This window comes from Pollicipes pollicipes, unplaced genomic scaffold (genome assembly GCF_011947565.3).
Source record: "Pollicipes pollicipes isolate AB1234 unplaced genomic scaffold, Ppol_2.1 Scaffold_7231;HRSCAF=8579_pilon_pilon_pilon, whole genome shotgun sequence".
NCBI classification, from domain to species: domain Eukaryota; kingdom Metazoa; phylum Arthropoda; class Thecostraca; order Pollicipedomorpha; family Pollicipedidae; genus Pollicipes; species Pollicipes pollicipes.
Genome location: NW_023597034.1, coordinates 31,438,162 through 31,581,338, shown reverse-complemented (window position 1 = coordinate 31,581,338; position 143,177 = coordinate 31,438,162). Strand labels below are relative to the sequence as shown.

Here is a 143,177-nt window from a genome sequence, read left to right as displayed (position 1 = left end):
GGCCATCCACCTTCCCACGACCACTCATCGGCGACAGCTGGTCACCCCTGCTGTCGCACAACTCCAGGGCCTTCTTCCCGGCCGCCTCCAGCTACAACAGGTGGGCGAAGGTGCCGTCGCCGCGGGTTGCGGCTGCGCACAGCCGCAGCGCTGTGGTGCTGCGGAGGGAGAGGGCAGGGAGGGGGCGTGGCGCAGGGGGCGTGGCAGAAGGGCTTGTCAGGCTGGCCGGTGGGCGTGACGGCAGGTTTGCGAGTCGTAATCCGGGTGGCCCAAAGCAGGCACGCTAGCGTGACGTTATACCAGCAGCTCCCGTATCAGCGTATACTGCGTGGACGATATATCAGTCATAAATATTATTTGTGTAACAAATAATTGCCGATGAAATCATAACCGATGTTGATTGAGATGCCTGTGCAAGCCAGTATTCCATGCATATTTATTCACTTGTTGTGCCATGTTGTTGTTGCCCCCCGCCCCCGCGGCGACACCAGCATCTTCCGCTGGCTCGGCCGCTGCTTCACGCCCCACTTGATCCCGGCCAGTGCCCTAGCGGCAGCCGGCCGCTGCCTCTCGCCTCCCTGACCTCGACCCGCGCCCCAGCGGCAGCTGGCCGCTGACGCACGTGCAGCCGCACCTGCCGCCGATGGCCGGCCAGCAGCTGAGCTACAGCAGCTACCAGCCGGCGGCGCCGCGGCCCGGGCCGCAGACGTTCTCGCCGTTCGCGCCGCTCTCCTCGCAGGTGAGGCGACGGGGCGCCGGCGACCCCGGCCGGCGGCGACCCCGGCCGGCGGCGACCCCGGCCGACGGCGACCCCGGCCGACGACAACCCCGGCCGGCGGCAATCCCGGCCGGCGGCGACCCGGCCTGCGGTGACCCCGGCCGACGGCAACCCCGGCCGGCGGCGACCCGGCCGGCGGCGACCCCGGCCGGCGGTGACCCCGGTCGGCGGCGACCCCGGCCAGCGGCGACCCGGCCGGCGGGACACCGGCCGGCGGCGAACCCGACCGGCGGCGACCCCGGCCGGCGGTGACCCCGGCCGGCGGCGATCCCAGCCGCCGGCGACCCCGGCCGGCGGTGACCCGGTCGGCGGCGACCCCGGCCAGCGGCGACCCGGCCGGCGGCGACCCCGGCCGGCGGCGACCCCGGCCGGCGGCGACCCCGGCCGGGACCGCCACCGGCCGCGGCGGGCGGCTGTGGCAGAGTTCTGATCGCTCACGGCGGTCGCGGCACTAGTTGTCAGCGCCGCTGTCTCCGGGTTGGGTTTAGAGCGCTGACCGAGATGTGGTCGGGCGTGATGTGGTTCGAACCTAGATTTGTTGTTTGAGGCTGAACGTTTCACACGTGAGCCGGCGTTTCGCACTGCTTGGCTGACCGGGTTGACGTTGACAAGTGATGATGAAAAACGATTGACTGCCGGTACGTTCTTCTCCGATTTTGTGCATCGTGTCCCGTGGCCATGACGTTGGAAATCGAAGTGACCGCATGATCGCCACCGCGCGGTGCAGACTGACGTCCAGTGTCTCGCTGCAGCTGCCGCCCGTAGGACCAATCCAGCCCATGCCGCTGTCGCTATGGACGCGTACGCCCCCCCCTCACATCGCAAGTTCAACACGGTCACAGGTGAGCCCACGCCCAAGTGGACCGTCCACAGTGGACAGGTGGACCTGCTGGCGCAGTGGGCGTTCCGCGGGATTCCGCTGCCTCATGTTCCAGACTCCGGACTGGCAGAAGTGTGGATGAGGATTGGGACAACTTAGGATAGATGCTCAATTGACGCTGCATTCGCCTGTTGCTCTGGCTCAGGACATAACAAATTGTTGCGCTCGCGTCAGCGCTGGCAGATTTAAATCCTTTGAAACAGCACCACTCGAAGAACTCCAGGTCTACACTTCCAAAAAACAGCGAGCAAGCGTGGCCTCGGCCTGCTCCCGCCTCTTCCGCGACGCGTTGCTCAGGCTTGGCTGCTGACCACTGCACCGTCGGGCACGTACTCCGCTGCGCGTCCTCCGCCTTGATCGTGTTGAGCGTTGGCTTGTGTGCTCGCTTGTTCCTGTCATTGCCGTGGCGCCTCTCAAAACATACTTGATGATGTGAACACAAGCACCGACGCGCACTGCCGATGGAGGTGGCTCGTCCGCTCGCGCCACGCCGTTGTTCTCTGTCGGCAGCGCCCAGCGCCAGCCCCCGGTGTTCAGCGCCCAGCTCCGGGTTCAGCTCGTTCCAGCGCCCAGCCGGACGTGGTGCCGTCCCCGCTGCCCGCGCTACCCGCGCCCCCTACTGAGCCCCCCCCCCCCCCCCGCCCCGCCCCTCCCTCACCTCCCCTCCGCCCCCCTTCCCCTTTCCTACCCCTCTGCGTGCGCCGCGGACGTCGCGCTCTGGCCAGCGCAGAGAGAGGTTCACAGGTGCAGTTTGTTCAGTCCACACGCAGCGTAATGTTGACTGGTCACCTCCGTCCAGGGAGATGATGAGATATTGTTGTTAATTAAACGTCCACTGAGGAACAGTGATGCCTTGATTTCTTTTGTAAGGGAATACAACACGTTCATATCGCATTATTGTTGTTGGAAAAGCACAGCACAAATATAACAAAAATCATCGCGCCAAGCGTATACCGCTGTTCATCAGAAGCGTTATTTGTAGTCTCACTTTATGGGTGGGGTTTGGATGGAGGTATAGATTTGTGGCAGCCTGGGTGATCGTCGGATCCGTACAATCCTCTCCCGATGCTGCCATCGCTGGCCCCCGGACCACCTAGACTCGTCATATGGAAGGTAAGAAATCAGTTTCGTTTTTGTGGAATTCTGGAACATATTGCAGTTTTTTCCCGCTCCCAGTAGCATACGTTGATGTGCTTTGCTAGTGTTGGCGAAACTACTATTGTAACACAGAAGGCTTTCTCGACAAAATAAATTTTCAATTTTCATTTTCTAGATGGGTGGAACTTCCTGATTGCACAAAACAGCTTCCTAGCTCCAGGCACGGGCGACGCAGCAAGGAGGGGCAGAGGGGCCAAGAGAATGTTTTTGCCCGCTTCAATTTTTTTCGGGAGGTCCCCTTTTCCAAAACCGAAGGTGCCCTAACTTTATCACACCTAACTCACTCAACTAGAATTCAGATCAAGGAGGCCCCCATAACAGTGTTAGAGAGCACTAAATCGGTCACAGACACGGATGTCAATATGTGTCTTTTGTTAACCCCCCCCCCCCCCCCCAATGCCGAGTTGCCCTCCCCCGATGTTGGCTTGGCCCTCCAGTGTTTTTGGCTGGAATACTACAAAAAGCGAAGGTGGCCATAAAAAAATGATCATCACACAAAGCCTTTCTTCTTTGATCTTCCTGAGATAATTCTGATTTAATCTCTGTCTGCTACCCATGGAAGGTTGCCAGCCTAACCTTTTTTTACTTGAACCCCGACTTTTTAACGCTATAGTCTCATGAGAAAACAAAATCGGGCAACATAATGCAATTTATAGTGCGGCATCGCTACTTAAAGATATTGGTTCAGCTATGAAATGGGATATACAATACACAAAAAAAAAATACAAAATTTTGCCAAGACATATTTTGAATCGGGTTCCGTGCTGAAAATATTTTCTTACCAGCGCCCCAACCACCATCCCCTTCTTGAAATGAAGATTTTGACAACCCATTCTGCCTCGATCCCTTATCGAAATAGTACGAAAGGACATTCACCGTGTCATGTAACCGCACGACCCTCGGCGTCCTGTAATCAGGCTGGCGCTGTCCAGCCAGCAGCCAAATGACTCTCTTCGGCGAGCCATATACGAACATTTGTTCCTCACCACGAACCCTCCATCACGCGTTTCGCCACATCACGAATGTGGCCAGCATAACTTCAGTTGACCCCAGCTCTACCCGAACGTTTCGTTGTATCCGCGGGATAATACCTCCATGCTTTCATGTATTTTTGTCTAAACAGAGTGTTACAGGCTTTCGTAGCATTTATTACACAAACATTTTAAACTTTTAACGTGCCGCAAATATTACAAAACACAATCGTTGGAAAACGCACGGGAAATGAATTGCATTACTTTCATTGCGGTGAGCATGCGGTGAGATTTCTGCCACAGTATCGGCTACTTCAAATAGAAATTCTGAGTTATTCGGAAAGATTTCGAGAAAACAGGTATAACTGATCAAATTACATGCGTCTGATGTAACAATGAGTGAAAAGCACCAAAAGGTGGGATGCTCCCTACAAGGCGTGATTAGCTTGCGCACTTAGATCGCGCAAGAAAAGCCAAAGATTGAACAAAGAAATAAGAAGCTTTCACCCTGGCGTCATTAACGCGAAAAAGGAAAAAAGTGGGATGATCACTTAAAATTCGTTGTCGAATCAGCTTGAACGACTGCACGGGGAAATGTCTTTGCTGATAGCCATGGTCTAACTTCGACCTGCCATAGGTTAACGCCCTGACCATGTGCATTCAACTTTGTATGCACAGATATCTGTTATTCAGTTCTCTACAGCTATGCAAAGTTTGGCGCGGCGTAGCGGCGTCAAAGCTTCGTTTTTAAAGTTGCCGGATGTTTACCTTCCCATAGAAACGCATGATTGTCGTACGTAGCGGTGGTCCTACCAACGTCAAAATGGCTGCGCCGCACCGGTCAGAGATTATTTTGGAAAATCTTCGGAAGGGGAGGGGATCGAATAAATCCCCGACCCGAGCGCGTGAAAAAAATAGCTAGGCATGCAGAAGTCCTGCTTATAGCACACGCCTTTTCTACGCCACAGTTACAGCACACACATCCCCATCGTTGTTTTTACAGCGCATTTCCTTAGGTACCTAATTAAAGCAGTTAACTTTAAGCCTAAATCCCATACCAGTATTGGTCGATGTAACTCTTGATGCCATGGCAAAAAGCTGAGTTGAAAAATGTGGTACGGCACCCAGTTGCAGTCTATTTTTTGCGCACCACTCGCATGTCACAACAAATCTTAGATTTAAAAAGGGAGCACCATTTTGCTGGCGGTTGGGGGGCTTTGACCTCTTTCAAGGACAAAAAGAAAACTGGAGTAGGGTGTATAATTTGCCGCGATGCTTGGTCCCCAAACCCGGGTAGCAAGATCCGTTATTGTAGCCGGATTTTTGCTTCCCAGTGGAGACAATGCTTCTCGTATATAGCTGTACACCTGCCAACAACAGAGCTTTTCCTACCCTCGTCACAAAAAGTCATGCCTGCATTCACCACGGATGCAAGTCTTAACAGCTGGGCGGATAAACGATTGCAATAACATTCACGTATGCGGTCAGGGCATACCATGTCAAGGCACAGGTCAAGGTATACCATGGTTTGTGAGATTAAAGTGAAAAGTGCTGGTATGTGGGTGTGACCAAAGCCATTTATGGGTAACCCTACACCCAGCTTGCGTGCCACCTCCCATGACGCCATAGAAGAGCACTACCGGCGCACTAAGGTGGCCTCTAAACGGCCCCTTCATTTACCAATCAGAAGTGACGCGTAGGTCCAGCGCCTGCTCCCTGGATCCATCCCTGGAGGACTTTTATACTTCCTAAATTGAAGACTTGTTATAAGTTATACAAAAAGCAAAGGCATGTATTGCCTTCAATCAAAATAAAGTGGGCTAAATCCGATGACAACAAATGGAGGGTCGGTTGACGGACCTCTGGTTTGCCCCCCCCCCCCCCTCCCCCGCCCGCATTTAGAAAATGACACCCCTGGTCTCAGATGACCTTTCCCTACATCAAGAGCCCCATTTTCTGGGTGATGTGGCCACCTCATGAATAAGGTAGCCAATGCTCTGGATGAGAAGGTCCAATGTTTTTTTTTTTTTAAAGAATGCCCTTTTGCCGGCTCAGAAGACCCTGATAAGACCTCGGAGGCCTCTACCCCGGTCACAGAGGCACCCTCCATATTTAGGAGCCCCCATTTCTGGAACAGTAGCCCCTTTCATACATCAGATGGTTGCGGTTTCAGATCAGTATATCTTGTTTTAGCATAGCGAGGTCTCCTTGGCTAGGTCTGGAGACCCGCTTCGGGGATCGGAAGTATTCCGTTCCGGATCAGAAGGCGTTTCTATGCAGCAGGAGACCCTTTTCCGGAAAAGAAGGCCATTGATTTGGATATGACACATGGACAGTTTGATAAGAGGGCCTTATGTTCTCGGTGCCTCTCCCTTTGAATGCGACACTGTCCTGGATGCCCCTGTGAGAAGGCCCCGTTTTGTCCAAGAGGCCCTCTAGAAAATCCTGCCCCCAACTAAAAAATCTGTGGCACTGCCACTGAATCCAAGTCCGGAACAGTTAAGATATCCTCGCTTTTTACCTCACCGCCGTAAATCGCATCACTGTAGATTAAATCAATGTCATAAGGAAATATTATTCTATGATACTCGCCTCCCATAAAGCCTATGGTTGGCTTAATATTTTTCGCATTGTTACGACACAGCTGGCGAGCTCGTGGCAAAAAGAAAGTTACCGAATGAATCAGGAAGGCATACCGCACTTTCTACGTGGCTAACCCACATAGCTTTTTTGGTCGGCGGGCCCAGTCCTATGAAAGGACATTCTGCGATAGGGAGGACAACTCTTGAGTTACTCCAGCAATTAGACGTGAATCACACCAGCCAAAATCCTGCGTCTTGAAGCCGACCACGGCAGCCGCCGCAACGCGTCCGCCATATGGTCAGCCCGCGTACCCGACCTCCACTGGAAACAGCTCAGGCCCCCTGTCTGCAACGGAAGCCATCCTTGGCAGTGTACCAGCCTCCCCCTCCCCCCCCCCACCCCCGCCCTACCCCCGCGCGCCAGTCATCATGGACCCGGTGCCCGCGCGTGCCGAGGCGTTGCACAGTGTGGGCTGCTGCCCGCCGGATTGCTGCAGTGATTAATTGACTCGCCCCGCGGCAATGTAGTTGTGTTGTTCTAACATTATTTTGATAACAATATCACGAGCATTAATTGCCGCTGCTTGAGCTCCCAAATCACAACGATGTCTAAATAAGCCCAGTTTGCAAAACACATTGATGATGTAGCGAAACAAACACAGCGGTCGTGATTAACCTTTTCCACACCTGCTTCCATGCATATTGAGCTAATGGCCACACGAACACATCACGATCCCTGAATTGCAGGTAAAATCGGTGAAACCAACGGCAATGTTGTTGAGGAGATTTCTCGGCCTGGGGATATTTACGTCTGCGTAAGGCTGTTCTTTCGGCTACTTCAGCGTTGATAAGCCAGAAATGCCTGACCGATTTACAGCTTGGCGGTATTGTTTGCCGGTCAATGCGGATAATTGAGGTTCACCACCAGGACTCCATCCCAGGTCACAATGCGGGAAATTGGGGTCCACCACCAGGACTCCATCCCAGATCACAATGCGGGTAATTGGGGTCCACCACCAGGACTCCATCGCAGGTCACGATGCGGGTAAATGGGATCCACCACCAGAACTCCATCCCGAGTCTCTAAAGAGCCGTTCCCATATGTTAACCATTACAGCAACAAATAGTAATAATAATAATAAATAATGCGAGTGCTCCACATTTGCATCGGACTTTGAATTGAAATAACCATCTTGAAGGTCATTTGGTGCAGTTCGCAGCCCGGCATTTCCTAAGGCCAGACCCCCAGGGGTTCGGAGCCACACGCCCGCGGGGATGTCCAGACTTTTCGCGGAGACTGTCTCCAGGTTACCCAGGCATCCATGACGCCATTATAACGTCATTCAACTCTTGCCATTGCGCTAGCCTTGCGACGATCAAGGCTAAGACAAATACAATTGTCGAGTTTTTCCTATTAGGCGGTCGTGACCACGATTTCCAGATGTAACGGACGTCGAATGGCTTTTAATCGATGTTGTACGAGGTGTGATGCCGTAATCGAGCAATGACGTGGTGAGGGGCATGTTTACCTCACAATTTTTTTTCTCATCATATCTCATCATTCCTTCAATATTTGCATGGTCTCCCTGTTGGTTTTTTTTTCCTACAGACATAAGGCTGCTACAGTATGCTCCCGTATCGTTGATGTAGACTACAGTGAAGGGAGAGGCCATCAACGTTAGGGCATTGATGGAGGAGTGGGACATCTGAAAGGCCCAATGCTTAAAGAAAGAAAGTTACCTGGGAATCTACGTACCCTCCCCCATTCTATTTTCATGGCACAGTGCAATAGGCTTTGCTTATTTGTTAGAGATGACATTAAGTAACATTATTCTAGACGGAGCAAAACGTCCAAAAGCTCGCTTAGGGCTGTGGTCTATTTCCGTTTATGCTTCATTTCCAAAAGATATGTCGACAGATAAACTAAGTGTTGGAAATTGGATCGAGGAGATCGAGGAGACGCATGACTAAAATAACTGTTTTAATATGATAAGTACTGATTGTACAGGGGAAAGATAATCACATCATATATATATATATATATATATATATATATATATATATATCTATATATATATATATATATGAGTTTGGGTACCGTCATTACATAGAACAATTTGCTATAGCCGGTTTGCCGCTGGAAAATTAGAAAGAGACCTCGTTTGGCACAAAATCCTATCTGCACGAAACCTAGGGTAGACGCTTTTTTAGACCCATCAAATGTCGTCAGGGTGAGCTTCCTAGTTATTTGGAAGGGGAGTTGGACCCTCCCCCCACCCAACTGAATAGGAGTCCTGCCAGCATTGCGAAGAAAGTGGACCGGGTCCAGAGAGAAACCTGTTTTTGTGCATTCAAACTAGAGATACAAATTTAGCATCCACGGGTTTAGCCGGTTTTCACTACAGATTTAGCCGTTTTTCGCTGCTCGGCCCCCAACTTATTTTGAGAAACTACGCCGCTAAATATCAGATCTATCAAGATGACCGGCACATTTCACTTTAAAGACGTTTTCATTTCATAATCACACAACTATTTCACATGCCACATGTGTGGTACTTCATGATTCGGTCACTTTGGATCATATTTGAAAACGTAAAATAATGGGTAGGCGCATCATGACGGAACAAAAACGCTTCCGCTGCAAGATTCATCGGCTAGTTTGACAGACTTTATGACAAGCACTGGGTATCACTTCTGGTCATCCAATTTTCCGTGTATTTCAGATTTTGGAACTTTTTTGCGGCCCTGTCGCTGGCGTAAAAACGACTATTTCATGACAAATGTGCCGTTATATTCAACGGCATCGCTTTGCTTGGTGTACGTGCGCGGGAGTGTCTCAAGCCGCACCAATAGATGCAAAGTGCTCAGTCGGATGTCGCAAACCACTCTTCGTGACGAAATTACGCTAGAGTCACAAAAACTGCACCCCGCTGTGTATGTTCGTGTGTGGTCGAACCAGCTGTCTTTGGCCATTCACTAAAGCAACACCTTCTGGAAATGTTTCAAGGGGGCCTCATTTCCCTCAGAGTTCTCCCGCACGTCGGCAGGTGTGGACATGCGGCAGTCTCATCCGGCTCAGTAGGCCCCATTTGAGCTCACTGTCTTCTCTAATGTGGCTGCCGCGTGTGGGAGGGAGCCCGCCACGTTGGCACGCGCTGCCAACAGGCTCGTCTGCCTTAAGAGGACCGTCTGCTGTTGGCAGCCATTCCCCCTCCTCTCCTCGCCGCCGCACTGTGCACTCGGATTAGGTGCGGACGCTTTTAATTCACGCTTCATCTGGCAATTTCCGCTAATTAATCGGTAGCTTTCCTCGCGCCTGTTTTTCTGCTCGGGCCGGGCGTTTTTGCATGGTCTGACAGCTTCACCAGTGCGCACAGACACGTCGCAAAATAACGCGCGGGAAAATATTGTGACAAGGCCGAATTTAGATGATAAAACCGCCAGCATACCAGCTTGATACGATCAAGGTGTTGTGATAAGCGTTGTCAGATGTTTTCAAACATGGCCGCTGGAGTGGTAAACATACGCCTTCCCCGCTGTAATTCGCGGCCCGGCGAGCGTCGCCATAAAACGGCAGTTGGCTTTTGTTGTGGGGAATCCATCTCGGCGCTCGTTCGGGAGCGTCGACAGCTGACAGGTGATGAGGCAAATGATATGCAGCCAGCAATTAGTCGGCAGAGGTATGCCTCTGCTGTCGACGGATGCGTTCGAAAACTGAATATATGACCGACAGCGCCGCCCAGCGGTGATGCTGACACACGACTCGGAAGCTCGGCCCCGGCCGCGTCTTTTTGCCGCCCGATTCGTCTGGTGTCACTGCCGAGATATTTTAATCGATCGTATTGGCTCGTAGAGAAAAAGCATGGCGGCCTTCAAGACCGCAACGTCCGGCCATCATTTTCAGGTCCGGACTCGGTTTGTGGTCCGAGGGAAAATGAGTGATGCCATTGGCAAAATGAGCAGGAGCGGTTCGAAATGCGGTCGAAATATCGTTTGGTAGGCATGCGCAGATGAACATTCATATACCGGTGATTTTTAAGAGGTGTATTATTTGACGATTAATACAGAGACGTTGCATTCATTTGAATGAAATTGTGAAGTAAATGAACGCTGCGCGAAATTCAAATTTGGGATTCTTTTGAGCTTTTTTATCACAGCGTATGCTACACAAAGCTCGCCCGTGCTTCCAGTCCGCGATACAACAACGAAATTATTTTTAGGTTTGCTGTCTTTGTTGTCAGTTCACATAGCTTAACATACGCATACCAACACGCACACGCACACACACACACACACACACACACACACACACACACACACACACACAACACACACACACACACACACGCACACGCGCACGCAACACACACACACACACACACACACACACACACACACAAACACACACGCCGACACACATAAACACATAAAAATACATACATACATATACAAATACACAGGATATGAGTCAAAAAGCTGGCAGCCGCAGCATGATTCAGCTAACTTGATTACTGAACATAAAGATGACCACAAGTTTTTAAAGGTGTCAACTACCTGATATCCTTCCAAGGCACCAACGAATTAACTATGTACACATTAACGACGTACGCAATTAACCAGGCATGCCAACGACTAAATTAGACATGTATATCTAACTCAACAGTCTTCACCATTAGGACGTGAGCCCAACTGTCTCGCTGTGTTTAGAAATGCGAGCCCACCCAGGCCCGAGCCAATGTTAGACGCCGTTCAATACGCGTGTGCACTACAACCAACGTAGAAATAACACAATTGTGCTCCTCTATTCATCAGCACTCAATGCACCAACTGACCACCTCCGGACAGTTCGCACACAATTTCATAGCGAGATCCCGGTGCGAAAATGAGAAAAGCCTCACGGCACATCGGCACTTGCGTTTGACGCCCCGTTAGCAGCTGTGGAGCTGGTTGCCGTCCCACCGAGCGCAGCCGTACCCCGGCTGTCCGCCAGGCGGCCCGGGCGGCCGGATAATTCTGTTTTGATTTGTCAGTAATGTACGAGTGGCCGCGGGTATGGTCGGTGACAGGAGCCGCGATTTATGACGGCTCTATTTCCAGCGCGCGCCAGCTGACGACGTCACTCAGCTGGCGACGGCAGTCAGCTGGCGCCGACGCCGCGCGGCCTGACCCGGCCTGACTCCGGCGACTCAGCCGCTGACCCGGTGTCGGAGGTCGCTGACCCGCGATCAGCCGCCGCGCCCTCGCGGCGAACTCGGCCGGCCGCGCCGCGGTGCCGACGCCCTCGTCCGAGCAGCCGCGCACCCAGCGCGGCGGCTCGCGAGAGAGCACTGTGGCCGGGTGGCTTCTTGCGCGCCGTGTCTGTCAGCCCCCCCCCCCCCCCCCTTCTCGGCGGCAGGGTGAGAGCCGTGGCAGGTGCCACCGCGCGGGGGGTCCGACCCGCGGAGGTGCCGTCTCCGCTCGTGGGGGGACGCACCTGGGACAGCGGCGGCGGCAGCGGCGGTGGCAGCGGCGGCGGGCGCGGGGTGTGCGGGCAGGTCCGCCACGCAACTGCGCTTCCGCCGCGAGAGCGCGTCCGCTGGTGCCGACCGGGGAGGGCGTTTGCAAGCCGCAGGAGTGTCATGGGAGAGTCGGGCCGGCGGCTGCTGCAGGTGTTTGCTTCAGAATCTCAAATAGCAAAGCCGTTGGATTCAGAAGAAAAGGCGGAATTGCGTGGCCGGCACCCCTACAGTGTCAGGCTACGTTGCGGCAAGACCAGGTTGATGCACTATAGTGTGTTACGCTGGTTCCTGACGCCTTTTTATCGACCATTTCGACCATGGACTCCCAGAGGATCGGAACTTTTCGCACTTCCATTCGAAGTTTGAAAATGAGCCTTCGTGCGTGGCATCCCGTAAGGCCCGATGATCGTCCTTTTCTCTCACCGTTATTGTGGTAACGTTCCTTGCCAGTGTTTTCTAGCGTCATGTCAAATCATCAAGTGTACGGGACATGTGCTGGCTGCGATGACGAAGCTGCCGGTTACCGTCGTGCGTATTTGGAGAGGATACACGGCGTGAGGCGTGTTTCACGGCACTGAAACTGTTCTGCATTTGGATTATTGGTATCTGATGTCGTCGACGTAGGTTTACATCGTGCATGCTTCGCTGGAATGCGCTTGGTGCATATGTTTCCTTTTCAACGGGCTACAATGTTGCCCGATCACAGTGTAACGGCGCTAGCATTTTTGTCTGCTACTTTGTCAGTGGTGGCGAGCGATCAGCTTTGCTAGATTAATGTGTTATGAATTAGTGTAATTGACAGCACTTCTCTTCTCTTCCGAGGGAGTTCCCTGTTCTCCAGCTTTACATGCCCGTGCCTTAACTTCGCGTCCTTTTCTGAGGGCTGGAAACGTTTGCTTGTTTTGAAACCGCTGTGCAAATGAAGCTCTGTTAAATGCATGGGACATTATACTGTCACGGCTTGGAGTTAGCCACCCACGACCTTAACACAGCCTGGACAGGCAAAGAATCCTGTGATTTTTGCATTGCCACGTTCCAGTGGCGCGCAGAGGATCACTGGTGTAGTTTTTTTTTCGATTTGTCTGAAAAGTAAGAGGTGGAAAGTATTGCGATATGCATATCCGCACCACGCGGCGGGCTACTTGTATATTTGTATATAGTTTATTGACGTTGTTGTCGAAGTGATTTCATGTTTCGTGGGATCTGTAATAAAACTCCGAACAGTGCCTGCTCTCTTTTACGGTGTGCTTCAAACTGGAATCAGTGGACCCGAAACCAGGCAATACCCAACAGAGTTTGCAAACATAGGTAGCTGCGGGGCTTACATGTTCGATCGTTCTCTTCACACAGTCATCACAAATGGACCGCAACGGATGTCACGTGAGTGGTTGAACGGCCATGGACCATTACCACCATCACTACCACGGCCGCCAACCATGGGCAGTTGAACGAAACGACCCATTGCAGCCTATGCGTCTAGCCTCGCGCTTTCATATGCTTGGGAGCAGAACATCACGTGGCCACATCATCTCTCTCTCCTAAACACAGCCAGTCCGACTCTGTCGGCACGGCGTTCCCGCCGCCGCGGATAGACCAACGGCGGGCGGTGCGGTGCGGCCGGGCCGGCCGTCGGCAGCGACGCAGGCCCGCCCGGCCCGGCCGTCGGCGGCGACGACCGACGATCCGACGCGGCCCGCCGGCCCGCACCCCTCCTGTTTGCCCATGTCGCTGACCGACTGCGTGCTGTCCATCACAACTCGCGTCGTTAACGTATCAAACCAGCCGCGCCAAAATAAACACGCGTCAAAATAGCGCCCGAAATAGCGACGACACGGCAAATTAGCGCAACGGCGTTGAGCGGACGCTGCGGCGGCCGGCGTATGCACGCGGGCGGTAGCGCGGCCGCCGGCGGGCAGGCAGCTGGCAGCCGCCCGCCTCCGGCTGACCACCGCGGCCAAACCTGCCACGTCAAGTCGTCAATCGCCGACAGGCCGCCGCGTGATGGAGCCTCACTCAACAGGTGTACGGCGTGTCCAAGCTGCCAACACATGCCCCGCGCTATTGCGCTTATGATATTTCTGAGCAGGGCTTTCCGTGCGGCGACAGACGGTCTGTCATGAGCGGTTGCCAAGGCAACCACGAAAGCGCGGCAGGCTCAGCGGACGCAGATGGGGAACGCGCTTGAGAACCAGTTGCGTGGGCCACGGATGCTGGTTCGGTCTGTTTTACATGTGATGAAAGTAGCGGTCTTGATGTTCTGTGGAAACAGGTGAGCTATGGGCCGAGTCTCATAGCCTTGGGTCAAAGTCTGAAGAGCAGTTACGGTGTTGCGAATCCGGATCCGCGTCCCAGGTACAATCTCTCCGCATCGAGGCAGTCCGCCTCTCAGGAGCGTTTCACCCAATCTGCAGCATGCGGACAGGACTTCGAGCCAAACAGGACCTTGAGTCCAAGCCCGAGTCTATCGGCTCCGCAGTACACGTGCTGGAGTCAATCGGTCCGTACCGCGGCACGTGAGTTCGAGGCCCGAGGACCTCGCGTCACAGAGGATAGCCACTCCTCTGCTGACTGCGACCCATAGAGAATGCCGAACTGTGTGAAAAGTGGGGGGCTGGGGTGGGCGGCAGAACAAGTCGCACACTTTATTGGGGTACGCTACAAGCAACGTCTTTCTAGATATCTCAGAACACTACCAGGTTTCCCCTCTAGACGAGAAGTTCCGGAGCGCATCCGAAGAAAATGCGACATTACATGTCCCTGTATCGGGAGATTCCATGCCTCCCGCTGTGCAGACTTCATCAGCCAATACTGACAGGGTACTTCCCCCACCAGTGCCGCCGTTCGAGGCCATCTTTGCCCACGAGAGGGGCGCGTCCTGCAGGCGGACGAGCGGCGCAGGCGGCTGGCTCCGGCCGTCGCGGGCCGTCTCTGGCGGGCCTGCCTCCGTAGGGACGTCACCCGACCCCTGCCTCCTCACCGGCGCCCACTCCCAGACCTGTCTGGCCCGGCCCATCCGGCTAATCTCCGCCAGATTAAGTGAAACCCCGGCGGCCGGCGCTCCCCCAGCGGCCTTCGTTGGAAACACCCGTCATTACTTAGCTAACACAACAACTCCATCTAGCGAGCACGTCTGGAGTACGTCACATGGCCGCTCCGAGGCCTGAGGGGGAGGGCGGGGGGGAGCTCGCTCTTCTCCGACCGCCGCACCACCTGTCCTACAGGGGGCACTCCTGTCCCGGTGTTGGGGTCTGCGCCCAGCGTCCTGCCGTCCCCGCCTCCCTTTTTTCTCTCTCTCTCTCTCTCTCTCTCTCTCTCTCTCTCTCTCTCTCTCTCTCTCTCTCTCCTCTCTCTCTCTCTCTCTCTCTCTCTATCTCTCTCTCTCTCTCTCTCTCTCTCTCTCTCTCTCTCTCTCTCTCTCTCTCTCTCTCTCTCTCTCTCTCTCTCTCTCTCTCTATCTCTCTCTCCCTCTTCTTCTCTCCCTCTCTCTCTATCTCTCTCCCTCTCTCTCTCTCTCTCTCTCTCTCTCTCTCTCTCTCTCTCTCTCTCTCTCTCTCTCTCTCTCCCTCCGCTCTGCTCTCGCCCGCTCCGTCTTCCCTTCTCTTTCTCTCCCCTCTCTCTCTCGGCTCGATTTTAGGGTCATTATTCACCTGCAGACGCAACGCACAATCATAGGCGTGCGAATGAAGCCACGTTCTGTCCAAGGAGACCACAAGCGCGACCCACGTGACAGTATTTAGCCTGACAAAAGCGGTTTTCGTGTTGCGCTGCGGCGCGTTCACCGGACAACTCGTGTAATGGGGTCAGCAATGTCAGTCGTCGGCGATTCCTAGTTTCAGTCGCGGCGATCTCTTCATTTCGCCGCTGACATTTCACTCTCAGTATTTTGTCACGTGATGTGCTGCGATTTTCCGCGTGCGCAAACCCGGTAATGCGGCAGTTTCAGTGTTCATCAGCAGGATTCGTGATCAGCTGTTCGCCAGTCCGCGCATTGATAACCAAAGTTTGTTTTCCCAAGAAATCAACGGCAAAGCGGGTTCAAAGGAAACCCACCGTATTTGTTTATCCAACGCGTCCAGCTCAGGCAGCACCGGTGCACCAGATCTTGTGTTGACTCAGTGAACTAATAGGAAATAGTGAAAGATGAAAAGGGCCAGTCAGCTTCCATTCATGGCGTCGTCGATCCAGCCGCACCGCGACCATACGCGCAGGACTACATTTCACAGGGTGCCCTGGATCTGAGCCAAGACGATTCACCAACGGCCCGAAAGTCATTAATCCCGACTGGTCTGGTCCTGCTCTTCGTAAGTGTATAGGCGTTTGACGTAAGCTGGCATTTCAGGAAGGGCCTAGTCATTTCAAGTAATGCCGGCGCTCCCTTTTCTCAGTAAACTTAGTACGGTAGCATTATTTTTAGACACCACTTGAATACCGACAAGTACGCGGCCGTTCTTTTGTAATCACCATTAGCACGCTATATGGTGGCGGGTATGCCAGGATATATTCCGTCCTTCCATATTTTATGCAACGCCAAAAGCGCAATAGGCATTTCAGGAAAAGTTGGACTAGCCAGATCGACAAAATGTTTTACGTAATCGTTCTATTGTTGATGTTCAACGAAGTGATCAAAATTGCCTCTTGCGCTTTCGCTTTCTTGCGCTTGCGCAGGATAGAGCGAGCTGCACCTACTTCTCAGGCGCCGACCACGTGGTCCTCAGCCGTGTCAAGCTTGCAGTATTGATAATCATTGGGATGTGATATATTACACATATGTTCGTATCTGTGCCGGCTCTCGCAGCACAGGCTGGGGTGTTCAGACGCTCAAATCAGCACGTGGCATGCACCCGGGTTCGGTTCCCAGAAGCGGCTGATTGCTTGACTCAACAGATGTCATTTGGCAGAACGTCAGAGGGTCTTCACGGCCATACGGTGTAACCGTGTCAGCACATTAAGTGCCACGCAAAACCGGGTGATTCCGAAACGGATTGTTCCGCAAACGTTAAGAACGAACTTAAAGATACTGTTGCATTTTCAAAAACACTGACATTCATTTCCTGGTTCAACACAAGCAGCGCTAAGAGGCAATAGTCGAATGACATTGAGACATCGAGACAACATCGCATAGAACTGTCCTGTCGACGTTCTGTCGGTCGCACAATTTGTAACAGAACTGATGCGACATTGTTTCTCACCATATTCATTTCCATCGCCTCGTTTGAGCTGCTCGCCATGAGTGTTGCTCATTGTGTGTATTTGCTCGCCGAGTAGGTACATAATAAGGATAGCGAGATGTTACGGTGTTCAGAAAATGTTTCAAATTGCTTCCAAAGTCGGTTCTTGGGCTCCTCGCACAAAACGCCACGGCCCAGCTGTCCGCCTCCCAGCCCGGCATTACGGCGCCCTGGGCGATGAACACTAATCCCGCCAGCGTGGGTGACCCCCGACCACTGTGTCAAGCCTCAGTGAATTGTAAGGCATCGCAGCCTCTCCATCAACCTGTAACAGCAGTCGGGATCCTCGGCTAACACCGCACCGGCGCTCCGTCACGGTAACGCCATCGGATCCGTCGCAGCAGCGCCATCGGATCCGTCGCAGCAGCGCCATCGGATCCGCCGCAGCAGCGCCTTCAGATCCGTCGCAGCAACGCCTTCAGACCCGTCACACCAACGCCATCGGATCCGTCGCAGCAGCGCCATCGGATCCGTCGCAGCAGCGCCATCGGATCCGTTGCAGCAACGCCGTCGGACCCGTCACACCAACGCCTTCGGACCCGTCGCAGCATCAGCTCCCGACCTGTCACAGTAACGCCTTCGGACCCGTCATACTTACATCTTCGGACCCGTCACACTAACGCCTCCGACTCCGTCACAGTAGCGTCTTCGGACCCATCACACTAACGTTTTCGGACCCGTCACACCACGCCTTCGGACCCGTCACAGCATCAGCTCCCGACCTGTCACAGTAACGCCTTCGGACCCGTCATACTTACATCTTCGGACCCGTCACACTAACGCCTCCGACTCCGTCACAGTAGCGTCTTCGGACCCATCACACTAACGTTTTCGGACCCGTCACACCACGCCTTCGGACCCGTCACAGCATCAGCTCCGGACCTGTCACAGTAACGCCTTCGGACCCGTCATACTTACATCTTCGGACCCGTCACACTAACGCCTCCGACTCCGTCACAGTAGCGTCTTCGGACCCATCACACTAACGTTTTCGGACCCGTCACACCACGCCTTCGGACCCGTCACAGCATCAGCTTCGGACCTGTCACAGTGGCGCCTTCGGACCCGTCACACTTACATCTTCGGACCCGTCACACTAACGCCTCCGACTCCGTCACAGCAACGCCTTCGGACCCGTCACACCAACGCCTTCGGACCCGTCACAGCATCAGCTCCGGACCTGTCACGGTAACGCTTTCGGACCCGTCACGCTTACATCTTTGCACCCGTCACACTAGCGCCTCAGACTCCGTCACAGTAACGTCTTCGGACCCGTCACACTAACGCTTTCGGATCCGTCACACTATCGCCTTCGGGCCCGTTACAGTAACGCCTTCGGACCCATCACACTTACATCTATGGGCTCGTCACAAGAACGCCTCCGGGCCCGTCACAGTAACACCTTCGGACCCGTCACAGTAACACCTTTGGACCCGTCACAGCATCGCCTTCGAACCCGTCACAGTAACACCTTCGGACACGTCACAGTAACACCTTCAGACCGCAAACAAAACAAGCGTCTAGCACCGGCAGCGCTGCCGATCGCGGCGCCCGTGCCGTCTGCACAAACATGTCGGCCGTCGAGCCGTCGAGCCGGGCGCGCCGCCGGCCGTCGCTGGCGGCCTCGCCGGCGTTCTCGTCTGCTGTCCCGCGCCCGTGTTTGTTTGATTGGGCCCGCGTACAATACGCGATCAACGGCAGCGAGGCCGGTGCCGTCAGCGCGCCAGTCCGGCCGGCCTCGTGGCCAGAGGCCTCGTGGCCGGAGGTCGGCCGGCGCCGGAGAAAATACGGGCCGCGCCGCCGATATTTTGGAAACAACGGGTGTCGTGTTTGTTGAAGTTGCCGGATTATATTGGAAACTCGGTCGCCGTATTATGGCAACAATGGGCGGCTGGGGTGGTCGGCTGGCTGCCGGCGCGGGCTCGCGGCCGCGCGCCGCTGGCCCCGCCGGCGGGTCGGGACGGCGGCGCGGCGGTGCTGAGGGACAGCGCCAGCTCCAGCTCCGTGACAGAGGCTACAACCAAGCTCGCGCCTTATCAGCCACAGGCACGCATGAATGCTTCAACGGGTCAGGTGGATAATCTCTTGTAAGCCTGCGCTTCCCATGCGTCACCATACAACTGATGATTTTGTCACAGAGTAGAGGGCATGAGTCCCTCGGCTACCTTCTTTCCACACCCATTGCCAGTTAGAGCCCGTTGCTGCTGCATTGTGCCAGCAACTCAGTGCCAGTGATTTACTCTGATCAGAAAAAGAGCGGAACATTTGACACGGCTCAAATTGGGTTTCGCCTCCAGTTCTCGCACTGACTGCAAACCACACCGCGCGCCGCCTCGACACCCGCGCCCGCAGGCCGGTAAGTGCTGCACACGGCATGGTGTCGATGACAGCAACCATACGAACCCTCGCTGAAACCAGACGACTTAAGAACAGAAAGTCTTCGGGTCGTGGCCCGGCCCGTGGTGAGCGGCGCGTGACGCGGGACAGCGGTGCCGGACCGGACCGGCGGCGCGGGCGGCGACACCGCCGCGGAGCTCAAGGACGGTCCTTCGTCCGCCCGCTCCACGGATGGACGACGGATCGCCGGCCACGGCTGACCACCGCCGACCCCGCCCAGAGGCGGCGCCGTGCTGGGAGAGCAGGAGCTCGGACTGCGCCGAGGCCAGCGCGCTCGACCAATCCACGTCGACACAGGCAGCAAACAAGACGGCAGGAACGTGCGAGTGGGGACGCACGAAAAGCGGTCGCAACGCCCTGCCCCCTCCCCCTAAAAAAACAAGTGACAGGCATTGAGACGGCGCGGAAAGAATGGTCAAGTACATCAAATCCGAAAATGCGACGTCTTTATGACGCTACGGAGTTTAAACGCACGGCTAACAAAGGGGCACGACCTTCTATGATGCGGCGTGCACATACGCCGCGTCACTCAGGCTACAACCTGTGCTCAGTTCTCGCTTGGCCTCCGCCGAGCCTTCTGTTGCTTACCGGAGATTCAACCCAGCGGTGTTGTTAGCGGCAGATTCAGTTTAGGGTGGACGTGCTCATATATTTTCCGACCAACCTCGCTGCGGGAGAGCTTAACACTAACGAGAGAGCTAGCGAGCAAAGGAAAAACCGTTTAGAAACATCGCGTCAGAGCTATTGGACAACACGAATAATCTGATGCTCATAAGACGATGAATAGTCCACAAAGGACGCTAGCCTGTTTCAGCCGTGGGCCTCCTCGGCAAACGAGCGAAGCCATAACGCTCATATGTCCAGAAAACGTATACAGAGATAACTTTAAATGTAAATAAATAACCAAATGTATATATGTTTATAAGTAAAGGCTCAAATCCATAAACTCTAAATGCGCATACTGAGAAGGCCCACGGCTGAAATGTGTGCGTTTTTCTGGACTAACTCACTATACAACGAGCATCAGGTTAATACAATTTTGCATTGCACAAACCACGATGGTGCTCATCCAGTATTATCTAAGACTGGCAGCAGGTCTGATCATGCGACAACACACACAAACAAAGCAAGTACACGGAGGTCGCGTTTTGTGGGCAGGAGCGGTTCTCTTAAAACTTAGAAAAGTACACCACTTTTACCGCAGTCGTCTGTTGCGGAAAGTGGGTGCGTGAGGAGGCGCATGTGCCCTTCACCACGCCCGGTGAACCGCACCTCACAGACGAGAACGGCCTGGGCTCTCTCTGTTTCCTGTTCATCATCTCTTCAGCACGGATGACCAGCTAATAGTGCTGCTCGCAAATGGCACACCAGCCGACCAATTTGTCTGCTTCAAAAGATCATAGTCTGTGTCTCACTCACAGTCATATCTCTCCTTGTGTGACTCACATGGTGCTTCTACTTGCTCATGCATTTTGCTCTTCTGCTCCCTTGTCTCTCACAGCCCATATTTTGTACTAGCAGCGTGCCGATTTTGCCTTCTCTTTCACCCAACCACACGATACCTGGCTTAAACACCACTTGTCCAAACCTCGCATAATGTATTGTATAAACCGGCCTCAGTGATGCTTAACAGAACGCCTACAAACGGAACAAATCGAACCTCATAGCCATGTATTTACAGAGCACATGAACCGTGGACATAATTGTAACGCTTGCTTGATCGTTCTCTTGGACGCCATCTCACCTGGGCCACAGCATAATTTCGCAACACAAGTTTCAATATATAGATGCCAGCCGACCATGAACAGCGCAAGATACGCAGCCCGCATGTGTAAAACATGACTAAGTACAATTAAATACGGAATTTTAACGGCTGTCACGTCACAACTGCGTTCACCGTGTCTCTCAAGCAGGAAACGACCCCGATAAAATAAGAAGAAATCTGCACTCGCGCCACGCGCACCTCACGCACGGCACCTCCGCGTACCGCGAGCCGGCGGCGGCGGACTGCCGGCCGGGAGCCGCCGCCGCCGCCGCCGACCGGGCCAGGAGCGCGCGAGCCGGCGGGAGCGCGCGGACCGGTCGGGGCACGGGCTCGCGCGGCGGCGCAGCGGCCGGGTCGAGAGCGCCGCGGCCGGCAGTAACAACGGGCGCGGGCGCGCACCTCTCTGTCTGTCACACGGCACGTGGTCAGTCGGGCGCGGCGCCGGCCGACGCCGTCTGGAATGGCCGGCCAGCTGGCGGGCCGGCCGTCGCTCAGTCCTCCAACAAGCCCTCCTCGTCCAGATTGATGTCCTGTCGGCAGGCGCGGCGGCGGTCAGACCACTGCACAGCCCGCCGGACGGTACGCGGGAGCACAGCTGTCGCGTAACAATTGACGTCACCTACTGAACAGAACACTAAATGCATGGGCGAAATGACGACAGGTAAGGCAGCAGTACGCCCCGCAGTACGGCGGTGTAGCGATTCCCCCTCCCGCTCCCGCCGCACAGCAACAAAACATGAACCGCTACAGCACGCCGCGACTTCTGACACATAGCGCTTCCGTTTACACGGCACGGCACATCACGCGAATCTGCGGCGGGCAACACACCGATTGTGGGCGGCGGCAGCCGGGGCGGGACCCCAGCTACAGCGGGACCCCAGCTGGGGCGGGATCCCAGCCGGGCGGGCGGGCGCGGCGGCGGCGGCGGCGCCTGCTGGCGTCAGCAGGCTCGTCAGCAGGCGGCTGGGTCGCCGGGGACGCGCCGACCCGGCCGGCACGCGAACAATGGCCCGGCGCCGACATGGCAGAATCGCCCCCGGCGTAAACAGCCCCCCCCCCCCCAGCGGCGGCCCGGGTCACGCCACCCCCCCTCGTCAGCAGCGGCAGCACAGGTCACGCCGTGCACCCCTCCCCTCCCGCCCAGGGGGCGCTCGGACACACGGGAAGGCAGGCTCCGCAGCCATTGGGCGGCTGCTCGCCTTAATGGGGTCAGGGAGCAGCGGAGAAGCTGCAGTATGTTTCGTATGTGTTAGACGACAAGGTGTTCATGAAGCTCATACTTCGGCGGACTTTATCAACGTCTGGCTCAGCTTTCGTAAGCTTCGACACCAACGGGTAGTCCCTTACATGATATGACGTCATCAAACTGGCAAGGACCACGTAATTTACACGCTTGCTAACATCGAAAACGCACTGAATTTTTCACATTCCACTTCGAACAACGTTTGAAGACTTCGAAGTAACCACGCATCTGGATGCACAGCGCAAATCTGAGTGAGGAATTTACTGAAATCCGGATCTAACTGCACAACTACACCGGTTGCAAAAGGCAGTAAGTCAAGTGACATGTATTTACCGATGAATTACGTACACACAAGCAACGTAGGAACCACACACATCACGCCGATTTTCCATCTTGGGAGTCATTTATAGTGAGAAACAAAAGCAATCCTGGTCTGGGAAGGGGGAGGGGACGGCCCCGATCCCCATGTGCTGAGCACCCGAACAAGAGATGTGTAGAACATAAATGAAATGACACATCTTGCTGTAGGACACCTTTACGTAAGCTCACCGAAAATCCGAGAAACCCAGGACTGGCATATCGCCGCCCGACGCCTGCACCTGAGCCCTAACTCATTATCGGCCTATTTCATTGTGACCCGGAACGGCAGCGTCTATCGCTACCTCTGCTCTCCGGCAGCCTCCGCCCCCGCCGGCTGGACCAGCCGCCCAGGGCCACATCGACCCTGTTCGCTCAGCTGCCAGCTGACATTTGCGTTCGGGTCAGGCTACGATACGCGCAGTTCTCGGTACAGTTCAAGTCTGACGAAGCAGAGATCTTAACTAATCCGCTAGCCCTTTGCTAATGAAAGCCAAACCCATTCGCCCCGAAAATTGCGATGTTTAAAAGTGAGAAGCTGACAGCCTTTTAGCTGAGAGCTATACGATACAATGATACAATTGATTTCGATAAGTCAAGTGGGCTTGTTCCCTCAAAGCTGGCAAGACAATTATATATGGCAAACGAAAACTCGCTAATGTAGGTCAGCGTTTAACCTTTATTTCATGAGGCTTAATGAAACAAGGTCGAGCCAAGCTTGGTATCCGCCAGGGGCACAGCCGGGAGGGGCCGCCCCCCCCCCCCCCCTAAGGCCGGGATTTTCCGTTTTTCACCCCAGAATGTCTCCCGGCAGAATGTCCACAATGGGCGTGACGTATCTCACCGAGTTCCGCCCCCCCCCCCCCTCCTCCTCCCATACGAAATTCCTGGCTGCAACCCTGGCGTCTACGGACTCATGACGAGCACTGTTTGCCTTTGGACAGCTGCTGGTTTGGGAGGTGGACGTGTTCTCGCTGAGTTAAGTCGGCAGGTGGGTCCAGCGCTCCGCCATCCGTCCAGGCGACCCGACAACACCCGGGCAGGGCTCCACATATAGCTTGGGGCGACCGACTCGGTGGCAACCGTGCCCTCGCCGTCCGTCGCGGCCGAGTACAGGCCGCATTCCGGCGTCGCTCTGTCCGACCGAGCCGATCGCTCGCTGTCGCCGCCGTCGCCGCCGCTCGGCCGCGCCAAGCAGCGCCGGACGCCGCCGGCCCGGCGCCGGGCATCGCTCACCGCTGCCGCACCTGCCGCCCCGTTACTCGGCCGACCTTCCCGGCCGCCGACACGTCGCAACAGCTTTTTAACGGCCACTCGCCGCCACGAATGTGGCGGCGGCGGCGCGTCAGGGAGCTCTGGTGCGAGCGCTGCCGCGGCGGCGGCGGCGACGGGCCGGCCGGGTCGCCACTCAGCGCTGTTTGACACGGCCGGCGCGGCGCGTCGACACCGGCGTGCCCCGGCCGCGGCGGGCCATCGCTCAGCGCGCGCCGAGCAGCGGCCGGTCCGCGGCCGCCGCGGGCTCGCCGCGGGCGCGCCAAAGCTGGCGGCGCGCGTCCGCCGGGCGGTCCGGGACTCCCGCGAGCCGGCCGGCCGGCGGCGGAGGTCCCCGAGGACGACGGACGCCCGCCCGCCACAGCGTGCCACACAGCCAACAGGGCAGCCCGGTGGGGAGCTTTTCCCTTGAATCCGGGCAGCGCAGCCCGTCCGCAGCAGTACGGCGCCGCTCGAGTCCGCGTCAACTCCGCCACCCAGAGCGTTCGTGCCGGCGCCATTCTGCGGGTCCCCTGCCGGACGGGAGCAGGGCGGGGGCGGACCGGCCGGTCCGGACCGACCCAGTGGCGGCGCGCTGACCGGGCGGCGCCACCCGACCCGGCCGCACCTGGCCGGCCACAATGGCTCGCCTGTGCCGGCGCGCGCTGACGCCAGCAGGCACCTACACTTCCGCCGCGCCGCCCAGATGCGGCCTCGCGCCTGCCGCGCCGCGCCGCCGGCCGGCCGTAACCCAAGCCGACCTGTCACCGGCCGCGCGCCGACGCCGGAAGAGCACCGCCGGCGCCGCGCGACGGCCAGCCGACTTTAATGGGACGGAACATTGAGACGGATGGCCGCTGAGGCGCCGCGCCGCGCCGGCCCCGGCGGCTCCGGCACCGGGCGGACGGACGGACGACAGGGCGCTATGCGAGAGACGGCGTCAGGACCGGCGGCCGGCCCTGGGGGGCGGCGGGGCGGCGACACACCGCGGCCTGAGCAGCAGATCGGCGAAGCCAGGACGAGGCTGCCATGAGTCGATAGGATGTTGGATATTGTTCGGGGTGGTGTTCGTCCATTATTGGAAACACAAAGCTTCGATCATTTGGTCTTCGATACGGTGTTTTGCTGTCTCAGTCGTGTTAATGTGTAGTGCCCGTGGGGGTCGTGGGGATCAAGCAACTAGGACGAATCTGTCATCCCTGTATGATTTGGAATAGTGTTTTGAAACATCACGGCATGTTTATAATTTCAACATCCTGAGGCTACGACGGATGGGTCCACAATTAGCTACGATTGACAACGCGAAGACATACAACCGAGCGCTTCAGGCCTCCACGATACTTTAAAAAGGTAGCGGACGTAACTGGAAGTGAAACCTTTTCGACAATGACAAGTGGAGATTCTTTCACAACACGAGAATCCCTAATGTCAATAATAGAAAGTAACAACCGTTCTCACATGGCAAAATACGAGGCATGCCAAACGGTAAGCAAATGTTTTCTCTAAACAATAAAAAACCGGCCAGAATCGAGGAAAATGAAGGCCACAATCAGGTTCATCATTACAGCAGTCAATCAGTCTATTTCATTTGAACGCATGCTCAGCCTCTAAAGCAGGAGATGTCTATCTATGCTCAAAACAGCCATTTTTGGACTTTAAAATGCAAAATCAACATAAATAACGAGGGCATGTATCCCACCATCGGCTTCACGAGTTTTTCACGAGTCAAAAACTATCATAGTCATAGTCGACCCTTCAAAACATTAGGTCAGTCTGAGAGCCGAACGCGTCTCTTGCAAACCACGAGAGAATCCCCCGCTGAAAGATTCCAGAACCGCTACTTAAACAGTCCGTCGTAAGACGTGAGTTTATTTCGAACGGGTCTTCCACACCTTTCCCTACAAAATCCTCCACCAGCGCGACATGTGACCAGTCCGGGGCTGTGGCCCTGAGGTGGCCGATGTCTGCCGCATGACTGAAAACAATAACAGCCTCTGAACGAGCGCTGCCAAAGCCGATTTTAGCCTAGCGTGTCAACGGGACAGAAATTGGAGCTGCCCCAACATCGCTCATTTTCACCGCGCTTATTGAACCCCGATTCATCACGTGTTCGGAATAAATCAATTTGACGAATTTCACACATTCCGTTCTGGACACCGCCTTTCAAACTTTCGCATGCCAAATCACAACAGCTTTCTTTAGCTGCATCTTCCCGTTTAAATGGGTTGTGAAAACGGCAATTATTTACGTCTTATTGATACAGCACCTCTTCCAGGAATTTCAGTGAGGACATTGTGCACCTGCCGTTGGCTGAGTAAGAAAACCGCACTGATCGGCGGTCCCAGCGTCGCTGACTGCCCGGGCCCGCCGGATTGCTCAGACTCCGAACTCCGGTCCGATCACTGCCCCGCAAGCCGAGTCTGTCAAGTCCGCCACCGGAGTCAATGACACCCGGTGCCAGTCGCTTACGGTCGGGGACCAGAGTCAGTCAAGCCCGTGATTGTCACGGGATTTCGACCGTGGATCTGAACAGGGCAGAGAAACGCGACTCTCACCCAAGTTCCTCCCAAGCGGAATCTTAGGGTTGAAAGCTATGTTTCCAAGAGAAGGACGGGTGTGAGAACAGAACGGAGTGGAAGCGGGTTGGGTGGATGTGTGCGTGTGCGCGTGTGACGCATATTGGATGTATACGGCGGGGTAGCCACTCCGCCACCCTCTCACTTCGCCGCGCCCCCGGAGCCAGCCCAGGGCCAGCGGCCGCCTGACGGACGGTCGACCGGCGGACAGCGGGCCACTGTCCGCGCCGGTTCCAGATGCCCGGCGAGGTTCGCGGCGCCGGCGAGCGAGGCGGCTCAGACCGCGGCCCGCCCCGGCCGCGTCTGCGCCCCGACTAGAGTCCCGACGAGCGGGCGCACGTGGCCGCCGGCCGCGGCCGACGCAGTGGGAGGACTCGCGCCGGCGGTCCGCGTGGGCTCACAGCAATGGATAGACGAGGATTGTTGGAGACCTCAGAGCGCCGATTATAGCTAACAGAGCCGCCGAAATTAATGGCACGGTGAGGTTTTATTGCTGTTTAATTTAACGACCCATTGATCATCTCGACCATCTAACGTCGCAAGACGCCCTAGAGCCATGATTTTTGCCCTTAGCCTTGGATATACTATTATGTATAGCGACATGGTAAGCATAGCATCCAACCATAACATAACTGCCCACACGGCACGACTAATTTCCCTTTTACATGCTTGAGATGCGGTTCGCCCCCGTCCCCGTCTGGCCTCACAAGCACACGAATGACGGGACTTTTACGTCCCGCGCTCCGCTTCGCCGCCGCCGGCCGCCCGCCCCTCCCGTCACCGGCCGTCTCCCTCCGCTGGAGGCGTGACGGGTCATCCCGGCCCCCGGCGCCTGAGCCCGAGGGGGAGTCGTTAATTGGGCGACGATTTACGGCGAGCAAATGGCGTGGGCCGCGGGCGCCGCGCCGCGCGGCCGCCGCCGCCATGATGGATGACTCGCGCCGCTGTCTCAACAAACAGGCGCGACGACAGCGGCCGGCCGACGCACGCGCACCATCGTCCAGGTACGAGCGGCGCGGAGCACGCGCTCACGCGCAGGGACTGGCGGCGCAACAACAGCGGCCAGCCGACGCGCGCGTACCATCGTCCAGGTACGAGCGGCGCGGAGCACGCGCTCACGCGCAGGGACTGGCGGCGCGACGATAGCGACCGGCCGACGCGCGCGCACCATCGTCCAGGTACGAGCGGCGCGGAGCACGCGCTCACGCGCAGGGACTGGCGGCACGACACGGCAGCCGCGGAGGAGCGGGTGCGCTGCGCCGCCCGGTGTGGCGCCCGTCCGTCGCCGCGACACAGGCCAGTGGTCTCAGCTGGGACGGGATCACACGCCCGGCGCGCCGCTCGGACGCTCCACCGCTGCGGTGCGCTCGGCCCGTGGCAGCGAGATTGTGTTCGGGATTCAGAGCCGGCCATGGTTCGGCATCCCGCCTTGCGCGGGAGACGGCGACGACAAATGAACATGGAGTTGCGTGCGTAGGCGACGACAACGATGTCCCTATTAACGGACCTGACTCGCCATGAGCTCGCTTCTCAAGCGCACAGCAACTGTTGACCGAGCGAGGAAGTGTCAGCGTAGACACCAGGCGGGACATGACGCATAACTACAGAAACGAACGGCAAGGCCAGCCAGCACGGCAACGCGCACCGGCGCGCGCCTCGCCCCACCCATTACGGCCGGCTTATTTTCAAACGCGCCTAATTGATGCGGCTATTTAGCGGCATCTCCAAACAAAACAGCGGCCGCCCCACCTGGCCGCATAAATCGCCGCGCCTACCGCCGGAAAACACGGTAATGGCGGCCGTATCTCAGTCGGGGACAAACGCGCCGCGGCGCGCGAGCCGGCCGCCGGCGGCGGCGGCACGGCCGCTCGCTCGCGCGCTTCCGGCGGGAGGAACAGCCTCGGGTGCCGTGCCGGCGGCGGCGCACCGCCTGCGGGCGCCGCCGCCCCTCGCTGGGTCCGGCCGCGCCCGCAGCCGCGCCGCGACGTGATCATCTCCCCGGCGGTCCGCCGCGGCGCGGCGCCCGCCGTCGCCCGCGAGCCTGCCGCGATCGTCTAGCCCGTCTGCCGACCACTGTCGTCGGTGGTCGTGCTTGTTCGTCAGCTGCAGGGAGGTCGTTTCGTCGGCGGACGGGGCGCCATGACCCTCGGAGAGCGGCACCGACGGCGGACGGCGCCCGCCGGGTCCGAACGGCCACGGACCGACCGGCGTTCCGGGCACGGTGCTCCCGGCATTGTCGCCGGGTGCCCACGCCAACGACAACACCGACACCCCGGCGAGGATCGCCCCCACCACAGGATGCGAGAGATACTGGGTATGGGTTCAGCTGTCTAAGCGACGCCGCTTAGGCCTAAAGCGTGGCGACTTGGCGCAGACTTGGCGCACACGTGGGTGCGGAGGCCTTGAGGTCTTTGCGGATTCCTTCTGAAGCAATGGAGCGACATCCCACGCCCAGACAGCATGCACAACGAAATCGCCACGCAGCCGCTTGGGCCTATGTTCGCCCGCCGTCGCCGCGTCGCCGCGCGCTGTGCCATTTTAGCATACTCCGTGTGAAGACGGGGCCTGGCTCAGCGGTCAGAAGAGTTCCAGCCCGCGTTATGTCAGCAAGCTCTCCCAAAGCAATCACTGACGACCTTCGGTATATCAGGGCGGCTGGGGGACTACACCACAACAGCGTGATTGAAAGCCAGCCGACGGAGCACTCTGGCTGTTGTCATCACCATCAGATGACGACCGCTGACGCCTTGGACTGGTTACTGCGCTGGGTGCCGTGACACGAATCAGCAGTCTGGCAGCCACCAGTGACCCTGTGGACTGCGCTCCCCGCCGGACGGACTGCACTCCCCGTCGGACGGACTGCACTCCCCGCCGGGCTGCCAGCGCGAAGGCCGACTCCCAGGGCGGCTCACCCCTCCCCGCCCCATCCCCACCGAGGGACCTGCCGCGCTGCCGGCCGCACCAGCCGCTGATGACCCGCGGCGCCCCTCCGGGCCACTCACCCCTACGTCGATGTCGTCGTCTTCGCCCAGGTTCATGTCGTCGAGGTCGAGATCCATCTCGAGCTCTCGCTCCAGCTGGGCGGCGTCCACCTTGGCGGTGGGCGCGGGCGCGGGGGCGGGAGTGGGGACGGGCGCGGAGGCGGGGGCGGGCACAGGCGCGGGCGCGGGGGCCGCCGGCGGCGCCGGACTCGGCTTCAGGGGCTCGGCGGCCGGCCGTGGCGCGGGCGCGGCCGCCGGGTCGTCCGTGTCGGTCAGCAGGGGCCGTGCTGCTGACGACGCCGCCGCCGCTGCCGCCACCGCCGCCGCCGCCGCAGGAGGAGCCGCTCCGGCCGCCGCTGCCGACACAGCCAGGGTCAGGGCGGCCCGGCCTGGTGGGCGACTGCATGGGCGCACGGGCCGCCGCCATCGGCACGGCAAACGGACACGGGACGCGAGCGATCGGGAGAGGCTTAATGCGTGCGATCATGGCCGTTCTGATGACGCTCCCTCACCAGGGACCGTAGCCAGATTGCAGCCATGCTGAGGACATCATCCGAGCACTGCATGACCATACGCAGCCGATGCGAACAGAGCCCAATGCACCATCACTACCTCATATGGCTATCCTCCAAACGACTGAGCGACGGAGCAAATGGGGTAATGTTCCACAGACATGATACACCGACCCGGTGTTGTGAACCAAATGCTTGGACTTCAGGCGGTACAAAACCGCCAAAAGAAGGCAATACCAAAGCGCAAACGCTTCCCCCAATCCGCAGCATCTCATCACGCGCCGCCCTCACCTGAGTCCGGGTCCGAGAGGTCTCCGTTCTCCTGTGGCGCCTCCGGCGGCCGGTAGACGAACTTGCCGGCCTCGGTCGCCTCGGCCGTCTCGGCCAGCAGATCACGCTCCCAGTTGGGCTGCGGTGAGGGGCGCCGTCAGCACGGACGCGCGGGCGGGGCGGCCGGCTGCGCCGCGACACACAGCGACGCTGCGGCACAGTCTGCCGCACCTGGCGCAGGCGGCGGCCGGCACCGCCCGCCCGCGCCACGCGGCCCGCTGATCTTCGAATGCAAGGAAGGCGAAGGGACAGTAACTGTGCTCCGTCCACGCACTTGCAAGCCGTCGTCGTAACTTAAGGAGGATATCGCTGGGATCGAAGGCGTATTCGCGACGTGGCAAGTAAGCGGAAGTGCTGTGGGTGGTGCTTTTGATAGAACGCAGTGACATAATGAGGGATCCTGTTCGCATCAATATAAACATACATGGAACAAACTGCGATTAAAAACAAACCGTTAAGGCCAAATCGCAGACACGGACTTCCAAGCATAACAAATGCCACGCCATCTTTACTTCTTTGATACATGTGCCGGAGTAATCGTCCAAATCCTCCAGTCAGTTTATGATCTGTCGAAAAATTACGCGGATGCATAAGGAAACCAATGCCTCACAATGCCCACGCTGTCACCCAACACGAGCACAGCATCCCCATCCCAGCACCAGCCGGTCCTGCACCGCCCCTCGTCTGGCGTCAGCCGCGCTCGGCGCGTGGCGGCGCGCGCGGCGGTCGCCTCACCGGCACCATGGCGGCGGCGCGCGCCGGCACCGGCCGGCTGCGCTGCTGGCCGGCGAACTGCTGCGCGCGCAGCGTGGCCGGTCGCTCCGGGAAGAGGTTCTCGTACTCGGCCGGGTCGGCCAGCGCGCGCGCCGCCTTCTCGCTGCTCTGGCTCAGCGACTGCTTCCAGAGGGCGACGACGCGCGACACCTCCGACGGCAGGTAGGTCCTGGCGGGGACGGCGGCGGTCAGGACAGGCGGCGGCGGCGGCGGCGGCCGATGGCGCGCTCACGGCACGCGGAGCCTCAGCTCGACTGAGCCGTCTGCCGGTGGATCGCGAGACCTGGAGCTCGACTCCTCGGCCCCGGGACAGCCTCTGCCGGCCCAACTCTCATTGAGATGCGGTGACGCTTGACAAACGCAGTGCAGCGAATAATGAGTAGGAGACGACCACAGGGGCGTCAAAACTCAGCGCCAGTTAGCACACGTGAGACCGAGGCGCGGCCGTCCTGACGTCAGGCGTGAGACAGGCGTTTGCCCCAGACCTGAGCCAGCGTCGTTCAGGCGCGCGTCCTGCGCGGACGGGGCGAACGGCGCTCACCTCGCGAAGAAGGCCGCCTCAGGCAGCCGCTTGCTCTGGATCAGCACGTCCAGACACTGGTCCAGGTGGCCGGTGATGAAGTAAGAGAGGAAGGCGACGTTGTTCTTGCCGCCGCTGGCCGCCGACTCGCCCAGCTTGGCCACCATACTGCCGTTGCCTGAGGGCACGGTGCTCCGATCAGCCCAGCCCGGGTCAGGTCAGGTCAGGTCAGGTCAGACCGAGCGGTCAGACCGCAGCGCTCCCGGGGCCGCGCCTCCAGCGGTATCGGGCAGCTCCGGCGTCGAACAGCTCGGAGCAGCGCCTCTGCAGCCGAGTCGCCGTTCCATCACCACCGCAGCGCTCCCCGCCGCCGGGGCGCCGGCTGACAGGGCGCGTCGACCGTGACCAGTCTGCCGACCGCTGACGGCTCCGGGGCCGGCGGGCGACGGACGGCGGCGGCGGCGGCGGCGGCGGCCTCACCTGCGGCCGTGGCGAGCAGCAGCAGGCCGCCGTAGTCGTTGGCCTTGTGCAGACACTCCTGGGCCAGCCCCAGCTGGCCGCGGCTGGTGGCCAGGTCCGCCAGCTGCTTCCACTTGGCCTCACTCTGCCAGGGGCAGACGCGCCGCGTGAGCGCCCAGCGGCCCCTCAGCACGGCGTCCGGGGGAGGGGAATTCATCTCAGGCGGCAGCGGTGCAGTTTCGCAAAATTAAGTTCGAGGAGGGGAGGCTGAACGGTGAAAATAGCTAAAACTACGCCGAAAGTACGCAAAAAACGGGATTCTGCACCGATTTGTCATTTTCCTTCTCAATGTTGGGATCTAAGCTTCCCACCTTCGAATAAATAAGGAACTACGTCCCTAGGAGGCGGGTAGTTGGAAATCCATCGTCACTCAGCAAAGGAAAGTACCCACTGCCAACACTATAATATTATGCGAACATACAACACCAAAGTCCGCTAGTAAAAAAGAATCTTTCTCAGGATTTCTCGTGACATTTGTGCATGCTGATCGACTTCCATTCTGTGCACAATGGACCACATGGACGATAGATGTTGGCACGAGCCCGCATTTCATATGTCACAAACACCGGGTTTATTACAAATCAGAGGGCTCCTACCCAAGTTGGAAAACATTGAGATCAATGCAGAAGTTCACTTCAACCTCAGTGATTCTTTGTAGGTCAAACGGGCCAAGCACCTGTTTGTTCATCTAGCAATAAAAAGACATTGAAAACACGAACCCTTTTAAACCGTGCTCTAAATCATAAAAGCCCTCATATAAAATCCTGTCATAAAAGCCTTCCACACTATATTCCATTTGTGAATACGGCACCATCACCTAGATGGAAGTCAAGCCACCTGCCCTTACTTCGAGCCCTCAAGAACTTACTCATTTGTCCGCACTAAGACAACAGTTAACCTTCATCGACCAAGTTACAAATACACAATAGCGTCCTGAGTCAAAACGTTGTCTGGGCCCCCTGCGCTGCTGTGCGGGCAGACTGTGCCCCGCCTGGCCAGCACCAGCGGCGGGGCGGCCCGCCGCGGACGCGCCGCCTCACCTGCTGCTCGACGGCCAGCTGGTAGGCGATCTTGAGCTCGCCCAGCTGCAGCGCCAGCTCGAACCGGTGCTCGGGGTCGGTGGAGACGGCCAGCGCCTGCTGCCGGAAGCCCTACGAGCCGGCCGCACACCCCCGGTCAGGCCCGGCACCCACACACCCACACAGACAGCGCGCCGGCGCCGCATGCGGACGCGCTCCAGCGGGAGACGTCTCCCGCCGAGCACGGGCCGCAGTCACGACGCCTCCGGCTAAAATCGCCGAGTGTTGACGCGCGACGGCCGGCCAATCAGGCGGTACACGTGAACCCAGCAGGGTGGGGCCCCCTCCAGCGGCCAGTGCCGTCGTCCTGCACGAGCGGGACGCGTCCGCCTCACGCCGGCAGCGGCGCCACACCAGCTGCGGTCCCGCCCCGCCCGCGGACTGACGCGGCTCGCGCACCCCAGCCCGCGGTGCCCGCGCTAGAGCGGCCAGCAGCTTCAGCCGAGCCGAGCTTCAGCCGCGCGCCACGGCCGGACGGCGCCGCGCACCTGCTTCTCGAGGAAGTGGGCCACGCGCGCGCGCTGCTCCTTGGGAATGGTGGGCAGCACGCGGTCGGCCGTCTGGAAGTCCTGCCGCATCACGGCCGTCTGGTACTCCAGCACCGAGAGCAGCAGCGAGAAGCCCACCACGTTCAGCTCCTTGTCGCCCAAGTAGAGCGAGTTGTCCTTGGGCAGGTAGCCCAGCAGGTACATGGTCCTGCGGCGACACGTGCAGTCGTGACACAGCAAGCGCCAGTCTCGTTGGAAGCAAAGTTGAGGGAAATTTCCTGTCGCAATGCTCTCACCTCATACATAATTCTGCGCTCAGTCAGAGGACAGCCAAGCAAGCGCGGCGAATGATGAGGCGGATGCGGGCAACGCTCAGTCCAGTGAGAGGCGGTACAAAGGAAAACCTACCGACCGCTCTTTGCGGGCGTCATCGCCAGCTGACGGGACAACAATACCGATGACGTGAACTGTTGGCCGACGCACGCCCAGTGCTGCTGCCCAGCGAGCCAAAAGGACGCTCGACGGGACCGACCTGTGGCACACCACGCACGTCCGACCGCAGTCGCCGTGTGACCCGGGACTCAACGCACCTGTCCAGGTGGGCCACAGTCACAATCTCGCCGCCCACGTAGTAGTTGAGCCGGTTGACGCCGTTGGTGTAGATGAAGCAGTCTCCGACCCACAAGCCCGTCTTGACCGTCTCCTGCACCTCTCCCAGCACCTGCAGCGCGCGCGTCAAACAGCGGAGTCAGCCCGGCAGGAGCAAGGAGCGTTCGCACCGGCTGTCAAATAATCGGGGACGAGTCTGGCTCGAGGCGCACTCGCAAACCTTTCCAGACCAGCTTCGAAGCCCCTTAGTCCCGGCCACCGCACTTGAGAAGAAAAACAGCCCCTGTCCGCAGGTTTACCGCGGGTCCCTGTTGCAACACCAGCACAATCACCAGCGCAGGCCGCTCCAACACACAACCTCACTTGGTGTTGTCCCGATGATCACCTCGCATCAGATGATCAGCCCGCCCCCGCTGAACCCCTTCGGTGCACTCACGTCGAAGGCGTCATCGACGCCGTCCTCAGTGACGCCCTCCTTGGTCTCCTGCGCCTTGGCCACCAGCTCCGGCGAGTACTTGAGCACGAAGTAGCTCTCCTCAGTCGCTATACACACCTGCCGACCATGGGAGTCAAGCGTGTCGGGCCGCGCAGTGGGAGCAGCTGTCGTTCCGCAGATCCGGCAGGCAACACAGGTGAACCGCACACGTGCGCACGCGCTGAGGGCCCGGCCCGGTGGCGTTCCACACGGCCTCTACTCTCGAGCCCCGCGCATGAACACACCCCCGCACCGCTCCCCCGACCGCTACCTCCTCCCCCAACAAACACCTGCTGATACTCAGGGCTGATAACAGGTCGGGAGCACACACAACACCCACCCGCTGTGTGCTCCTCACCCTGGCATCCGCGCTGAGTACAGCGCCCCCCCCCCCCCCCCCCATCGCCGTCGCAGCGCCGGGCGGACCCGCCGAGCCCGCGCCGGCCAACGCACCAGCGTGCCGCCCTCCGACCAGTACACGTGCTTGGGCTGGATCTCGATACGGCGCACCAGCTCCAGACTCTCCCAGTCGTAGAAGGCCAGACCGGAGACGGTGCGCACTCCCAGCAGCTGGCCGCCGAATATCGCTGCGGCGGCGCACGCTCGGGTCAGAGCGGCGCACCCGCGCCATGTCAGCCAGTCATTCACGCGTCACACACCAGCCGACTGTACGGCGCACACGCACGCAGTGGATGAAAATATCGATACGCCCGCGTGCGCTGGGCGCTGCTCGCGCAGGACAGCAAGAACAAAAAGGTCGTGGTCATTCGCCGGCAGATGCACGCCACATCGGGCCGGAGCACGCTGTGGACGAGAACACGCGCCGGTCCACAACCCACAGCCTCGGCGCCGGCGGGGTGTCAGCTCACCGTCGCAGCCGAAGTCTGGCTTGAAGGTCTTCTTCTCCTTGAAGTTCTTGAACAGCTTGATGGTGGTGGAGTTCTCTCGCACGGCGTACTCGGACGAGTCGAGCGCCCACACAAACTCCTGCGCCGCGCCGAACGCCTTGTTGCGCAGCGCCATCGCCGTGTAGATGATGTACTCGCCGTCGCCGCAGACCACAACGAACCTGGCGGTCACCGAACGAAACGCTGGGACAAAAGGGCCTCGACCGACGCAGAATGACAGGCACGAACTGCGGCGCACCCGTGGGTAATTCAAGGCGCGTGCTTTGGAGGAGGACGGGGGACGCAGGTGTTGAATAGGATGTCACGGCCGTTCTCGATCTAGTCCGCATATGGTACTGGAGAGTACTGAGAAAAAACGGCAACCATATTACCATAGCCCGCATGGCAGCGTCCGACGCGGGTGCCCGCATAAATTAAGTTTGAAAACAACCCACATCGTTACAGGCTAACACAAACACTAAACACACATAGGCCACCCTGTACCGGCGCAGGCCAGCTGCCCACGCCCACAACAGCTTTCACTTCCGCGGAAAGTGCCGCGCAATAAAAGCCACGAGCGCAGGGCAACCACCCTCCGGCTATTAGCAGACAGGTGGCTGAAGCACACCCGCGATTCTCGCTCACGCCTCCATCATCCCAAAACAGCCCCAGCTAGAACCAGACCTAAAAATACACCGGACACACGTGCTGCCCGCCCCGGCGGCTGACCTGCCGTTGGGGTTGTGCGCGATGGTCTGCGGGTAGATCTCGCAGCTGCCCATGTCCTTGACGGCCAGCGGCAGTCGCTCGCCGTCCGGCAGCTCGGCGTCCGTGATCGCCTTCAGGTTGGCCTGCTGGATCTCCGAGTGCTTGGCCCAGATGATCTTGCCGCTTGAGTCCATCGACATGGCCGGCTCCTCGCGACCCACCTGGCGGGCGGCGTCGCGTCGGGGCGTCAGCGAACCGGGTCGCACGCGGGGAGCGCGCGCCACATCGACCACCGGTCAGCTGGTGCCAACACGCGGTGGCTCCGTTCGAGCCCCTGACGCTACAAGCCACGCGTCGCACAGCCCTCCTTCTACGCGAATACGTGCCGTTACGATGGAGAATGACCGCGGTACGCGATAGTCCCGACGCCCATCGCCGACACCACTGTCGAACGCGCCCCAGGTCGAACGGCATGCAGGACCCGGACTCGGAGCAGCCGGTCACCACGGCCGCACACCGCTCCCTCTCCGCCGCTCTCCAGACCTGCGCCGTCCTCCGAGACTTCTAGTCCGCCGCAGAGCCGCGGCGCGCCTCACGCGCCGCCGCCCGGCGTCCGACGGCGGCCGGCCGAGCGCCGACTGACCTTGATCATGATGCTGCCCTCGTCGTAGCCCATGGCCACGTTGTTGGTGGCGCGCGTGGCCGTGATGGTCCAGACGCGCTCCAGGCCGTAGTTGAGCGTCGACTCGAGCCGGTACGTGTTGGCGTGCCAGATGCGCACCGTCCCGTCCTCCGAGCCCGTCATGATGATCGGCAGCTCCGGGTGGAAGCACACTGCAACGACACCACACCCGGTCGGCGCGCGTTGTGCACGAAACCGTCACGCGACACGCGCGCCGGGCATGAGCGCACTCTCACATGGTGACCATACGTGCCTTAGTTTCATACACAGAATGGGCGTTGGCGTATGTGCATGTGCGTGCGTCACACCAAATCACTGACTGCACGCACGACACTGCACGATGTAACGCATGGTGGAGTGTCTGGCGTGCTCAGTGCAATACTACGATACAGTAGACGGTTCACCCAGCCAGAAAGCCTTAGCGCCTTAACAAATGCCGACGCAAGCGAAGCCTACAGTAACCGGAAGTGTTGGTCCTTCCCAGACTCGCAACGTGTTGCATGGTGAGTCTGGGAAGGAAATCTACACCGACGCGTAGGTGTGACGTGCCCCCGACAACCTTATCACCATAAATGCCACAGCGACGCCAATGCGGAGCCCGTTTCCCCCACCCCCACCCGGGCGCCTCCGGCTGGGCCGCGGCGCGTGCACGCACCTGCCGAGATGTTCTGGGCGTGGCCCTCGAGCGTCTGCACGCACGTCTTGTTCTGGTAGTCCCAGATCTTCACCAGCCGGTCGTCGGCGCCCGAGATGAGGTACGGCTTGTCACCGCCGTGGTAGTAGTCGACGCAGTTGACGCCCTTGTCGTGGCCTTCCAACGTGAAGTTGGGCGTAGCCGAGCCCAGCTGCCACACCTGCCGCGGGGGTGGGCAGAGGTCGGAGGTCAGCACGGTAGCACCGCCTACATCACGGCCAGACGCTACCGCCTCCCGCTTGGCCCATTGGTTCAGCAGGCTGTATACTGGCGAGAGTTCAGAAGGCAAGCGGAAGCACCGACGATTTGTTCATAGCTATTTTCCCAAAATGCAGACAGGACCATGAAACCCGAAAGCAGCGGAGTACGTTGGCAAAGGATGGCTGCAATGGATGCGCACATCATATCCAAGCATGAGTGCTTTCTAGGATGGCTACCCAGATCGAACCACAGCTCAAGAAGCAGGCTGCGGGCTCCCAACTGAGCTGGTCACACACCTTAACCGTCCGGTCGAGGGAGGCGCTGGCGAAGGTGTTGTTGTCTTTGGGGTTGACGACAATCTGCATCACATAGTGGGTGTGACCTTCGAACACCTGCTGGCAGGCCCACAGCTTGTCCCAGTTCCACAGCTTGATCATCATGTCGTCTGCGGACGGAGAGGAGAGCCGCGGCGGTCAGCGGCTTCTGCCACGGCCGGCGAGCGTGCCTCTGCCAAGCGCGCAGAGACGCTCGCGGTCCTCCGAGTGAGTGTGAAGTGTGGCGCGTGAGTCAAAGGAGTTAACGGAGCCATCACCAGCCACCGCCAAGAGCCGTTTGCTTACAGAAAATTAGATCTTATCCACGCGATGCACGTTGCTTAAAAGTGGCAACTTCATATCAGCAGACGGAACGCTATTTTTCTACAGTAACGTCATGGTAACACCTTGGGCGCTCCTACCACCTCAAACACGAAGAGAGAACGTCTGGAGAACGCCCACACGGAAGCTCCACCCACCACGGCAGCACGGCTGTCACCACAGCTAACGCGCAGCCTCCCGACCCCACGCCAGCGCTGGCGCTGCGCCGCGGCGCGTCCCCAGCGCCCCGCCCCCAGCCTCGCCGGCCGGGTCGGCGTCGCCGCTGCCGTACCGCTGCTGGTGAGGATGAACGGCTGCGTGGGATGGACGGCGATGCAGCGGATGTAGTCCGAGTGGGCGTCGAACATGTGGCTGCGCTCCAGCGTGTTGTAGTTGAACACGCGCACCTGCATGTCGTCTGAGCCAGTGATGATCCAGTTCTTGCGCGGCACGAACTTGACGGCGCGCACCGGCAGGTCGCACACCTGCCGCGCGCCAAGGTCAGGTCAGTCAGGTCAGTGGGGGAAGGGTTGCGGGGCACAGACGACGGCACTGCGCTGCCGCGAAGATGTTGATGTAAAGACACGGAAAGAACGGAAAAAAGACACAGAACACGTGCGTCAATCCTCGGCAAGGTGGCGGCGAATGGACGTGCGCAAAATGGCACAAAACGCCACGCGACAGACAGATTGATAGCACACCACGCCACGTCAGCCTGAATGTGGCGCCAGCGAATCACAGACGTCAGGCCACCGTGGCGCAGCCAGGGATGCGCCCAGGAGTGAGCCAAATCGAGTCATAGGGGTCCCTTTCATGCAGGGAGCTCCCCTTCGCTGCTTAGGGACCCTGCCCTTTATTCAAGGATCTTTATGGCTCGGGATCCCATTTTTATGTATGGAGGGCCCATCTTGGGATATCTTAGAAGCCGAACGGGTGTCTTCAACTGCCAAAAAGTCACAAAGGGACCCGCCACCTCCCAGAAGGGGGGCGGGGGAGCATGACCCCAACATCTCTCCCTCGGCTACGCCAATGTCAGGTCGCTCGGCTAATGCAAGCCGCCCACGAACTATGCCAGAGCGTACCTCGAACGATTTGATGAGCTGCGAGGTCTCGTGGTTCCACACATGCACGTTGCCGTTGTAGAGCGAGGCCAGCATCCATGGCTCGGTGGGGTGGATGTCCACGCACTTGACGCGGTCTGAGCGCGCCGTCAGCTTCCGCTTGATGTCCAGCCGCAGCGGCTGCAACACACACAGGGGTCACCATTGCTATCGGCGCGACGCCCGCTGAGGCGTTGCGCCGGTCAGGGCTCGGCAGCGATATCAGCTCCAGCATGCTGACGGGGCGAAACTCGCTAACGTCCCGCTGGTGGTGCAGTATGCGGGTACCCGGCCCACACGACCCCGCACGAGAGCACACGAAACTGAGATGTTGTTCATGTGCTGGTAAATCCCGGAACTCCATGGACTTTGGCTGCTTGGTTCGAGGTTTCACACAGGACACATGCTTGCAAACATGTTGTCTATTTGTCATCACGCCATGCGTGGAATAGTGACGCTCGAAAAGGATCTTGCAAAAGCGGGATCATTTGCATAAAACGCACGTTTTCCGATATGGCATAGCTGTTACTGTCTTTGACACTGAAAAGTGCATCAGTTGTATTTTAATATATAATGAGCTTCATTCAGCGTGTGTTCAAACGATTACACGTTCAATGTAATACAGAATAATATGCACCATTCATTTAATGTTGACATATAATGGGTGTCGACGACCTCATCCATAACATGCTATACCACAGCTTAAAGAACATAAAAGTTCCTGGGTGAACTGCTCCCTCTCAACTAAAGAAGATAAAGAGAGAGAAACCGAGAGGAAGTGTCCGTTTTCATCACATCCTCCGACACCAGCATGGCGGACCGGATAACAGCCACCGACTACATGATGACGAATCTGACCGAGTCGGACTCGTGCGACTCGCTGCCGTACTGGGTGCGCCGTCCGAGCCCCGAGCCGCTGCCCGGCCTGGCGCAGTCCGAGTCGATGCTGTTCCTGCCCGTGCATGACCTGGGCACGGTGCGGCCGCATCAGATCATGGGCACGCCCGACGAGCTCTACACGGAGGCGGCGCGCCGAGAGCTGCAGCAGTTCCCGGGCCTGGTGGCGCCGTCGCCGGCGCCGCCGCAGTACGTGCTGCTCGAGCATGTGGCGGCCGACGAGTTCTGGCGCGACGAGCCGGAGGACGCACCACCCGAGGCCGACCGGCCGCTGGCCGTGTGGCGGCGCTTCCTGGCGGCGCGCCGGCGCCAGGAGCGGCTGCTGGCCGGCCGCACGCACCGGCCGCCGGCCGCGCTCGCCATGCACAGCGGCGGCGACTTCCTGCTACGCGCCGAGCGCCAGCTGGAGCGCACGCTGGTGCACGGGCCGGCGGCGGCGCGGCCGGCCGGCCACGGCTTCTGGCGGCTGGCCAGCCGCTTCGGCGGCGAGCTGCACGGCCTGCAGGAGACGCTGAGCGCCGAGCGCGGCCAGCAGCGACCGCGCGTGCCCGAGCGGCTGCACGTGGCGCGCGTCATCCGCGAGGAGCGCGGCACGGCGCCGCTGCCAGGCGGTGAGACGGGCGCGCGCGCCGGCGCCTTTCACCGCGACTGCCGGCCGGCGGCGCCGCCCGAGCAACAGGACCTGGTGGTGGTGGGCCACGCCGTCGGCCGCGAGGACGAGGCGCCGGCGCCGGCGGCCGAGAGCCGGCCCGCGTCGGCCGCCTCCGACTCGGCGTCCGAGAGCTGCTGGTCAGACGTGGCGGCCGGCGGGCCGCGCCTGCTGCTGGCCGGCTGCGAGGCCGTGTACCGGCGCGCCGCCTCCTCGCGCACCGCGCCGGCCGTTAACGCCGCCGTCAGCCTGTCGGCGGGCGCCGGCCGCCTCTGTCGGCGCTTCGTGCCGCTGGCCAACGGCGGCCCGGTGGCAGTGTATTATAGCTGGCGGGCAGTGCCGCGGCCTAACCACTTCACCGGCCGCCATCCGACGCCGGTGTTCTTCTTCGACAGCGGGCCGGGCGTGGCGCTGCCGGGCGCCGCCATCCAGCTGCCGGTCGTCTTCTACGCGGCCGCGCCCGGTCTCTACTCGGAGGAGTGGGACCTGGTGACGGTGCCGCGGCTGGAAGGCGGAGCGCCACTCCGGCTGCGCCTGTACGGCCTGGCCGGCCTGCTCGACCCGCACGGGCCTGATCGACGGCAGCTGACGCTGGAGCTGGAGCGGGGCGTGGCGCGCGCCGCCGCCCGCCACGTGCTCGAGTTGCTGCTGCGGCGCGCCACGCTCAGCGAGGAGGTGCCGCCGGCGCCGCGGCCGGCCGACACGCTCGAGATGCGCTTCCGCTCGTCCAACCCGGGCCTCCAGTACCGCACCGAGGTGGTGCGGCAGCTGACGCAGCTGCACCTGGACGTGGTGGCCGCGCGCGAGCCGCCCGAGCGGCGACGTGGCTCGCGCCGCGGCCGGCGCCGCGGCCGCGCGTCGGAAGCGCCGGTCGAGCCGTGGGACCTGAGCTGCGCCGGCCTGAAGGCGGCCGTGCTGACGCTGGAGCGCGGCGCCGACCAGGACCGGCTGCTGACGCGCCTGTACGAGCTGGTGGAGCTGCTGTGGCGGCCCGCCGACTGGCCGCCGCCCGTCTCTGCCGCCACCGTCGTCCGCTCCGGCCTCGTGATCGTGATCCAGCGCTTCTCGGAGGCGGCCGCCGAGCTAGAGCTGCGGCTGGGCGCGCCGCGTGCCGCCGCCACTGCCACCGCTACGCCCGAGCCGGCCGAGCTGGCCAGCGCCAGCTCGCCGCAGCAGCAGGCGGCCGGCAAGCGCGGCGCGCGCGCTGCCGAGCGCCGCGAGCGCAAGAAGCGCTCGCCCAAGAAGCCGCCGTCGCCGGTGGAGGGGCGCGGTCGCGGCCGCGCGCCGGCGGTGCCCGTCACCGACTCTGGTCAGAGCGTGACTGGCGGCGAGGCGCCGGGGCCGGCGGCGGCAGGCGCCACACCGGCCACACCGGCCGTGGCGCCGGCCGTGCAGGCCCGCCTGCGCCGCGGCCTTTACGCCATCATGCGCTCGCTGCTCTCCGACTTCCTGGAGGACATCACGGAGCCGCTGGAGGCGGTGGCCAGGCCGCCCGACGAGTTCCTCATCTGCGACAGCATGTGCGGTTCGCAGCGGAAGTAGAGGCGGGACGCGACGTGTCCACCACTGCTGGTGTGGCACATCAGGACGGCTCGAGCAGCGGGCTGGCCGGCGCGGCGAACGGAACGGCATCCCAATGGAGCTTTGTGATGACTGTGTATCTGCTGAGCTGCCCATCCCCGATCGGACGGATAGTCTACGGTGATACCGACCAAGCGTCGGTGCCTTGCTGGGGGCATCACTACAATCGGTTTAAGGGTGTCACTGTTAAGTGAATTGTTGCCTTTAAATCTGCACTGTTATACATGTAATTTGTGTTAACGTTAAATCCAAAGTTACCTTACAGTCATTTTAAGAGTGGCGATTGTGCATACAACATTATTAAAGTTCCAACTCTCGTTTCAGCGCCAATAAGACGAGAACATTACGCCGAACACCAAGGACAACATGCCCATGCACCCAAGCTTATCTTACCGCTGTGACTGCAAATAAGCGAACTGCAACCAAAACAACGAAACAATGGACACAAACTCGCTGTCGGCTTTTGCCTCGGCTCGTAACGACGATGACCAGTCAATAACTTCCATGTACAGATGCCTCTACTGTGGCTGCAATTATATGTTTGTGTAATCTACGCCGCTTTTGCGAGGCGTACAACGTGCCTTCTACCAGGCAGGTTCTTTCAGGCTAACGAGAATACGTACAAACGACCCCCGGATGATTCCTGGAGACTTTATAACAAACTTGTTCAGTGGGCACCAAAACGTCCCAACGTCCATACTGTTCAGGAACCTCTTTCCAGTTGTATGGCAATGTCTGTATCCTTCTTTCTCAATGCATCATGATACAATCTTGTACAGCTAATTGTCAATTCTTTGTGCATTTGAGCACATTATCCAAACTGTTTGTGACATCATAACACGGCCTTGGATTTTCAGTTTTCCAACCTGCATGCACCCTGCCAGCAACTTTCAACTTCCTCCACGTCACGTCACTACCCTACAATACAAACTCATCTCCAACTGCCTGCAAAGTGACAGTAACAATGTTCAGCAGAGGTGAGCTGTGATACATTCTTGGCTCAGTATATACCAGATATATTTTTAGAGGCTCTGAACATTAGTAAAGAGTCTCTAAACCACTATATAACCACTATCAGTTCAGAACTAACAGGCCGAGGCCGGATCTAGTGAAAAGCATTGTTTGGTGCAGCCAAAACCACTTTTGCTTCTACTCAAACTTATGGGATCAGCAAATATCGCAAGGGTTTTGAGGAGTGGTTGAGATATAGTGTTAGCAGTATGGATGGGTACTGATCTTTTAGGACAATCGCTCTTGTCTTCTGTTTAGGTATGCACATAATGTTTAGGATGTTAGATTTGCAGCCATCATCAGGTGTTACTTGGTTCTGAAAATGACCAGCTGGTTTTGGCCTTCAACCATGTATGCGCCACAACACTGAGAAGTTGCACAGTATGTTAGGGACAAAAGGTCACACAGGGCCATTTTCTTTGCACAGCAAAATGCCAGCTACAGTAAAGGAATGACACCAGAAAGCTGAGCAGTTTGAGTTTGCATGGAGCTAAACCAGAGCTATAATTCGAAAATTGTTTAAAGCCAAAGCCGAAACCAGCTGTTCATAATGCTGTTAAGCCAAGGTTTCTAGTTCTTGTTCTGCCAAAATCTGTAGTTTTAAAAGCAGCCATGTCAGTTTGAATTCAATATTTAGCCACCTGGGTGGCAGGGATGCCAATATTTTGTCATTCTATTACACTTGCAGCTTGGGGTTTATGCCTGTTGCCCCTACCCTCACTGGAAGTCAGCCAATCAGAGCAGCTGGGTACCGGCCATCCCAGCATCCAAGCGCCTCAGGCCTGACAAATGGGCCTGGCAGGTCAGATGTCTGGGTTCAGGATCAAAGGGCAATGATAAGCCCAATGAACCATGTGGGGAGGGTGCTGAAGAACCAGGATTCTGGTAGCATGAATTTATAGTTGCATGCTACATGCCATGCTGAATGAAATCTGAAATGCTGCAGCTGTGCAAAATGGCTAGAAATCAAGTCTGACTCCAAAGCCATCAAACAAAAATTGTGACTTCACAAAGCCAGTCGGCTTCATCTACCTTCCTGGACCTTTTTACATCAAGCCGGCATCTTCATCACAGACACAGTACACAAATATGATGTCCTCTGAAATACATTATGGCAAATCCTACAACATCAGGTAGGTAAAACCTTAGGTAACACACATTTCCCCTCAAACAAACACACAAACAGAGGCATCCATTACACATGGGATCTTCTCTACACAGGTGTACAAAATCCTCCAATGAGATCACGAGTGTGATTTGGCCTGATAGGTTAAGGTGTCATTAATGTTTAAATTCCAAACAAACTTGAATGGCATGTTAAAGGCCAAGTATATGTCACCATGACATATTCGGCCTAACTTTGCCACACTAGGTAATGTATTACTTAGATAGTCTCATCAGCGCTGCTATGTGATAAATCATACCTAGAATAATTCCCAACACCTACCATGCCAAATACAGAGTTAAGAGCCAACAGCAGATGGTTGAGCTCTAGTGACAGAAAGGCTGTGCATACAGCTCATAAAGAAATGCTCACAAAGTTCACTCACTAAGATATATGTGGGAGTCATGGGTATCACTAATGTAGGTCCCTGCATCATTTTTTGATAGAATTCTGATAAATATATACAATCTGGTTATCAAAAATGCATCATGCAAAAATATATCAAACTAAAGCATTTATACACATGCAGGCATAAAATCCAGGTTCCCAAACTTCATGTTCACAATGGCATGTACAACACAACTTCATAACTAAAATGGAGATCATAATTCATCTTGACCTTATTCAACTACCCAGACCAATAAGGATCTTCTTGTGCTTTGTTCAGCAATACAACAGTCACCAAATTCCCAGTGATGTCACAGACACCATGTGGTTGTTGTAGTCAAATTGTCACATCATGCCTAACAAACCCAGCAAAGTCCCCCTGTGTTCAGTGGGATCATGTCTGGTCTTGCCTATATGTGGGGCCTTCCATAATTTATGCTGTGCATGGAGGGGGTGGGAGGGATTAATGAAATGTGATAAAAGCACAATATGGAAAGGAAGGTAAGGCTTTAAATTGCTCAACATTATGCAGACATGGTTCCTTATAAAAAAATTCAAACCTAAAGGCTGGGTACTATAGGCTACCTCTCATGACAAGGAGCACTCCTATCATTTCTGTCATATCTCTAGCCCCATTAGGATTAAACAGACATCACATGTAACAGTGTGACAAGGGAAGCAGGGGGGGGGGGGGGGGGGTATACACACATTCATTGCACAACCAGATGGACAGGGAAGGTTTGAAAGTAAGAATTAACTACCATTCATTCATCACATCCTACAGGGCAAATTAGTAGTATTAAATAGGCCAGATCAACAACTTTGGATAGAATACTTCCATCCCACACAGAAAAATTGTCCTGTCCTTACCCTTCCCAGTTACCCTAGTTGGTAGAGCATAATCATAAGACCCTTATTAAAATCCCAGCAACTCCACAGAGCAAATTCACATGGTGTTGCATACATGCATGAAAATAGAATGTACTCCAGTCCTCCCCAGGATTCCATTACACCTGGTGATGGTAGTTAGCTTACGAAAAGGCTGTGGGGTCCCGCTGGTGTAATGCTTAACATGTATGTGTTCACTGCTACACTTCTGGAAGACCAGAGGTACATAAATTGATTCCCTGTGGTGTTCACCCATCCTGCCAGAGTCGTAGGCAGGTGACGCCATATAGCCTCAGCAGCTGAGTGTGTCTTAAGTCCCATTGATGATGACATAACGGAGAGGCTGTGCAAATACTGATGTACTTGACAAGAATGACAGTACAGTCATTTCATGTCATGTCTGATCAGCTTACCATATCCTGTGCAAACTGCATTAATCTGCCATGCAGGAGTAACATAAAATGCCAGAATTACCAAAATGGGGAGTTCATGACAATAGATAACTAGCGCCTGGTGGCATTCCTGTGGTAAATGCCCATCTTCCCCCCATTACTGCACAACTAAACGTCTATTCCATCAGCACGTCCATCAATCACAGGAAACCTGTCCCCGGCAAGACTAAAGCATTAAGAGGTGCAACACACCTACATGGACATTTTCTTTCTCAAAGCCGGCCTTCACTATCCTTACCATTTTGGAGTTAGTTGATCACTAGTTATCGACTGGAACTCCAGATCAATGCAGTCTCTTCCTTCGATATGTTTGTCCCGATAAATTCTTCTTCATGCAGGCTCAGGCAAACAAGTGAGATGGAGCCAGGCCACTCTTAAGATGAACCAACAACCATTCACACAACATACGCTCCAACGCAAACTTGATACCGAGTCACCGCATATGTACAGAAGGCAAACCATGGATGATACATATGCGACGCACTATAGCCAGCCTGTCAGGTTTATAGAGATGAAAAGGAGCACCAATATTGAACTTGCCGTTTTATGATGCGATAAATCAAGATTGTGTAATATCTGTCGACTCATCTAGCGCTATATTTCGCATATGCGCCTGGTATATTTTTTCAATTTCACTGGTAAAGGTTCATCATTTCTAATTACGAGATATATGATGAAACTACGAGCTGACACAACTCTTGCAATTCTAAACCCATCCCTCCTTTCTTTACGTGGCTTGGAAATACGTACTAAAACGCTGTCAGATTGTAACTTGTACATTTCAACATTGCATAACCGTACATACGGCACCAGTCGAAAACGAACAACAAAAGGGGATGTGTACATGAGGTTTTCAAATCGCGACAGGCTGATCAAATTATTGCCTTATAACGGGGTCTAGATCGTTCATTGCATAAGGGTGTAAAACTAAAACATCATTTCCGTGCCGGGCTGAAGAAGCGTACGTTGACACTCCTCCCAATTTTTGTTTCTGGAATAAATAAGCATGCCTTATTTATAAAGACAAATTTGCATTCTTCACTTGCACCATTTATCAAAAAGCCCACAATTTACCAGCGTGACAGTTATCAACAGCGAGTAATGCCCGGAGCAAATCGGTTTTGTGAGAAAGCTTTTCCCTACAGTTTTGCAATATTCCAGCCAAAAATATTTGGGGGAAGCCAAGAATGGGGAGGCTGGTATCATACAAAAACTGCACAGGGAATTCGCAAAAAGCACCTCTACTTTCAAGAATACTCAGCTCCCCAGGCCCTCGTTTTCATGCAGGCCATCTTTCCCAGCCCAAGGCGTAATGCTCATAACAACTAGGAGCGGTACCGTCTTCAGGACGACATGATTGGGACGCTTTAGATGAGCGAATTTTTGCGCCACTTCGGGCACAGTTAGTGCTCCGCATCCCCGTGCACCGCAAGAATTTGACTCTCGGAGAGTCTCTCTCTATGAGACTGGGGGGGGGGGGGGGGGGGAGGGAGATGCCACTAGTGATATGGGAGGAATGTGGGCAGGACAGGGATTGAGGACGAGAACCGTTGTTGAAATGATGGCATGAGCCTTACCGACAGCGGAGTTGCGGTAAGGAAATAAAAATTGCGGACCACGGAAAAGGAAAATTGCGGACCACGGAAATGCAGCCCATGACAGTCCGCTCTTACTGGCGGTGTCCCTGCTTCTTCCTGCTCGATGTTGGGGACCAGAATCCGAACAGAGGGCCGTACTTACCTGCCCTTATGACATTCCCTGCAAGACATGCGTGCAATGACCAGGTAGTCCGTGTGAAGTAGGTGTACCGAATTCAGAAAAAAAAATTGGTAAATGCGAACACTTCGCGCGCCCGCAGATAACTAGTAGGTTAATTGGCGTGCCCGCCCGACGCGTCTTCTCCGTATGTCCTCCCCACCTCATCTCATGTGCTGCTGGTCGGCCCGGCCGGCCCAGCCGGTCGCCGCAAGCGGTCCTCAGGTCACAGAGGCGGCCCCAGGTTCCAGCTTATCACACCTCCCCAACATCGTTGTGACGGTTGATGTGTATATAGGTTGACTGTTAACAGTCGCAACCAAGAGGTGTTGCCACTTTCGCGGCGGAGCGCTTGATGCCAACCGGGGTCGGGTACTCAGCTCGGATATGTGGGAGTCTGGAATGTATATATAATATGATGGCATATATATATATATATATATATATATATGTATATATACATATAATATGGAATAATATGTGTTCGGGAGTCTGGAATATAGACCCGCACGCGGCTGGTGCACCGAGCGAATTGTTTCATCGATCATCCACGGATAGATCAACGGTAACACTAAGTTAAAACATTTTCCCTATGGGCAGATCACGCACGCCATATAAACGCTACAGCGAACTGTTAAGAATGTAGAAATGCTCAGCACTTTACATGTACACCCAGAGGGCGACAGCAAATAACAAGATCACAAATACAAACTGAATATAGATCTGCAGTTAATCTCAACAAAGTGAGAAAAGTGTTTGGCAGGTATGGAAACGAGACGCCAATCTCGGCCACCAAATCAATCACACCATTGCAGCTGGGGATCCACAACGAGACAATGCGGAGCGCGTCGCGCTCTCACTGCGGCGTAAAGGCGCCGGCTCACGTGTTTTGTTGAGGTCTTGGCGGTCACGGCCGCGGCGCGGACTTTCGCGCTCTTTAGGCGGGCTCGCACTTGGTGTTTTCCTGCTGTGTGGGACATACGAACACGGTAGCAGCGAGCGATAAGCATGCAAAAATCGTCAGTTACGCCAGGGAATGCGGTTACTGGGTATTTTCACAAGATGGTCACCGTGATCACCGACCCCCAAGACCATACCAAACGGTCCCACCGGCCTGTGCATCGATCCTGGACATCAACGGTCACTCCGACTCGAATGTTGTACAGGGGTTTTGCGGTGCTGTCGTATATACATATACAAGGTAGGTCTTGCCGGCATGTTGAAGGTAGTCAGCTGAGACGGACTCGAAAACTCTGCTTGGTAGCAGGTCCACCATCATCGGCTCCTTCCGATGGCTGGGCAGCAGAACTCTGCCGGCACGGCAGGAACTGACGATGCTGGCCACGTCGTTGTCATTGTTTGGCCAGCATGCGGTTTGTCTCGCTCTCGTTCTCGTTCGATTGATGCCTCAATGACTGTCATGCAAGCTACACAGGACTCCCGCCCTCAGACTGCGAGGGATGACGAGTCGGGGCTCACACACAATGAGGTCATCATCCACGATGATCCGTTCGCGGACACCTCAGAAGGGCCGCATTGCGACACTCAGTTTTCCCTTTGCGCCAGGGAAGCCAGTGGCTATGAATGCCCGCAACTCCTGGTATTCAGTGTCTTGTTCAGGTGCTGCGCGTACCTGCTCTAGCGGAGCCCCGTGCAGAGACATGAGACGGGAGCCGTCATGGGTGACTGCGTTGACAGCTGTCATGAGAACCTGACGGACGCGCTGACTCAGCTCTACTTCTGCTTCCCCATCCTCGAGAGTCGCGTCGCAGTCGTTCTACAGCCGCCGCCGGGAGAAGTGAGAGTCCACGGGACGTCTCGGAACGCCGGTGTGGCGGAGAGGTGAGACACTATCGGAGCGACCATGCGCAGTATCGCATCATGGTGTCTGATGTATCATCAGACCCCACGTCTCACAAGACGCCGCAGATTTACGCAATCGTCGAGCATCTCATCAGCAATGGCCGTCCGTCATGGACTCCCGATACCGGAGCTGAGTCCAGTCACCGGTCCTGAATATGCCAATGCGATTGGTGTCTTGGCAACGGTCACATAAATAACAAAATTCGTGAATCTCTTTGACTGCAATCAGGAAATCATTGAACGGCCTCCCACCAGGCTCTTGCGACCGCAAAAAGAATTCGCGGTGATCCAAGATGGTTTCTCTATTTATGTTAACGCTCACCGATCCTGTCGACAATGACATCAGTGGTGGCGGTTGCATTGATCAGGTCAACACCCAGTGAATATTTCACGAGCCTTATCAAGTGGTCATCGAAAAGTGCGACCAGTGCCGCCCTTTGTTCCTCCAAAGGTGGGCTGGCCACTCACTTCAGCTTACAGCCACCATTCAATTTTCTTCCCGCGCAGATAATTCTCGCAGAGATGCGCCCAATGATAGGTGGTGAGCGGGTGCTAGAGCCGCTGACAAACAGCCTCCAATGCGTGTTGGTGGCTCTCCTTCACCCTGTGCAGCGGTGCGGACCTGGTGATTTTGCGAGGACAGGCGTGGACAGCGTTAGGAGGCGTTTCGTTAATCGCTCTTCTTTCTCCCGGGCTTCCTACCGGTCCAGAGCCGCTACCTCCATTTGCTGTCTCAGCAGGGCAATCGGCTGCTCCACCGCCGTCCGTGCTGGATTGACTGATAATGAGGCCTTGTACAATTTTACAGCAATGCCCGAGCGGCCCGGAATAGGCTCAGGCCTAGTCCTGCCGACCGCGCCATGATAGGTTTATTGGCGTATCCGCCCCATGCGTCTACTCCGCATGTCCTCACCACATCTCTTGTGCCGCCGGTCGACCGGTCAGCCCAGCCAGTTACCGCGGGCGGCCTCGGGTCAGAGGTGAAGTCAGGTTTCAGATTATCACAATAACCACACCTGATCCCACCACGTCGGTCGGCAGAGCTCGCACCGGGATGACTGCGCCAGCTAACCCGCGGACGACTGCGGATCAACATGAACCGGGAGGCGAGTATAACCATTCCGCTACGGATGTTTACGAGGTGCCGGCCGCAACAGGGTCGTGGGGAAGCTGTTGAGCAGTCTCCCCTTCACCACTAACTGCATCAGCCGCTTCGACCAATGCCGTCTGAACGTGTTGAAAAAGATCCTTTTTCTGAGGCTTCACAAACACGTTTACGGTTTTGAAAACCAACGCACCGTTACAGCGAACAGTTCAACATTTGCTGCAAAGACAGCAATGTACACGTCGCAAAAGCGGATGCCACGCTGGCACAAACGGGGCAGCCGCAATTTACACCTACAGCTAAATTTATCCCATATAAGTGTCGCCAGCCGCGACAACGCCGCAAATGGAGGCCTCGGATTTCGCGAACTTAAACTAAATCTGCATACCCGCATCCATAAGAGTTTCTCAAGCAACACAAGCCACGCCGCTGGGCTCATTTATCACGCACGCTATAAACGTTACAAGTCAACAGACGCCGTGGGTTACAGGTTGCCAACCGATGCCGTGGACGTCATTACTCGTGCACGATAAAAATGTCGCACTCCGCAGTTCATATTTAATAAAAGCCATAGCTACAAAAAAGGTATTTTGACCGTCTGTATGACCCCACTGAATTGCACCAGCTGCGCATTACACTGTGCTGTTCTAAGAGTTACGAGTGGAGGCATTCTTTTGTCGCGGGACGCAAGACCAGCTGCTCCCAATCCCGCTGTAGAGCTACGCCGAAATCGATTTCGGACGCAGGACGGAAGAAAACGCCGATGCGACACATTTCATATATATTACAAAATAAACGGACCACTCCTGACTGTGACATCCGCAGAGGATCCCATACACTTGACATAAACGGCTTACGCCTTAGAGTCGCTACACAATGCTCCTACCCCACCTACGGGCGAATACATGATGAGACTCGGCCGCCCCGACGACCGAGCAGCCGCGGCGCTCTGCCCGGCCGCCGCACGCTGCTGAGACCGCCGCACGCGCCCAGACAGTGGCTTGGCTAGCGGGCGCGCGCGGCGGTCGGGGCGCCCGTGCGCGTGGTGACCCCCGGTCAGGTGCCGGTCGCTCACGAGGTGAACTTGCCGAGCAGGTCCGAGTCTCGCATGAGCACGTAGTCGGTGTCGTCCAGCGTCACCTTTGTGCCGCCGAACTCTGGCAGCAGCACTCGGTCGCCGACGCTGACCGTGGGCGCCACGGTCTTGCCCTCCTGTGCGTGGCACAGGTAACGTGTCAGGGCGCCGCACAGACCGCACCTCAACACATCAAGCACAAGTCACCCTATGTTATGGAAGGCACTTCAGAGCAAGGGCTGGAAGTCACCTCACAGCGCTAAGCCATCGTAAGATGCAGGCAACATACCACACCACAGTCAGCCAGAGGCACACAATGGACAGTATTAGTGGTGGAAAATGATTGCCCATGAAGCGATGATGATTTGGGCTTTAGGGCACACTGACTGCCTTGGTCATATTGTGCCCATGTTTCTCATGAAGTTTTTTATTTGGTCTGCTGGAGTTCAATGGACTTCTCAGCTTTCCATTCCACTCTGTTAACACAAATCATAATGATGTCTGTGTACCTCTAACCTCAATCATCATTACATTTAATTGTTCAAGCCCATAGTTGCATGAACTCACGTCTGTCCTGAAGCCAGGACCAACTGCAACCACAGTGGCCTCAGACACCTTCTGCTGTGCCTTCTCTGGGATCATGATGCCACCCTTGGTTTTGGTGATGGCCTCTGCCCGCTGCAGCAGTACACGGTCAAACATGGGGATAAACCTCTTCAGGGCACCCGACTGAAAAAGAGAATGAGGCCTTTACAAGAAGCATCCTGCAGACATGCATGTATGAATGCAGTAAATGCTAGTACCAATGATATAACCAGCTACCTATGCAGCTAGAAATATGCTGGTATCCACACCATGTCATTAAATCCCACATAAATTAAAAAATTGAAGATACTGAACACCAATCATGAATGAGGCTCTTTGCCAAACCTGCAGCACACTGGTTTGTAGCTATCCCATGCAATACAAATTGAATAAGCAGGTCACTGTCAGTTTGTGGAAGGTCTGATGTGCAGGTGAGTGGTATCCACTAAACTGAGGTGGCCATTCCAAGACTGGGGTAGGAGTAAGTCTGACAGCTTGGATTTCAACTTACAATGTTGTCACCAAATTGATTTGCATCTGTGGACCCCATCTGACAACTGGGATTATTTGTTGATGGTGTCCTACTATACTATAGCCTATTGAGAAAGATGTATTGACAGGACCCTATTGTTTTTTTAGACATTGGACCCCATCAAGCAGCCTCAGCAAGGAGGTAGATAGCTCCAAGACACACCTATTAGCCCAATCCAGTGGGCTGAATGTGATTATGCACCAAAATACATGGTTAAACATAGGTACCCGTAGCATCTGATCCAGCAACAGGCAGTGTGCTATTGACAGCCACATGAGTCCAATAATTCTAACCAGTATTTCATCATTCCACTAGCAAACTGCCTTCTGGCATTGCAGCTCTTAAAGAAAATACCAATAATGCCCAAGGAAGAAATTCTCTGCTTATACCCTATATGAATTGCATACAGCCTAAACATGAATGACCTTGCATGCTATTTCACTTGAGTGACATCTCAGCCTGCGCTTTGTCAATCATTGGCAGCATGGTAAAAGTTTGGTACTGCAGATAGTCAATACTGCTACAACAAGACAGCGAACCCCTCTACCTAAAAATCCTAGCAGCAAAACATTTGAAGTGATAATGGATAGTGGGCTCCATGTATTCAACACCAGCATTGCTTAGCAAAATCTAATGGCACTAACAGACACCTAGATGCAAGGTATCGAGGAGAACAACTTCTTTACATTCACTGAAGTTCATTAGTTAGCTGCAACCTGATCCACTGCATACAAAAAAAATGTGTCAAGGAATTATGCCACTACAAAGGTCATTCCATGTAAAAATACACACAAAACAATTTTTCCCCAAACAAGCACTATAAGACTTGGTCTGAGTTCAGCACACACAGCAATCAGCAAAGTCATATTGTATAGACATCCAGCACAGTGGATGGATTACTCGCGGAATTAAGTGATAACTGAAACCTACCATGAAAGACCCTTCACCTCATGTGCATGGCTGGCCAATATTGGTGAAGGAAACATGTGATAAGCCACTAAGAAGCACAAGTCAGTAGTGATTGGCCCACTGCATAGGCTATGCCAAATGCTTGATCGGTATGACATGATTCACAGAAACACGGTGATAATGGCCAACCATTCACATTGCAGACTCCCCTGCCCGTTGGTTGAAGACCATCGACCCATGAGTGCACTTTATGCAGTCCAAACGTCAGTTGGATTTCCACCACGAAAAATGCCACATTCTTACCATCTTTGCGGCAGCGAGCTGGGCTTATTCTAAAGCGCGGCAGACACCTCTCTCGAGCCTTCCCGTTTTCAAAGCCGGTGTGGCAGTTCCTCTACCACATGCGTGAACTGATAGAAGCAAATGTGTCGAAAATGCATCGCGGCCATGTGTCGTTTCCTATATGGAAAGTTATGCAATCACTTTATTTTACGTTTATTAAATTTTTTGAAAATAAATAGAGCTTTTTTAATTCATATGCATTTAAAATAAATATGTTTTTATTAAATTTAGTAAAAAAATTTACGTTTAAATGGTTTAAATAGGTTTCAGTAAGAAATATTTTATATTAACGTCATCAAAAGGGATCACCTTTTTCACGAAGGAAAAGTATAACACGATAGTACCTGCAAAATATAGAGGTGAAAAATAGTTGGAAGAAGAGTTGAGAAACCGAATATTTCTTTATGCGTGCTGCATGCCATGCGAATGATGAAATGTCTAAGCTTTTCTCGGTGCGCTAAGATATTTGTATACGAAATTATTTTGATAAAAAACGATGTGACATCGATTTGTACCACTGAGAAAAGAAAAGAACGTGTCCAGCATCACGCCAGCAATACAATACCCCTTCAGTTAACATTGAGTCAGAATGCTCGGCCCATCTCTAACCGGCTTCCGGAATGCTCCAGAACGTGGTTGTCTTTTTCTGATCCACGTGTGAGGGAGGAGGACGTTGGAGGTTGCTGGAGTGGAAGTATTCGGATTTGTCTTTGGAAAACCCGTCCACATTTAAGGTGGGTACTGTTTTTGTACCTTTCTGGTGTTTGGTATCTGTTGGAAATGGAAGATATCACGAAAAGGAACGGTCTCGTCGGACGCCGGGTGCTCTCGTCTGAACTTGCACTGTCGCCCGGTTTACGCATAGGGCAGTTAGGTGGTGTGCAGCAGCGTGTTGTATGACAAAACTTGTCCATGCGAAGGGGACAAGATTGAAAGTCAGCCGCGGTTGTTAAAAAGCTGATAATTGGTCTATAGCAGTTTGCGCATTGCAATGAGACCTGAGTTCTTTCATTTCCATTTTAGATCAAGAAACTTTAGGTGCAGACCTTGGACAGCAAGTGTAGTCATTTAGGGTAGTTTCTTGGTACTGTTAGATGGGATTAGCTGTTCTTCATTCCTTTTGGTGCCCCCTATATCATGCTGCTATACTATTGGATGTAAGTATTCTTGAAAGTTGTAAGAAATGTATAGTAACCCAGTGATGCCAGCTATGGTTTGGGGAAAGTGTCCAGGCCAGATGGCATGTATCATCCAGTTTGATCTGGACCCATTTTGTTTGTCCATTTATTTCCAGTCCTTTACTAGTCTCATCCTGTGCCACTGGGTTCTATCCCATCATGTCAGGTTAGTGTGGTGTGTCATTCATTGTTCCATCCCCAGTGCCTCATCCTGTTTCATTGCCTGCCTGCCTTACAATCCCATGCCACCTTGTCGGGTCGGTCTTGCCCAGTCTTGTTGGGGTTCATCATGCTCCATCCAGCACTAGTGGGGTTTTATCTGTCATGTGGTGGTGCCACCTGTGCCACTGGATCCCATCTGATCAAGTCCTGTCTCATGTGCCTCTGTCCAGTCCCATCCTGTTCTGTCCAGTTCCTTGCAGTGGGGTTCCCTTTGGAACTATAAGATGCTGGCAGTGATTTTTTGCTTTTGTGGCATTGGGGTGAATTCAGCTGAGGTTTTATAACCTTGGCCACCTTCACATAATCAACTGACAGCACACCCCAGATGCATGCATCTGCTGACTCGAAATGGGTGTGTGGTGGGCGCAGTAAATTTTTTAATGTCATGATGTGACACAGAGCCGAATGAATGTGCCAGAAATACTCAAATATTTTGTGCATCTGTTGATACCCAGGTGGTGTGGATTTTGTCCCAAACGCAGCTCATCCAGACCACTAAGGAAGTATGAAGAGTTTGCCCGCATATCTGCCATCTGTGTGCTGGGATTCAGTGACATGGTTTTCTTGGGATCAAACCTAATGGGAGGGCTCTGCCCCCAGACCCTCCTCAGCCAGGCTGCCAAAAAGTTCATTCACTATGCCAGATGCCTGTGTGACACCAGTGTGCTAAATCTTGGGCTGGCGTGGCATCAAACCCAGATCAAATTAAATTAGGCTGAATTTCGAATTAGCAAATGTGTGTTATCAGAGTAGGTTGCTGTGGGATTACCTTCCCAGCAGCATAGTTCCCTGGACCATGATTGTTGGCAGCTCTGCGTCAAACTTAGCCCGAAGTGTTTGGATTTATGGCACGCATGTGCTGAAGCAGTTGCCGTAACGTTGCTGCTACGCCGAATATTTCCGGATTTGTGCGTTTGTGGTCCGGCCCTGTAGCACCTACCTTGGGTTTTGGTGAAGTCCGTTCTTTAAGCATTAAATGTAAAGGGAAGGGGGCAGGGGGAGAGAGGGACACGCAGCGCACTTCCAGGACTGCATCGCTAGGGCGTTAAAACTGCGCGTGATTGGGGTGTGGTGGCGGATGCTGTTGCGGTGGCGGAGGCCCTGAAACGAGGTCCTACTTTGGCGGCTGTCTTGTAAGGTCATGGGAGAGGCGCCCAGATATAACTCTTAATGTTGGGCTGAATATTTAGGTTTTGAAGTAAAGCAAAACGACCAAGCTGTTGTGCTTTGCCATATCATTGTGAAGTTTTGGTCTTGTATGGAAGAGGGCACACTGGGTCCCAGTCTGGTGCCCATTTGCGGTCTGCAGGAAAACCGCAGTTGAGGGAGTTGGTGAATGCTTGGATAGAGGGGGCTGATTCATTATAACCCTTACCCTGATAGTGGCGAGTGGGGATGGTGTTGTTGCTTCCCCTTCGGTTGGGTCTAGAGTGCTAGGACCAGTTATCGGCTTGGTCGCACAAAACTACTTGCGAGATATCACCGTGGTCAATTAAGTTTCTTCCGCGAGGTTCTAACGGTCTTAAGGCGCGTTCGGCTGGTAGATAATCTCGGAAAATTATCCGGAATGTTGGAAAATTTTCCGGAATGGAGCTCGGCACTGCCGTCATGGAAAATGATCCCAGATAATTTTCCGTAGCAAGGGAGAGTCATGAAGAATTTTCAGAGCATGGTCCAGGCGGAGAATCTATTTTCGCTATGCATAGCTATGACCGTTGGCTGTGGATGGCGCATGGGAGACTAATCTGGGGTATAATTTCCGGACCGGCCCAGTAGAACTTGAGGATTCCGCGGATGATTATCGGAGAGATAGTTGTTCGTTGAATAATTTTCCCTTGGTCGAACGCGCCCTTAGTTTGGAAATCGCAGGGGACCCGTCGACCGTGCCCCCCCCCCCCCCCTGCCCTATCTGTTTGTTATGGAAAAACTACGAATCGGGTTGAGGGTGAAGAGAACAATTATGTATGCCGATTTTGGACATGCTATGCTAGGAACTTACGGCGGTTTAAGTGGCTAATTGTTAAATTTTCCCGCTAGGTTTATGCACGAAATCTGTGTTAAATTTTCCCGCAAGGTTCATGCGCGAAGTCTGTCTAAAGTGGGTTTACGAGTATCAGCCAATGGCTCAGCTGATCCAGTGCCCGCAAGTGCACGCTTGCTAGATGCCAGCATAATGCCATGATCACGACGCCACATTGACACCGGAGTGTTTTCCTACTCATCATGTCTCTGTTGCCATACCACCACCACGGGGCTTGAGACCTCGGACTGGACTCTTGAGACTCGGTCTGTGCTGGTCCGCGGGCGCCTGTGTGCCTGCTCCGCCTAACCGAGCCCCGACCACCCCTCCACAGCATGTACCGCGTTCCGGGTGTGCTGCGCGGCTCGTCGGCGGCGGCGCGCCAGCTGACGCGCTGGTACGCCAAGGACGTGCGCTTCGGCGGCGACGTGCGCGCCACCATGCTGCAGGGCGTGGACGTGCTGGCCGACGCCGTGGCGGTCACCATGGGACCCAAGGTACGGCGCTCCCGCCCGCCGCGGCCGCGCGCGCGTCGACCGTCCGGGCGGAAAGGCGGCGTGCGCGGCGCGGACCGCTCGCCCGCTCTACTGTCGCGACGTGGCTGGACGGGTTGTGCAGATGCTGTGACTGTTGAGGTGTTTGCTTGTGCTCTGCTGTTTCGCCGCGTGCTGTCACAGCTTGTGGGCGTGGGAGTGCGGTGACGGACCGCGTGCCGGCTGCGCAGGGCCGCAATGTGATCCTGGAGCAGTCGTGGGGCTCGCCCAAGATCACCAAGGACGGCGTGACGGTAGCCAAGGCCATCGAGCTCAAGGACAAGTTCCAGAACATCGGCGCCAAGCTGGTGCAGGACGTGGCCAACAACACCAACGACGAGGCCGGCGACGGCACCACCACGGCCACCGTGCTGGCGCGCGCCATCGCCAAGGAGGGCTTCGAGAAGATCAGCAAGGGGGCCAACCCCACGGAGGTCCGCAAAGGTGAGTCACGGGGCCATGGCCAGAGGCGGGCAGCCGGATGTACTGGCCTGTTGGGATTGTTGCTGGGGACAAGTTATGAGGTGAAGTCAGTTGTGAGTGGGCGCGAAATGACCCTAGAAGTCGACGCGCCCTAAAACCCCAATCGTCATCAAGTCAGTTGTGAGGGTCGTTGACCTGGCTAGGTCATCCTCCCCAACGCCCCCGCCGCTCCGCTCCGTGGAGGCGTCGGGTGACTGGCGGAGGTACAGAAAGGGGGCCGGTGCGGGGCCTCCGCCCGGCACACCCGGCGGCCGCGTCCCGCATCGCGCCACGACAGACGCTCGTGCGGCCGGCTCGCCGCCGCGCCGCGCCCAGGAACCGTGCGTGTACTTTGAGAGCGGACGGCCGTCGGAGAGCGGCCCCGCCGCCATGCCAGTCCAGTCCAGTCCAGTCCAGTCCAGTCCACAGTTCAGATCGGTCTAGTCCAGTCCAGTCGAGTTCAGTCCAGTCCAGTCCAGTCCAGTCCAGTCTGCCACTATGTCCTTGGAAACAGCGGCGTGGTTGAGCGCTGGCGACGATCACGTGTCCGCTGTCTGGACATTCGACGGCGTCGCCGCCTGCTGGAGCTGTGTGGTTGGGGCTTACGTAACAGAAAATGTCATGTTAATGAAAATGTCAGGTTCATGGAAATGCCGGGTTTATCCGGACGCATAGGCACGTCATGTGTACCTCAACTTCACTGCATGCTGCGTATCGTGCTGACTTCTGGAGCAAGGACAAGTGCTGGTCTTAGAACCTGCTTTCGCCCCCAAGCGAAATGCAGAGCCCAAATTATTTCAACTTCTGCGCGGCTATTTCCGCTTCTGTGGGTCTTGGTTCGTCTCGCTGCGCCATGCCGCTTTTGACACAGCATACCGCTGCGACGATGGTGTACTTAACTGTAAGTAGGGATATTGCCTATTCGTCGGGGAGGCGCCGCGGTTATGCATGCATTCCACCCAAATTAATTGCTGTGGGCCCAGGCCCTATCACGGTCTGACCATGCATCGTCTGTGACCCCTCGGAGCCCGTCGCTAAGTCGTGCTTGGCATGACCGTGCGCTGGCGAGTTGACAACAAACAGTACTATTTTTTAGGACACGTTTGGTTTGAATGTTTTGCATTAAGTGTTTTGGACTGTATCGTTAACCGTAGTATATTGTGAAGGCCTCAGCACGCCATCCCGATAAAGCGTTCCCGGGTTGAACGGGTAATGTTCAAGTACGGACATCGTCTCGTTCCAAAACATGAACCATAAGTCTTCCTGGTGTGCATAATGAGTGGTACTGAGGGATTTTTTTCACGATGTGGCGCCGTGCCAATCCCCTTCTCTCTCCCCCCCCCCCCCCATATCGCCCTGTCAGCTGCCCATGGCCGCCAACAGCAGCCGCGCAAGCGCTGTTAAGCGACTCTTCTTCCAAACGGTGTCAGGTGTCGGCGCTCCGACAGCTGAGATAGGGGGAGGGGGGATCGGGCTAGCTGATTAGATGTCGCCGGCGTTTGGCACAGCACCGCACCGCACCGCACCCCGACGGGGCCGTCTCCCTAACGCTCTCACCGGTCAGACGCCGTCGCCGGTCGGGGTGAACGCGGGAGAGACAGTGAACGGAACGTTCTCAGGATCGGCCGCTCGGTGACACCGTAGCCTGTGGCCTGGGATAACGAGAACTACATCTGCTGCACACTGCCGGCGGGCCTGTGTTAACGGGTGCTGATGTTAATGATGGGCTGATGCTGATGATGTAATGGGTGCTGATGTATTAACGGGTTCTGATGTATTAACGGGTGCTGGTGGGTGGCACGGGGCGACTGAATATTGGAGAGGCCTCGCTTTCATAGGAATTGATTGGTAACGCCCGCGTAATCGGCCGAGTCAGGCGGGGTTGGCGCTACAAAACAAGCACAGCGTGTGTGTGCCGGACGGGCGGGACTCGCATGGCAGGACATGACTTCACGTGAAACCCCTCCCCCGCCCCTCTACTGGTCCCCTGTGGGAGGTTTACAAACCTTCGCAACTCGACAATCTCCCAGGCTGGCGTTTGCCACTCTGCGGCATGTGGCATATGCGTCAAAATTTCACGCACGTGACATTGTGGGAGTCGTGTCTCCTTGGAGTGGTTGGCGTTCTGATGGCCGCATCCATGACTGCGTCCGCATCCATGACTGCATGACTGCGGCGTAGCCCCAGCCGGCGGGCGTTCCGTGTTTGCACGCGCTCTCACGTGGCTGCCGGCGGGCGCCCGGCGGCTGAGGGTTCGCCCGGCTCTCGCGTGACGCGGCCCCCTCCGCCGTCCCCGGCAGGCGTGATGCTGGCGGTGGAGGCGATCGTGGCGCACCTGAAGACCATGTCGAAGGCGGTGACGACGCCTGAGGAGATCGCCCAGGTGGCCTCCATCTCGGCCAACGGCGACAACAAGATCGGCGACCTCATCTCCAGCGCCATGAAGAAGGTGAGTGACGGTGTCAGCGGAAATCTTTCATCCTGGGGGCTTTTGGGTGTGATCTTATACGTATGTCTTGACGTCGAGGAATGAAATAAGAGTGTCATGCGATCTAGCGTTTTAGCCGGGTAAAAGGCCGCCTGTTTCCGCTTGTTAGCACGTGGTGCGGTGCGCGCCGTAGCCGCGGCATGCGCTGTCCGTGTGGGCGGCTGACCGTTGACGGCTGTCTGTGGCGCCACGTCAGGTGGGCCGCGACGGCGTGATCACGGTCAAGGACGGCAAGACCATGCACGACGAGCTCGAGGTGATCGAGGGCATGAAGTTCCGAACCGCGGCTACATCTCCCCCTACTTCATCAACTCCAGCAAAGGTGAGCTTCGGTAGCGCAAGTTGGGCGGGCTTCGGTATTCGTGCCTGGTGTATTGGATGGCACCACTATGGAAAGGAGCAATTAACTATTCATCATCTACCATATTCGCATGCGTCAACAATAGCTTGATGACATTGCATGACTTAGTATGTTTAGCACCAAATCATACTGTTGGCCGGCTCGCCACAAAACTCAACATGGAACGTGGCGATTTCACTATCCGGCGCACGCGTCCTCCCATATTCACCGGCGCGGCGCCGCGCAGCCGCGTCGGTTGGACGTGGAGGCACATGACTGGTGCCGCCGCGCCCGGGTCTGCCGGTGGGGCGGCTCCGGGCCGGCGCGGCACCGACAGCCGTTCGCGAGACGGCGGCGCTCGGCCCCCGCCCTTCCCCGAACTGCCCCCGCCCCCGCCGGTGACCCGACGCTGACTTGCGCCGCCCCTCGACAGGCGCCAAGTGCGAGTACCAGGACGCGCTGGTGCTGCTCTGCGAGAAGAAGATCTCCAACATCCAGCAGATAATCCCCACGCTGGAGATGGCCAACCAGGCGCGCAAGCCTCTGGTGATCGTCGCCGAGGACGTGGACGGCGAGGCGCTCACTACGCTCGTGGTCAACCGGCTCAAGATCGGCCTCCAGGTCAGACAGACAGTGGGACAGACGATGGTGCGGCGCGCTGACCGGGAGGAGGAGGGGGAGGGGGGGGGGGGGGGGGGCAGGGCGGCGTACGGGAGAGGAGTAACGGCACGGAGAGTCCTGCAGTTCTGGGGAGCGTGAGACGCAGCTGAGACAGCGCTGTGGGCCCGAACATACTTCACTGCCTGTCAAACTAGCGACTGGCTGATCGTGTTTGTCGGGTTCAAGGAAACTACCTGGTGACCGCTCTACTGCATTCAACGGAGTCCATAGTGATCTGTCGGCGGTACGCTATTTCCGCTGTCGTTATTGTTTTGCCACGCCTCTTCACATGGATGTGATCGGCCGCTCTATCCGGCGTGTGGGCAGCGCCCAGTCCACCGCTCCGTGTGATATGTCTGGCAGCCGGCGGTCCCTGTGACGCGCAGTGTGTCCGCGCCGCCCCCGACTGACGCGGCCGCCCGCTCCGCCAGGTGGTGGCCGTCAAGGCGCCCGGCTTCGGCGACAACCGCAAGAACACGCTGCAGGACATGGCCATCGCCACCGGCGGCGTCGTGTTCGGCGACGAGGCCGCCTCCGTCAAGCTCGAGGACGTGCAGATCTCTGACCTGGGCCAGGTCGGCGAGGTGCAGGTCACCAAGGACGACACGCTCATGCTCAAGGTCGGTGGCGGCCGTGTGCCGGGCGCGCGCGTCCTCCCATATTCACCGGCGCGGCGCCGTGCAGCCGCGTCGGTTGGACGTGGAGGCACATGACTGGTGCCGCCGCGCCCGGGTCCGCCAGTGGGGCGGCCCCTGGCTGGCGCGGCACCGACAGCTGTGGGCGTAACCGTGCTGTGGTTGAGCAGTTCCGTAGCGCTGGTGCTCTGAGTGGGGTAGTGATCGATGACACCTCGTCTGTCGGCTGCCGCGGTCCACGTGCTGAGCGGTCGTGTGTCCGCCCTGCAGGGCCGGGGCAACAAGGTCGACATCGACCAGCGCTGCAACCAGCTCAAGGACCAGATCGAGGAGACCAACTCCGAGTACGAGAAGGAGAAGCTGCAGGAGCGGCTGGCGAGACTCGCCGCCGGCGTCGGCGTGCTCAAAGTGGGCGGCTCGAGCGAGGTGCGTCCGGCACGGCCCGCCGTGGCCAGGCCCGTCGTGGAAGGGTGGCGCTCGCCTGCGGCATCGTTGTGTTGCGGGAGGGAGGGGGGGGGGGGGGGGCGTCTCCCTAACGCTCTCGCCGGTCAGACGCCGTCGCCGGTCGGGGTGAACGCGGGAGAGACAGCGAACGGAACGTTCTCAGGATCGGCCGCTCGGTGACACGGTAACCTGTGGCCTGGGATAACGAGAACTACATCTGCTGCACGGGTCAGCGATTTTGTGTTTAAAGATGCACTTCAGACAATCCACAAGTGTAGAGTGTAGAACCTGTCACGGGAATTTGGGTGGCATGCTTTATTTAGTTACTGAATCATCGGACACGTTATGGAATGGACGAAAGGGTAGGTTCGTCATCACTTACTGAATTTCCTAATCCTGCGCATAGGCGGGTTGCGTTGCGTGCTTCCGCGGTGGTCGCCAGTGCTCTGGTGCTGACCTTGGACCGTGCCCGCGCGCCGTCGGCAGGTGGAGGTGAACGAGAAGAAGGACCGCGTGACGGACGCGCTGAACGCCACGCGCGCCGCCGTCGAGGAGGGCATCGTGCCGGGCGGCGGCGTGGCTCTGCTACGCTCCGCCAGCTCGCTCAGCGGCCTCCAGCTCGCCAACGACGACCAGAAGACCGGTGTGTGCCGCCGGCGCGCTGGCGGTGGCCGGTGACGCGCGCCAGCGCCGAACTGCTGACGTGGTTGACTGAACGGATGTGTCGTGTGTGTCGTCAGTGGGCGAATCATGTCATCGGTAAAATGGCGACTAGTTCATTAGTTACGGACGCCGGCGTGGTCGGTCGCCGGCACCACATCCTCCCCAACGCCCCCGCCGCTCCGCTCCGTGGAGGCGTCGGGTGACTGGCGGAGGTACAGAGAGGGGGCCGGTGCGGGGCCGCCGCCCGGCACACCCGGCGGCCGCGTCCCGCACCGCGCCACGACAGGCGCTCGACCGCGGCCCGACGGCGGCCGGCTCGCTGCCGCGCAGCCCCTCCCGGTGGTGACAGGCGCGACCCTCCCCCTGCGGCAGGCGTGGAGCTGGTGCGGCGCGCGCTGCGCATGCCGCTGCAGACGATCGCGGCCAACGCCGGCGTGGATGCGGCCGTGGTGGTGGCGCGCGTGCAGGACGCCTCGCCGGAGATCGGCTACGACGCGCTCAACGACGAGATGGTCAACATGATGGAGCGTGGCATCATCGACCCCACCAAGGTGAGGTTTGGGCGTGACGCGCCCCGCCGCGGGGGCGGCGCGGGAGCTGAGGGCGCCGGGTGGCTCTGGAGCGTGTCGCGGCCGTGCTGATGGTGTCCCCGCTGCCAGATCTCACCGGACGCCCGCGGTCGTGGCCGGCTGGCGGGCCGTGGGTCCGACGGGCGGGCTGGCGGACGGTGGATATAGTGGCCGGCTGGCGCTGGCTGTGCCGCGGCGGCTCTGACTCTGCCCGCTCCCGCCAGGTGGTGCGCACGGCGCTGACGGACGCGGCGGGCGTCGCCTCTCTGCTCACCACGGCGGAGGCCGTCGTCTGCGAGATGCCCAAGGAGGACAAGGCCGACGCCATGGGAGGCATGGGCGGCATGGGCGGCATGGGTGGCATGGGTGGTATGGGTGGAATGGGCATGTAGGCGCGTGGCGAAGGCCACATCCGTCATTTGTATCTCATCAGTCATCCGTTTCGTGCCGATGGGGATGTTAGTCATGTGATAGTGCTGAGGGATCAGGTCGCTGGAGCAGATGGTCCCGACCAGCTATTATATTCGTTATATTGTGGTTTGTACGTCGGCGTACGCGCATGCATTATAGGACTGCTCTGCCACCGTGTATGCGTGTGTGTGTGTGTGTGCGTGTGCATGGTGAGCGTCTGCCCGCCTCAGTCAGGGCGCCGTGTGTGTGTTACCGCGCGGCCGGCGGGGGCCGGCTTCCTCGTTCCCGGACGGTTATACCACGGCAGGCCTGCGCGTCCGGGGCCGGGCGACCCGTCCCCCGCCAGCGAGACGCGCTCCGCGACTCGACCATCGTGTATCATCCTGCCGATTGTGCGGCTCTCGCCCAAATACATATTTTGTACCGATCTGGATGGTCCTGCCGGATGAGCCCGCCGAGGCGGGGCGCTGCGGCGGACGGCTCCGGCCGACCCCGTGTGGGCTGCAGCGGCGGAAGCGTACCGAAGCGCCTCTAGGTCTGAGCAAGCCGCGGCGCGCGGAACAGCTGCAGCAGTGGAGTGCGAAAGTGGCGCAGTCGAGCAGCAGGCCAGCGTCTGCTTGGTATTGCCGAATACGTGATACGCCTGGTGCCGCGTGTCCGCTGCCGTTGGGAGCGCGTTATGAGGCGCGCCAGCTCGCCAGCGCGTGCGTGAGTGGTATCACGGCATCGGCGCTGAGGAAAAAACTGCGGACGGGAGCAGTGTGACAAGATATACGCGATATAACTTCTGCAGCAAAAGCTTGGCAGAATTATGCCCGGCATTACCTCTTCTCCAAAGACTTACGACGCGAGCGCTATACGATAAAACGTATGCTGCAAGAACTTATTCATTCCTTTATAGTCGTTACTTAAAGGCGGCGTGCTGCAAAGCTCGTACACGACATAACCGCTCCGCGACAACTTCCAGTGCAAAGACGCTTGCCCGTCATTGCTTTTGCAGCAGGCTCACGCAGTCTTAACTTGCACGCGACAACACTTCCACTACGAGGTGCACCAACAGCGTTACACAAGGTTTGGAGAGGAATGCAAAACATCTGTTTAAATAAACTTATGCCAATCATTACGTCTACTGCAAAAACCCATTTAGTCTTCACTCATCAGCGATGTTACCTGTCCGACCAATACCTGTTGCGACATTTGCGCAATATGATGCGGGGCATGTGCTACAAATTATGACCCGTCAGTTCTCCAACCCATAAACCTTCCTAAAATCACGGCGGGAACAAACATGGCAGCATTTGCGTGAACGAAATCAAACTGAAGGCGCACACTCCGTGGTTCGATGCATTATTGCTGCTCCGAAGTGCAAGTTTGCGATCGACGAGGCACAGCAATAGGTCCGCGTGACGTGCTTCTACTGAAAAAGTATGGTACGCTGCCGCAGCGTTGCAAAACTATGTGGGGGCCAGGCAAGGTAACACGGTCGAACCTGCTCCAAAATACATGAAACACGGCGTTTGCCCCGTGTGTGGCACACCTTATCACAAATGATTGTGGGATTGGGTGAGGCCTCCGATTGAATACTAAACTTTACCCCTAGCCTGATGTTCGCTGAAACGCGAAATTACTTGAACCACCCAGTGTCACGCGACCGAGTGGTTGTTTCAAAAGTTTTACCCGTCATCGAGTTTTTGCAACCGAAACTACAGCTTCTTACGCCAAGCACGGCAAATCGATAGCATAACGTAACATAATTGCCGTAGTTTTTCTCATAGGCATAACGAGCGTTTATTTGCAATATGGCCTGGCTGGGCTTACCTCCTAAGCTGCGCATTGTTCCTATCCCCCCTGTAACGTGTAAACGTATTTTGCACCCCACAGGAAATGCAAGCATTAAGGGTAATGCCACGTATATGTTAAGACTAGACATTTTTGCAGTAGAAGTAATGACTGACATCTTTTGAAGCATAGGTTTTGCCGTGTAGCACTGGGGGCAATGCCCTATGTAAATAATGACTGTTTTTACAGTAGTCTAAACACTCCTATCGCTACAAGTTCTTGTAGCACTTATGCCGTGGAACCGGTATGTGACGTGCTGTGACAGAGATGGGCCCTCCCGCAGGATCGTGGGTATCGGGTTCGGCTGCAATTACCAGCAGTGGTGTCATTTCCTGCACTGAAATTCGCACGAGATGTTGTAGTGAATGGAATCGCACAACATTGCGCGAGCGTTGTTCACCGAAATGGATCATCATCTGCCCTTGCCACCTATGGCACAGGTTGGCTTGCGGATGGCTGACTTCGTAATGACCTGAGTTCATCCACGGGAGGTAAGGAAGTGGGGGAGGAGGGAGAGGGCGGAAGCGCCGTGAGGGTGGCACAGCCGTCCCCATCTGTGCAAACACTGAGCATCAACCATACGACACAGCTCGACAGTCAGCAACCGTCGAGCTTGCTCCGCCCCGTCTCCTCGAGGGGCGGCTGGAGGGGCGGCTGGAGGGGCGTTGTCGCTGGAGGTCAGCGTTTGTGTAGGAGCGGCCAGTTGCCGCTGCCGCAGCACACGCACCGGCGGGGGGCGCTAAGCCCCGAACAGGCGCTCCGAAGACCCGCTATCCACGCTCGACTACCGCCTGCAGAGATGACAGCGCCCAGCTTTAATGAGTGAGCCGAGTGGTGCAGAAACCCGGACGCAGGCAGTGTCGATATTTTCAAACTACGAAATGTTTTGTCGTGACTCCCGCCTGGTGGGAATCGTGGAGCGGTGACGTCATGGCACCGCATTTTCAGGTCGCGAGGCGCACGACGCCACGCGTCAGCGGCATTCCCTCAGCTGGAAACAAATCCTGGAGCGCTGTCCACTGCGCCTGAAGCGCTTCACGCCTTCGCCTCGGTTCGCGAGGGACACTAACATAAGGACACCGGACCTAGGCCTGCCGAGTCATCAGCCTTCCGCTTCCTCCCTCCGCATGACCCCACGCCTCCAGCAGTCCGGCCGCAGACCAGTGACGCTGCACCGTAGCTCGGTAATAACTGTATTATTTGACGGGAGGTATGGCGGGTACAGCATACACTCGGCCCGACACCGGTCGCGGGGCGCTCCTTCGACGCCTCGAGCCGGCCGCGAGATGAAACTTCGCACCATACGCGGCCAGGCGATGTTCTGAGTACGCGACGCGGTGCCGGGTGGCCGCCCGTGCAGACAAGCGCCACGGACCCGGCGCGGCTGACGGCCGCGAGTTTCGGGGGGGTAACAGGTCAACATGCTTCGGGGGGTAACAGGTCAACATGTGTCGGGGAGTAACAGGAGGCAAACAGCGCCAAACCGGGCACGCGGCAACAGCAAACAGCGGGCGCAGAGGGCGAACAGGCGTCTCCAAACAGCTGCCGAATGAGAAGGGCGGCTAGTGAAGCCGACAAAGTCGGATGACGGATAGACGCAGCAGGTCCTGTCAGAGAAGCGCTGGGAGCCGCAGGCGCGGGACGTCCAGGCCGGGACCGTCCCGCCTCGGCCGACTCGGCAGGTCAGAAGTGGAATGTTCGGGGACAGCGCCAAACGAAACGCGCCAATCCCGCGACAATGCGCATGCGCAAGATTTGTGTGCGGGAAGGAGCGGGACGGGGTTTAACCGACCCGAGGCATGCAAAGATGATTGAAAGGCGAAGATGAATCGTAGATAAGAACACTAGGTCTCCGATGCCTTACAGCTACGAAGGATCGGAAAGGAGGACCGATCTGTACATGAACGCTACTCTACTCTCAACAAATGCAGTCACCGATATCAGTATGAATGTTCTAAGCATCCAGAACCGACCAGGTTTGTTGAAAGACCGCCGAATACAGCACCGTAAAAGAATAAACAAAGAATCCCTTGTCAACACTACACCTACAATACAGCAACAATACATCACAGTTCATGCCGGCGGGCTCTCTTTGTTCCACCTGCCCCACGTCGGACGCCGCCACCTGACCTGGGGCGGCTGACCCCCGCCGTTGGCAGGGGTCCAGCACGCCCAGACACCCATCCCGATGCCGCCGCACCTCTGACTCAGCCCGCCCCGTCCAGCACAGCCACGCAGTCAGCGAAGCAGGCGCCATGCCCGGCCCGCCGAGGATGGCGTCTAGTCCGAGGGACTCGACGGCGCCGTGGCTGCGACGCCACGCACGCGCCAGCTAAACCTACGTAAACAACATGGGCGTATCGAGGTAATCGAGTAATAGACGACAAAGAGTGAGATAGATGGGAAATTGAGCGCAACAACGGTGGCAACGAGATAAGAGTGAGCAACATTAACGTGTGGGACCTTGCTTCGGGCGCCGCGCCGGCTGCCCCCAGCGCGAGCGCACCGCCGACACAGCACCCCAACAACGACACGAGCCGCTCCGGCCTCTCACTCCCGTCACGCAGGTACGGTTCCAGCGCCGGCCATGATCCGGCACCCGCGCCGCCCGTTTTGATTGTGTGCGAGATGATGCGTGACGTCACTGTCGCCGCGGCGGCGGCGGGCAGACGAGAACGACACGCGCCGCTCCGACCCGCCGCAGCCGCGCGGCCGCCGCTCGCAGCACGGACGGCCGGCCAGCCTATGGAGCACTGCAGGCGGGGCGCGCCGTTCGCACGCGCGCCCTCCGCGAGAAAAGATGAACGTTGTGATGGAGATGCACGTACAAAAGCGGCGGCGCAGCCACCCAGCCCGCGGCGCGGCGCGCCTCCGTCCTAGGGCGGCGGCCGAGCCGGCCGGCCGGCGGCTGGTGGCACCAGGGCCCGGCCGCGCCGCACCAGCGTCTCGTGCGCCACCAGCGTCGAGCTCTCGAAGCTCAGCGTGCGCCGGTAGATGGGCGGCGCGGCCGGGACGCGGAAGCCGTCCATCGGCAGCTGGCGGAACGAGAAGCGCCGAGAAGGGCCACGAGGCGGCGGTGGCCGGCCGAGCAGCTCATGTCAGCACTGCAGGGCGGGGGGGGGGGGGGGGGTGGGAGTCCAGCGTTAGCGATCAACCATCTCAGAGCACGGCCCTCAAACATGTGACGTATATTATGACTGACACACACATATATGACATACGGCAACGGACATGGCCATTGAAACTGGACAACACGCAACATTTAGGCAAACTTCACTCCATCACCAATAAAACGTCAAAAACTGATTCGATCTGCGCGAAGCTGGGCACGGGCACGCATATGATGAATGACCTTTAATGACCTCGGAAGCCTGACAACACACCTCGCGGACACCGTTTCATCCATAACTAAAACAAAGTGACACTATCTCGCATTAGCAGGCAACCTCTACATCCAAACTCTACATGCAGCAGCAAATGATTTGCCCGAGCATTCGACGGTGACTTTTTGTGAGGGTGACGGTCACTTTTTGATTATTGTTTTAGTATGTGTTCCATTCTGAGCTTGCAAAAATACGCGATCATGTACATCGCCTAAATTACATTGTGTAGAACCACCATCCTAAAGCCTCGGAGGTACCAAAAGCTTACGACCATACGTCCATGGTGACGAACGCGAGATCTGCGGCCGCTGAATACGACATAAAAAGAGCAAGGACCACTGAGGTTTTACTTTTCTGGTCGCAGAGCCCCCTTATAAGTTCATACTTGTTGTGTCATACTACAAAAGTTGACTAAGCCATAAACAAAGTACTACGCTGGAAGGAATCCCCCGCCATCCTCGCGCTGCATTCGCAGGCGCAGTAGGCCCGGGCAGGGACAGCGCGCGAACCACACACCCATCACACCACAGACGACGGAAAACACCCGCCGCCGTCCCGTCAAACCGACCTTCCTGCTGTGGCCGGAGGTGGTGGTGGTGGTCTGGCTTAGCGACTGGCATCTGGTGGCGGAAGCGGGAACTTTGGCGGGGCACAGACCCGGTCCAAGGGGTCCAGAGGCCTCACGCTTCCTGCTCCCTGCTCGCGCTCTCTCTGCAACCTGGCGCCGCCGTCGGGCCGAGCGTCACGGGCCGGCGGGGGGAGGGGGGAGGGGTCGTCGACCCGGGGGTCGCAAGGCCGGCACACGGACAGCGAACATACTGGGACAATGGCGGTCCGCTGTGATATTACGTTCGGCGTCCACATGAGTTTATAGAGCGGCAGGGGTGAGTTGTTGCAACTCATAAAACACTCCACCAAGCACCAACAAGCCACCACAGACGAGCAAATCATTGAAACGAGCACCAACCCTAAAGCCAGGGAACCCACAGCCGCGCGACGCGCAGCGCGTTTGATCAAGGTACGCAGCGGGGCTGTCGGCCACGTGTAGCCGCGCGTGCCCACCGTAGGTCGGCCAGTGCGCACCGCACACAACCCACGCCGTCAAACTGAGGGAAATCCCAAGCGGGTTCCGAGAGCAGAGCCTGGTCCGAGCGACCGCAGAACAAGCCATCAATTAGATCGACTGGAAAACGCCCGATAAATGAAGCAGTGCCGTAAATGAGACCGATTTTTAGGTAACCAGCGCACCACACGAATGCCCACTTACCGCACCCTCGAACCACACATCCCACTGGCTGCGATAACCGAGACATTACAGAAGCATCAGCGACAGTTGGTATTCCGTACAAATCAAATCATAATCATACTCTTAGCCTGGTTTAGTGTTAAGTGGTGTTCGTGACACACCCTAAAACTTCGCCCGGTGCTGATTTTTTTTACCTGTGGCCGGTGCCCGACTTAAAAGACAGGTGTGGAGACCACTTAAAACAGTGAACGTGTTTTTAATCTCTCTTAGCAAGGCCGCGAATATGAATTACACTTCACAAGGGCCGGCCATCGAGCAGCCTTTAACCGCCATCGCCAAGGAACCACAACCCTTTTCAACAAAGTGCCAGCACACCGACGACGCCATCATCCTCGGCTCCTCGACAGAGGTCGGGTGCCCACCTCGTTGTCGCACCCACCGCACCACGCACCGGCGACGGAGCCCTCCCCCGCCCCGCCCCGCGCCTGGCGACCACGCCCGTACTTACTTATTCTTGGACTGGCGCATGAAGTTCTGTATTTTCATGGCCGCCTGGTGCTGGCGCCGCTGCGAGTAGGTGCGCCTGAAAGGTGCCATGACATCAGCATGCTGAAGAAACGGCTGGCGCTGAGACCGCGGGCCTCTGTCGCGCGTTACAATCAGCGAGCTCCAGTGCACTAAATCATTAGGCCACACTACACTTTTCTTTACTACGCCATGGATTGACCTCACCCGCCTGAATAACGCAGGACCGTAGGGACTTGAGGGGTGGCAAATGCCACGCGAATTGACGACGGCTGTCATACGGCTCCCTTTGGCGCACTGAATATTTGAGCAGCAAGGAGGGAGTGCAGGCTTGAGATCCTGAGACCGGTGTGACCGCTGACGCACACAGCAGGGCACGTGGGGTAGGGCTGACGCACACAGCAGGGCACCTGGGGGAAGGCTGACACACACACACAGCAGGGCACCTGGGGGAGGGCTGACACACACAGCAGGCCACCTGGGTAGGGCTGACACACACAGCAGGGCACCTGGGGGAAGGCTGACGCACACAGCAGGGCACGTGGGGTAGGGTTGACGCACGCAGCAGGGCACCTGGGGAAGGGCTGACACACACACCGGATGGCACCTGGAGAAGGCTGGCACACACAGCAGGGCACCTGGGGAAAGCCTGACACACACACAGCGGGGCACGTGGGGTAGGGTTGACGCACACAGCAGGGCACCTGGGGGAGGGCTGACACACACACCGGATAGCACCTGGAGAAGGCTGGCACACACAGCAGGGCACCTGGGGGAAGGCTGACGCACACAGCGGGGCACGTGGGGTAGGGTTGACGCACACAGCAGGGCACCTGGGGGAGGGCTGACACACACCCCGGATGGCACCTGGGCAAGGCTGGCACACACAGCAGGGCACCTGGGGAGCGGCGGGCGGGCAGGAGCGTCCCTTTCTAAAATCGGATGGGAGAGGGCGGGGGCTCGGCCGAAAAGGTTGACCTAGCCTACCCGAAAATATGATTTCCTCGCCATTAAAATTAAAAAAGCTTTTACACAAATCGTGGATTCGGAATTGTTTTCCTGTAGGGGAATTGACTTGTCATCCCAAGTAACGTAGACTGCCTTTTCATGAAAAGCTTAGAATGGACTGCAATTCGCAGAGAAAACATCTCGGTAAATCTGCGTGAAGGATAAGTGATGGTTACCGCTGAAGCCAATCATGTTGTATAACCACCACAGCAACGATTACGTCACATACAACGATTACGTCACATACACTTGCCACTGTTGGGGAAAACATGAGCTAATTTTTGTCTGCGCCGCCGTGTGCTTTTAAAAGCTACCGCATATTGCAGTCAGTTGTTCTTTCTCTCAATCCATGAGTTGTCATTTGAGGAAAATTTGTCAAAGATTTGCAGACTGGCTTAACATATGATGGAGTTATCATGACGAAAACCTTACGTATCTACGGACACTAGTTGGTAAAAAGTCAACATGATAGTAATGGTGATGTGTTTACCCAATACCAATAGTTAATATGATTATTCTGTATCTTTTGGTCAAGTATACCTTCTTTGCACATATGTATTGAGGGGGCCCAAAGAAGAATTGGGGGGGGGGGAGGGGGGCTCAAGCCAGCATTGGTGGGGGAGGGGAGGGGCTCACCTCCCCCAAAGCACATAAAGTGACGCCCTTGTGGATGGGCAGATTACGGGTCAGGCACCTTGGGGAGAGAAGGAAGGGGGGGGGGGGGAGGCGGCGGCCACAAGATCGCAGGGGGCCAGCCACCAGTGCCGCAGGAGCAGTGCCGGCGGGCGACGGTCGGACCCACACACGGCCCCCGCGCCGCCGCAGCGGGACAGCGCCTCACTTCAGGGAGCCGGGCGTGCCCTCGCGGCCGTGCCGCTGCCGCTCCTGCTCCTTGTACTGGCGGTAGTAGTTCTGGATGCACACGGCCGCCTCCTGCGACTTCTTGAAACGCTTGTGCTCGCAGTAGGTGCGGTACCGGCTCTGGATGACCATCGCCGCCCGCGTCATTTGGGTGTAGTAGAAGTACTGAAACGTATGAAACGCGTCGCTAGAATGCAGAACACGCACTTGATCGACGGCATCGGTCGCGTAGAAAGTACCTCGTAGCATCCACAGGGAACCTTGTGGGCAGCAACAACGCAATAAAACAGCCAGTGACATTTCACGCCGGATACCATGCCAGCCGTTCACAGCGAGCGAAAACAACGACCCACGCCACACCCTCGGAGCCAGTCAGCTTGCTCGAAGCATGGCGACCGGCCGCTGCACCACCGACTCGAGTCAACCTGACTCCAGTTACGCCGACTCCGGCGGCGGCTCGGCCGGTGTGCGCCGAGCGTCAGCCGCCGTTGCCGGCGGCCGCTCACCTGCTTGTAGCGCCGGTAGCAGTTCTGAATGACGATGGCCGCTTGCTTCTCGCGGTCCTGCTCCTCGGCCCGCTTGCGGCCCTTGTAGCTACGGTACGCCTTCTGGATCACCTTGGCAGCCTCGTACAGCTCGCGCTGCTCGCGGTCTGCGGCGGCGAGGCGGACGTCACGCGCGTTACGCGGCGTGACGCACGCCACCGCCGAGGCCCAAACGACCCGGCCGGGGGGCCGCCGGCGAGGGGCCGAAGGGGCTGGGAGCGGCGCAGAGGCGTACGGCAGCCACGAATCCAGCCGTCAGAATGCCGGAACTGACTCCCACCTAGCAGCCGGGGCAGGCCGCGCGATGACCTGACCCGGGACGTCAGGCCGACCCTGAGTGACGGCGGAAGGGTGCCGTCCCGCCCCGTTCCAGTGCGATGTCGTGACCCGTCTGGTGGGCTCGCTCAGCTCGGGTGAACACCCTGATTCGGTAATCCCGACCGGCCGTGCGGTCCCCGCAGTGACCCTACGCTCCAGCCGCCGCGGCCTGGCGGCCTAACCTGACAGTGTTGACCTCAGAGCCCCGACCTGGGACAAGATACCCGACCCACCCTGACCAGCCCACACGCCCCCCTGACCCGACAGTCCATCCAGCGCGATCCATCGGTCCCTGCCTGACCTGAGAGCGTGAGGCTCGAGAAATCCAGCGCGAAGTCGCGTCGACCGGCCTTGAAGTACTGGCCCAGGTCGGCGGCCGACGGCGGCGGCGACGGCGAGTCCAGCACGGGGAACGAGCAGGGCGACGGCAGGCAGGAGGAGGCCGGCGACGCCGACGACTGCGGCGTGCTCACCTCGCAGTACCTGCCGGCCGCGCGGCGCGCGTCACCCCAGCCGCGCGGCGCGCGTCACTCCAGCCGCGTGGCGCGCGTTCACTCCAGCCGCGTGGCGCGCGTCATCCCAGCCGCGCGGCGCGCGTCATCCCAGCCGCGCAGCGCGCATCACTCCAGCCGCGGCTGGGCGGCGGCAGGCGTCGCTGGCCCGTCCAGGCGCCGGGCCGAGGCCGAACGCCCAAGTCGCCACGGCGCGTGAGCGTGGCTAGTGGATCATGACGCCCTCCTCCCCCCCCCCCCCCCCCACCACGCTACTGTGTTACTCTGCCTGGCGCAAAGCGACGAGCCCGCACATCCGGCCTGTCAAGAGTCAAGCTGACTCGAGTCGAGCCGAGTCGTGTCGAGTCGTGTCGCGCGCGGCGCGGCGCCGTCCGTGGGTGACACAGTGGCTTGTAGCTTACACTTGAAGCCCTCGATTTCGCTGACCACACACCAGTGAAACCGAGTAAACTGAAACCGTACGACTAGAATGAGCTGGATTTAGCCATTCAACCACAAACTACAAACCGGATTACGCCAACGCATTTGTAGTCAGACTGGCGCTAATGACATTAGCATCGACCCGGGGATGAATAATGACGCGGCCTGCCAGTAATATTGTGACTGGAGCGGCGACGGTCCTTACTCGAAAGGTGTATGGCGGTGACGTCAGCCTGCCGTGGCTCAGGCTCATTATTCCCTGCAGCCTCGGCTCACGCAGGGTAGACAGACCAGCTCAGCTCAGCTCAGCTCAGCTCAGCTCAGCTCAGCTCAGCCCAGCTCAGCTCAGCTCAGCTCAGCTCAGCTCAGCTCAGCTCAGCTCAGCCCAGCCCAGCCCAGCTCAGCCCAGCTCAGCGTAGCTCAGCTCAGCTCAGTTCAGTCCAGCTCAGTTCAGTTCAGTTCAGCTCAGCGTAGCTCAGCTCAGTTGAGTTCAGTTCAGCGCAGCTCAGCTCAGCTCAGTTCAGCTCAGCTCAGCTCAGTTCAGTTCAGTTCAGTTCAGCGTAGCTCAGCTCAGTTGAGTTCAGTTCAGCGTAGCTCAGCTCAGCTCAGCCCAGCCCAGCCCAGCCCAGCCCAGCTCAGCTCAGCTCAGCTCAGCTCAGCTCAGCTCAGCTCAGCTCAGTCCAGCTCAGCTCAGCGTGGCTCAGCTCCCACGCGGGTCGGTATCGCATACCACAGTAGCACGTAAAGTGCCAGTAAAATCTGAGCTCAGAACCCAAGCTCAGATTGTTCGAAAGCTCAGAACCCAAGCCCGATTGTTTTTCCGTCGGTGGTGCCATCGGTAAGATGGCACCACCGACGGAAAAACAAAGAGGTGGGTGCTTCGCATACGGAGTTCGTCTGCACGGACCTTCCACCACCCCCCCCCCCCCCCCCGCCCAACCTGCAGACCGCGTTCCGTAGCCCAAAGTCCTTACGCCTCTGTTCTGTCCGCACGCGTCCCTCAAAGGACCGGCATTGGTCGCGTGCAGCCGCGTCATCAGCCCGGCTCGTCCGTCCGTCCGTCCGTCCGTCCGTCCGTCCGTCCGTCCGTCGTCCGTCCGTCCGTCCGTCTCACCTGTAGCCGGTGTCGCACAGCTCGGCCAGCTCTGTCGCGTCCTCCATCGCCTCCGAGCGCAGCGAGATCAGGTCAGAGGCCGGCGACGACGACCGCTCCCACTGACTGTCGCTCTCGATCTGGAGAGGTTAAGTCAGGTCAGGTCACGTCAGAGACCGGCAACGAGGAACACCCCAAATGACTGCAGCTCTTGTTCCCAAGCAAGGGCGGGGGGGGGGGGGTAAGGTCTGGGGAAGTCAACTCAGCTCGGCGGACAACAATGAATCTCAGCATTTCAAAACCGACCAAAGCTTACGAAATACCAGCATCTGTACCATTCAATTCTCATGAATCTTTACGCAACAGTGAACAGGACAATCTGCAGTTCCGTACACAACCATGACACTGAACTGCAGCTTCCACGAACACACTGTTTGACAAACCCCAACCGGCGAACCCGCACCCGCGACGCTGACCTGTGACCTGTGACCCATCCCCACGCCACCACGTGCCGCAGCGACGCCCGACCGACCTTGATCCGTTCCGGCATGGCGGCTATGATGTGCTCAGCCAGTGTGAGCACGTGCTGCTGGTCCGACGCGTCCGAGGCCTGGCTGGTGTCCATCGACGGCGACGTCTCGCCTGGGGGCGTCCGGGACCAGGTCAGCCACGCGCCTGGCCTACGGCTGAGGTTGAGATCGTTCCATTGTTCGGTAGCGGAGGAGACTGCACCGTTAAAATTCCGCGAATTTTGATGCAACAAAGATTAAGACAATCTGCGCTCCCGTACGTAACCATGCCACTTACAACTTACATGACGGCCATCGATCGACCTTTGTCATGGAACCGCGTGAGGTACGAGGTCCCGGATGGGCAGCGCGACACCCAAAGCAAATTGAATTTCGTGACTGCGGAGGACGGCGGGCGCCGCACTGGCCGGGCGTGCTGATCCCGCCGGGGTGTGAAGGTCAGCGCGAGGCGTGACTGCAGGGCCCGAGGTCGGGATGGCCCAAGGCCGCGAGATGGACTCAGGCCCGGGACGGCCCGAGAGGGCTACGGACGGATTTGGGCCGACAGAACTCGGCTTGGTAACGCGTGCCCGAGGCGGAACGTCGGCTCGCAGCTGGACGAGGAGGTTCAAATAGACGAGAAGCATTACGCAACAAAAAACGGATGTACGGACAAACAAAACTGATCGGAAATGGGAATCAGTAAAAGCAAATAAAACTCCTGTGGGCCAAGGACAAATTACATAAGATGCACTCACGAGCAAAACATGGCCGGTGGGTTCATGATGTAACGACCACACTCTGTCAAGTATCCTCAGCTTGGGGACGACAGAGCGCAAAGGCATTCATTGGAATACAACTAGTTTACATACCATGTTTTTGAACGACATCGACAAAAGGAGACAGCAGAAGATTCTTCCATAAGAAACGCGAATAACACCGACAAGTCTTTGAAAACCTAGCACACCATTCACGCGTAACAGTGAGCGGCGGTCCCACAAACAAGTATTCAGTGCATAGTCGGAGGAGCCAGGGATACAAACAAGCACGGCTGGAAGGCCGCAGCCAGTGCCTGCAGCACGCGGCTATCTGCGGCGCACTTCGACCATGAACAGGACGCGGGAGGAACCGTGAGCTGCCACTACCATCGGCCGCCGAAAGGGTCCCCGTGGGCCCACGTCGCCTCCCCGCCCGACTCACAGATGGCGGGCGACGGCCAGTCGCGCAGGTCCGCGGCGCTGCAGCGCGAGCTGCAGGCCGGTGACGTCACAGGCAGCGAGGCGCTGCGCTCGCCGCGCAGCGTGTCCAGGCCCGAGTCGACGCTGCTGCGCGCGCTCTCGGCGGCGGCGGCGCGGCGGCCGGCGCCGCTCGCCGCCGCCCGCTGCGGGCTCGGCGTGGACGAGCGCAGCTGGCGCGCGCACGGCCCGTCCTGCGGCGAGCCCGACGGCAGGTCCAGGCTGAAGTTGCGCTGCCGCCACAGCTCCGACCTGCCGGCCGCGGCGGCGTCGTCACGGCGGGCGGCGGTCCAGGCGACGCTGAAGCCGCCGACCACGGTACGGCGGCGAGGCCGTGGTTACGGCGATCACGGCCGAGTTCGGCTCACAGGCGGCGATCCGGTACTAACGAGTGACGGTCCCATCACAGTACGGAAAATTACGGCGAGCCAGCAGCCGGGGTGACGTAACCATGTGTCCGTGAATATTTTGCAGAAAATGCACATATTCCGATGCACATTGCATTGACATCAAACACGATCTACGCTTGGTTGCCACAGACCGAGTTACCGCTCAGCTCTTAACGCCCACGCCATCAGACGCGCCGCCGGAGTCTCCCCGGCCTCAGCTCGAGTCGGCCGGCGCCCGGGCGTGCGCTCACCTGTACTTAGTGCCGGGCCGCGCGAACACGCGCTCGCTGCGGTCCAGCTCGCGCGCCCTCTGCCGGATCGCGTCCAGCCGCTCCAGCTCGTCGGCCAGAGCCGCGTGGCCACCCTCGCGCGCCAGCTCCAGCGGCGTCAAGCCCGCCGAGTTCCGCATCCTGCGCGCACGGCCGTCGTCAGCGGGCCGCCGGCGGCGCCTTAGAGCCGCGAGTGGGCAGATTGGACGCGTGCTGGTCGGCGGCACCGCTGCGGTGCCAGTCGGTGATAGACATCAGGGCACGGCGGTAAAGTCGGCCTGCTGAGGCGGCGACAGACCGACAGTTGGGCGATCGGGACCTGGCGTTGAGCATGTGACCCTTTCACGCAGTGTGCGGACACTGGCGGCTCTCAAGGTCAGCTGGGCGGCACGACAGGGTGCGAGGGGAGGAAGGCTGAGGGCTGGAAGACCGGGGCGTACAGGGAGGGCGCTAGGAGGTAACACGCCACGAGCACACCTCAGCCGGGGTGCCGCCGCTGAGGCGCCCACACGTGGCTGCCGAGTCAGCCACCCGCCGCACGCCACGGCAGTCCGCCGTACTCCGCAGCATCATCAACCTTCCACAACAGCGCACGCACACGCACACACCCTCCGCGCCAGCCGATGGTGGGGCGTCCGGCGCCGAGCGGCCGTCGGCGCGCCGGCCGCCGGGCTCGCCGACTCACCTGAGCGCCGTGTGGTTCCACTGGTACAGCAGGCGGGCCGTCTCGGTATGGCCCCGGTGGCAGGTGAGGCCCAACGGCGTGTCACCCGACTGGTCGGTGCGCACGGCGTCCACCTCCGCCTCCAGGTAGAGCGACGGGTTCTCGGCGCGCCAGTGGAGCAGCGAGCACACCAGCCTGCGGGGCAGGGCGGGTCATACTGCGGTCTGAGGGGGCAGGGCGGGCTGTCTCCCTGCCTACAAGCCTGGTGCAGCAGAGTTGCACGTCTCTCGGTGACACAGCTTCCTACGTGGTTGTATGTCTCCAATGCATGTTTTGAGACGTAACATGCACACACGTGCGTCCGTCATCAATGCGTCTAATCTAAGGCGCATCTACTCCTGAGACTCATCACCGTGATATGCCAAAGGCGAGCAGGGGCCCCGATTACGTCGATGCTTCCGAGAAACGCGTCGAAAGAACGAGTCGAGGCTATCTCGTCGCGCCGCACGCACCAACGCTTCCTTCGCGCGAGTCGCCGTGGACAGCCGCTGCACAGCGGCGGCGGTGCATCGAATCGATACATCAACAAAAAACCGCCCGTAAGAAGCCGGCGCATGTTCCGCTGGTCGCAGAACAATGGCTCACAGTCTGGGCCGCTAACGAGAGCGCCCGGCGCGAGCGGCGAGTTTGGCGACGATCGCGACCCCGGGCAAACACGCTGCCGCCAATCAGGTGAAGAGCTCGGCGACCCAATTGCCAGCGGCGCGATCCACGCGGACCCGCTGACGAGGGTCGTGGAAAAAGGGCGGCCCCGGCGCGGCGGTGCGTGGCAGCGGCCGGCCGGCAGAGGCGAGGCTTCGCCGGGGGAACAACCGTATTGGCGGAGGCGGAGGCGGACTTACCCGCCGCGGGTGAGGGCCGAGGCATGGCGGCGGCTTTGGCGAGCTTAAAGTGACCGCGGAGGGGTTGGCGCGGGGCACAGAAGCGTCGAAGACGCATGCCAGCTTCCCCCCTCCCCTCCCCCACCTGCCCACGGAGCCGCCAGACAGCACACGCCAGCGCTCGCCGTCGACAGTCCGAATACAGGATCACAGTCAACACATGAGCCTAATAAACACGGACACATTCACATAGTGACACATCAGCGCCGCCACTGACGTTGACGCTAATACTAACACTGACATTGACACTGACAGTGACACCGCCATTGCCAAAGCCGGCCGCCGGCCGCGCGGGCCGCGCGTGCTGCGCGCCGCCCCGGCGCGATGCCATCAGCCGGGCGGCGGCAGCGCGTCAGGGCGGCGGCGCTGACCTGCTGTAGCCGAGCAGGGCGGCCAGGTGGAGGAGCGAGGGCGCGCCCTGGGCGCCCTCCTCGCAGCAGGCGAGCTCGCTCAGCCACGTCCGCGACATCAGGTCCTGGCAGTACGAGATGAGCCGCTCCTCGAGGTGCGGGCCGCACAGCGCCGCCAGCGGGCTGGTCGACTGCCACAGGGGAGGTCGACGGTCAGGTCAGGTCAGGTCGGCGGCCTCTGAGCGTCCCGCGGCCTCGGCACACACGCGCGGCGCTTCCACGGTCCCGTTGCCGCCGGGAGGCCGACCGACCATCGGAAGGCAGCAGCGACTGTCAGACAACGTCAGGCTATTGGCATCCGCAAATGGAGATTCCGTCTACGACGGCATCTGACGGCCGAGCCAATATTGGTAAACGTTTAACCGCGGACAGTGACAGGATGCAAATGGAAGAACTTGCGGACGCAGTGATTTAGAAACACGCCGCTTTGTTGCTGTCGACCGAAAAAGCCCACAGCAAGACGTATATCCACGGGCTGTGGAACAGCTGGCCTCCGTGTAATGACAATGCCCACGCTTGCTTACAAACATCGCGCGGCAGGTGACGCAGCAGCCACGCTGCGCGCCGAACAAGCCGGGCGTAGTCGGCGACCCTGACCGGACGACGTCACCCTCGCCCTCCCCTGCCCCGGCCCACCTGGCTGTGCAGCGAGCCCTCAGTGCGCGACTCGATCAGCTGCACGCGCTGCATCAGCGTGAACTTGACGAGCGTGTCGTCCTGGCTGGGGAACGGCGCCGTCGCCGGGTAGGAGGCGGGCGCCTGGTCCGAGGCGCGCCGCTTGTACTCGAACAGGCACGCGTTGGAGATGACGAACCCCTCGCAGGCCACCTGCAGCGGCGCCACGCCGGCCTCGTGCGCTGCCGGCGGGGGCGCCGCCCGGTCAGCGGGCGCCCGAGGGAGGCGGCGCTCGACAGCCACTCGTCACTCGCACCGGACGATGCCCGGCGGGGGGCGTCACGGCCGTGGTTGTGGCGACGCGCAGGTGTCGCAGCCGGACGGGTGCGGTGTTGTCTCGTGGCACGCGGGTGGCGTCGGTTGGCGCGGTAGGCGCGGAGTGGGGGCGCGGCGACGTCAGATGGGAGGGGTGCGAGGTCTACCATCGAGTCGGCAGGCGCCGGTCTGCCGACATCGCCTGCTCCGACCGATTTATTGCCGTCAAACACTCCTCATTCGCTTAAAACGATGGCCTACCAACAGAGGTGCACTTTCCTCAATTCATGGACATTCAAATCAACGCTGGAGTTCTGACAAGAATTGTCGGCACTCAGTTAAACCACGACAATGATCAGAGTACACATCAGGCGCGCAATATCCAACACACGAGGTCAGCATCCACAAGGTAAAGCAGAGTCAAGATTATAAACAACGCCGTTTGGTCGCCAGCTCGCGCCATGTTGTCTCAACTGTTCGTCTCCGCCAGGTCCCAATGGACTTTTCCCCCGGAGTACCTCTCCCAGAGGACACCTCTCAGAGGATTTATCCCAGAGGACATCTCCTCGAAGACATCTCCCCGAGGACATCTCCCCGAGGACATCTCTCAGGGGACGTCTCCCAGAGGACATCTCGCAGAGGACATCTGCCACCAGAGTTCCTCTCCCAGAGGACATCTCTCAGGGCATTTCTCCCAGAGGACATCCCCCGAGGACCTATCACTGAGGACCTCTCTCCGAGGACATCTCCGGCGGACGACCCGGAGGACCTCTGAGCGGCCGAGTGACAGCACAGATATAATCTCTCCAATGACCAGCCCGCTAAAAGCCGTCGATCCTCTCGCATAGCCCAGGAGTGGGGGGGGGGGGGGGGGGGCGGGGGGGGGACGTCGAACCGGCCACTGACACCGGGCGAAATCAAATCTGTGCCCAATTTTCACGAGGTGGTCTCGAAATGTCCGCTGATTGAGCGGCCGCAGCGCTGACGCTGTCCCGTCAGCGGGCGCTGTCGCCAGCCGGCTCTCCGCCGGCCCACGGACGCCCGGTGGCGGGGCGGCCGGGCCCGCCGCCAGCGCGCGCTGGGAAGGAGCTATACTCCCTCAGGCATCTTTGTTGGATGGTTCAAGAGGGCGGCGTATGGATCTCAGTTCCAGCTAAGAGAGCGATTGAAGAACACGTCGTGCGGATCCGATTCCAAGTACGGGCAGTTTGCTCTGGCCGTGGTCCTCGGCACGTCGTCGAGGCGCGTCTTCCAAATACGCGGTATTTTTGCCGGAGTGAGCTGGGCAGCGCTGCCGAGAACTATAACGTTAAGCTGGGTTGAGCCGTGAGGGCTTCGGAAGCTACCCTGGGCAAAGCTCCGCCTGTGTCAACGAGATACGACCATCCTGGGTGGGATTCGAGTTCAGGAGTTCGTGTGTCTGAAACCCATGGGATCCGACAGCAGATGCCGACGCAAAATAAACACTCTAACCATTACACCTAACTAAGCACCACCGGAACGGTGACAACCAGAAAACGACGCATGCCAACCAACGCCACTACTTCCAATATTTATTAACCCTAGCGTTACGAATGGTCTGAACATCTGGCGTTTGCTCACGGAACTTCCAGTCGAACGAATAATACTGGCCACGCTTTTTGCTGGACGAGCTTGCAGAAAGGATCGCGTTCGTTCCGCACAATGTCACGGCACGTGCCTCGTTGAGCCCCTCTCGTCCGTTGTCAGCTGACCGCTGTGTACATGGACTGACCAAACAGACCAACCTCCGGGACTCGAAGCCCAGCACAAATATACGACTCCTCCGCCTTTCCCCTCGGTCCCAATGTCGGATCGCCTCTGCTGAAGTTGGATTTCCGGCCAGATGCTATTGTGTTGTGGGAGGTGGCGACATGCAATGGCCATCACCAGCGTAAGGGTGCGCCAATACAGTGCGCGTGAAATGTTCAATAACCATGCCCAATCAGCACACATAACACCTCAGGCAGTCGGCTGTAAAGGGTTGAGATCAAGCCGCACCCCGGACGGGCTACCGCGGCGTCGTTAGATCAACTGGGAAGAACTACGCCATTGGGGCCGAGTCTTCACCCACTGAATGTTTTGCTCCAGGGACCTCTGGCGTGAATGGCCATGTTAATGAATTATGCACAAACTTCCAGATTAACTCGCACAACAACACATCGTTAAGGGGTGAAAGCAGCGTGGCTGACGTGTCCGAAAGCTGGAACAACCATGTCAAGGCTGTTTTCGAACTCGCACTCGGGAAAGAGTTCAACATGCGAAGCGTGGAATGTGGACGCATTCTTCTACATCCTTCCGAGAACAGTTCAGTGACTTACGGCACACCCTGGGAAACCTAGCACTTCCTTATATCCGGAGCCACACAGCGACGACACGTCATTTCTCTTCCAGCCAGCGACTGGTTGAACCTGGTGTCCCATTTGTTTGCAAAACCTGACAGCAATATAGCAAATTGCCTGCCTCTTTCACTTCGGTCCGGCCACAAAATTGCGAAGCTGATGCAAGATGCTGCATGCAAGCAAATGTCCGACAAACCGAGGCAGTGACCTTGCCGGAGTCTCCAGATTTGGCGGGGTTGTGGCTCGAAATGCGGGTGGCTTCATCAACAGAGCCGACCTTCTAATCAACCGCTTATCGGCACCGCTAGAGCTTCGACTGCCTCCGAAAACTGTCATAGATCGTGCCTTTGCGCTACAGGGAGACCAGAACACGTCCTCGAGCGTCGCAACATCCAGCGGCGGCCCGTGCCAGCGACGATGCCAGGTCACAGCCACAAACCGTCCATGTTTCTGAGGCCGTGAAGTGTCTTAACAATTTCTTTCAATTGGCAATACGCGCAAAACAAACATGTCGAAAGACGTGTTATGGGCAATTTTATTACAGTTTCCCCTATGTATTCCGTTTCTAGAGACCCTCATGGTTATCAACGTCAGGCTGGGCATAAAATGACCACTCCTCCACACCTATCTGATGAATATTTCAAAATGTTTATTTATTTCTTAATATCTTATTATTAATATTTCATCGTAAGTATTTTCCGCGTACGAAAACTCGAGAGTATTTGCGAGTGAGCACACGTACATTCTGGGGGTACCTGGCCCGCTGCTCACACGCGGTGAGGTCTCTGAGCTACCGCCTCAGGTCCCACTTTTCTTGATCTAGACAATTTATGTTAATTAAGCAAGCACCCAAATATCCCACAGGCGGGGCACACTAATTTCGCTTATCTACGCAGGCTATAATACAATGTTCCCCATGGTGTCAGCTAAGAACTTTTCTGGAAAACAAATAACCTGAATTCGAGCAAACCCCCACAAAAGACCACCTAACACGGAACACTGGACAAGAAAACGGTGGGACGATACTTTCAGCCCACAACACAAACACCGAAGCGACACTTACCTGCCGGTCCAAAAGCGGACAAGACCAGACGGTCATCACGATTTCCCCCCGAATTCTCACTGACCTGGACAGAAGCAGCGGAGCACGCCGCTCTGCACGAGCTGGGTGGGCACCGCCACGCCGTCGAAGAGCACCGAGTAGGGCGAGGTGGTGGCGTACCACGGCCCGGCCACCAGCACCTTGATGCCACCCTGCCGGCACGCACACCGGTCCGCGTGAGGCGCCGTTCAGCGACGCTTCCGCCGCCGGCGCGGGGTAACCCGCAGGGCCGGCTGGCGCGTCACAACCATGGAGCACACGCACACACGCACGCACGCACGCACGCACGCACGCACGCACGCACGCACACACACACACACACACACACACACACACACACACACACACACACACACACACACACACACACACACACACACACAACACACACACACACACACATACAAACAAACGCGTGTATGTTTCATGTATGTGTGCGTCGCATTACGCACACATTTCATGTATGTCCCACGCATCATACGCGCATGAATGCGTGTCGTATCTACGCATGTGTGCATGAATATATGCATGCATCTCGCATCTGCGCATGTAACTCGCTCTCGCGCCACGCGGCGAGCCTCCGCCAATCTCCGCGAAGCCGCGCGGACATACCGTCCCACCCGCCGTCACGGCCGCTGGGGGCGGGCGGCGGCGGAGCGCCGCGACCCCGGCGGCCGCCGCCGCTCGTCGGGCGGCGCCGGACCGACCGAGGCCCGATCAGCGCGCCGCTGGGCCGGCTGATTGCGCTCCGGAAATCTCGCGGCCGCGCCCGGCAGGCGGACGAGCCGGCCGGCGGCCCCTGGCGACCGCGCCGGGGCTCTGGCGGCGGCCGGCGCGCGAGGCAGACGCCCCATCTGGCGCGCCTCAAACGCACGGCGGCGGGTATTGATCTCATCCGAATCAGCGATTCATGGCCAGCGGTGCAATAATACGGGCGATGAAATGCATGACAGAAGCGTGGAAATATTGTAAATATAACATTCCAAGAAATGGTCTTGTTTGCTTTTATACTTGCTGGGTGGTATCCAACCACAGCCAGCGACGGCTGTAAATCACCGTCGTGGGGAAACCTCCCCTAAACTGGACAATGGTGATGCCTCTCAACGATCATCGGCAGGCATGTGCTCTGAATGCTGACGACTCGACCTTTTAGCGCGGGACAGAGATTGTCTTTGATCAGACGCGATGCCCAGAGCGATACACCTTCACGTCCTCCCCATTTTCAGCGATACGACAGAAATCAGATCAGCATCAGCATCAGATCACCACAAATCAGCAGCGGGCGGCGCGACACCGCCGCCCAGCTGCGGCTCAAGCCGCCGACCGCTGGGCGATCCACGGCTCTACGTCCGGCGCAAGACGGCACACACGGGCGGGCCGACGGCCGACCCGCCGCTGGCGGCGCGCCGTCCCCGGCGCTGACGCGAGGATGGCTGCTGGCGCTGGCCGCCGAGTGTCCCGTCAGACCTGCCCTGGCGCTGTCGGTCAGCCGACCTGCCGCTGGCGGCGCACTGTCCCCGGCGCTGACGCGGGGACGACTGCTGGCGCCGGCCGCCGAGTGGCCCGTCAGGCCTGCCCTGGTGCTGTCGGTCAGCCGACCTGCCGCTGGCGGCGCGCCGTCCCCGGCGTTGACGCGGGGGCGACTGCTGGCGCCAGCCGCCGAATGGCCCGTCAGGCCTGCCCTGGTGCTGTCGGTCAGCCGACCTGCCGCTGGCGGCGCGCCGTCCCCGGCGCTGACGCGGGGATGGGGGCGGCTGCTGGCGCCGGCCGGCGAGTGTCCTGTCAGGCCTGCTCTGGCGCTGTCGGTCAGCCGACCGGCACCACTGGACCCCCTCCTCCGGCGCGCGGGGGCGGGGCGCGGGCGGGGGCGGCGAGTGAGGCCAGCCGGCGGCGAGCGCGACGCGGCGGATCGACCATCGCGCACGCCCCCACTGGCGCCCGCGACCGCTCCCAGAGGACACCAGGCGAGCGGGCGGCCCACTGGGGAGGACGCCAGCGGAGAACACGGCACGTGTCCAGCGGCAGCGCGCCGACAACCGCCTCGCCGACCCACACCGCTTCCCGGCTGACGGTTTCAACTCCTACGCGCCGAACTAGAAGCCCGGTGGTGCCGCGGCGGAAATTGTGGGGCCGTGACTCAGCCGCCGCGGTCGCCGACCAATACCGCCGGGCCATTCGACCGGCGATCCTGTCTCGTGATCAGCTCTCATCGGCGATACGGCGCCGCTCTGTCGGCCACCGGCGCGGCGTGCAGCATCACGGTCGGCACCGGGGCGGGGCACGAGGCGGGGCACGGCCGGGGCGGGGCACGCAGCGTGCCCTGATCCGTCCTCACCAGCCACGCACCATGTGGCATTCATCACGGACTGAGCGGCTCGGCCGGTATCTCGCATGTTCCTCGCCCGAGCTCCGTGACACCCGTCTCCGCCCGACGGCGTGCCGCTAGTCTGCGTGGATGCCGCGCGCTAGCAGGACCTCATCCGACCGTCTCGACGGACAGCCGCCCCTCCAGTGCCGGACAGGACGCGCACGGGGCAGCCGCTTCAGCCGGCACTGCCCAGCCCATCCGCCAGCCCCTCCACCGTCAGAGCCACCTGCGACCCGTCGCGGGCGGGCGAGGTGAGTGGCGGGAGCTGGCTCCTCGTCCCCCCAGGAGCCGCCGGCTCAGTGGAGCCGCACCAACCCCGACTCCCCGGCCAGACAGCCAGGGACCAGCTGGGGACAGTCACGTCGTGGGAAACAAACAACGCCTACCGACGGGGCGGCGAACTGTTGAAAACTACCGTTACGTAATAATATTGATGGCGGTTTGCAAGAAATGAGCAACAACATGACGGACAGTTTAATGGACTCCGTGGTTACCTTGGCGCGCTACATTGCTTGTAGTTATTTATAAGAATTCCCCGGGCCTTACAGGCCGAGAGGGAAATCCCGTGTGCAAAACGAGTCACAACCATGTGAGCGTCGCCAACGGCACCACAGAACTCCGCCACGGCCTTCCCATTGCGAACCAGCCCCATGTACGCCCCATGTACGCCCAGCCCCATGTAGCAAGAGGTCAAGTCCCACCGAAAAACCGGCGCGTGCAAAAGCCCAGCACCGTCAACTCGTCGGGGCTGAAGGAGACTCGTCGGCTCCGAAGCTGGGGGATTGCCGACCTGTTGGCGCACGACCAACCAACGCCCGTGGCGCAATTCACAGCGATGCGAGTCGTGGTTTCCCAGCGACACCCAGCTGACGCAACGGGAAGCGGGGTGATGTGATGTGTTGGAACTGTTGGCCGAGTGGCGGTAAAAACGGTCCGACGATAAACATCGACTTCGCGCCCGTTTCGGAGTATCGTAGTTGTACCAAATGTAGTACAGGCGGGACAGACCTGCCGAAAACTCAAAAACAAGGCTTGGGCAAATACCTTGTTATTGAACTGCGGTTTGCTTTCGATGACACGTTGAGCGAATGCGCCACGTTGTTTGGCAAAACGCAATGATTAGTTGGTCGTTCATACGGCGTGTTTCGAACCCGCTCGGCTCCAAATCCGCAGCATAAGCGCGCCACACAGACACGAGTGTCCTCTCCCATCTCACCGAAAGCTCACCGTCCCGTTCCAGTTCCCACCGCCGCCACCATCCAACAAGAGTGCACGTGGAGCCCGCACGGCGAGCCAACTGACCTCCGGGTAGGCCCACTCCGGGCTGAAGTCGGTGATGTTGGCCGTGCCCTCGCGGTAGTCCATGTTGACCGACGTCTTCTCCGGCTCGCACTTGCCGCCCTCCGGCTCGGCCGCCGCTGCGACGGCGACCGCCGCCGGTCGCTGACGCTGCTGTTCCGGCAGCTGCTGGCGCTCCTCCTGCTGCAGCAGCGGCGGCGGCGGCGGCGGCGGCTCGCCGACGGGCGGGGGCGAGTCGGCCGGCGGCGGCAACCGGCGAGCGGCCGACGCTCGCTCGCTGCATCTTGCTGTCCGGCGGCGAGCACGAGGCCGACGACGACTGGCCCACCTCCAGGCTCTCGAAGTCAAAGTCGTCGAGGTAGTGCAGCGCGTCCAACAGCGACGCCTGGTCGTGCTTGTCGCAGGCTTCCAGCTGCGCCATGTCCAGGTCGGCCGGCATGCTGGCGGACAGCGTGCGCTGGATGTCGTCCAGCGAAAGGTCGAACGTCGCCCTGCGGACGCGGTGCCTCCGGTCACCGACGCACGCGCCGTTCGCGAGCCCTGACGGGCGTCGCCGAGCGTCGCGAGCGGGCGACCCAGCCCGCGGCCGCGAGGATGCAAACCGTGCGCAGAGCGGGGGCAGGGCGGGGAAAGTGAGGGGTACAGGCTGTTACGAAGGGCACCGGCAGCACGGCCGCGTGGCGACCGTGCCGAGCGGGGCGGACCAGGCACCGCTCACAGCCGGTCGCAGGTCCGAGTCTGAGGTGGGACCGGGTCAGGCAGAGTCGAGCAAGCTAAGCCGGCCGAGGCCTGATGGGGCGGCGACTGCAGCGACGGCCACCGGACGGTCAGGCCCCGGGACGACAGGCAGAGCGCCGAGCACACCATTAAGCGCCAGAGCGTGTCAACCTCGATCGAAGACCCACCAGCCAGTCAGCAGTAAAACGCAGCACCACTAAGTCCTCATCCCACCGGCCATTCGGGACACCCACCTGATCTCCAACAAAATCAGCTTTGGCAGCACAGCCACGCGCACAACTGTGTTGACGCATCGGCGTTTCAGCGAACTGCCTGTACAGCCCACAAGCCTTGGGTCTTACTAAGCCCGGCAATGGGCGCAATCCGTGCCTCACACGGGTCGCGGGTATGGAGCACGATGCCCCGCCACGCATGCACCCGTGCTCAAACAAGCTCGGCATCGATGGCATGGCGGGGTCGCCTCGCAGCTTATCCCCCACATGCATCATTCATCGTACTCGCCAGGCCGACAGACTCCTAGCAGCGGACGGGGCCCGCGGGGACGATGTCAGGCCATTGAGGCTCAGATTACCACGCCACCGACATGCCAATTTCAGGGCACGTGCGGCGCACACGGTCCGAGATCGGCCGGATCATCCCAGCGCCAGCCCGCCCGAAATACCGGCTCGCGCGGGCGCCGCGCCGCCGCCGGACAAACTCCGCCGCCGCGCCACGCGCCGCGCCCACCTGAACAGGTCCTGGTCGGCGGCGAGCGGCCAGGCCGGCCCGGCGTCGGCGGGCGCCGGCGGCGCGGACGCCGGTGGCGGCGGCGGCTGCGGCGCGTGCTCGCCGGCCGCCGGCGCCGGCTCCGGCTCCGGACCGCCGCTCGGCAGCAGCAGGTAGCCGGTGCCGCCCTGCAGCGCCTGCACGTTCAGCACGAGCGGCGGCGCCGCGGTGGCAGCGGCGGCCGGCTCGGTCGGCAGCGACGCCCGGCTGGCCGACACCGTCACCGTGGAGGAGGCCGTCGCCGTGGTGACGCGCCGTAGCTGCCGCGAGTCAGGGGCCACAGGTCAGCAGGGCGCCGCGGCGCTGCACACACACAGCCAGTGGGATCGAGCGGCGCCCGGCATTCGATAACAGCCTGCTGTGTCTCGAGGGTGTGCAAAAAGAAGACTACGCGCCATTTCTACTTTGCTGCTGACTACTAGAACGCGGAGTCCTGTAGCAGCCCGTTTCACGTGTCAGCACTGATAACATCGATACAACACCGAGACCGCCGACAACTCGGGAGCACACCACACCGAGCAAATCACGCCAGGCCCGTTTCAGACGGTGTCACCAACAGAGCACTTCCCATCAGCCGCCATCAGAGACTGTCAACAAGCACTCCCCAGCGTACTCAGCTCGGTTCGTCTCGTCGAAAGCGCAGCCGCCAGGGAAGGTCAGGAATCTCGTCGCGAGCACGCGGCCGGGGTGGCACGGAGGACGATGATACGGAGGAGAGGAGGACAGGAGGACAGGAGGACAGGAGGACAGACAGTGCAACTGTCGGGCTTGGGCTCGGTCCGCGAGCGGCACACCGCGGGGCTGGGGCGGCGGGTCACGGCATCGTCACCAGGCTAGAGAGCCGGGTCTGAGCAACACTCAAGCATGAGCTTAAATCCTATGCTGACAGTTATCAACCTTAAATGCACCAGGCGGTGCTGGTTATACGGAGTCACCAAGCAACCATTGCTTAAGTTGCCAATGCTGAACAAATCATTGAAGACATAACCGATGTCTGCTTGATGATGTTGCTTAACCAATACCTCCTGGCGTAGTGAAGGCCGATAGTCGTCAGCATAAGATCTCTGAGCTCATTATGCTGGAACATCGCGAGCTTAAGTCCTTTCCTGCCTGTACGCACTCAGGTAAGAGACCGTTTCTGTATTGGATCAGTGCATGTGAATATACTGCAACCCAGTTGGAGCAACGTGCGTGGGATCACCGTTGTACAGCCGTGTTTAGACGGGCGAGCAATCCCGGGCTGAGACGGTGTTAGTGCGGATCACTACCCGGCTGGTGTAGTGCGCGTGCAACGATCATAGCGTCGGCATTGTTAGAGGTCAAGACCGCGTCGGACAATGTTCCGGCACCAGAGCGGTTGCCGGGTTGTGCCGGTTTTTGGAGGCGTTTTTGCCCGTTTAAACAGTGCGCATGGGGAGTACGCCTCACTGCATGACGGAAACGACGCACGCCGGATCGCTGCCGTGCTGGAGCGGGGTCCAGAAGTCGGACCGTTACCAGGTTGAAGCGAGGTTCAGACGTCGGACCGTTACCGCGTTGAAGCGGGGTTCAGACGTCGGACCGTTACCGGGTTGGAGCGGGGTTCAGACGTCGGACCGTTACCGGGTTGGAGCGGGGTTCAGACTTCGGACCGTCACCGAGTTGGAGCGGGGTACAGACGTCGGACAGTCACCGAGTTGGAGCGGGGTACAGACGTCGGACCGTTACCGGGTTGGAGCGGGGTTCAGACGTCGGACCGTTACCGGGTTGGAGCGGGGTTCAGACGTCGGACCGTTACCGGATGGGAGCGGGGTTCAGACGCCGGACCGTTACCGGGTGGGAACGGGGTTCAGACGTCGGACCGTTACCGGGTTGGAGCGGGATTCAGACGTCGGACCGTCACCGAGTTGGAGCGGGGTACAGACGTAGGACCGTTACCGGGTTGGAGCAGTGCGCGCCGCCGGCGCAGGCGCCCTCCGCACAGCCGCACTGCAGCTGCGCCACCGCCTGCGAGGAGCGCACCTGCCGCTGCCGCTCCATCAGCTGGTCCACGATCAGATCCACCGTGCTGGACACCTGGGCGGAAGCGAGACGGGGTCAGCGCCGGGCGGCTCCGAGCCCGCCCGCTCCAGGCAAACAACACACTCAGATGGCACCGTAAACATGCTGACAAATGACCCGTGGCCCGGCGCTTGGCCGCCACGGCAACCAAACGATCGGGACTATTTGGAGGGCGCCGCCACAGACAGACACGTCGGCCGACGCCGTCGAGCTGAGGGCGTTATGAGATAGGGGAGGTAAAAATAGCGGTCACATGTTCTCGTACAGCTGATATTAGTGGCGACTCTTCCAGCAGCCAGTGGGGTCGGCAGGTTCTCATTCGAGACGTCCTGTCGAAAAAACAGAGTCAAGCTGACGGCACTGGCACACAGTCGCCCTTCACAGCGCTTCTCCGGATTCCCGCAGCCCGTGCCATTCAAGTCACACCAGAACGCGACGAGTCCCATCTTCATGGCTCCCGGGCACACCACTCAAGTTGAGAAAGGCTGCACCCAACATCCTTGGCGGAAGCACAGGAGCACGAGTCTGGCCAAAGGGAATCGTGCGCAACGGGCCGCTTCTCGCCATGCACTGTCCTTCAAAGATGGCATTTTGTTGGTTTCTCCGCACCTCGCCCTTTTCGTCATCCTCCGCGCAATTTCTCGAGCGAGGTGCCCAATGACCAGCGCGCTTCAAATCGCTGCTCGCTAAACTCTTTTTAGCCCTCTTCCTTACCTTGTACCTCACATCCTCCCCACATCATTGTCCCATCTCTGTTCCAAGAAGCTACGCTCACGGTTTCACCGCGATAAGTGCACGAATGACCAAGTGTTCGTGGATGAGGTAAAAAGTACAACGCGGCACCTGCCCTAAACGTGACCAGAAGAGCACCTTTCGCACATGCTCTGAGCGCGTAACTGGCGTCCATCAGAGCGCCAGGAAGCCGCGACGCGATTGGTGCAGGCCAGAGCGGGCGCGCCAGCAGCCGCACGAAACGGTGGACGCCGAGGCCTGGACCGTTTGAAGCGGCGGAGCACGTGTGGCCGCCAGCACAGCTGCGGCCCGTCTCATAACGAGAGCTAAAATTTACACCCCCTGTAAATTGCATCGTGTGGACAAATGGGCGGCATGCTCCTTAGTTTCATCGAATCACCCTATTCGACGGCTTTAAAATCAAACCCTCATCGACCTTGAACTCTTTCCGGCCCATTTTCTCAAACGATACATTTTACGGCTTCAATTTCCATTGCGGAACTGGCTACTGACTTTGGGGTGGCAGCGGTGCCGGCGGCGGCGGCGGCGGCGGCGGCGGCGGCGACGGGAGGAGGCGAGCGCCGCCGCCGGGCCGAATTCCCGCGACGGTTCATTTGTGTCGGCGGACTGAGGTGCGGAGCCGACCGGCTTACCGGGCACGCGGGTCGCACGAGACATCGATTCACCACGGCCGGCACGCGACGGGGAGCGGAGGCCGAGCTGGGAGGCGGGTAACCTCGCCACGAGCCGCGCGGCCTGCCAGGCTCCAGGTGGGGCGGCGCGGCCTCAGCGGAACACCGACCACACGCAGCAGCCAGACCTCGGCAACAGCTGTGCAGAAGTTAGGTAGCGGTGGGCGTGGGGTCTCCCAACCACGCTGAGTTGCCCACACTGATCTGCTCTTGCGTCGCCGCTTCCTGGCCGCTGCTCCGATCAATGTCACAGGGGCGCGTAGTGCACGTGGGAAATATGTAGGTGTGGTCCTGTGTTTCGCAGACCCTGGTCCTCTCAACAAGAATGCTGAGCTGCGAAGCGCTGAAAATCAGCCGTCACGACGGGACGTCATCAGAACGTCGACGGAATCACGACGGGACGTCATCAGAACGGCCGTGGAATCACGACGGAACGTCATCAGAACAGCGGTGGAATCACGATGGGACGTCATCAGAGCGGCGGTGGAATCACGACGAAACGTCATCCGAACAGCGGTGGAATCACGATGGGACGTCATCAGAACGGCGGTGGAATCACGATGGGACGTCATCAGAACGGCGGTGGAATCACGACGAAACGTCATCAGAACAGCGGTGGAATCACGATGGGACGTCATCAGAACGGCGGTGGAATCATGACGGGATGTCATCAGAACGTGGACGGAATCACGACGGGACGTCATCAGAACGGCGGTGGAATCACGACGAAACGTCATCAGAACAGCGGTGGAAACACGATGGGACATCGTCAGAAGAGCAATGGAATCACGGCGGAACGTCATCACAACGGCGGCGGAATCACGGCGGGACGTCATCAGAACGTCGGCCGAATCATGGCGGGACGTCATCAGAACGGCGGCGGAATCACGACCTGACGGCGGGACGTCATCAAAACGTCGGCAGAATCACGGCGGGACGTCATCCGTACGTCGGTAGAATCACCACGAGACATCATCAGAACGTCGGCAGAATCAAGGACCTTTATTTCAGTTTCTATACCGGAGCACACCAGCTCAGGCCGGGAATCGAATTCGAGTGACCCCTGAAATATTATAAACATATTTCGGCCCAAAATCAACGGCCTTCGGCTTCGCCTATCCAGATATGGCATATTTGTAGGTACCCTTTACTGAATCGTCCAGTAGTCTATTTGCTTAACCAGACATTGACCTGTGCTGTTGTTTACGCACTGAATATTGCTGGTATATATTCCCATCGACTCGGGAGCGGGGCATAAGGAAGTGCATTTCAAATTACGTCAGCCACTATGCATCATGCTCAACAACTTGAAAGATGAATAAAGGAACGGCAATGCCTGGAGATAAACACCACAAATAGCAGTCCCCGAACCAGATGAAAAGATGACTGATCAGACACGGCTCGTTTCGTGTGTGTTCACCTGTTTGTGGATACGGAGCTGGGCAGTTCAGGCGCGATGGAATCGCCATTTCATGGCAATTGGCTATAGGCCACGAGTCCATTAGGTACAAAGTACGTTTACAGAACGCATCACTTATGGCATGGCCATAGAACGCTTATTTCAACACCAGTCATCAAAAGCCTTGGCCATCGTTTACGCGTTTCTGAACGGCGGCAAATGCCTAGCCAGCTTGTGCGTCGAGGTTATGAGGCTTAATGATACCCAGTCCAGTGACAATACATCAATGTCCATGAGCTTCTATGAACGTCGCAGATCAGTCAGACTAATTAGTACCTGATGGGGCAGTCACGAAAATAGATCACTGCCCCGAGAATCGAACCCATTGCCAACCCGCTACGAATCCAGTATCATCGCACGGAGCTACGCGTCCTTTCAGGCACAAAAATAATACGAATGAGACAAAGCCGACCCATTTATGCGCAGCTCGCCGACGACGCCAGCAGTGAACCAGTGGGGGGTGACGGCGAGCGCGACGAAAAATAAGTGGATAATTACGCGACGAAGTGCCGACGCCGAAGTGCTCACGGAGTCCGCATGAGTCGGCCGGTCCAATGGCCGCGTCGCAGCGAGCTTCGACCGCCGAGGAGCGGGGGGTGCTACTCAGCTCGAGCGGCCCAAGCACCTCTCGTAACGCCGCCCGGGATGTCCGACGTCGGCCCGACGGCTGACGGCCGCCATGGCCAGATGAAATTGGCGCCCGTTACGGCACACGGCTCGTTGGGCCCGGCGCTGGGCTTCCGGCGGCTACTGCCGCTCGCGTCCGTCGCGACATTTGCGTCCGGCGTCGGGCGTGGCGCGCGCCGAGCCGAGTGGCGGGGTGGGTGGGGCAGCGGCGATGACAGCACTCAGTCAGATGGTGGGTCTTCACAGGGGGAGGTCTTTGGAGGAGCGAACGTGCTTTTCCCCAGACAGTGTTCGATATTTTGGACCGTGCAGTGCTCTTGACAGGACACGCGGTGCTCTTGCTGTCAGGATCGGTTCCACAGAGCCCGTGACAACGCCGACCTGAATAGACCTAACCATTACGCCCATCGCCCCCGACGCCTTCCGGCTACGTGGTGACCCGCAACTGTTGTTGACTCGCAAGGCACGTTCACTCGCAACACGGTCTGCTATCCAACCAAACTCCACGGCCTCCAACAAAGTTTCGCTCTAATGTCCCGCTTTTAGTTCTGCACACCTCAGGAACGACCTTGCGCGAAATGTTCACGTGGACGCCCAGCATTTTGTTGAATTTAGCTGAATCTACCAATCTGCTGACCGCTGATAACTGTGGCCACGTCGTGCGATGGTAAAACGGCCTCCGACGCCGAAATTGAGAGGCATAATCTGACACCGTCAGCAGACGGCAAAGGCCTGGCCTTCGCTCCTACCACAGAGCGACCGCCTCCCACTGACCACGGAACACGCCCCGTCGTCGCCGGTGGCGGCGAGACGGTGGCGGCGGGCCGTCGCCGCGGCCGTGCGGCGCGGAGTGGCCTGGCGGCGCGGAGTGGTGGCGGCGCGGAGTGGTGGCGGCGCGGAGTGGCCTGTCGGCGACGAGCCGCGCCGCCTCCGCCGCGACCGGCACGCCACGCTCGGCGCCGGCGGACCGGCCTTTCCGTCCAGGCCGATCGATTCAAAGGAGCTGTTTGCGGCGGAGCGCACGGCGAATCGTTAACGGACCATCAACACGGGCCTATCGTGCGGAGTTGCGGCTGACGGGCCACAAGCGCCCGTCAGGCCTCCCGCCGCGCCACGGTCTCTCCCGCGCGCGGTGTCACCGCACCCGTGTCCTGGCAATGAGCTGCAATCACGACAGTGAACTGCATTTCTGAAACGGTGGCCAGTCTTGCCAGTGCTGCCCCCATTGACGCAGCAAGGAGCGCGCATCACGACACCGTCGGCAAACGCAGTTGGCGCTTTATGCAAACGCAGCACAAAGTTTTCGCTGCCCGGGAACGGAGCAGCATCTCACATCATCCGACCGGCTTTCCTCGGAGCTGCGTCATCTCAGATCGGAGGGTAGGATGTGTTCGTCAATCGAACGAGTCCCATCTGGACTCGGTAGCCGGTGCAACGCTACGCGCGTGGCGCGGGACGCCGGTACCGTGGCGCATGCAACCCCACATGAACAGGTTTCAATTCGACCGTAGTGCATTCAAGCTAACTGAGATGCATTCACCCTCACAGACGAATGGCGGCATTTTTAAATTGAACACGCCAATTCCGAAATTGTCCGTTAGCATGCCACCAACTGCAAACCCAACAAATAAATTATGAATTGAACATTTACCTATCATAAATGGGCGCAATCACGCGACTGGACATGCATGACCAGAGAGACGCAGAACTAACATATTTATGGACGTGTTCCATAACGCACTCGAGTCCAGGCCCTGACAGCGCGTTCAACGCCTCAGAGCCCCGAAGTAGTGTATGTGACCCGGGCAGGATAAGGTAGTTCGCCAAGATCGTATATGATTTGATATCAGATCGGCCTCTTCCAGAGCCATCCAAGCTTGCGGCATAGTCCTACGGGCACTCCTAAACACAGTCCGTGCGCTGCAGGATGACAACGCGGAACACCTCGTCAGGGGCAGACATATTCCTCTTTCCTCGTCGTCTTCCAGACATTCTCTAAGACAGCCGGCGTCCTTAACGGCTTCCTCAAAACGCGGCTCATGGGCGCAAGCGGGTACAACGACCTCGGGCCAAAGCCAGCCTTTCCTCAGCTGGCGTTTCAACCACGGCACGCCGTTCTGCTTTCACTCTACGGCTCGAGCGTGCCTTCCGCGGCGCGTTAGTGAGTCCCTCGGGGCCTAATCACTTCAAGTTTGTTATTAAATACGGCATATGGGCGTCATTTCTGGCCACATGCCGGCAAAGTTACGAATTCGCAATATGACACGGCGAAGCCGCGCACGAGTGCCGCATGCAAAGCGAACAGGAATCGATTAGGCAGACTTCGTACAGTAGACAGGAGTTCCACCTCCAGGGTTTTGCTTGCTGCGGCGTAAACAGAGCCTGTTTGGCTACGCAGGAACTTCACCAGAATAATATAAGATACAACAGGCGTCACAAGAGCGAGCTGAAACGCCTCCAGAATTTCAAAGTGAGCGTGAAAAGCCTATCTTGCATCAGCGTCACAAGCTATTTCAACAAAATTTTTCCAACTAGCGCCAGCTCACTGGGGCCGGCTCTCGTCGGCTGACAATGTGAGGAAATATAGTGAGGTGAAGATATCTGCAAACGATGCCATTTCCTGCCACACACGCGGCGGACAAAACGACAAAGCATTATCTTGAACCTGCCAGCAAACGCTTCATCACATGGCTTTCTTTGATGTCCTTGCTTGTTTATTTACGCTTTATCACACATACACATTTTATTGTTTATGCACGCTTTACTACGAACACATATTGTATTATTTAAGTAGGTTTTATCAGTTCCCAAAAAATCGCTATGTACGTGTTGCTTTTCATCAATCTATGAACGTCTGGCTAGAAATGTTGGCCTAACTTCTCTGGAGCGTTGGGCCCGTCCCGGTCGTCAGAGCGGCCGGCCAGCCTGCCGTGAGCTGACGGAAGATGGGACTCGGCGACCCAGCCTACGTCGGTCAGATGCGGTCATCCCCCCGCCGCCGGCGGTCACCCCCCTGCACGCCTGTCCCGTCGGGCCGGCGGCCACCGCAGGACGCAGCGCGTCTCTCAGCCACTCCCGCTACCGACGGCGACACCGAACGATGATGGTCGTCCCGCGTACCCCCACATGCCGTCCCAGTGTCGCGTCCCGCCCGGGCCGGGTCAGACCCCCTGCCACCGTCCGGCGTCCCACCACGGGCCGCCGCCGCCTGTCGCGTCCCGCCCGGGCCGGGTCAGACCCCCTGCCACCGTCCGGCGTCCCACCACGGGCCGCCGCCGCCTGTCGCGTCCCGCCCGGGCCGGGTCAGACCCACTGCCACCGTCTGGTGTCCCACCGCGGGCCGCCGCCGCCTGTCGCGTCCCGCCCGGGCCGGATCAGACCCCTGCTACCGTCCGGTGTCCCACCACGGGCCACCGCCGCCTGTCGCGTCCCGCGCCAGGCCGGGTCAGCGCCCGGACCACCGTCCCGCGTCCCACCACCTGCCACCACCGCCCGCCGCGTCCCGCCCGGGCCGGATCAGACCCACTGCCGCTGTCCGGTGTCCCACCACGGGCCACCGCCGCCTGTAGCGCCCCGCGCCGTCACCACGCGCCGGGCCGGGTCAGCCCGCCGCGACCCTCCGCTGCGCTCCAGGGCGCCGAGACTGTTCAGTTTCTTGGTCCAGTGACGCGGGCCACCGCTGCCGCCGCGGCCGGTGTGTGCGGCGCCAGCGGCCGGCGTCAGGACAGTACAGACCGCTTCGTCCGCTACGCATTGGCTGCTGACGGCTCCGCGCTTACGACCCCCTGCCCTCCTCTCCACGCGATGCGCCCGACCCTCTGACTCGCACGCGTCGACCCCACAAGACGTCGCATCGCCCGGATGGCGCGTACGGAATTGCAACGGTGGATTTATCGGGCTGTCGGCACGGTGCAGGCGCAAATTGCAACGAATGACTGATCGCACACACGAGGAGAAAATACCATAACCACCGAGCCACGTGCGACGGAATTCCGTTCGCAGTACTTTCTCACGGTCGTACGGATTCGGTCGCCTCTCAAAAGACATCAGCCCGCATTTCGTGCGCACATCCGGTAGATGGAAAACACGTCACAGTCACAGCCTAGCGCAGCACAGCGCATACACCGAGACCAGCACTACCATAACCCGCCTCCAGCTGTCGGTTTGAGCGAGGACAGAGGGCCGACCGCGCCGGACGGCGGCTGCGGCCGGCCGCAGCAGTGTCCGCTCCTGGCCGAGACGGCCCGGCGGCAGCGGCGGGCGACGGACACAGCAGCGAGGGCCGACCGCGCCCGCGAGGCGACAGCGAGCCCACGGGGAGTCCGCTGCGGCCGTGCTACACTCCGGGGAGGCAGCCGCACAGCACCGACGACGGCCACGGCACGCCGTGGGCTCACGGTAGCGCATATATGTGGAAGGTGTGCAGATGTAGAAACGCAGAAACAGGGTGTGGAGACGCTGATACAGGGTGTGGAGACGTAGAGACAGGGTGCGGAAACGCGGAGACGCAAAGACGGGGTGCGGAAACGCAGAGACGGGTGTAGAGACGCAGAAACAGGATGTGGAGACGCAGAGACGGGGTGAGGAGACGCAGAAACAGGGTGTGGAGACATAGAGACAGGGTGCGGAAACTCAGAGACGGATGTAGAGACGCAGAAACAGGGTGTGGAGACGCGGAGACGGGGCGAGGAGACACACACAGGTTGTGGAGGCACAGAGAGGGTGTAGAGACGCATACACAGGGTGTGGATGGGCAGACAGGGACAAAATAGGGCGCAGTCACTCCACAATAGGGCGTGCTCACTCCAACATCGGGCGCACTCAATCCAAATAGGGCGCACTCACTCCACAGTAGGGCGCACTCACTCCACAATAGGGCACACTCACTCCACAATAGGGTGCACTCACTCCACAATAGAGCGCACTCACTCCCCCTCGAACCAAGACAGGGGTGAAAAGGGCGCGTTTGTTATTAATGGTCAACACCGGTGAGGTCTACTTACGTAGTTACCAATGCACCCAGACAGTTGAAAAAATCGATATGCAGAACAGAACTTAGAAAAAGTTGGTCCGAAATCACATATACGCAGAACAACATGCATCTGCGGCGGGATTCTTCTCCTAAAGCACAAATCAACACTCACCGAGCTGTTCAAGTCGCTCTTCAAGTTTTCATCCTGCAGACTCGAGACTGTCAACAGAAACGACGTTGTCAACAACACGCTCCAAAAAGCGTGCAAGAAATAACGGCTCAACGTTGCGACGAAATCTACACAATAGATGGCACGCGACCATGCTGGCAACGCCAAGCAAAAACCCGAACATAAGAAGTCTTAAGTGGTACCTGCACCTTCGCCGCCCGTGTCTGAGCAAAGTGGGATATTTGAATGGCCCATCCTGGTCAATCTGGACGCCTGGTTAGCAGCGTTCTTCGGATGAGTGTTGGAAAACATCAAAAGGCCCAATACTCATTCATTGAAAAGGACTTCAATGGAATATCAGGCGGAAGTTGTTCGGTGCGCTAGCGAGGAACATTGGTCACACGGATAAGACAGTAGTATTGGCCTTATTCCTCGGATAAAACCAGGAGAATAAAGACATAGTTAGGTTGATATTTCGGCAACATGTGTTCCTCAACACAATAGCGGAAGTGTACAGAAGTATAAACAACGGAATTCTGCTCTTGCTTCGAGAAAGACGTGTTGCCGAAATAATAACCTAACTCTATCCCCATTTTTGTTTCTTTCGAAGAATAAGGCTTATACTACTGTCTTATCTGAATATCACGCGGTAAAAACACACATTTGACGATGCTTTTTCAGTATCTCCGATGTTCGCGCCTGTTCACACTGCGGAACAAAGACGAAATGTTTGGTCTCTCTGATAGCGTTTCTATCGTCACATCCAAAAAATGCTGCTAGCTTATTAATCTAACATCTCACATACATCAGACAGTAGACAGTAGACAAAAGCCGCGCAGGCGCGGCCGAGCTGTAGTCTATATAATATCCTAAGCTAACGACTAATGACGTGACAAATTAAGGTAATAATGCCTTTGGTAAACTATGCCGCTCATTAGACTGCTGAACACAGCAGACTTTCCATTACACCGGAAATAGACCTGTATGCATACGCTTTTTCCCTGAACATTTCTAACGCGTGAAACGAAAGCAGAGCCTTAGGCATGCTCGCTTTTACATCAGACAATTATAGCGCATAAAGCGACAGCAGGGCCTTAGTCGCGCTTATTCTAGCGCGCCAAAACACCTTTCCGGACGTGGCTTCAGCCTCGTAAGCCGCACCGGTCAGCGTCAGCGTCAACACCGCCCGACCCCGCCTCGCGAGGCGGCCGCCGCGGCCCATAACGGGCCCGCTCGGCCGGCCGGGCGCGCGGCGGCTGCGGCGTCTCCGCGGCGGTCCACACCTCGCCACCTCCATCCATCGACCGGACCGGCGGGCGCGCCAATAACAGGCGGCCGTGCACGCCTGTGACGTCACGCACCGCACCTCGCCGGCTCCCGCGAGAGGGGGCAGCCGGGCGGGGCGGGCATCAGCAGGGCAAACAGCCGCGCCCGGCGCACAAACACGGCGCGCCGGCCGGCGCGTGTTTGTTTCCAAGTCGCTGGAGACTTTTTATCTCGAGAATTCTACGGGTATTTGGTGGCATCTTGCGGTCCCAAAAATTTCTCTAATTTGCTGAGGCCCCGGCGAACAGGACGAGCTGTGGCGCTGGGAGCTCGGTTTTGGTGGCAAATTCGATGTGGTGTTGGGTGTAACGGTTGTCGGTTGTCCACGCATTCCGCTTATTCCACCTTGTCCCAGCACCAGATGCCGATACCTATCCACCACGTGGAATACCACATTAATGTGCCACGAACTAGGCGACTACCCTGTGCCGCCTTGCAGCCAATGGAGAAGTGGCTGCGGATTGCGGAGCCCCTGAACAGGTGGTAAGGTGCCTGCCTAGCGAGCAGTCAGTCAGGGTCTCAGCCAGAGGGGGCGGGCACAGAGTTGAGAAAGGCTCCCCTGACAGAGAAAAGTCTACCCTCCAAAACGACATCGCCGGATATGTCCCATTTGTCGATGACGGCATGTTTTTCCTCGAAGTTTTTTGTTCTTCTCCTTTTCTTCCATAACTGGAATAGAAGCTGCTGCCAGACAAATTCCGCCTAAATCTTATTATCAATAAAGTGAAGAAATAATGCGTCAAGCCATTCCATGAAATAAATCGCCGGCGCTTTCCATTTTACAATGGCTCAGCGGACTCTTTCTAAGCCGATAGAGCTAAGAACCTTAGTCAGAATTGTTACTTGGGCTCTACAGAGATATTACGGACCCTCGGATGCACATTCTAGATCGAAATGGGTCAACAACTTGTGTTAACCTGGCCAGGCCATGTTTGTCTGCAAATGTTCAACATTCAGTCAGAATCGAGTAGTGATACAAATTATGCAACGAAGCTTTGCACACGCGCGCTCTCAAATTTTCAGAAACAAAAAGATCGAAGCCAGGTATTGCAGTTTCCGTAAGCCGCGCAGCGTCGGACCAGGGGCTCTAACACTAAGCCGTGGCCAACGGGCGGACAAAACTGATGACGGATCTGAAAAGAGTACCATTGAACACTTTGGGACATCAAATCGTACTCTTAACGCGTACTTCGGGTGCAAATTTCGCTGGCACGATTTTTAGATTGATGATAAGAACCGATTGGTCTTTACAGCACCGTGAAGCGGTGCTGAAATCTGGTGGCGGAACTGGAGAAGTAAAGTTAGAATCTCTATTTTTCATGATGTGGTAACTTTTAATTTGCCCACAGGTCAACCACAAAGTTGAAAAAATACGCCCAGTCTCATCTTTGAACGGTGCGAATCAAGTTGGAAGATTTCAGACATCATCTTGGGCGTGCAGGCTCAAACATTTTAGTGTAATTTGTTTCACTCATCGATTCCGTCAAAGAATGAACGTTTTCAGGCAAACATGGGATGGCCTCATACGTTTTCGAACTCATTTCGATCCACTCCATTCAGCGCTTATGAGTCCCCTTTTCTCTCCGGGCAAGGATTCCTTTAAGTAGAACACTAGATGGCACACTTCTGTCTCCGGTCTGGAGTTAAAGGGCCGTTCCGCTCCACCGCGGCGGAGTGCCTTCCGAATCCCATTCTGGCGACACCTGGTCGATTCAGAGAACCTCAGAGGGATACATCGCATCACATTGGCCTCCGCCCTGACGCAGGAGGCCTTCTGACGCGCGCAGTTGGACCCGGATCGACGCAGAGGCCCTCATTGACGCAATAACATTCCTGATCGCCGCCGGTGGCCCAATAAGCGGACCAGACTTCAACTGAGCTTATCGGGCCAATACTGAAATTGTGTTGGGGGGCCCACCGTCCGGTACTGGGGGTCCCGACTGGCACAGGACCCTTCCACTGTCTCCATGCGAACACTCGTCATCAGTTGGCATGTTTTCTTTCATTGCCAGAGGGCCCCGACCAACGCAAGAGGTCGTCTCTCATTTGGGATTCCGTCCCCGTCCCTGTTGAGCAAATGTTTCCCTGACCGACTCCAGGTTCCTTGCCAGCACAGGGGCCTTGGTACCTGTACCCTGTTAGGCACTGGGCCCCCTGACCGGTACATGAGCCCCGCACTGTTGCAGGGGCCCGGTACAACGCAAATCACGAGCCCGGCCTTATCCCTGATTGGGAAATATGACCCAAGAGTTCAGACCGACACGGAAACGACCATTCGGTGTTGGTGCCCTCTGGCCGAGATAGAGGAGCACTACGTCTCAGGGCCCCCCATTGAGTACAAGAGACCTTATGACTGACATTTGAGATCACAGCCCTATGGGCGAATGTCCTTAATGTGACCTACAGCCTGTCCTTCCGGTTATTCGTCCTTACAATCAGGTCGTTAATGTCTGGTCTCGAAAGACCCTTTGGGCCCTCTTCAGGCCCTCTTAAGCACCGTTCCTGGCCGACTCAGGATCGTTTGCCGCCACGGAACCTCTGTTAGGCACTGTGGCCCCTGACTGACACAGGAGTCCCTTATTGTGTCGGGGACCCCGAAAATTGCGAATCACCGGCCCCGGCCTCGTTCCCACTTAGGCATTGGGCCACAAGGGCCCAGACTGACATGGAGCAGGCTGTTTGGCTCCGTGTTGGGACCTCACGTAATAAGGAAAGAGAGCCATAATAAGAGGGCCCTAGTAGAACCCTCGGACTGATATTTCGGGTCACAACACTACGGGTAGGGTGGGTGGGGGGGGGGGGGGGTGGTCCAATTCCAATCGGGCCTTGATCTTGGGTCCCGAGAGAACCTTAGGGCCCCTCTTCGAACCCCGCAGACACGGCTCGCGGTGACTCGGGTCACTCACCGACACAGGACCCCCTGTTAGGTACTGTAGGCCCCTGACCGACACCCTCATGGTTTCAGTGGCCCCGAGTAATACCAGCCGCGGGCTCGATTTTGCTCGTGCTTGGGAAATGGGCCCCAAGATGGAAATGGGCCACCAACACGTGTACGGTGTTGGTGGTCTCCGACCGAAATAGAGGCCCGCACTGTCTCAGGGGTTTCCAATCGATGCAAGAAGCTCTTAAGCTCAAGAAGCTCTCAGGAAGCCGCCATTTGAGGTCACGGCCTCACGGGTGGAAGCGCATCCTCGATGGACCTTCGGATACATGACCTCCAATCAAGATGACAATGGGCCTTTCAGTCGAGCTCCTGATCTTTGGTCCCGAAGGGCCCTTAGGCTCCTCTCTGGACGTCCTAAAACAAGGCCCGTGACAGACTCGGGGCCACTGGCCGACACATGACCCCCTGCTAGGCCCCGTGCACCCCTGACATTCGCAGGGGCCCCAGCCATTCTTTCATGTCGTGGCCCCGGTGCCTTGGTTCTGCTTTGGCAATGGCCCCCTCGGATTCAGACCGACAGGGAGCTAGATGTTCGGTGTTCGTGGTCGTCTGCCGACTGAGACACCCGCATTGCTTCAGGGGGTCCTCAAACGGCACAATGGAACCCTGGATGATATTTCAGGCCACGACCCTACGTGCTGCAATTATTTATGTAATCTACAGCCAGTCTTATGGGCTCTTATGCCCTCCCACCGAGCCCCTAATCATCTGTTCCGGTAGGCCGCCCGGACCCCTCTTCCAGCCTCATGAAACACTGCCCTTGGTAGCTCGGGGCCCCTTGCGAACACAGGGCCCTCTGTTAGGCACTGTGGACCCCTAACAGATATGGGAACCCGACCAATGTAAATCGTCGGTCCTGGCTTTGTAGCTGATTGGGAAGTGGGCCCTCAGGCCCATGCCGATACGGAGCCGACTGTGCGGTACTGGTGGTGCCCGACCGAAGTACAGGCTTATATCGACTCAAGTGGTCCCCGATCGGCGCAAAAAGCGCTCTGATTCATTTGAGGGCCCATCTCCGCCGGCCGGGTACCTTTAAGCCCTCCACTCGGGCCCTTGATCGTCGGTCCCGTTTGTCCCCTGCCTCTGACCGACTCGGGGCCCATTGCCAATACAGGGCCCCCTTTTTAGGCGCCGTGGGTCCCTGACAAACACTGGGGCCCCGACTAATGTAACTCGCTAGCTCCTGCCTTGTACCTGCTTGGACCTACTGGAATAGACGCTCAGGCCCATGCCGACACGGAGCCGGCTGTGCGTTATTGGTGGTACTACACCGACATGTAGGCCGTTATCTACTCAGCGGGCGCCTGATCAGCGCACAGGGCCCTCTGGCTGACATTCGAGTGCGCGGCCCTACGAGCCGTGCCCCCCCCCCCTTTCCCCAAGGCATCTGGCCGGTCTTTGGGGTCCTTCTGGACCACACATTGGGCCGTCTCTAGCATTGCTTTAGTTTAAAAAACTCCGTTGCATCATTGCTTTAATTTACGAAACTGAGCCCCGGGTGGCACTTTTGCTTTCTCAGGGGTTGAACAACGATAACATGTAATGCACGATTCGTGCACACATACTCTCGCATTTAGTGGCATCACGCACCCAAAATTGAGAGCATTTTAGCAACATTGCTGGTGAATCCTTGCCAACTATAAGTCTCGGATCTCGGAAAACACAAACGAACCTCGCTTTAGCCGTCAGGACAACTGCTAAAGATATCATACCATGGCCTTTACACACATGTGCTTCGTGTCCTCGGTACCTGCACCCTTCTCAGCGACACCTGGATTGCAACGGACTACAGGCAATATAGGCATAAATCACTGTCATTGCAGTGTTTATGGCATTGCCCAGCCAGCTGGAGGAGAGGTTGAATTGCTCTCATGGCGACTGATGGAGGGCCCTAAGTGAGCGAATTGCACTGTTCATGCGATTGCACAAAGCCCAATGGGTTTGACATGGATGTTAGAGATTGCGAGTCACATGTTCAGGGTTAGCTCTTACGTGTTTCCCTGGAATTTAAAGCTGTCATTTGTCAACATTTAGTCTCGTGCATATTAACACGTGCCATAAATTTAGTAAGTAGGGGCACGTGCGCTCGGGACGGCCATACATGCAAACCCTGTTCTTTCTTCTCAAAGTCAGGGACTGGAACGCTTTCTCCAATTGAATAGGAAACTATATCCCTTGGTTACGCAGTATTTGCAACCACATTATCGTAGGTGTAAGGGCTGGCGTATTTCACCCGAGAGTGGATGCCAAACGCCGTCGTACGTCGCAGGGGGCCAACACCAGCATGTGATCAGGTCAAATGGCTTCCCGATTTTTCGTAACTCAACGGATTTCGCTTCCATTCATACGAGTGTTACAACACAAACTCCCCTTGGCAAGAGCTGTTCTGCTCTCTTTGATGTCTACGCTCTAGATATATCAACTGATGTCAGCACGACTTTGACCGCTTGGGGAAGCATGGTCAGGTTATCACATTCCCAATGAATCCGCCCATGATTTCGTCTCGCAGGCATCGCCAGTTACGAACCACCAAGCGCACCACAAGAAATATTGATCTAGAGTCAAATCGACGGGATTGCAGCGGCATCGAGAATCACTTTTAGAGACACTTCTCTTCACAAATCTCCCTAGAATACTGGTCGTTTTCGTTACCGTCAAGATCCGGTTTGACCATCCCGGCATGACGAAAGGGCGTGAGAGAAAATCTCCAGCACCAGAAGGCTACCAGCGGGGAAACAAAGGGGATGGGGCGGGAGGGGGGATGAGGGGGGGGGCGGATACGACCTCTGCTGGTCTCGGTGATTGATGGATACAGGTCGCTAGCGGGACGGGGCGGAGGGGGGGGGGAGGGGGGGGGGGGGAGCCACTCACCCGGACGTCAGCATGGGAGGAGCCGGGGAGGGCCAGCCGGCCGATCGGCCGTGCGGAAGGAGGCCCCGCCCGTCCCGCCCCGAAAGCCGATACAGCGGGGGAGAGAGCGAGGGGGAGGGGGGGGGGGGGGGGGGTGGGTACCACACAGGCCCGTCTGCCTCCCACCACGTGCTGCTGAACGCTCCGAAGCCAGCCCTCATATACAGCGGCATCATCAGTGGCAGAACCGCGGTGCGGACCGCAGAGAAGCGGACCACCAGCCTGTCCTCGGGCCAGCCGTGCCTTTTAAACCGCCCACTGAGCGGAGCTGAATAGAGAAGCGGCTTTGACGCTCCGCGACCGACTGCGACGTGCCGCCACACGTCCCTGACCGCACCCCTGACCGCACCCTGACCGCACCCCGACCGACCCCTCACGGCCCCCTCACGGACCGCCACGTTCGGCCTCGCGACCCGTCGCCACACCAGCCACAAATCGCGCGTCACCGCCCGGCCAGCGACCCTCGCACCGCCCGGCAGCTAGCGGCAGCAAAAGGGCACAGCTGTGATCTGCCGCCTGCGGAGCGGTGCCGGCGCGGCCGAGCAGGTGCGCGCCGGCCGCGACCGCGAGCGATCGCGAGGGCCCGCTGAGCTGCGCGACCCAGGCGCCGTGTGCCCGGCCCGCACCCGCTTACTCGCTGACCCGAATGCGACGAAGGGATAAATGTGACGTCACACCGAACAGGACGGGCCGTTGGCGTTTTCGCGAGGTTGGCGAGGCTACATGAGCGACATGCGCAGACGGGCCGAAATTAACATGTCAAAGCCAGGCCGACTGGCAGAGCAGCAGATGACAATATTGCCGGTCACGAGTGGCCGGTACCACGCGCTGAAGGTCACGTTAATGCATTATGCAGGACGGTGGGTCTGTTCGTGCGCGCGAGTTGGGCCGGGTCGGAGCGGGGCGGTGACGTCTCCACATTATGAGGCTTCAGGCGGACTGCGAGCGAACGTAAACTGAGGGAGACGAACTGCAGAGGAGGGGAGGCAGAGGACGGAAAGCCCCTCTTTGAAAGTGTGAAGAGGCTTTGACACGGAGAGAAGGGTGTGAGAGGTAAACCAAATGGGAAGACAAGGAAACAGGCGAGAAGAAGCAAACAGGGCAATAGGCAAAACAACTTAGCCACCATATAACTACATCCGGACCGGCACGGAAGCGAGGAAACGAGATAGACAAAAAGAGGGATCTCGGGGCAGCGAACCAGACGCCTCACACGGCGACGACGGGCGCTGCTTCGTCGGCGGAGAGGGCAGGAGGGGAGGCGCGTTCGCAGCCGCCGGCACTCACACATTGGCCGCAGCTGCGAGCCCAGCTCGTCGCGCGTCCACTCCTTGCGCTCCGTCCAGAGCGACAGGCTGGGCGCCAGGATCAGCTTATTGTCGTCCGGGTACGGCACGTTCAGGTAGTGCACCAGCACGATGTCCGGGTTCTGAAACGGCGAGCACGCCTCACGTCAGGGGCGGAGCATAGGGGCGGGCCTCGAGGTGATGGGCGACTCCGGCACGTCGATGAATCCCCGGCAACGCTGCGCGGCTGAAGGCTGACGATGGATGCATGTCGTGCTGACCGGTACTCATGTCTCCACACAACAGATGAGAGATTGTCACAACGCTTCCCTCGTCCACGCCGGCGCGCCAAGCCAAGCCAAGCCAAGCCCTGCCAAGCCAGCAGCCTGGCCGTCATCCCCACACACCTCACAACTACAGGCGGCGAACTTGCTATCGGCCGCCAGCTGACATCCAAAACCGCCCCGCCGGCGGCAGCCGTCGCACCCAACTTCCCAGGCCGTCACAGGCGCGACTCGTGGAACAATTGCAGCCTGGCTCCATCTTAGTTCAGCTTATTGTGGTCCAGTTCAGTCGTCGTCCCCGAACAAACCCCGACCTCGACCCCGACCAGCTGCGCGCACAATTTCACCTTCGTCGCGGCCCAATGATTGGCGATCGCGAGCCCATTTGGCATACAGGGCCAGGGGAGCGTTCGCAATCGCCAGCGTCTGGCGTGGGCCGACCATCGCTCAGTGGCGTCCGGCCGTCCGGCCGCCAGGCCGCCGCCTGCGCCGGCTCACTCTGGCGACGTGGGGCGAACGGACGGCGCCGGCCCCCGCTCGGTCCAGCCGACCGGCGCCGGTACAGCCCCGCCCCGCACCACAGCCAGGGACCATCACCCGCACCACAGCTGGAGACCATCAACCGCACCACGGCCGGGGACCATCACCCGCATCACAGCTGGGGACCATCACCCGCGCCACAGCCAGGAGCCATCACCCGCACCACAGCCGGGGACCATCACCCGCACCACAGCTGGGGACCATCACCCGTCCCACAGCCAGGAACCATCACCCGCACCACAGCTGGGGACCATCACCCGTCCCACAGCCAGGAACCATCACCCACACCACAGCCGGGACCATCACCCGCACCACAGCCAGGAACCATCACCCGCACCACAGCTGGGGAACATCACCCGCCCACAGCCAGGAACCATCACCGACACCGAGATCGACAGTGTCTAACATCGCCTTGACATGACCGCAGTGACCCAAATTGAAACGGTGTCAGAGTGTCACAGTGGATTATCCTCGTCCAACATGTTTTGACACTTGAAAGTTGGGGCGCAGGGGGAGTAAAAGCTAAAAAACGTAGGTATGCAAAATCTGTGTCCATCCTCCTAGTTCCTGTTCCATGGAAGACCACAGGAATAGCAAACCTCATCCGGCGCATGCCATTAGACATAAGGCACCACGCAGTAGCAGAAAACAACAGTACAGCCTAACGGGAATGTTCCACATTTGAAGATACTGACGTAGGTACCATGTATGATGAAATAAGCTCACTTATAACTATTGACATACTTTTGAAGTACAAAATGTGGTTCCGGGCAGCATAATTCTCTGTTGAGTAAATATACTTCTTAATGCGTCATGGTTTGATTACGCCACCGTATCTTGCATAACACTGAGAGCCAATCGACGGCCGTAATATCTGGAAATCGCGCTCACGAACGCCAGATATGAACGCCTCGATACTCATATTTTTCTTGGCCTTGATCGCCGCATGGTTTATGGAATAGCAGAATTTGAATGACGTTATTATGAGCTTATGAATGCCAAGGTGACTTTGACATACTCTCCCCGATATACCTTTCCCATTTTAACGGGCGCGTAGCTCAGAAACGATAGAGACTTGGGTCTTATGAAGGGCACACTTGTGGACAGCACCGGAAGGTTTTCAAGATGGCTATTTCAGTTCGAACCCCGTACAAATGTGGAACGCTCCCTTTCAGGAGCTGACAATGGGGAATCACTCCTGTTTGGGCGACATTTGCAACCGAAGGCCGCGAATTCCGGACGCTGACTGATCCGGCGTCACCGACCACCGTCACGGACCACCGTCAGCGGCCACCGTCATGGGCCACTGTCAGCGACCACCGTCACCGACCACCGTCACCGACCACCGTCACCGACCACCGTCAGTGGCCACCGTCAGCGGCCACCGGTCGCCGGTGCACCGGAGGGCGCCGAGCGCGGTTGGCACGGTCCGGCGGCTGGGGCAGGCCGCGGCCTGCGGTCTGCCGACGACAGGGCGGCACGACCGACGACCGCCTGCAGAGCCACGCTCCAGCGAGCCGTAAAACGCGGCCCGGCCGCCGCCGAGCGCTTCTGCCGACAGTGCGGAGGCGGCGCCGGCGGCGGGCGGCCCAACCCGAGGGACGGCGGCGGGGCAACGTCCGGGCGGAACAACGACGCGGGACGCCCGGGATTGGACGCAGAAGTCCCGGACTGAGCGTATGAGGTGGCGTCCCGAGCTGGGCAGCGCGGCGTCCTCAGATGAGCAGCTGGAGATATCGGACTGAGCGCACAAGGTGGCGTCCCGGGCTGGGCAGCGCGGCGTCCTCAGATGAGCAGCTGGAGATCTCGGACTGAGCGCACAAGGTGGCGTCCCGAGCTGGGCAGCGCGGCGTCCTCAGATGAGCAGCTGGAGATATCGGACTGAGCGCACAAGGTGGCGTCCCGGGCTGGGCAGCGCGGCGTCCTCAGATGAGCAGCTGGAGATATCGGACTGAGCGCACCAGGTGGCGTCCCGGGCTGGGCAGCGCAGCGTCCTCAGATGAGCAGCTGGAGATCTCGGACTGAGCGCACGAGGTGGCGTCCCGGGCTGGGCAGCACAGCGTCCTCAAATGAGCAGCTGGAGGTCCCGGACTGAGTGCACGAGATGGCGTCCCGAGCTGGGCAGCGCAGTGTCCTCAGATGAGCAGCTGGAGGTCCCGGACTGAGCACACGAAGTGGCGTCCCGAGCTGGGCGGTGCGGTGTCCTCAGATGAGCAGCTGGAGATATCGGAGTGAGCGCACAAGGTGGCGTCCCGAGATGGGCAGCGCGGTGTCCTCAGATGAGCAGCTGGAGGTCCCGGACTGAGCACACGAGGTGGCGTCCCGAGCTGGGCAGCACAGCGTCCTCAAATGAGCAGCTGGAGATATCGGACTGAGCACACGAAGTGGCGTCCCGAGCTGGGCAGCGCGGTGTCCTCAGATGAGCAGCTGGAGGTCCCGGACTGAGCACACGAGGTGGCGTCCCGAGCTGGGCAGCGCGGTGTCCTCAGATGAGCAGCTGGAGGTCCCGGACTGAGCACACGAGGTGGCGTCCCGGGCTGGGCAGCGCGGCGTCCTCAGATGAGCAGCTGGAGGTCCCGGACTGAGCGCACGAGGTGGCGTCCCGAGCTGGGCAGCGCGGCGTCCTCAAATGAACAGCTGGAGGTCCCGGACTGAGCGCAAAAGGTGGCGTCCCGGGCTGGGCAGCACAGCGTCCTCAGGTGAGCAGCTGGAAGACGCTCTGCGCTTAACAGTGGGAGGATGTCGTGGAGTGGACAAAAGATAACCCAGGACACGTCCTGGACTTAACGGTAGAAGAACGCCCTGAGGTAAACAGGGGAGGGGGAGGGGTTTTCCCAACCTGAGCGATGAAGGGATGTGCTAGACGTGAGTGTGGGAAGATGCGCTGGACAAAACAGTGGGCATATGCCTGGGGCTGGAAAATAAGTGTCCTGGGCTGGCCAGAAGACGACACCGTTGAGTGACCCGAACGCCTCAACACTTGCGGACCGAGTCCTGACCTAAACAGCAGAGGGACACTTAGGCACTGAGTGCGCAGCTGGCGAGCGTGTCGAACCGCTCAGCACGGAGGACGTGTGGGACGGAGGACGGAGCACCGTCAGCGTTGCCCGGTCCCCAGCCCCGCGTGCGTCTCCGCCGGACGCGGTTCGAGCTGAGCCGCTTCGGCTGTCCGGTGTCGCTGACCGCCCGCCTGAGTACGTCTAGGCCCGCAGCAGGCTGACGCCGATGGCGCACGGCGCCACCGTGCGGCCCGAGCCGACACCGTCCAGCCCGAGTTGACACTGTCCAGCCCGAGCCGACACCATCCAGCCCGAGCCAACACCGTCCAGCCTGAGCCGACACCGTCCGGCCCGAGCCGACACCGTCCAGCCTGAGCCGACACCGTCCGGCCCGAGCCGACATCGTCCAGCCTGAGCCGACACCGTCCAGCCCGAGCCGACACCCTCCAGCCTGAGCCGACACCGTCCAGCCCGAGTTGACACCGTCCAGCCCGAGCCGACATGGTCCAGCCTGAGCCGATACCGTCCGGCCCAAGCCGACGTCGTCCAGCCTGAGCCGACACCGTCCAGCCCGAGCCGACACCGTCCAGCCCGAGCCGACATGGTCCAGCCTGAGCCGACACTGTCCAGCCCGAGCCGACATGGTCCAGCCCGAGCCGACATCGTTCAGCCTGAGCCGACACTGTCCAGCCGGAGTCGACACCGTCCACCCTGAGCCGATGCCGTCCAGCCTGAGCCGACACAGTCCAGCCTGAGCCGACACAGTCCAGCCTGAGCTGACACCGCAGGCCGGCGGCCGTCACTGAGCCGACCTCCCTCCAGTCGCTAGCGACGCGTCCTGTCTCTCGCGCCCAATGGCGGCCGCTGTGCGGCCGGCGCAGCCCCGCCAGAAATAGGCGGAGGCCGCCCGGCGCCCGGCTGCGGCCGACAGCCTCGGCGACGGGCCTCCGGTGCCGGCAGGGGCGGCGCCGACTCGACCGGCGGGGCCGGCCTAGCGACCGCGCAGAAGCCAAGCGACGTCGACGGCCAGAGACAGCGCGAGCGGCGCCGGGCCGCCCGGCGGTGAGGGTAGCACTGCCCGGCACCGGGCGATCAAGCATAATCACGTGCTGGCTGACACAGAACGACCGCAAACAGCACGATCTTGAACGCCAGGTCGTCTGCGCGTCACGCTAAGGGTCGATTGCGCGGGAGGGCGGAGGAGAACGCTACAAAAAGAGCCCGACGCGGTCAGCCACGTCACCGATGCCTATGCAAGCCCGCGGCACGGCCCGGCTCCGCTCCACGATGGCGGCCCGGCGCCGTCGACCGCCGCCTTCGGGCGGCGACGGCTGATGGCGGCGCCAACGGTCGAGCGGACGTTTGACCAAAGTGGTGTGCGGCAGTAACGGCGCCGATGCCCTCCCAGCGCCATTACAGCGAGCTCAGGATGCTTTTGACGCGGTGCCTGAGCTGGACACGGGCTCGTTCGTCCGAGGGACGCGCGCATTCGTCAGAGCCCGCGGGCCAGAGAGGGCCGCGCCGCCGGCGACACTCACCTGCAGAAGCCAGTAGCACCGCCGGTGGAACGTCGGCAGGATGGCAGAATGGACGTAACAGCCGTAAATGCACTGCAACAGCGAAGCAGGCGCCGGTGAGAGGGCGGCTGGCACGACTCGTTCAGCGAGGACAAACGATGTTTGGCAGAGAGGGGTTCTGTTACGAGGACAGACGATATTCGGTAGGGCGGAGTTGTGTCATGACACGTGTCTCAACTTTAACAAAAGTCGAGACACGTGTCATGGCACCATCGCCAGCGGCCCGCCGACGGTACGTCCATAACATCGACCAGTCAACCAACACAACTCCGACAACTTGTTCGGCATTCCAACGCGAGAAACAGCGGGCGGACACATGACTGCCCTCTGGCTACCACCTTCGGCAGCACCAGTAGCAGAGGTTGTCCCTAGGTGACATCAAGAGCGCCCACGCAGTAAAAAATCATACACATACGCCATTTGCTAACCGCTTTGCCAGGAAAGGAAGCGGCTCAGAGCGCCACGGTCTCTGGGATTTCTGCGGGCTAGCCCAGTGACTGTCATGACAAGCGACGGCAAGCGACGGCCACACCCACCATTTACGTGAACTCTGATGAAATAACCTTAAGGTGCATTTATCGCAGCATCATGAGCGGGCCTGACTTCCAGCACGTTACGACTTTTAAATAGCTTTTAAGGACACTTGGCTGATGGGGCCGAAAGTTTGCTGACAACGGCGCGTAGCTCATGCCACAGGCCGTCACATTGCAGTATATCGTGCAGGGGCTCCATCAAGCTCCGTTAAACGTCGAGAGCAATAAACGCTGGGTGAGAGACAGGACGGACCATATAGGGAAGCGGCGGGGAGGCGTGACGGCCCCAGCGCGCGGCGTTCTGACCATGTGTTCTCAGCGCAATACACGGTGTGATGGTCATTTGTCTCGGTTTGCAGGTCATCAGTGTGACCTTGCCATCCGCTGGGAGGATTAATTGCGGCGAGTGGCTCCCATCGCTGCGACATCCACGCTCTCCACGGATAGCGGGAGCTGCAGGGCTAGAGTATGTGGGTAACGGACCAACCGCGGAGCCGAGTCATGGGACAGTGCCACGGCACGGTCGGCAGTGGGACGAGACAACGCGACACGTCTGAAGGATTCACATCCGCCGGGTTGGGGGGGGGGACGCTTAGGTCCATATTTTTTTGCCATAGGTGGCTGCTGACAGAAAAGAAAATCGGCGTGAAGCGTTCCCAACAAACTCCGCCCCACCCTCCCTTAGAGCGAGTGTCCCATCTTTGGAGCATATTTCAAAACCATGCTCTAGTGAAACCTCATGACTAGTTCGTGTAATAATGGCACTTGGTAGCATCAATGTAGCACCGTCAAGACATAGTAATATCAGCTTTAATTATTGTCTAGTCGAGATAGCGCTGTCAACGCTTTGTAACAGCACTGCCCTTCTTCCCTGAAGTCGCGACTGCGGTCGTCATGACGACCACCACGCGAACCTCTACTGGTGTGAATAAAAGAACCTTCGTGATCGGCCCAGCGGGTAAGGGCCTGCTACCGAGAAACGCATCGCTTGGAGCTTGAACCAGTGCGTCACGCGAATCATGTGATGCCCCCAACCATAAGTCAAAGTGCGGCTACAATAGGGCCACTGCAGTGGCTCTATTCACTGTGGTCAACGCTGCAGGAGAGAAATCGAAGCCATAGTTAACGTTTCGTCGAATTCGCGGGATAATAGCTTTGTGTTCGCATATCGCTCCGTCTAAACAGAGATTTTCTAGCGTCCGTAGTATTTATCATACAAAGACTTTGACACATTAGTGTGCTGTTTACGCTGCAGAACACACACGATGGAAGAAGCAAGACAACTGATGTGTGTTACTTTCATAGTGGCGAGCGGGGGGGGGGGGGGGGGGGGTCAAACGTGATTTCTTCCACAGGGTCGGCTACTTCAAATAAAAATTATGGGCTGTTCAGAAGATTTTCAAGAAAATTGGTAACACTCATCAAATCGTACGCGTCTGATGTAGCAATAAGTGAAAAGTGTAAAACGGTGGGATACTCCCTTTAAGAAAGCCTGGTAACGCCCCTGCTAGCGGCAATCGCTGCTGGCAGTGGCCTGTACAGCGCCGAGCTCACCTCGATGCCCTGCACCTTCAGCTTCATGTGATCTTCCCGCGTGGTTTTGCCATCCTTCCGCTTCTTCCAGCAGTAGCCATCTCGCCTGTAGCGCACCTTCTTCCTGCTGTACAGCATCAAAGACCCGCTGGAAGGCCTGCAAACCAGAGCGCATCAGCCGCGGGCCACACATCCCACCGACGCAGGCACCCGACCTACGGCGGGCGAGCGTGTGGCGTGCCGTTGTCACCAGAGGCGGGAACAACACCCAGGCTTTATGAGGAGTCCACCCTGCCGCCGCTGCTGATCGGATGCTGCCGGCGGGTTGCGGTGGCTGTGAGCCGCTGTCCTGCAGAGCGGCTGGCGGGGCGGGGACGTGCTGACCAGTGTGGGCCAGGCCGGTGCGATCGCGGTCCCAAACAGCGCTTAGGCGACTCGTCAACTGACTGGCCACTGGCAGCTGGTTGGGAGAGACAGTGTGAGGTGCTGTGTCTTTCGATCCAGCTGTCCGTTAAGCTGAACTTGTTCGACACCGGCAGCCCGGCCAGGCTCCTTGCGACAAGTCGCGCTTGGTGAAGGTTCTGATCCCAGGGCCGTTTCTGCGTAACAATCGCTCAAGTTCTAAAATAAAACCGTCTGTTCAGAGAGTATTATTGGCAGCTTTATTTATATCTTCCAGTACACAAAAGCCTGGCCTGTATGCTTACACCAATTCTCGGATAGCATCAAAAAGTGGAAAGACACCACATCACCCCAAAGCGGCGAAACGCTCCAATGTCTAACTCTCTGACATTTTCGTGTCATAAAATAAGCCAGCCTTAATGTTTGTCAAACTGACAATAAGACCAGGATCCTCGATAACATGGCTACATTCGCAAAGTAAGATATACGAGCGGCGCTGCATCGCGGCCAAATAACGCCGACGAAATATGACCAAAGCATAATTCAAAACGCGCAGCTGTTCCACCATCTTCCTATGACGAGGTCCTCTCTTCGGAGCTTTGAAACCTAAAGTGAGAGCTCTGAAGCAGCCAGCGCGGCGCACCTCAACATGGGCCTCACATCCAGAGCAATAGACACGCATCAACACCACAAACAGGGCTCACGGCCGCGGCGACGCCGCTCCCATCGTGGCTCAACGAAAACGAGCCGCCGGCGAACAACAGCGCTCCGCGGCACGGCAACGGCAGGCGACACGCACGGGGCGCCGGCGGTATTAGCGATATGAACCCAAGAGCGGGCACGACAGGAGCGCTACTCACGCCATACACCGGAGCTGGTCCGGACGGCGGCGCACGGCATAGTTTGGGCGGCTCGCGACAGGGTCAGGGCCGTTCACAACAAGTCAGGGCAGCGGCACACAATACAGTCAGGGCAGCGGCACTGACACAATCGGGGCAGCGGCACACAACACGGCCAGGGCAGCGACACACAACAAAGTCAGGGCAGCGGCACACAACACAGTCGGGCAGCGGCACACAGCACAGTCAGGGCAGCGACACACAACACAGTCAGGAGAGCGGCACGCAACACGGTCAGGGCTGACACACAACACGGTCAGGACAGCGGCACACAACACAGTCGGGCGGCGGCACACAAGGCCAGGGCAGTGGCACATGGCACAGTCAGAGCAGCGGCACATGACACAGTCAGGACAGCGGCACATGATACAGCCACGGTGGCGGCACACGACACAGTCAGGGCAGCGGCACACATTTGTATGGGGTTTTGAACTGAAAAAGACATCTTGTATATCATTTGGTGTAGTTCCCAATCATACCCTCATCAAGACCTACACATCCCTCCAATTTTTGAGCTACATGTCCACGGAAATGTGCAGACTATTTCGTACAGGCTATTTCAAGGTCAACCAGGCGTTCATGACGCCACAATAGTGTCATTCAAATCTTGTCATTCCACTCGCCATGCGGCGATCAAGACCAATAGAAATATGCTCAAGTCGTTCATATCTGGCGTTCGTGAGCACGATTTCCATATATAACGGCCGTCAATTGGCTCTTATTCATTCATATGCTAGCCACGGTGACGCAGTTAAGCAGTGACGCATCAAGGAATATCTTTACTGAGTAGAGGAATTGGGTTATCTAGAGCAGTCTTTTCCACTTGAAAATATGTCAACATTTATAAGTGAGCGTATTTCATTATATCTGGCGCTCGCTTTACTACCTTCAAATGTGGAACATTCCCTTCAACAACAAATAGTGCTGTCTCCGTCATGTTTGTCAGCCGTTTACTACAAAGCCACGCAGGAAGAGCCAAGCCGACATGACGGGGCCCCATCCTTTGACGATGACCCACAGCTCCAGCCGAGCCCGTGCGGTCAGGGTCACGCGCCCTTCCAAAGGTCACGCCGCCACCGGCACAATGCCGCGCCAGGCGACCACCCGCAGGCGGCTGACACGCATTGTTCGGGGCGAGGGCGCGGCGGGTGGCGCCCATCACGTGACCCGTGACGCGCGGACGGGGTGTGGCCCGGGTCGTCTGTCTCCCCGCGCCGCTGCCCGGTTGGGCGGCGACACGTCCAGCACCGGTGCAGGACGGGCCGCCGGCGCCGCGCGCGGCCAGACCGCGGCTGACGGCGGCGGGTGATGGATGGTGGCTCATGGCGCGCCGGCGGATGGACGGGTTATGGGCGGCATCTGACGCTGTCCGACATCACCAGCCGGCGCGGCCCGCCCCCGGCACGTTCGCGCACGCCGAACACCAGCCGTCAGAGGCGCCGAACGCAGCTCATCCTCGCCGGCGATGCCTGTGAGACAACGCGCTGACGGTCCGTGACGTAGCGCGCCGAAGCACGATATGGTACACGGTGTCACTACCGCACGTGTGTCAACTGCTGCACGGTGTCACTACAGTGCTTACTGTGCCACTACCGCACGGTTGTCGCTACAGCGTTACTGTGTCACTGCTGCACGGTGTCGCTACAGCGCTACTGTGTCCCTGCCGCACGGTTGTCGCTACAGTGCTACGGTGTCACTGCCGCAAGGTGTCGCTGCAGTGCTACGGTGTCACTGCCGCAAGGTTGTCGCTGCAGCGCTACAGTGTCCCTGCCGCACGGTTGTCGCTACAGTGCCACGGTGTCACTGCCGCAAGGTGTCGCTGCAGCGCTACAGTGTCCCTGCCGCACGGTGTCGCTGCAGTAGACGTGACCGGCGGGAACACCCGAGCCGAGGGCCACGCCCGGCGGCAGCTGGCACCGCACAGCTCACATCACACAGCGCCGAAAAGTGGATATAAACAAGGACAGGGGTGGGAGGGGGAGGCGAAGCCGGCCACGCCCCCCCCCCCCGCTCCCCCTCCACCCCGGGGGGGGGGGGGCAGGCCGGCTTCATCACGCGCCGGGCGGCGTGCGAGCGGCCAATGACACACCGGGATCGCAGAGCACGCGCAACGATCTCACGACCAATAAGCAAATGCGCACGGGCAGCCCGCACGCACCACAGCCTCTCGGGCCCGCTCACAGCGCCTGTCATGAGTGACGCGCCGGTGAAGCGATGCACGCGAGACGCCGGACAGGGATGTCCCCGCCACCTGTGTCCGTGGATCACGAGCAAAGGTACGCTGCACCGGGCCGGACATTGGATGTGGGTGAAGCCAACTGAGCACTTGGCCTCCTTATTCGGTCGATTCAGTCCGTTCCAGGTGGCTCAAAATCAAACGGCGTTGCTGGCTGCATCTTACGCCGACGTGCGATCAGTGTAAAAACACGGTGGCGTGATCAGGGAGGACGGTACTTCATCAAACACAGCGCGGGTCAATCCAGACAAGCACGAGTTTCTCATTTGGCTAGCAACTCACATATTTTCTGGATTTGATCCGTCCCGGCCGTGCAATCACCTCCCTCGCCACCTCAGAATTGCATCTTTAGCTCCCGGGAGAGGGCGGCATGACGTTTTATTCCCCAGAAATGTAGATCGAGAAAATTGGATGAAAAAATTCTGCTCTGACGGAGTTTTCTTTTTATTGCGCCGCCATCTTTATCAGTTTTTCATGCACCACCCCAACAGATCCGCATATGTATGTTGTTCAACGAGCCACGGGCACCTGCAGACGCAGCGAAAAACTTTTTTTATAGGCTGCCGAGAGACGTCAAAACCTTTTCATCCGTCGACAGCAGTGAGGTGGACTTGTTACCAGATAGTTTTACTATGTTGAGATAGGCTCGCAATGCGATGAAGTACATCTCAACCCTATAACATGTTCATTCGTCTTTCAATTCTGCTTACCAAGTTCAATTAGTGATTCGAGGTGACTAGAACCTTTCAGAAGGAGACTTGGCGTATTAGTGGGGGCAGCCCTCCTGGCTTGAGAGCACACTGCTACGACGTCAGTGCCGGCCGAGGCCTCCTCACCGGCGTCTGCGTAAGTGGCAGGCTCGCTCGCGCCGAATGACTTATAGGCGCGCGCCACTGCGGCGGTCATTAGCGACGCAACGTCTCACGCGGGTTACCACGACGTCACCGGTGAAATATTCACGCCAAGCACGGGACTCGAGCGCGATCGACCCGGCGTGTGACGGAGCGCCGACCCCTCGAGCCCCCGACGGCTCAACCCGTGACCTCACATCCTCGACGGCTTAACCCGTGACCTCACATCCCCGCCGGCTCAGCCCGTGACCTCACATCCCCGCCGGATCAGCCCGTGACCTCACATCCCCGCCGGCTCAACCCGTGACCTCACATCCCCGCCGGCTCAGCCCGTGACCTCACATCCCCGCCGGCTCAACCCGTGACCTCACATCCCCGCCGGCCCAGCCCGTGACCTCACATCCTCCCGGCTCAGCCCGTGACCTCACATCCCCGCCGGCTCAGCCCGTGACCTCACATCCCCGCCGGCCCAGCCCGTGACCTCACATCCCCCCGGCTCAGCCCGTGACCTCACATCTCCGCCGGCTCAGCCCGTGACCTCACATCCTCCCGACTCAGCCCGTGACCTCACATCCCCGCCGGATCAGCCCGTGACCTCACATCCCCGCCGGATCAGCCCGTGACCTCACATCCCCGCCGGATCAGCCCGTTTTTTTCTACGCCGTTACCCAAGAACAGGTAACCAGGAGTGCCCCTCCCTCAATCCCAGCGACGCAGTAAACCGTACGTTAACACCAGAAAACATAAAATCAAGTCGCGGCACTCCCAGCTAGGAAGATGAAACAAACTTAAAAAAAACAGGCGAGGAGGTGGAGCAGACCCGAGGGAATTGTGTTATGTGAGAGGTAGGGAAAAATCATGGATGAAAGGTTTAAAGTAGTCATTACCCAAAATCAGCTAATGACAGCCCGCTACAACCGCCCAATAATCTACAACCACTCAATTCCCCGTGTTAGTAAAGGTTATACGGTCACAAGTCGGAGGGGGCAATTACCTGGTCATTTTTGTGCTGGGTTTTGGGCTGGATTTCCAGGGAGTCCACCCAGCTAAGCAGAGCTTGTTGCTGGGAGAACTCCCGGAGCCAGCGCCATGAATTTGGGTATATGTGCATGACTTTATATCAGAAATTGATTATGAAACATGAAGGAGGTCAAATATGAAGTGCGTTGGATATGTACAGCACAAGGATGGCAATGTCTTCAAATATGTTTGTTACGTTTATATGTGTTCACGAAATGCTTGCGGATGATGTTCTTAACGATGGTTTTCGATACAGGGATATCAGCTATTCTTGGAAAATATGGAACCATAATGTCGTTCCACAGCTTAGGGCCAAGGCAGGATGCTGTAAATAGTCTATAATTACGATAAGAGAAAGGCTGTTCTAAATGTTTTGCTCGCCTCATATCCATGCCATTGGATTCGTAGAGATTGTAAATTAAATCGAATGATGCAGGGAGCTGTGAAGTTAAAAATTTGTGCATCACAATTAACATTTGAGATTTAGCACTATCCGAGAGTTTCAAAATTTTGCATCGTTTAAAGATTGGCTCTGAGCTTTGCGGAGGATACACATTTTCTATAAGACGCACAGCCCTTTTTTGCAAAATTACCAATCGATCTAGTTGAGAAGCATAATTTATGCCCCAAACCAAGCAGCAGTAATTTAGATAAGGAAGAATCAAAGTGTTATAGAGTAGATGTGACGTTGTTTTATCAATAAAGTACCTAACCCTACTTATTATTCCAATATTTCTACTTACTATGCTTGCAACAAAATTAGTGTGGCTTGTAAACTTAAGAGATTTGTCAATGATTACACCAAGGTATTTAATTTCTTTTTTTCTCTTCAATAGGTGAATTATTAATTTGCACATTTAGTTGGAAATGCGAAGAAAGGGTTGTGTAATGCTGTGTTCCTCACATCCCCCCGCCTGTAACCTCACATCCCCGCCGGCTCGGCCCGTGACCTCACATCCCCGCCGGCTCAGCCCGTGACCTCACATCCCCGCCGGCTCAGCGCGTGTCCGAGCCGGGCCAAGCGGGCTTAGCGCGACAGGATCAGCATCAGAACACGCGGGCGAGCATACTGAACAGCGACACGTGTCCAACTAAAGCCGTCCTGAGTCCGACTGATCCGAGCGTCCACCGCGGACGGGCGCGACACTCGGGGCGGGATGCTATCCAGTCTGCGAAGACGGACCCGTCACCGATCAGCCGTCGGCCCGCAGCGTGACGTGCCCCCCTCCCTCCCCGCCCCCGACCGCAGCGGACGCCGCGGCAGCGTCGACAGCGGGGCGTCAACTCCCGGCGCGACGACAGCGGGAGTCAACTCCCGGCGCGACAACCGCGGGAGCCAACTCCCGGCGCGACAACCGCGGGAGTCAACTCCCGGCGCGACGACCGCGGGAGACAACTCCCGGCGCGACGACCGCGGGAGTCAACTCCCGGCGCGACAACCGCGGGAGCCAACTCCCGGCGCGACAACCACGGGAGCCAACTCCCGGCGCGACGACAGCGGGAGCCAACTCCCGGCGCGACGACCGCGGGGCGTCAACTCCCGGCGCGACGATAGCGGGGCGCCAACTCCCGGCGCGACGACCGCGGGAGTCAACTCCCGGCGCGACAACCGCGGGAGTCAACTCCCGGCGCGACAACCGCGGGAGTCAACTCCCGGCGCGACAACCGCGGGAGCCAACTCCCGGCGCGACGCCGTCTCGATGACGTCTGCACGCGCGCGGCGCCGGCGCCGGCCCCGTGCGGCACTCACCGCCGCCCGAGGCCGCCTTTGTGAGCGGCGAACCACCGCCGAGCGGCCCTCGGCCCGGCCGCGCGTCCGCCACACAAAAGCACTCACCTTATCTTCACTTCTTTGGAGAGCCATTCATTGTGAGACTCAAAGTTGATTAGGATCCCGGCGATCTCCTGAAAAAGCGAGGCTCCAGTCAGAGACGGCCCGCGGACCGGCGCCGGGAGTGCCTGCCGCGGCGGCACTCCCAGCGCTCCGGCCGACCCGGCTGCCAGCGCGAGCGGCGCATAAATTTGGAGCTTCAGTCGATCGCGAGAGCTCTAGAGATCGGGCGGGAGTATCGGGCTGAGATAACAAACTCACAGCGCGGCGCGCGACCGTGGTGTCGATGAGTGCCAACAGATACAGTTTAGATGGTGCACAACATGAGCTTGCAAACGATGCGTGATCATGCCTGGGGGAACAAGGTCCGGTTTTCTGAACACAAGTTTAATCCACTCACCTAGTTACACCTAGGGCGGTGGTATTCCGGTGACATAAAGACGTCATATTTTGGCATCAAGCCATCCAACATAAAACGAAACGAGCTCATACTCTCCGCTTCCTGTTTGTTAGAGCACTTTCTTAAACGATTAAATAAAACCACTAATCTGATGCCGACATAAAAGGGCTACTAATCACCCTTTGAGTTAATATTGAAGCAAAAAATCTCAGGTTTCGTCATACAACTACGAACATCATAAACAATTCACGAACAGCTGTGAAAACAGTGATATACACCTAAACCTTAACGACTGACGAGACTGATTGATTTGCCACTTCAACAAAGGCCTCGCTAAAATATAATTTTCCATCCGAACTTTTAACTCTAATTTGGTACTCATCGGAGCTAAGAGCGACGTAGGTAAACCACAAAAGAACATGTGAGCAAAACGTTTCAATTTTGACTTGAAGGCAACCAATACTTGAAACGGCTGTTGCGGGGATTGGTAGCAAGCTTTGTTCGGCATGGTACGAGCGGAGTGACAACAGACGTCAAAGCTATCAGTTGTCATGCACAAGACGCCAAATCCTAGGCTAAGGGAACCAGACGCTTTTAAGATCCTGTACCAGTGGGTTCCTTCCATGAACTTACACATGGGCCCCTCGTGAAAGCATGAACGGTTCATTGATACAGTCTTCGCACGCTATTTACCACAACAGGACTAGAAAATTGACAGACTACTGGCATCAATGTCAATTAGCAGCCTTAACAGGTTCGGCACTCTAACTCGGCGTTTTAAACAACTCCCGTGATTTGCTGTTATGGCGATTGGGACGAACGCATTCCAAAAGTCGTTAACGCGTTGTATGGATAGGTGCAAATTGCGACCTTTGGCTCCGAAGATGCAACTCAGAATAGCTTCCACGCTACACAACGGACGACTAAAGATGCACATCGTTTCATGTAAGGATAGCTCGGCCCGCAGCCTCCCTCCCAATCATTAACCGACGGCTGTTACCGTTCTGAGCAGTTAGATGCGCTACGCATGGAGCACCGCAGGCCAAGCGCTGTGTTCACGGAAAATTACGTTCCCAAAAGGCGTACCTAATAGGCACAGGAGCGGCTGAATAGAGGGGTACGTAACTGCACGAGAGCGGGGAAAGAGAACGCCAGGTCAGCCCGCGTGACCTGCTACGCTACAACGTGCCCGGCGAAACGGCCACTTCCGCCAGAACTGTCAACTGTCGTCAGTCTTCGCTGCTGTGTAACCGGTTTCGGGACGAGCGCTACTCGCCCTGACTGGGCCACCGCGGTTAACTGCGGTGCAGTCTGTCTCACACCGCTGGCAATGGCCGACACGGAAACCAGAAGCATTTCAAAAACCACTTTCACTCGCGCCAAACGTCGCTGGTGCGTGTGAAACGCTCGCGGGCGCGCACAGTCTCAAGCCCAACTGCCCGGAAGCGTCCGCGTTTTCCGGCCACTGAAAACAAGGCAGAGGAGCAGGCGCTGAGGTTTAGTTTGCGCCGAAGAGGGCGCATGGGTTTTGCCGCTGAACAGAAATATTCCTCCGTGGTATTTGCAAACACGAATTTTTGATACCGGTCTAAAATGTTTCGGAACCTCACAGGCAGGAACAGAAGGTAGCACGTCATCAGTCAATTTTGAGACAGATTTACAAAACTCAATTGATCAAACCACGTTGAGGAAAATAAAATGGCACATTTTGACACGCAGTTCTGATATCCTAATTTTGTGTACCGCACGCAGTTGTTGCTGTGTTCTTCTGCCTTTGTGCTAACGATCTGTGAGGGAACTGGGTCCACTGCTAAGGAGCCGGTACAAACAATAAGGATCCGGTGCCCCCAAAAGTACGGAGCTCCATTACGATGCGTTAAAAACATTACGTGCCAACTAACATGAAATTCGTGCAGCAAGGAAAATATGAAGCCAGTTGTACTAAAGGTATGCCAAAAGCTATCGATACGAACAATACATGTGGGCAACCGCCGAGACCGTAAGCTACGAGACCGTAAGATGATCCATGTTATGCTCATGTAATTGACCAGCTATGCAGGAAGTACGAGATGAAGGAAAATAATGGGAGTTGACCTTTGTACCTATTTGCCCCTGCAATGCTCCTTTCAACTCGCTCCTGCCTAATCTTTTCCCCAGGCCTCACTTGCGGCCAGCAATCTGCTCAATTTAGGTCGTTGGTATTTGTCATAAATCCAGACCTAATCCGGCACGGGTCGAACCGCGTGTATAGAGGTGTCATGAAACAAGTACTCATAAATCTGTTTCCAGAGATGGCAAAATTAAGGACCTTATGTGGATGTGGCCTTGTGCACGGACATGGCATGTAAACATCTTGTTTCTTTAGATATTTTGCGGAATATTCTGTAACGACGTCATGTACTGTCCGTCTGATTTATGTGTGTGAAGGTTGATCCAATGCATGGGCGCATATGTGCAGAACGAAGACAACATGCGTATTTCACTATTTCCACTATGTGAACATGCCCAGGAGTAAGAGAGAATATTCGGATTTTTCCTTAACATTTTCATGAAATGTACTGGCTTACGCCTCACCCGAGCACAGAGTAAACACAACCTTAAGCGCATGCAAGCAGACAGGTTTAGCGCGCCCTTGCTATGTTGGAAACGCCGTAAATTGCTACGTAACACGCTCTTTATTTGTAAGGTGCATGTAGTATTTTTCCCCAATGACATTAAACATTCAGTAGGCTAACAGCGAAGTGATGCAGTCCTGCTATCAGCATCATACCTAAGGTAATTGTGAACTGGCCATAAATTACAATGTTATGTGGGATTCTGTTAGTGGGCCAGTCCCATCTGTCATGGAGCATGGACAGTCACATCTGGCATCCCGACTCAGGATTCACCAAACCAGAGTGCATCCAATTCTCGGAAGTGCCGAAAGCCTGCACGCCGGCACCTCTCTGTGAATGCATGTTCGACGCACTGGTGTGGTGCCTCCTCCCCCACTTCCCGTGACTTGAACGTTCAGTCGCCACACCCTGATGTGGACAAGCTTTTCTGCCTGCATGTTATAACCATTTCTATCACGTGGCGTCATGGAATGCCCATTCGTTATCTTCGTGACAGCGGCGGTGCTCGACTCTAACGCGCCACAGATTGTCTCGCATCTTTCATCGCTGTCGCCGCGCCAGGGCGAGCCTTTCTCAGAGACACTCAGAGCACGCCTTAGTGATCAAATGCAGGGCCTACGCAGCCGACCATGAAGAGAAGGACGGGCTATCGACCGGACTGTACCGGCGCCACGCACGGGCGCCGAAGCTTTGAGCCGAAAACGCCCGCTGAAATTTAAGCTAATACTATGCGCACATCAGCCCTCGGAGAGAGTTATGTTTCCCTTAGGACTCCTGTTTGAAATGCAGACCAGATAAGAAAAGAGTATGAAGATGAGGAATGGCCCCTGCACGGTAAGAGATGATTGTGGCAACGCAACGCTCTGCTTTATGTAGTCTGTCGGGCCGTCTGTGCGCATGTCCGTCTCTCCGTTTCCCTGCTGGTTCGCTTCTTGGATTGTCCTCCGTCAGTCGGATTGTTTCGTCTACCGAACTTCCATCCGCGGAGTATTTGCAGGACCGCTGGAGGCGCACGAATCATCCGTCCGTTTCTACGGATGACGTTGATTACACAGCATCGCTTTCTCTCGCTACTAAAAGAACAACTCCAGACCTACCAAGACACCGTCGCCGCCGGACAGCGTCGTCACCACACATACATCGCCGACATAGCCGGCGGTTGCTGACGTTCACACACGCCACAGCGCCAGCCGCAGACAATGCCGGCCGCGGACAAATTGTCCAGATGTCCCGCAATAACTGCGACGATAACGGGCACGCCCCGCTCGGCCTCATCAATCGCGCTGCGAAGGCGGGCATTCCGTGCGAATGTAGCTGACGTCGGAGAACAGCGTCGCGGCCTCTGGCGGCTTGACTCTGGACTGCGAATCGCGAGGGCCGGAACTCAGGACCGGCACAAGCTCCAAACACCGCAGGCTTGGCCACTGCTGATTTCTGCCGCCGTTTCGTGCTGGTTATTTGACCCATAGCCTCGTGCTCACAGGGTCACGAACTGTTATGAGTGGCGCTCGAATGCGGATGAAAATGCGAGCTATATGGGTTGACGAATGGGCGTCATTACATGTACCGTGTGCCAGCAAGCACGCTCCTCAGCCGCCGACTGCTTCTGGCTAGAGGGCTTCCAGCAATAAGTCCTCCGATTCTCATAAACATGCATGAATGAGACCCGTGGTCCAATGCAAAGGATGGCTCCAGATCGTTTGGTAAATAGTGCACCACCATTAAATTGCTTGCAATCAATCCAAGAAAAAGACGACAAGTGTTTCAGCGCACGAAACCCATCAGAGGATGCTTTGAGCTTGGCATCTCAAAGCGAAGGCTAAATCAAACAAGCCAGACTGAAGCAGCGCTCGCCGACCAAGACACCACCGCCTTAGAACTGTCCAACTCGAAGCTCCTCGCAGCACAGTCAACCCGAAATAGACTCGACGCGGGACACCATTCACACCATGCCGCGCTCATCCATCCAGAGTTGACTGCCACGAGCTGGAAACACCCAGAATAGCTGCCGCGCCGACCGCCACCCCTATCGGCCCGAGTGCCGACGCCAAACAGAAGAGCGATGGCGGAAGAACCATTCGTCGTCGGCCGACTCGCCGCGCTGTGGAAGTCGGAAACGCCAGCTCCATGAATACAACACACGCCTATGAGGCTGAACCGGACGGACGACCTTGGGGCCGAGCACGGCTAGCTCAGAGATGCGCACGGAGCGACGCTGCCGGAAGCTGGCACGATTGGTCACCGTCCACCGTCGGTTGGTCTGTCTCTTCCCTTCCTCCCTTCCGTCCGTCCCTTCCTCGGCCATACCGCCCCTTTCTCGACCACGCCGTCCCTTTCCCATTCCCCATAGCACCCCTTTGAAAACCCGCTAAAAGCTTGCAAAAGGTGCCCGGGCCACTAGGGCCAGTGCCGCACGGTGACGTCAGACGCCAGTGTGACGTCAGACGTCCGCGCGGCGTCAGTGCCTCAGGATGCCCTCAGCGCGACGTCAGGCGTTGGTGCGACGTCATAAGTCAGCGTGTTCTCCCACATCAGCGCGCCACCAGACGCCAGTGTGACATCGGACGTCCACGTGGCGCCAGACACCAGTGTGACAGACATCAAACAGGCGTCAGAAGCCGGTGTGACATCATACATTGGCATGCCGCCGGGCGTGCGCGGCCCCCCGAGTGAGACGTCTGTGTGCCGTCAAACATCAGTATCGTCAGGCGTCAGTGCTACAAGGCGTATACAGGATTTCGCCAACTTGTTTTCACATACCTACCACAGCCACTGAATTTGCGCGTATTTCAATATGCATCAAAGCTTTCACAAAGTTGTCAGGTGGTGGTCAGGGGGAGGGGAAGGCCCGTGTCCCTGGTGGGTGGTGTAAGACGCCAGTCGACGGTGCCGGCGCCGCCGGCGACGCGTGCCGCCGTGGCGCGGCTGGGCCTTACCTCGTTGGTGTTCCAGCGGTGCCGCTGACCGGGCAGGTGGTCGGTGCGTGGCACGCTGCCCAGGTTGGCCGGCACCGGGCGACACTGGTCCTCATCTGGAACCGGAGGGCGCGGGTCAGGCGCCGGCGGGCACAGGGCGGCGCTGCGCACCTGGCGCGGCACGCGGGGCGCCCGGCGACAGCCGGCCGGAGCTCGCCACTCGGGGGGTCGAGGCTTGTCGCGGCCGCCGCACGGGCTTGTCGCGGCCGCCGCACGGGCTTGTCGCGGCCGCCGCACGGGCTGTCGCGGCCGCCGCACGGGCTTGTCGCGGCCGCCGCACGGGCTGTCGCGGCCGCCGCACGGGCACGGGCTGACGTTCCTGTGTCTCTGTGGTTTACATCATCAGAGGCATCCAGATTTCGCTCGCACGTGTGAACAAGCGAAGCGGTTTGTGTCTTAAAATTTGCACGAGTTCAGATGCATGAATCCGCGAATGCAAATGCATCTGAAGCCAAATCCAAACCAAACCAAGCTGGAGATAATCGTGATCCTCAATTTCTGATATGTGGCCATTTCCGATACGTTCCCAACCTTTACGGGGATTCCGGAATCCGATGCCGTATTTTAGACGAGGGGAGGGCGATCCAATCGACCACGTAACAGAACCATTTCGTTACGGGAATGTGAAGCAGTCGATTCCGCACCCGCGGGGTCCCGTCCCATGAGAACCAGCCGCGCGGGGTAACGACAAGGCGGCTGATAGGAGCCGATGGCCCCCTCACGTCGGAAATGGCGCAAACCACCCGATTTGCGGTAGCCCATTTTGCGAGAGACCGAAGTTTACGACCCCGGCGCTCTGTTCATCAACAGACGGCGTAAACGCACCGCGCCCGTTGCCATTTCGGACCGACTGGCGATCTAAGGACAGCCACCACTAATGCTGCTCCTCAGGGCAGACACAGAGCTAGCGCCGAACACTCGGTGACGGCTGCACGCGTTAGTACCCCGCATCACACCATGCCGTAACACTGTGCTCTGCCGCGGCCGCATTACAAAGCTGGGGATAACATTCGTGGACTAGGTCAAAAGGTCAGGGGGTACACAGGATTCAGGGCACCAAATGTGGCATCACCGCCTTCAAAATCGACACGTATTTCCCCACGCGCGGTTGGCTTTTCACGATCATTACTGACTGGCTATTTGGTTTCCGAACTGTCCGTGCGGCGCACTGTACTGCACGCTGATAGCGGCGACAGCAAAACAGACAGCGGTCGCAGAACTCTCGGCTGCCGTGTGTGGACAGACATGAACGAGTACAGTCCGCCGAGCCGAAGCGTGTCTGTCATAGACAGCAATCAATGGAGCAGTTTGAAAAGAGTCATTGACTACTCCGCAACTACCATTTCGAAGATGGATCATCATGGTGCTGGTCCTTAATCACGCCAATCATCGCGATAGATGCAAGCACGTCATCACCGCGGGTCGAGTGGGCCGACAACGTGGCCACCTTCACCTGCCCTACTTGCCGGGTCTCCAAGGGAAGGGTTTCTGGAGGGGGAGGTAGGAAGGTAAGTGGCTGGGTCTCTTGGGAGAGCAGGGGGGGGGGGGGGGCGCAGCAGGCAGCCATGCGGCCGGGTCTGCTGGAGGCAGCCCCACTGGTGGGGCTCATCTCCAGCGTGGGTCGTGTCCTGGCGTCGGTCTGGACCACCGGACCGACGTCTCACCGTCCCGGTACAGTCAGCGCCTGTCACTGCCGGGCCAGCGACCCCGCGAGGCCATGCGGGACTCCGCGCGTCGGGAGCACACCGCGGGCCGCTACGGCTGCCGCCTACTGACCTCCTTTGCAGCAAATACTGCTCCAGTCAAAACGCGGCGGACTTATCGACGAAAGCAGACGGCTGACAAAAAAGGGACCACGCGAATCAGGAAGAGTGCCGCAGCTGTCTGCAGCGTGATAAGCCGGCGCGGCCAGGTACCACACCGGCGGGCCACTATAACGAGCCGGCGGGTCCAGTTTAGGTAAGTGACATTCAAATCGCTGCGCTTTGCTAAGCACAGGCCGGCAGGCGCCTACTTGCTCACACCTGAATCAGCCTGCACCTTATAGAGTCCCTAACATATTTCTAGAGGAGCCGGTGGGCATGCACCTGTAAACGGCAAGGCCTTCGCGTGTCTAGCCAAATCACCGCGCTCGAGACAATGCAAACGCAACGACGTTGCCACCCGCTGGAACAAGCGAATATGAGACGACACTCATCCCAATTTCGCAGGTATAGTGCGCCCCCCGGACGAGATCCGTCAAAGAATGGTATCCCATCAGGTCCTGCTTCGAGAGCTTCCGTCGTTTCCCGGAAGCCGGCCAGTAATTAAGTTTCCGAGTTTCCGCCGGTTCGGCGGACGCGGGCTGAACGGCCGCGCTAAAGGGTGCTCGGCAGGGAAATTAATACGGACCGCCGACGCCGGTGCCGACTCCCGGGAACGGCGCCGGCGCGCCGGACGAGCCCGCCGGGACCACGCGCCGAACGGCGCCGTGCCTCACGCTCGGCGGACACAATACGGGCTGACGCGGTCACCGGGTGGGGCTGTCGTACGAGGTGGCGCTCGGCCGCGTGCTGCCGACACGGGCGTCAGTCGTCAGCAGTCTCCGGCGCAGCGATTCGGAGACGCGTCGCTGCACCGGCCGCTCGAGCGTCACCCTCGAAGCCGTCGCCCGAGCGGTGACCGAGTGGTGACGGGTGGTGACCAGTGGTGACCGGTGGTGACCGGTGACCAGCCCGCAGTGATGACCTGTGACCGGCCGGCGGGAACGGGCCGTCGGACGGTCGCAGCGCTCGCTCCTCGCCACCCGCCGGCGCCACGCGCAAGCTCTAGCTCCAAAGCCATACTGCCCACGGGACGTAAACAGCGTGCGCCTCGTTAATTGCGGTCGGCTTCGAGCCGCGCCGCCCCACGCACACCGCCCACTAAAACCCCGGCCGCGTCGTCAAACAACGGCGCTGGGCAAACAACACGGCCTGTCTGTTCTCACGCACGCATCGGACGCGCTGAATGGAGAGCTGCGAGAACGGTATCAAGCTGAGCCAACAGACCTGCCGCTGCAGCCGGAGGCCGTACGGCGGCGGCCGCTCGGCGGAGAACGTCTCAATGCAGGCGGCGCAGGGCGATAAGCGGCGCTGAACCCACCGCAGGCAGCTCGTGTGCACACCGCCGACGGGTCGATCGCCGCCGCTACGCCCGACACAACGCCGCAGATGCCTAGCGCCCAGAGCGTCTCGCGTAAGGGCGGCTTACTCCGATGCAGAGCGCTCGAAAGCAGCTTCCATTATCATGCATCGCGTCTCGGAGCGGTGTTGTAATATACGTCGCTTTGCATACCGCCAGCGAGCGCGTCCACCCGCTGGGCCGGCCCCGGCGCCAGCAGGCCACGACCGAAGCCACACAGCGCGCCGGGCGACCGGACGGCGCGGCGCCCGACGACCGGGCGCTGTTTTCCGACCATCAAGCCCTGACGACACGCGAAGCCGCCGTCTGGAGAGGCTCTACCTTCGTTACGTCCGACGGCGGCCGCGCGGCGTGTCGAATATCCGGGACGGCGCTTGGGTGCGCGGGGCACGGCAGCGGCGCGGCGACCATGCCCACTCCCCGCGCGGACGAGCCGTCACAAACGGTCGCGGACGAGCCGTCACAAACTGTCGCGGGCGGGCCGCCGCAAACTGTCACGGACGAGTCGCCACAAACTATCACGGACGAGCCGTCACAAACTGTCACGAGCGAGTCGTCAAAAACCGTCGCGGACAAGCCGCCACCAACTGTCACGTACGAGCCGCCACAAACTGTCGCTGACGAGCCGCCACAAACTATCACAGACGAGCCGCCACAAACTGTCGCGGACGAGCCGCCACACACTGTCACGGAAGAACCGTTACAAACTGTCGCCAGCTCAGACACACAACGTGCCGGATACGGTGCGCATGGCATCGTGTCGTACGCATCATCGCATCGCATCGTGGTACCGCCTAAATTCGCTGACCGAAGGTGTCTCTAGCACGTGGGCAACGTGCACAAATGCGCTTTTACACGGCCCTTTTCTACCATGCGCCAAGGTGCATGGCAAATTTAGTCTTCGTCATGCGGGACGGGCAACTATTCCAAAGCTTCGTCTCTATCGAATCATCGCACGCGGACGCTGTCGTCCATTCACGCACGTCGACTGGCACGCCTTGACAATTGAGACGGGTGGCCGTTACAGACCGTCGCTAACTCCAATTTTACCCTGGCGATCGCGGCAGACATAGATCCGAAAACGCAGCTTTCGCCAACGGCACAGGACTGAGCCAATCGAAACAGCTTCATCCGAGGGAGGGCTTGTTACCGGCCCGTAACGTGGTCGGCCATCGGTTTCCACGCTTCACTTGACCACAATGGTCGCTCACGATACAATGGCCGACCAGCCCTTAACAAAACGCTAGCCGGCGACACTGTGTCCGAAACCTGAATTCGGATTGAGTTCTGTGCGGGCTAGACCCAAGAAGCACCGCCCCACTGTACGGAGCCGGCGAGGTCACAACGCGGGGCTGGACAAAACTTGCCTGTCGATTCGACTAACGCCAAGCAGCGCCGCCCATCGCGAGACCGACGCTGCCGACTCCCACCCGTGCGGAACCGACCCCGCCCGTCAGCAGACGGCGCCGTGACCTCTCGCTCGCGCGCCGGGGTCGACGGCCCGTGAGGCGCGGCGTCGCCAGGCCACCCGAGCGTATCGAAGACCGATCGGACCGGCGGCGGCCTGGCCGGCTCTTCGCGCACGCCCGGGGCGGCGGCGTCCAGCGCCGGCCGCCCTGGCCGACCGTCACGATGGCAGGCGCCAGCCGCATGGGCACTGGCGACCCGACGGGCAATAAACGGCGCAGAAGTAAGCTGAGATAATGCGGGCTGCTTTCAGCGCTCGTGCGAATGCGACTGCAGTGAGCGAGCGACGGTGACCGCGGAGAAAATCCACGGCTTCGTACCAGCGAGAAAATAAATTGCGACGTCGCATGCCGCCGACGCCGACGAGACCGTGCGCGTCACATGCCATCGACGTCGCAGTGCCGCGGCACGTGCGCCCACATCTGACAGCTCCCGTAAAGGGAATTACAAACTCAGCTCCGTCAATTACGTCCAATTTCTCACGTCTTCAGGCGCCACTCACTCCCTCGCCGCCGAAGTGGTAGTGACGTCACTGCTCCCGGGTCGCCTTTCAGCGCCGCCCAGCAGCGGGAGGTGGCCGGCAGGGCCGCGGCGCCACCATTAGGGGCCCGCCGGCCGGACAGGGTCGGCGGCGACGGCGGCGGCCAACGAGCGCCGCGGCAAATGGAGCGCACTCGGCGGCACTCGCAGCGCAATCAATAGCGGCGCGACCGTGCACGGCGCTTCACGAGCGTCTCTGCCGGACGGGACGCTTGAGGTGAGCCGCGCGGCCGGGCCTCGAGGCGGCCGGCGGGTCGGCCCGAGCCGCGCGGGGTGGGCCCGAGTCGGCGGGGTCTGCCCGGGTCGCGCGGGGCCGGCCCGAGCCGGCGGGTCTGCCCGGGTCGCGCGGGGTCTGCCCGGGTCGTGCGGGGTCCGGCCGGGCCGCGTGGGGACGGCCCGAGCCCGCGGGCCGGCCCGAGCCCGCAAGTAGGCCAGAGCCGGCGGGTCTGGCCGGGTCGCGCGGGGTCTGGCCTGGTCGCGCGGGGTCGGCCCGCCAGGCTGGGGTGGCTGAGGGCAAGCTGGCGGCCGGCCGCAGAGGTACGCGCGCCCGGCCGACGGCCCCCCCCCCCCCCCCCCCACAGAGGCGCGCGCGCCCGGCCGGCGGCGCGCTCGGCTGGCGGCCCGCCCAGCATGCTCGCCTGTCGCGCGGGAGGAGAGCGACGCCGTTCAAATTACGGGGAGATCAGCACGGCTTACTTGTTTTCCGTGCGGATCAAGCAGCGAGAAAGGCCGCAAGCTACTCAGGCCCGCTGATAACTCAAGTAATTGGCGCACCTGTACCCGGGGGCTTATGTGCCGCATTTCAGCTTATTAAGCTGAAATGCGGGACGCATTGGAAAAACATATCAGCATTATTGTGACGTGGGAGTGATAAGGATGGCCACGCCCATGGATTCCCTGACCTCATTCGCAAGAGCACGGTGACGACGCTGCTAGCGCTACAGACGTGATGAAATGAAACCAATGCGTGATCTCGGGAGTTCTCTCCCGTTCAAAGAGCACATGCAGCTCCCTACTCCGCCACTCCCGTACAGTCGATGCTCCCACGCTCTTTGTTCACGGAGTTTGAAATGCTATTGCGTTATTTATCCGGCTTTCTTGAAAGCATATGAGTTGGGATGATACATCTATTCCAGACGCGTGTGTGCAAATAGCAGGCAGCCAAGACAGAAATAGGCACCCAAAGACAAAGGAAGCAGGAGATGCGTAAATACCAGAGGAAGCAAACAGAGCTCGGTATCGTGCATCCAGCTATTATTGCTCCCCGAGGTGGTTTGCTTTATGCAGCGAGGCAAAAGCGGATGCCAGATCAAATATTCGGAGGGGCAGCTTACGAGCACAGCACCAACTGCACGACTGTCAAAGCTACAGAGGTAAAGGTTCTGCTTCCTGCACGGCTTGGGAGCGCCAAGTCCCCTCGTTTTCCCCGTTGTAGCTGCCAGTGAACAAAGGCGAAATGTTCGTGTATGACTTCACAACCTGCCACAGCATCACCATTGTATGAAAGAGCAAATGAGCATACAACAATGCCAGCGGACGCATGCTCCCATACGCCCCGGCAATGAACAGCTCACCATGGTACAGGGGCTTCTAACATCGCTTTTCAAGCCCCAAAAGTGCGGTCAATAACCCGGTGGGACGCGGCTTATTACAGCAACGCCGCCACACTAAACAACGACCAGAAGGTCGGGTCTTAGGGCGGCCCCTGCGGCCATGAGTAATGACCCCTTAGTGGGGCCACCCCTCCCGGCATCGGCGGCCAAAGGCGCTGGCCCGAGCCGCCTCTGTCCTCGGTAAATTCCAGCAGCAACAGAAGATCTTCCGCATCCGCGTTGCCAAACTATGCGTGTGGTCTCGTGACATATTTTCGTACTAAGCTTCGCATCGGCAGACAGCCACAAGAAGCATAAAACAAATAAAAGACCCGCCTGGGTGGATGAGCACCCAGCCATGATCCAAAGACAAGTTTGGAAAGACTCCAGTCCTTTTCCAGACTTTGGTCGACGACTTAAAGAGGCGGCTGCTCGCACATGGTACGCGTGCGATACACAGACTCTATGGCATGAAATAACCAACTTGGAGTTGGCATTTTGAGCCATCCCGCAATACGCTCTAGCCCTCAAGACGTACGGTTCTTTTGTCGCATGTGCAGTTTGAGCCAGTGAACGGTACTGCAATAGAGCGAGCCGCCACTGGCTCCCGCCGAAGCCCCTGAGCGCACAACACCGGCAGCTTCAGAGTTTCATTAAGCTATGCTGTGATTGCAAGGGACTGCAAGGATTAAGCCCGATTATAAGAGATCTATGCGTTATCTTTGGTCACGTTACCATCCCGTCATAAGGCGATCTAACGTGGCATCAACGCGTGACATCATATGGCAGCCGCGTCCAATACCTGTGTCACGAAGACAAGTGGCCTGTAGTTTCATACACGAGCGGTAAAACCCCCATCGGCCTACCTGGTATGCGTCACTGCATCGCGCGTGCGCTCAAAAGCCATGTGCACCAGGATCCGTATCAGGCTTTTGGCCGCCTCACACCATTCACTGCCGCCTGGCCCACGATGCCAGCGACCGACAACAGCTATCAATCCACGCGATTTCCTTTTTTCTAGTGTCAACTGGCCGATATCGAGGCATTACTGCATATCTCGAGCACGACTGGTCCACGTTATCTCCTCAACCACCAGCAGGGTGTTCCCAACTGGATGGTGATTACCCTGCGAAATGAACTCTACCAGTGAGCGACGCGGTCTGGCCCTGGGTACACAGCGGGAGCGAATGATGACAAGTGCTCCTTCTTAGCGAAAATGTTTGCATTTTACACTCATACGAACTGAGGTTACTCCATGCAGCACAGCTTTTCCGGTGGGTCTCGGGGAGGTGGCCCCGCCGGTCGGTATGCTACGGGTCAGCACACATGCCGGGGCGTTCACGGCCACGCAAAAAGCGCAGGACACAGTTACGGACAAGCGTCACGGAGCACAGCACAGAGCACAGTCACGGAGCGCAGCAACAAAGCACACTCACGGAGCACAGCCAGAGCATAATCAGGGTGAGACGCACAGCTCAACTGATTCGAGGAACTCAGTCACTGTCCGACAATACAAATAAAGAAGAAGAGAAAACACAGAATCACAATGACCTGGTAGAGCATGGTGACGGGCCCGGAGTACAGAAAGATCCGTCACTGGAGCAGCCGCCACACGTCTAAAAATGTGACAGGCTTTTCCTTTCGTAATTCATGCCACTTTTTATGTTGCTTTGCTCCAAAAAGATAACATGTCAGCGACATTAAGTGGTGATACCCGGAATGTACGGCATGCCTTTATTTATATTATTTTAAAACGTTCTTTTATGGCTTTAAAACCATTTAATCATCCTAGTGCGCTCAACAAAAAGACACAACCCTGCCACAATTGCTCTGCACATTCAGTCCATTTCTCTTTGCCAGTCAGCTTGCACCCGGTTTTCGAGACATCCTCCGTTGAAATGTGCGGTGTCTCGCTGTGCTCTGTCCCACTTCAAAACTTAGTGAGTGACAGAAATTCGCCATTAACGGGCTACTCAAAAGCAAAAGAGACAATGCCACTCGTTTATCGCCTCCATACCAAAGGCATAAAATGTCAAAGTTCCCTTACCACGTTACCACTACTACGCTATTGTGGTATTGTCACCAACACCACGTTAACACCACAACGAAGGTCACCACGTGGTGTTTAAATATGTCAGCTCCATCTCTCTACGTGTGAGAAAGTTAGATGGAGCTAATCCATGGGTGTGCTTCCCTGCTGGAGGGGCCCCATGGCCCATTTCCAGCAGCAGCGCTGAGAACCACAGTGGTTTTCGTCAAATAGAGGCTGTGCCTTATTCCATGGATTCGGGGAAGCGGAATTCATCCCGCACACTCGTACCTGCGCACTCGGACCGAGAGCCTTCAATCGTCACCGATTACAGTCGGGAAGCGTAGTCACGGAATATAATCACCGACACTGGTCACGAAGAAATCACGGCACCCAGTGACCAACCAAAGACACAGCGCAGCTGATGAGAACATCCCGGAGAACTCTCCCCGACCTGGAAGTACACTCGGGGGCGAGGTCGAGATGCAGAGAACAGCTCAAATTCGCACCCCATTAGTCTCCCGCGCAGCTCTCCCTCCGTCCCTGGCCGGGGAGGACCTATGTCTCCACCTTCGACCGTCAGCCCGGGCAGCCTCCGCTAGCGTCCCCCGCTGGGCGCCGTGTCCGGCTCGGTCTCCGGGCGCCGGCCGCACGTGCCAACTGAACCATCCCGTGCAGCCCCCACCGACTCCGCAGCTGGGTAGCGCCCGGCGCTGGTTCTCCTGTTCTCCACGGAGTTCCTCGCCACGTGGGACGCGCCACGCCGCCGGCTTCTGAGAACACTGCGCAACTGGGCTGGCCGGAGCTGGCGGAGAGTGCGCACCCAGCCCGGTCGGAGCCGGCGGAGAGTGCGCACCCAGCCTGGCCGAAACTGGCGGACAGTGCGCACCCAGCCTGGCCGAAGCTGGCAGATACTGCGCAACTAGCGCGGCCGGAACCGCTCTCCAAAGACGGGCCGGCGCGCCACGACGGGGGCTCGCGGCTGGTGCCAGCGGCACCGGGGGGAGACAGCGGGGAGCGGCGAGCGCTTCTGACCCTTTTGACCTTGACCCCCGAGCGAGCGTTTCACATTGGTGGATATTTACGCTTACGCTGGTTAAAGTTCTGCTATCTGTTTTCGTCAGACAGCGCAGGAAATACAAACAACTCAAGGAAGAAAAGATAACCTACAGCTACAACAAACTGCAACTACATGGCGTGACTCCTTGACACATGGCGTGAAATTGACTCGCGCGATTTTTTTTAGATCCGCAGACGTGACACGTTCCGATCATCGCGTATATGGTGCATATCAAGTGCACGATCTTTGGAAGGAAAGCTTAGCATTCGCTTGCATATGTATTCTTGCAATCCATTTGAGGAGACTGCCTTGAGTGACGCACGTCCACCCGTGGCTTCATCACTGATCATGTCGAAGTAAAAACAAACATGAAATGACATCAGAGACAAACCAATTTCTGACGATTCCAGCATCAGTTCGTCAGTAAAGGTGAAAAATTCCCAGTCTTCGTTCCTGCCGTGCCAGCAGATGCTCGAAGACCCCACGTTTCTGAACGCCCCGACGGTTTAAAATCACAATGAAAGACATAGCAGGATAACCGGCGAGTCAGAATAGCGATTGTCTTCATTTAGTTTGTTCAACTCGCATATCCACATGCCGCAAAATTCGTGAAAACTCATCAAGCAGAGGTTAACAGGCTTGCGCTGATCGAGCGTTTGTTCGGACTATCGTTCTGGTCTGGTGTGTTAGCATGCACACAAAGTTTGGGCCATTTAATTCTCAGGCCGTACACCGGCCAGAATTTATCAGGACTCACAGAAGGTCTACCGACTATCGCCTGACGCCTGCCGGGGCACTGTCTGGCCGGAACGTTGTGCATACACCAACACACCACACGAGAGCGATAGTCCGAAAAGTTATTTGATCCGTAATGCTACTACCTCGCCCAAATCATTCCGTGGAACATCTTTGCGTTGGTAAAGCCATGTTTTTTTTTAAAATGTCACGATTAAAACACAGTAAGAATCACTTGCACTGTGAAGTGATACGTACAAAGCGTTAGTGCGATTCCACGCCTGGAGAAAAGAAAATGGTTATGCCGCCGGCAAACTTTTCGGCTTTGATAAAGTTAAAGATAAGTGGCCTTGAAGAAGTCGGACACACAGCACTTCGTACCATAAGCCGCAAACGAAACGTCCTCGTTCAGCAACCACACCGGCACTAAAACGGCGCAGGCGACTGCCTTACGCAACACGCCACCACTTTGCAGCGAACAGCAGGCCCGGTTCAGGTGATTCCCTGCATCCGGCAATGCCGATGCCAAGCTAGGCTTCGGCAGCCGTGCTAAAGTTCCACATTCCACAGCGGCACGCCGCGGCATACGCGGTCTTGGACCATGTTCGGCAAACTTAGCTGTGTGCTATGCTGATCACGGCAGTCGGAAATTACCTCGAACGTTCCAACAGAGGTGGGTGTCCACGCTCGTGACATTATAGGTCTGGCGCTGTTGCCAAGTAGCAGGTGGTGGGTCTCTACGCTCCTACCACTATGGGGACTGACGCCCAATAGGAGGCGGACGGTGCCTACGATAATAAGGTGCTCTACGTGTGTGGTTAGCTGCTAGCAAATCGTCTTCGGAAAACTGAACTGAAAGCAGTGCCATAGGAAAAGCATGAGCAAGAGCAGCAGAGACAACTGAGCCGACAGTCTAACAGGATGGGAGTCACCAGGGAGCTGGAGCGAGAACGAGAACGAGAACGAGAAGGAGAAGGAGAGGAAGGAAAGCGAGAAAGAGAACGAGAGAAGCGAGAACAGAACGAAAGGAGAACGAGAAGAGAACGGAGAACGAGAACGAGAAAGAAAGAGAAGGAAGAGAACGAGAACGAGAACGAGAACGAGAACGAGAACGAGAACGAGAACGAGAACGAGAACGAACGAGAACGAGAACGAGAACGAGAACGAGAACGAGAACGAGAACGAGAACGAGAACGAGAACGAGAACGAGAACGAGAAGATAGAGAGAGAGAGAGAAGAGAGAGAGAGAGAAGAGAGAGAGAGAGAGAGAGAGAGAGAGAGAATAGAGAGAGAGAGAGAGAGAGAGAGAGAA

At 58.1% G+C, this 143,177-nt stretch overlaps 4 protein-coding genes across 4 annotated transcripts; 1 reads left to right on the top strand and 3 right to left on the bottom strand.

Moving 5' to 3' along the window:
* Window positions 1-30,451: 30,451 nt before the first annotated feature.
* On the bottom strand, window positions 30,452-40,691 carry LOC119110000 (coatomer subunit beta'). The gene is made up of 17 exons (XM_037233747.1): window positions 40,674-40,691; window positions 39,861-40,019; window positions 39,071-39,233; window positions 38,440-38,588; window positions 37,904-38,102; window positions 37,210-37,400; window positions 36,588-36,787; window positions 35,841-36,040; window positions 35,425-35,558; window positions 34,933-35,049; window positions 34,478-34,608; window positions 33,888-34,095; window positions 33,361-33,471; window positions 32,309-32,405; window positions 31,823-31,979; window positions 31,297-31,450; window positions 30,452-30,586 (listed from the first exon to the last, which is right to left on the bottom strand). The coding sequence occupies exons 1-17, from the start codon at window positions 40,689-40,691 to the stop codon at window positions 30,452-30,454; spliced, it is 2,523 nt and encodes an 840-aa protein (XP_037089642.1).
* An 11,706-nt stretch (window positions 40,692-52,397) lies between these two features.
* Window positions 52,398-55,140, bottom strand: LOC119109610 (10 kDa heat shock protein, mitochondrial). Its single transcript, XM_037233315.1, has 3 exons — window positions 55,036-55,140; window positions 53,274-53,435; window positions 52,398-52,843 (listed from the first exon to the last, which is right to left on the bottom strand). Exons 1-3 carry the CDS (start codon window positions 55,036-55,038, stop codon window positions 52,703-52,705), a joined length of 306 nt encoding a protein of 101 aa, XP_037089210.1. The 5' UTR covers window positions 55,039-55,140; the 3' UTR covers window positions 52,398-52,702.
* Window positions 55,141-55,722: 582 nt separating this feature from the next.
* On the top strand, window positions 55,723-66,127 carry LOC119109495 (heat shock protein 60A-like). The gene is given in 12 exon segments (XM_037233122.1): window positions 55,723-55,808; window positions 58,829-58,991; window positions 59,219-59,471; window positions 61,790-61,938; window positions 62,174-62,254; window positions 62,257-62,299; window positions 62,751-62,938; window positions 63,409-63,597; window positions 63,883-64,038; window positions 64,543-64,699; window positions 65,092-65,270; window positions 65,513-66,127. Coding segments are annotated over 11 exon segments (1,725 nt in total). The 5' UTR covers window positions 55,723-55,808; window position 58,829; the 3' UTR covers window positions 65,681-66,127.
* A 4,322-nt stretch (window positions 66,128-70,449) lies between these two features.
* LOC119109999 (calmodulin-binding transcription activator 2) lies at window positions 70,450-131,340 on the bottom strand (the record flags this gene model as incomplete). The annotated part of the gene is made up of 27 exons (XM_037233746.1): window positions 70,450-70,642; window positions 71,490-71,639; window positions 72,189-72,216; window positions 72,676-72,750; window positions 74,542-74,726; window positions 75,068-75,213; window positions 75,726-75,907; window positions 77,471-77,589; window positions 77,982-78,091; window positions 79,159-79,292; window positions 79,341-79,445; window positions 79,834-79,992; window positions 80,537-80,710; window positions 81,828-81,997; window positions 82,503-82,723; window positions 86,284-86,410; window positions 89,929-90,063; window positions 90,200-90,416; window positions 91,390-91,400; window positions 91,617-91,688; window positions 93,346-93,483; window positions 102,123-102,169; window positions 110,587-110,728; window positions 115,947-116,018; window positions 118,073-118,208; window positions 125,297-125,364; window positions 131,242-131,340. Coding segments are annotated over 27 exons (3,228 nt in total), but the record flags the coding sequence as incomplete, so codon positions are not given.
* Between the last annotated feature and the right edge of the window lie 11,837 nt (window positions 131,341-143,177).

Excerpts from the sequence above, each read along its gene's own strand:
- LOC119110000 (XM_037233747.1), bottom strand. Across the intron at positions 36,788-37,209 it reads AGGGCAGCATCATGATCAAG|GTGGGTCGCGAGGAGCCGGC; the intron begins GTCAGTCGGCGC and ends GCCGCCCGCCAG. Across the intron at positions 31,451-31,822 it reads GAGGCGGCCTTCTTCGCGAG|GACCTACCTGCCGTCGGAGG; the intron begins GTGAGCGCCGTT and ends CGTCCCCGCCAG.
- LOC119109610 (XM_037233315.1), bottom strand. Across the intron at positions 52,844-53,273 it reads GTCCTGGCTTCAGGACAGAC|GAGGGCAAGACCGTGGCGCC; the intron begins GTGAGTTCATGC and ends TGCCACGCACAG.